Source organism: Polyodon spathula, chromosome 2 (assembly GCF_017654505.1).
Source record: "Polyodon spathula isolate WHYD16114869_AA chromosome 2, ASM1765450v1, whole genome shotgun sequence".
Taxonomy (NCBI): Eukaryota; Metazoa; Chordata; class Actinopteri; order Acipenseriformes; family Polyodontidae; genus Polyodon; species Polyodon spathula.
Window position 1 is genome coordinate 44,222,876 of NC_054535.1, and position 131,831 is coordinate 44,354,706.

Here is a 131,831-nt window from a genome sequence, read left to right on the forward strand (position 1 = left end):
AAAATGTAAAAATGCTATGATCACCTGGGAACTTCCTTAGGAACTAAATAAAGACAATATAGCATGAAGTCACGATTTGACATGTGTGACACTTTCCTTTAGATTTAATAATAGGTAACTGGAACACATTTATTGTTTCATTTGGCTTATGAGGCTGTATTTAAAAAAAATAATAGAGGGGTGGCTAGAGATTAGTGTTGTAAAGATAAAAAAAAAAAAGATATATAGTTGACAGTTTCCACTAACTACCCACACACACAAAGCAACAGAAATATATGATTTGGGTCCCCTTTAGTGAGAAACATTAGAAAGTAATATTCAGATTGTCTCCACGTCCCTATTATAAACCTTTCCATTTCAATGTTGAAGATCATTTACAGTCAATCACGTTTCCTCAAAATATAGTTTGTCATCATAAATGGTTATCACAATACTCCCTCAGCCTCTTTGTCTTGGTGGGCTTAGCAGATCTTTTCTGTACTATGGCACTCAGCTTTCAGATCACCAACATGTTACTGAAAACTACTGTGCCACGCTGCTCCTAGAAGCAGAGTGGTTATCTATTGCAATGAGAATGCCCCAAAGGTCTAAAAAGTACTGTTTTAATACATCTAGCCAGCTCGACCATCTGTTCACGTTGCTTCGAATATTATTCCTTGACGGTGTTGGTGTGCTTTCCTCAGATGGTGTTTCCCCATGGGTGTAAGCCATTGATTATTGCCAATTAACCACCTGCTCTCCCAAGAAAACGGGACAACTGTGTACCAGTTGCAAGCATTTAACCTTAGATAACTGTAAATTAAACCCTTTACATTTCCCCAAGAAAGCATCCAGTATCTATAGGTAAGATAAGAACATAAGAAAGTTTACAAATGAGAGGAGGCCATTCGGCCCATCTTGCTCGTTTGGTTGTTAGTAGCTTATTGATCCCAGAATCTCATCAAGCAACTTCTTGAAGGATCCCAGGGTGTCAGCTTCAACAACATTACTGGGGAGTTGATTCCAGACCCTCACAATTCTCTGTGTAAAAAAGTGCCTCCTATTTTCTGTTCTGAATGCCCCTTTGTCTAATCTCCATTTGTGACCCCTGGTCCTTGTTTCTTTTTTCAGGCTAAAAAAGTCCCTTGGGTCGTGTCACAGAGACGGCCGAAGTGGGCGGCGTCAGAACCAGGAAAGGTAATGCAATACACAAAACACAGGACGGATGAAATGAAGTGATGAAGACGCCTGTTGGCGCCGGTTTAATACAAAATAAAAGGTTTACACAAACACGAAAGACACAGGACACGGCACTCTACGCCAAAATAAATAGACAAACGAAAACAGACTAAACTTAACACAACGGTGCACGGACAGACACTGACAAACACGGTGAGCAGATACTTTGTTGTTATTATTACTACTTTACTTATTTCCTCCGTCTCCAATCCCGTTCTCCGCTCACCGAACACCCAACCGCCAGTATGTGACAACGTGCATCTATATATACTATTGTGCTGGGATTCAATTACCAATTAATTATTCACTTGAATCCCAGCACGTGAATTAATAAAGTGCAATTCCCCGTGCTCACATATTACTACATTTTACTTGCACGTGAAGTGCTGTGCAATCCTCGTGCCTAAATACACATATACATTTTTAAACACTCGTGTTACACAGACCCGTTTATATCCCGTGTACCAATGTCTATACACCAACATTTAAACACACCACACGCAACACATAACAGATAATACACAGGGGCGGGCACTTTGTTACAGGTCGACACTGTCAATACCTTTTAGAATTTTGAATGCTTGAATTAGGGCGCCACGTAGTCTTCTTTGTTCAAGACTGAACAGATTCAATTCTTTTAGCCTGTCTGCATATGACATGCCTTTTAAGCCCGGAATAATTCTGGTCGCTCTTCTTTGGACTCTTTCTAGAGCAGCAATATCTTTTTTATAGTGAGGTGACCAGAACTGCACACAATATTCAAGATGAGGTCTTACTAGTGCATTGTACAGTTTTAACATTACTTCCCTTGATTTAAATTCAACACTTTTCACAATGTATCCGAGCATCCTGTTAGCCTTTTTTATAGCTTCCCCACATTGTCTAGACAAAGACATTTCTGAGTCAACAAAAACTCCAAGGTCTTTTTCATACATTCCTTCTCCAATTTCAGTATCTCCCATATGATATTTATAATGTACATTTTTATTTCCTGCGTGCAGTACCTTACACTTTTCTCTATTAAATGTCATTTGCCATGTGTCTGCCCAGTTCTGAATCTTGTCTAGATCATTTTGAATGACCTTTGCTGCTGCAACAGTGTTTGCCACTCCTCCTACTTTTGTGTCATCTGCAAATTTAACAAGTTTGCTTACTATACCAGAATCTAAATCATTAATGTAGATTAGGAATAGCAGAGGACCTAATACTGATCCCTGTGGTACACCGCTGGTTACCACACTCCATTCTGAGGTTTTTCCTCTAATCAGTATTTTCTACCACTCCCTAATCCATGTACATGTGTTTCCTTGAATCCTAACTGCGTTCAGTTTGAGAATTAATCTTTTGTGTGGGACTTTGTCAAAAGCTTTCTGGAAATCTAAATAAACCATGTCATATGCTTTGCAATTATCCATTATCGATGTTGCATCCTCAAAAAAATCAAGCAAGTTAGTTAGACACGATCTCCCTTTCCTAAAACCATGTTGACTGTCTCCCAGGACCCTGTTACCATATAGGTAATTTTCCATTTTGGATCTTATTATAGTTTCCATAAGTTTGCATATAATAGAAGTCAGGCTTACTGGTCTGTAGTTACCTGGTTCAGTTTTGTTTCCCTTTTTGTGGATCGGTATTACGTTTGCAATTTTTCAGTCTGTCGGTACAACCCCTGTGTCAAGAGACTGCTGCATGATCTTGGTTAGCGGTTTGTAAATTACTTCTTTCATTTCTTTGAGTACTACTGGGAGGATCTCATCCGGCCCAGGGGATTTGTTTATTTTAAGAGCTCCTAGTCCCTTTAACACTTCTGCCTCAGTTATGCTAAAGTTATTTAAAACTGGATAGGAACTGGATGACATGTGGGGCATGTTGTCAGTATCTTCCTTTGTAAAAACTTGTGAAAAGTAATCATTTAATATATTTGCTATTTTTTTTCTTCATCTACGATTTTGCCATTTGTATCTCTTAAACATTTAATCTCCTCTTTGAATGTTCTCTTGCTGTTGTAATATTGGAAAAACATTTTGGAATTGGTTTTAGCTCCCTTAGCAATGTTCATTTCTATTTCTCTCTTGGCCTTTCTAACTTCCTTTTGGACTTGCGTTTGCAGTTCTGTGTACTCTTTCTGCGTACTTTCTTTTTGGTCCTTTTTTAATGCTCTGTAAAGTGCCTTTTTTCGCTGAATATTTTTTTTAATTGATCTATTAAACCATTTTGGCAATTTAGTTTTACATTTAGATTTGTCTACTTTAGGGATGTAATTGTTTTGTGCCTCTAGTACTACATTTTTGAAGAACAACCATTCTTCTTCTGTGGGTGTTTTCTCTATTTTACTCCAATCTACTTCTGTTAGTCTCTGTTTCATACCTTCATAGTTTGCTTTTCTAAAATTGTAAACCTTAGCTTTAGTTCAAATGAGACCATGTTGTGGTCTGAGTTTGCCAGTAGTTCTCTGACCTCTGTTTTAGTTATTCTATCTTCGTTATTTGAAAAGACTAAATCAAGGCATGCCTCCCCTCTAGTGGGTGCCTTCACAAATTGTGTTAGGAAGCAGTCATTTGTCATTTCCACCATTTCTATTTCATCCTTCGCGCTACCCACCGGGTTTTCCCATTTTATTTGGGGGAAGTTGAAATCCCCCATTAGTATGGCTTCTCCTTTGCTACACACATTTCTAATGTCATTGTATAACAGATTATTGTGCTCACCGTCTGAATCTGGCGGTCTATAGCATGCTCCTATTATTATGCCTTTTGAATTTTTGTCCGTTATTCTGACCCATATTGATTCGGCTTTATTTTTTTTTTAAAGAAAGTTTTCAGTTTCCGTACCTCAGCAATGTCTTCGTGGTAAAAGGATGTTGTTGGCTGCAAAGGATTCAGTAAATAGGGGAAGCACCTGGTTGGACATTGGGGCAGGGAGATGCTGAAAGGGTGAGAATAATTTCACTCTCCAGGTGAAATGACCAGGAAAGAGCTACACTACCTGAAAGTAAGCCTTGCATTTATTTATTTTTATTCAGAAACTTGTTACCAGTCACTGCAAACAGAAGCAAGTGAGCTACTTTTCTGTCAGAAAATAAATATTGTTGACGTCCAAATAGATCTGCCAGAAACCCACAAAAGTCTAAGAATATTTATTAGTGGTACAAAATTGTCCACTGTGCCTTTGAACCGTACTGCCTTGAAACCGGCTTAAAAGTGTCCCAAACCGGTAGCGTCCACACTACGCAGCGTTTTTTTTTTTTTTCGGTACTCCAGACCACCTCAGGGGGTAGCCTCGAGTCTGGTTCTAAATTAGATCGCATCAGGTAGTGCAGTTTATCTGGTGACGCTGTAATACCAATCTACTTTTTTTGTATATCATCCAATACCCCAAAAATGCTTTGTGATATGTTTGGCTAACTCAAAATACTTGCCTGAAAGACTTGCTGTCAGTACACTCCCACCAGGTATTCATTTTTATGCTTAAAAAATAATCAGTCCGGACATCTCTCTTAAGCTAGTGGAGAAAATAACAAAAGTATAATGTTAAATTAGATGTCTGAGAACAGGAAATGCGAACTAAAAGAATAAACAATTCACGTAATTTGCCAGCTCTGTTTTAAATAAAAGGGACCAGAATTACGCTCAATATATGAAGGTAAAGAAAAGATTTTTAGTTTAATTGTGAAACAGAATCAGCTCAATTTGTTTAAAGGGACGTCAACTGATTAAAAATAAACCCCGAAAACTTCAAGCTGGTTGCATATTGCCGATTGATTTTTTGTTTACAGGCATTTCAGCGTACAAGGAGAGACAAATCGAGTTCAGATTTGCCGATTCCATTTTTATTTACATATAGTGTAAGGAGAGATGCATATATTTACGTTTGCTTTTTCAGATATTTAACATGAAGAGAAAATAGATCTGACCCGTTTAGTAGTTTTAGCCAGAATTTTAGAAAAATGACATGAAAATCAGCTTTAAAAAGCTTAAGCCACCTCAAAATACTAACGTTCTTAAATCTATTCATCTTTCCTTGCACACTATCTGTAAATGATAAAGCAATCGACAGCAGCAAACATTTAAATGAACAAGGAATCTGCAAATATGAAATAGATTAACCTTTGTACACTAAAATGTGTGTAATTAAACGCAATCGAAATGAAATCGCGGTTATCTGATGAGTGAAACTTTTATTACGAATGCTTTCCAGTATTTATTTCTAGCCTGTACATCACAATGATAAAATAGTACGTAATAAATGATTGTTTGGGCCTGGGTCCACGCCAAAATAATAAACAGCTTCACAGGCCATCCATCCATCTATTTATCAATCAATCAATCAATCAATCAATCACAGTCGACTCACTACACTCAGCAGTCAGACACATTCTCCCGCTCACGGCAATCTCCAGCCCTTACTTATAACCTCCGGGGGGACCCACCCATTACACGCCCACACACACGCACCCTATGACGTGCCCCAGTACCCTCGCAATACACAGAACATTAAAACGGGATGAAACAAACAAGACAAACACAATGTCGTGGATGCCACCATCGCCAGGGTCGTTACATAGCCCCCCCGTCCCCCCCCCCCCCCCGTCCCCGAGGGGAGGGAAGGACAAAGTCCTTGGAAACGACCCGAGAGGCAATGCTCTCTCTGTGGGCTGGAGCCCTGGGTGGAGAACGGCCTCCTGTCAGCCTCGGGACAGGGAAACTGGACTGTCGGGGGAGGAACCCTCAGACACAGGGCTCCCGGGAAGGGAATGAAAGGGACAGCCAGGGTGGGATGGATCCGGATGGGGCAGGAGAGGACTATCAGTGGCTGCTGGATCGGACAGTGCTGGGTGTCGTCCCAGGTAGGGGGCCAGCCGATCCCGGTGCATCACTACATTGCATCCTATGGGGGGCAGCTGCACCCGGTAGGCCACATCACCGATCCTCTCCAGGACCTGGCAAAGCCTGAGCCAGTAGCTGTCCAATTTAGGACAATGGCCTCGCTGTCTCTTGGGGCTATAGACCCACATGAGCTCCCCGGCGGTGAAGTGACGCCCTTTTCCGAGGTCATAGTTTCGCTTCTGCCGTAACACCGACGGCCTGCAACTGGTCCCTGTGGAAGCGGTGGGCTGTTTACAGTCGGTCCTGCAGCCTCCTGGTATACTCAGGGTTCGGGGGTATGCTGGAGGCATCTGAGGGCCGTCCGAATGCTATCTCCACAGACCAGTGCTTGATGTCCCATGATGGGCCTCTAGCACCTCCTGGCGCATCACACCAGGGTCTACCACCTGCCACCTCAACTCCCGCTGAAGGACTCCATCTCGCAGGGCCAGCCTGGCCCACTGAGCCCACAACCCCGAGTGGCGGTGGAAAGAGAGGCCACCTCTTCCCAGGGAGGTCTTCGCTGCTGCTCTAGCCACTGTAGCACGGGGCGGAAGTCTGGATCTCGGTCTTGGTGGGCCCTCCATTCCACCCTCTCGGCCGATACTCCCACCCGGCATTGCTCTTCTACTCGGCTGGTCAGCTCTGCATCCCCCCCCCCCCCCCCCCCCCGGGCACAGGGTTGATAAGACAGAGCATCCGCATTGGCATGCTTTTCACCAGCCTGGTGTTGGATCAGGTACTGGAATGTCTGGAACTGCTCAATCCAGTGGGCGACCTGTCCCTCTGGCTCCCGGTATTAGTCGTATTATATATATATTGTGCCCTGTGATGGACTGGCGTCCCGTCCAGGGTGTAGTCCTGCTTTGCACCCTCTGCCGGGTTAGGCTCCGGCTCCGCGACCCTGTAAAAGATTAAGCGGTTAATGATATAATGATAATGGATGGATGGATGGATGGATGTATTATATACATTATGTATTATATGTATTTTTGTAATGTAATTATATACCAGTAATTCATTATGCACTATTCAAACATTATAATGTACACGCTGCAAATGAACACTGATAAGCATTCTTAATAAAAGCCTTAATATATAAATAGATAAATTAACTAGACATTGCGAGAGTTGGTGAATAATTTAATAGTTTAAAATCCATGTTTAAAAATACAATTTTACTGAAGCTAAATAAATTAAACCCCAAAAACCGCTGCGCGTATTTGCCTGTTTACATTGTTTAAAGCGCTCTCAGCCGTTGGCGGGTCTAGTTCTATATATGTATGGATTGCTGATCTGGTTTGTTGGCGCTGTTCTAAAAACGCAATTAATTGGCTGTTCAGCTAGTAAGGGTCTTTTTGATTGGTGGAGCAGATAAACCCTTAACTTTGGGTGGTAAATGTATTTAGAATTGTTTTAGAAATACATTTTACCTTATGGAAGTAGCTCCCATTTATTGAACCTGTTGTATAGCACAAAGACTTTAGATAGACGCTTTCCACAACAATATCTCAATTTTTATCAATGTGTTATTAGTTAGAACTCAAAGCTCAAACTGTCCCCGGGCTTGTAGCTAAAAACATGCAGGGAACAACGGAAGAAATGATTCCGTCATACCTTGATGAGGGAAAGGAAGGGACGATGGACGGAGAGAAGCAGCAAAATAACCCAAAGGCTGTTTTCAGAGCGATATTTCTAAAATGAGAAAAAAAAAAAAAAAAAAAAAAAAAAAAAGGTTTACCATGATTATGAAACTCGATTCCCATCCAGCTGTTGCAAATGTAAGTATTTTGGTGGGGATTAATAATCGCCACAAATGCTTGTATTTGCTTCAACAGCCGGATGAAAATCGAGTTTGAAATTCTCAGTTAGGAACTGTTGGTTTGAAAATGTCCAACAACATTCTCAGATCTGAACAGAGAAGTCTGATTTTCCTGGTCCGCTATATTACACCTATGCCCTCTAGACGACACTGAATTTTACTTTTACCAAAAAATGTTTTACATGTACTGGAAAACCTACCATTAAGTAAAGGTTCAGTTCTGTAAATGTTAAGCTGTATTGCCATCCAGTGGTTATCTAGGGTTAGCCCACTTGTGCTACCTATTTTATAAACGTGTAAACTCTTCTGGTTCTTCTGCTAGCAGGAGTATTGAACTTTCATTTTAAATAGGTTAAAAATATAGCAACTTTTTCTCTGCCTTGGTTAATTGATTTTGAGCTGTTGTTTCTCAGTGGGATATATATTATGGTACTCATTTCTTCGGTTGTTTTTGGAAATCTTCGTCCAGACACATATCTGACTATTGTAGTGTTATGTATAGAGGTCACTGGTGGAACAACTATTTCCATTGGGAAAGTTGAAGGAGGGAGTTTAATTTAGTAGCACACACTTGTTTTTAGAAGCAGATGCATACTATTTTTCAACGCCTGTTTATTGCTATCTATGAAAGCGTGCGAGTAACCTTTTAGTTAATATGAGTTAGTCTTCATGGTGAGTTAGTGAAACACGCACAATAGCATATTGTAATTACAAAGCGCCCCTCGTAAAACCACCTATCCAAACATTGGATATTATACTAACTATGAGCAAAATCATGTTACACTGGCGTGATTTTTAATTAACATATAGACTACTTAGTCCCTTCATTAAGTTACTATATGGCTCGTAACTAACTGTACTTCTAGTAGGACCAGGAAATATTTCAATATCAACATCATACAACAACAAAATATATAATTCCGGTTAAACTGTAATAACATTTTTGTATTTATATCTTCATCGCGAATTGTGACGCAAGTAAGTTTTATATTTCGGAAAATACCATAACTATAATATAGCGAGCGTTGCCTGTTGGGAAATGTAGTTAGCTTGGATCATAAACTTTTCCTACAACAACCCCCAGCGTGCATCGCTCCGATTGCTCCACGAGCTAAACTGGGCAGTCAAACCTGAAACAAAAGCAAAGCAAAACAAAACATACTAAGCCACCAAACTACTTTTTATTTACTGGAGTCAGTTGGTACTTTACACCGTGCGCAAATATACAATACAAAGATTGAAACTATTTATAATTGTGCAGTTTAATAAGTTTGTACGTGCATGACGTCTTTTTCGCGGTTTGCATTGCTGCAAATGTTTGAACAGCAAAGACAGCCGAAACTTGTGATATTTTGCTGAAAAAGAAACGCTGTCTTATTTAGGTTTCACTTATTGGAATGTCTCGCTCTCACTTTACCAGTAGCCGGTAATCTCTTGTTTCAATTTAAATAAAAAAAAAAAAAAAAAAATGGATACAGGTTTACAACAAGGTCGAGTCAGCAATGACTGTTTGAAAAACGAAAAACTAATGGATGAATACCTGCGATCTCAGGGGCTGTATCGAAAGGAAATAGCAAAAGATGGGTCCTGTCTGTTCAGAGCAGTGGCTGAACAGGTAAGAAAATTAACACCCTCATTATATTTAAGAACATTTATTTACGTGCAAAATCTTTTGGAAAACCAAAGCAAATATGAGGTACCTTTTTTTTTTGCTCAAGAAAAATCTTAGTAAAGTAACCGAAGTTTTCATAGTTAATTTGTTTTAGCACATTTTTGTTTTCTATATAGGTACTTCATTGTCAGAGTCGACATCTAGAAGTAAGACACAGCTGTGCAAGTTACTTAAGAAGGAACAGGTCAAAATACGAAGCGGTAAGATTTTATATTGACACATTTTAATTGAGAGGCTTAATTTATCAATTTCTTCTGTTGCAAATGAAAAACTCAGAGTAATTATCAACACTGTTATATTTTCATTAACATTTTTTTTATTATTTTTTTGTTTATTTATAATTGCAGTTCATTGAAGGAACGTTCGAGGAATATCTGAAGCGACTGGAAAATCCACAGGTATAATAAACTGGGACTCATGGTGTATTGTATATTGCGTACTATTTAGAGCATAAACCACGTTCTGCTAATATCACACTCATGCAGTATAAAAGTCTAATTGCATTTTTTTTTTTTTAAATCTAAGAAACGTAATAGAGCTATGAAAAAGTATTTGCCCCCGGTCAGACCTTCTGCATTTTTGCACATTTTTCACATTGAATTTGGTCTGATCTTTTTGTGGGTTGTCGTAGTATATAGAGGTAGTCTGAGAGAAAAAATGACACTGAAGTCTGGTGGTGCTTTCATTTGTTTGGTGTGCAAGGTAATCAAACCTGCAATCTTCAGGTGTGAAAGTTATTGCCCCCCCCCCCAAAATCCAATTTAAGGGGTAATTAGGGCCAGCTGTTTGAATACTTTGGTTAACAATCAGGCCAGATTTGGGCCAGCCCTGCCCAATATAAATTTGACTAACTTTGGCCCTTACCATAAGAGTGAAGTTGTCAGAACGCAGGTTGTAGAGGCACATCATACCACAATTAAAAGAAATTCCTAAAGATCTCCGGGGGAAAAAAAGTTGTTGATGCCTATCGGTCTGGAAAGGATTACAAAGCCATTTCTAAGGCTCTGGGTCTCCACCAAACCACAGTCAGAGCCATATTGTCCAAATGGAGAAAGTTTGGGACAGTAGTGAATCTTCCCAAGAGTGGCCGTCCTGCCAAAATCTCTCCAAGAGCAAGGTAGAAAATCGTCCAGGGAGTCACAAACAACCCTAGAACAACATCCAGGGATCTGCAGGCCTCTCTCACCTCCGTCAAGGTCAGTGTTCATGACTCCACCATCAGAAAGACACTGGGCAAAAATGGGATTCATGACAGAGTAGCAAGGCGGAAACCACTGCTCACCAAGAACATGAATGCTTGTTTCAGGTTTGCCAAAAAGCACCTGGATGATTTTCAAGAGTTCTGGAACAATGTTCTATGAAGATGAGTCAATGGTGGAGCTTTTTTGGCCAACATGGGCACCATTATGTTTGACAAAAACCAAACACTGTATTCCACAGTAAGAACCTCATACCAACGGTCTTTCATGGTGGTGTTAGTGTCATGATTTGGGGATGCTTTGCTTCATCAGGACCTGGACTACTTGTCGTCATTGACGTAATTCTGCTCTGTATCAGAGAATTCTACAGGAGAATGTCAGGCCACCTGTCCATGAGCTGAAGCTGAAGCGCACCTGGGTCATACAGCAAGACAGTGATCCGAAACAAACAAGCAAGTTTACATCAGAATGGTTGAAGAACAGGAAATTTAGAGTTTTGGAATGGCCTAGTCAAATTCCAGACCTAAACTCCATTGAGATGTGGCAGGACCTGAAACAAGCAGTTTATGCTCAAACCCACAAATGCCACTGAGTTGAAGCAGTTCTGCATGAAGGAGTGGGCCAAAATTCCTCCACAGCGCTGTAAGAGACTGATCAATAACTACAGGAAGCGTTTGGTTGCAGTTATTGCTGCTAAAGGTGGCATAACCTGTTATTGAGTCTAAGGCGACGATTACTTTTTCACACAGGGGCATTGGGTGTTGCATAACTTCCTTTAATAAATAGATAAATGAAATAAGCATCAATGTTGTGTTATTTGTTCACTCAGAGTCCCTTTTATCTAATATTAGATTTGGTTGAAGATCTGATAACATTCAGTGTCGGAAATATGCAAAAATGCAGCAAATCAGACAGTGGGCAAGTACTTTTTCACGGCGCTGTATATTTTCCTGTAAACTTCAGCAGGTAACTGTTTGTTAGCAAAATAAAATGCTTTTGAATATGTTGCTAAAAAATATAGAATTTGCACAAATGATAAAGGTCAGCAGTATAGTTTAATGATTAAAGATGAGTAGACAGGTGATCCTCTGCCAATAGCTTTTTAACTGCTTTTGCTTCAGTTTTACATTCGATCTCTGTGGGTTTATGGCATTTTGTTTTTGTTGACCTCTAGAACAGTTATTTAAACAGTCTGGTAAAGATTATTTACCCGTAATAATGTCTGTAACAGTCTTTATTTTTCACACAGATCTGGGTTGGAGAAGTGGAAATCAGTGCCTTGTCTCTGATATACAAGTAAGAATCATGCTAATTTGTGGAGGTAGACAGATTTGCAGTTTAACATTGATTTATAATAGCTTGCTGTCTTTAGCTGTCAATTATAAGGTAGAAATAGTCAGTGCTTGGACAGCTAATGAAACTGTGGGTTTGCACAACCGAAGAATTTCTGCACAAACTGTCATAAACTGTCTCAGAAACTCATCTGCGTGCTCGTCGTCCTCACCAGGGTCTTGACCTGACTGCAGTTCGGCGTCGTAACAGACTTCAGTGGGCAAATGCTCACCTTCGATGGCCACTGGCACGCTGGAGAAGTGTGCTCTTCACGGATGAATCCTGGTTTCATCTGTACCGGGCAGATGGCAGACAGCGTGTATGGCGTCATGTGGGCGAGCGGTGTGCTGATGTTAATGTTGTGAACAGAATGCCCCATGGTGGCAGTGGGGTTATGGTATGGGCAGGCATAAGCTATGGGCAACAAACACAATTGCATTTTATCGATGGCAATTTGAATGCACAGAGATATCGTGACAAGATCCTGAGGCCCATTGTCTTGCCATTCATCTGCCGCCATCACCTAATGTTTCAGCATGATAATGCACGGCCCCATGTCGCAAGGATCTGTACACAATTCCTGGAGGCTGAAAATGTCCCAGTTCTTCCATGGCCTGCATACTCACCAGACATGCCACCCATTGAGCATGTTTAGGATGCTCTGGATCGACGTGTACGACAGCGTGTTCCAGTTCCCGCCAATATCCAGCAACTTCGCACAGCCATTGAAGAGAAGTGGGACAACATTCCACAGGCCACAATCAACAGCCTGATCAACTCTATGCGAAGGAGATGTGTCGCGCTGCATGAGGCAAATGGTGGTCACACCAGATACTGACTGATCTTCTGATCCACACCCCTAACTTTTTATTTTTAAGGTATCTGTGACCAACAGATGCATATCTGTATTACCAGTCATGTGAAATCCATAGATTAGGGCCTAATGAATTTATTTCAGTTGACTGATTTCCTTATATGAACTGTAACTCAGTAAAATCTTTGAAATTGTTGCATGTTGCGTTTATATTTTTGTTCAGTGTAATATGATCTATTAAAGCTGACTGTGTCATTGTTGTTGCTTGATTTCTGGAAGCTTGAAAAAGCATTTTCACTTTTAACCAGTGCTTCAGTTTTGGTATGTCTGGGGGAATGAGTTTGCTATACCTGAATCACAAAAATGTTTTTTCATAGTACTGTGAGCTGGTACCATATTGCTATTTTATTACACCAGTCTTCATCATGGAAAGTTTCCTGTGGGGGAGAAAAAACAAGCAAATCCCAAAATAGTCCATGTTATTTCTTATTTAATAAAAATAAGATACAGTGTAGATCGAATTAGAAGTATAAGTGACATGGGCATTTGTTAAAATGTCAGATATTGTATACGTAGGTAGGAAGACATGTGGCTAAATAATGCATGTTACTTAGATAACTTGTTTGTTTCTTTTATAGGCATGATTTTTTAATCTACCAGGAACCAGGAAAACCAGCAGTCAACATAACTGAAAACAACTTCCCCAACAAGGTAAAGTAGATTGGTGATGTCATAGGGGATAAAATGTTGTTGTGGGTGTTTGCTTTTTATTGCCAGCAGTAGCTGCAGCCACAATAATTCTGAATGTTTTTATTTCAAACTGAAACACTGAACTTGTGTTTTTGTGGTACGGCAATTTTGTTTGGCACAATTGTTTACATACCATGTGTTTTCTCATCCGGTTCCTCAAAATACTTCCAAACGGTGCTTCCTTTGTTTAGAGATGCCTTTTTAAATATAGAACAAACTCAGAAAAAACACTTCTCACTAGCGTTATTACCCCGCCGTGGAACTGCTACCATACCACGTCTACTACAGGCATAAACACACACAGTGCACCAATGAAGCGCCAGATCTGCGGAGAATAAAACCCTCCCCAGTGTCAATCTTTCTGTTGCACCAATTAGAAAAGCTACTTGGAGGCATTATATTATAATATCCGCCCTTACTGTGGCACTAGAGCAGTCTGATACGAGACAGACTACTCATGATAAATTACTAAATGAATGCATAAAAATGTATGCGTTTGGTGACATTTGTCATCTGATCGATTATAGGTCTAGCATACTATTAAATGTTTTACCACTTCTTTAGAGTTTAAACTTCCCATCCTTACTATATTATAATGCTACAATTGTAAAAACACTGTTATTTTGTTATTTAAGTTCTATTGAAATAATATATTTCCGCTTTTCATAATAAGTGTGTATTTTAAAAATGAATGCAAAAATTGTTTTGAAAACTTTCTTATTTGAGTGCTAAGTGAAAAAATCTGCAGAATGTTTTTAACATGGAAATTGCCAAAGTAAAAGGGTAGCTGGGTTGTTAAATTGAGTCTTTTAATAAGATACACTACCAGTCAAAAGTTTAAGAACACCTCAATTTTTCCAGTTTTTATTGAAATTTACGCAGTTTAATGTCTCGATGTACTCTGAAATTAAAGTATAGAACAAATAAACAATTAGAAAATAAAAAATAAATCATGGAATCGTTTTGTTTAACAAAATTTAATTAAAATTTTTGACTCAAAGTAGCCACCTTTTGCAGATATAACAGCCGAACACACTCGTGGCATTCTTTCTACAATGGAAATCAAATATTGTTCTGAAAGTTCTTCCCAGCACTGTTGCAGAAGTTCCCACAAATGTGTTGCACTTGTAGATTGCTTTGCTTTCACCCTTCTGTCCAGTTCATCCCAAACCAGCTCAATAGGGTTTAAGTCTGGAGACTGTGCTGGCCATTCCATGGTTTGAAGCCTGCCGTCTTGTTCTTTTCCTCTAAGGTAGTTAGCCTGGAGGTATGTTTTGGATCATTATCTTGCTGTAGGATGAACCCTTGACCAACTAGGCGTATACCAGAGGGTATTGCATGGCGCTGCAAAATGCTGTGGTAGCCGTTTTGGTTCAGGGTGCCACTCACTCTGTACAAGTCGCCGACTCTGGATCCAGCAAAAGAGCCCCAGACCATCACGCTTCCTCCTCCATGTTTGACAGTTGGTGTCACACACTGAGGAACCATCCTTTCGCCAAACCAAAACGGCGTACAAAAACCCTGCGTGGTGAACCGAAGATTTCAAATTTTGATTCATCAGTCCATAAGACCTTCTTCCAGTCTTCAGTAGTCCACTGGCGGTGCTTCATGGCCCAGGCAAACCTCTTTTTCTTATTTTGCCATCTTAGCAGTGGCTTTCTTACGGCCACTCGACCTGTCAAACCTGCAGCTCGAAGTCTTCTCTTCACAGTTGAAACTGAGACTTGCTTACTTCGACCAGTGTTAAGCTGTGCTTGAAGCTGTTGTCCAGTGAGCCGCCTATCACGCAAGCGGTTGACTTGTCTTCTGATTCTGTTGTGGCTTTGGGTCTGCCAGACCTCTTCCTGTGAGAGTTTCCTCCAGTTTCCAAGTGCCTTTTGATGGTGTAGGAAACTGTACTCACTGACACCTTGGCTTTCTTTGCAATTTCTCCTAAAGGAAAGACCTACACTTTTAAGGATTATAATGGTCTGTCTGTCTTCCTTTGTTAATTGCCTTTTTCTCACTATTATGATAGCAAGATACTACTTCCTGCAGTACAATACTGTCCACATATGCTTAAGAGGGTGTAGTAACACAGTCTGTTCCAACACTGCTTTTGTACAGACAGAGGGTTTTTAATTAATCAACAAAAGTTGGGACACCTGTAGGAATTGTTAGCATCAACTTTCAAGGCTTAATTTACTTCCATTGCTGCAGAACAGCTGTAAGTTGTTAACCCATTACTTGTTCCCTGAAAAAGGCCTTTTTGTATAACTCTGAAATGTACATTATTTTTAGGTTACCAAACCTAAACCGCTTACCTTTGTACCATTTCAGGTTATTCACTGGACTTGAACTGCTTAAATTTCAATAAAAACTGGAAAAATGGGGGTGTTCTAAAACTGGTAGTGTACATTATAGCATGATATATTGCTAGTGTTACAAAGTACGTGTTTTCTGTTCACATTAGTGTATATAATTATACTAAAATCATTATGAATATCCTTTTCAATTGGTGAAGGGCAAACTCACAAAGTGTTTTAAGGAAATGTATTACATAAGGTTCTCTCATAGCAGTCTATGCAAAGACAAAGCAACTCAAATCCAGCAGGGTTGGAGATAATCTGAGGTCTCACAGATGAGGAAAAAGCCTGTCTTTCAAGTCAGCTCCCACGATAAACCTTCTAGCGTTCTCTAGTTGACATGGTATATAAGGTTTTTTTTATTTTAACCCTTTCACGCTTCGAGGTCACTACAGTGGACAGCTATTTTTAAGTGATTATCTCCTATAGAAACTCTGTTTTGACATCACTAATGCATGGTATCCTCTTCATTGGATGTCTGCCGAAATTAAAACGCCTGCTATCTAGTGGCATTTGATAGGTACTACAAAAAACATAAAGGTGACAGTACAATGGCAGAGAAAAGTTCAGCAACACTGAGCACCTCAGGGATTTCTGTAAAATCCTTTTACTCAAAAAGAGCAGAGCAGGGGAAAAATATATATTCAAAGAAAGTAGTGTTGAGGGAATAATATAGTATATGTTTTGTTTAAATACTCACTTTATTTTTTTCAGTTTGTTAAACCATATGTCCACTTAAGTGGATGTCATGCAATATTAAGATTAATATTGCTCATTAGGCCAATTGTTGTTCTATAGGCCTATGCTAAATATGGTTTGTCATATAAGAGGTGTATGTTGCAGTGTTGTCCACAAATACTCATTTGGATCATTTTAACTTTTCTCAACTGTTTTTTAATTGAAAATTAATTTTCTGAATAATTATTATTAGCAGCAGCTGTGTGGTGGTAGTAGTAGCAGTTTTATTAGTAGTATTGTTATTTCCTTATCCAGACATCAAGAGCACCTAGCTACAGGGTAGTAGAGGAGATTCCATCACAATCAAGTGACAGTAACAGTGATGTTGGTGACTGGCAGCCAGACATGCAGGGAGAGTCAGCAGGGAGCCCAAGTAGCAACAGTGAAAGTGGCAGTGTCAAGGGCACCCCCTGAAATCAGATTTAGTATGGGGAATCACTGGCCAAAGCTAACTGATGCAAAAAATGCTAATAGTGCCATGATGCGGCTTGTACACGGAAAACTAAGTACATCTGCATGCAGTGTCTTGAGCCATTGTGTCCTGGGTGCTTTGCCAACTTCCACACCCAGCACTAAGATCAGACAAATTCAGTTCACTAAAGAGGGAAGAATGGTAACTTGAACTAAAAAAGTTTTAACAATGAAGACATTTTTGTTTCTGGATGAATGCGTCTATATTTGAGCATTGTATATCTATATGTGTGTGTGTGTGTGTGTGTGTGTGTGTGTGTGTATATGTGTATATATATATATATATATATATATATATATATATATATATATATATAATTTTTGAGGACATTTTTGTTTCTGGCAAAAAAAAAAGAAAATATGAGAAAACATTCTAATACATACCAGTTGGAATGGTACCAGCCATTTAGTTTTGCATTTTGTATTACTTTTTTTTTTTCCCAACCAAAAGAAAAAGACTTTCATTCATAATATGCTGTTCCAAGATAATAGGGCAATTTGTTGTTACAGACGCATGATGTACACTCAAGTGGACATATAGTATTATACTTCTTAAATTTTGTACAAAAAAGAACAAAACTTATGTTTTTATAGGCCCTGAAGATTAATAAAAACCATTTAAAAAAACAAATATTGTTGAACGTTATCATAATTCATGCATGAAAGGGTTAAGAACAGATGAAATTGATCTAGGAGAGGTTTTCCAGTATTAGCACTGCCATTTTGTATCCTGTCAGCTTTTGCTTATGTTATATTTACTAATATGATTATATGCAGGAGGGTGCACAACTGTTTGTGTTTATAAAACTCTTATTAAAACATTAACCCAGAGAAATCTGCAATCCTGTGGCTGCTTCTCCATTTTCTTTACTGTGATGTGGAGTCAGGCAGCACAGACAGTTGGGATGCAAGTTTAACTCTAGGAATTCAATAAATATTAATAAGGATTCACAAAAAACTATTTTTTTTTTTTTAAATAGGTTAGTCTATGTTTCCTAAATGGAAATCACTATGACAGCGTCTACCCCAAGCAGTTTACTGAAGCTGCAGCTTTATGTCAGTGTAAGTACAAATACTATATTGCATTATATTCTTTTTTATTATAGTGTATCTAGCATATCCCTTTCCGAGGAAATGTTTAACTTTGTGGAATTTATCTGTGTGGGTTTTTTTTTTGCTGTTGACAATTCTTGAGGCTACTACTAACCTCATTCCTAGATCGTCATTAGACTCTGGAACGCTTCCAGGTAGAATTCTGCACATGTTTTTCTTGAAACGCATATGTTTTTGGCTTGTCAATGACTGGTGTGATTGTGTCCAGGATGGGACTTAAATAGAAAGCATGCTATGGAATGGTTAGAATGGCATTGCTTTATTTGGATCACATTCTCTGGATAACACAGTTCAGCCATTTTGATTAGTAATTTGCCCCCTTTTTTTTCTCTCTAGTCATAATAATAATAATAGTAATTTTTATTTTTATATAGTGCCTTTCATAGTGAACCACCATCGCAAAGTGCTTTACAAGATACGAGACTAGGGTGTGTGAACTATGCATCAGCTGCAGAGTCACTTACAACAATGTCTCTCCCGAAAGATGGAGCACAAGGAGGTTAAGTGACTTGCTCAGGGTCACACAGTGAGTTAGTGGCTGAGCTGGGATTTGAACCCAGCGACAACCTGGTTATAAGCCCGTTTCTGTACCCACTGGACCACACAGCCTCCTAGGAATATTCATCTGAATATTTTTCAGTGAATCCTGCATCCAGAGACACGTTCCTGCTGTTCATTGTTGTAAACGAAAGAGGCTGCTAACAGCGGAACAGGTCTACAAATTCCCTGCAGCTTGCGTTACATGTCTTTCTCATTTATTCCCAGCTATTGTATATGAACTGCTGTATGAGAAGGTGTTGGGAGTGGATAGCAGTAAACAAACTTGCAGTCTTCAGAGCTGCAGTGAGTCAGATCAAGATGCGCATGAGGAAAGTGTCAGCAGCGATGAGTCTGATTTGGATGCTGAGGATGCCTATTGGTAAGGATTGAAACTACTCACGGTTAGGGCACAATCATTAAACAGTTCATGGTTTACATTATGGAGCCACTGGATGGTACTGTGTAGCATGTGTGAAGTTAAACAATAATAAAAGTTAAAATCTAATTAATAATCTCCTATTCAGTGGCAGTTTTCCCTCTCGTTCTGTACAGTAGGCTGTTCATAGTCACGTTGATGCTGTGGGGGAACTGTCGATGATTTGCGTTCATATATAATTGCTGTTTTATTTTATGTCATTAAAGCCAACATGAAGATGAAAACCCTCCATTACATTAAGCAGTAATGCAGGAACACTCTCTGCAGTCAGCTAGATTTTGGTGGTTCGTCATTTTTGTGCCATCATATGCTTAGTTTTATTGCTCAGTGGCAAATGTTTTTTTTTTCCACAACAGCAGAGCCAAGTGACCTTTTATTATCACCTCTGAATTTGAAAAGGGATATACTTTGATAATCTGGGTGTATCAGTTAAATCCAAAGTGGTGAAAACTGTACCTTTTTGGAGGAGAAATATAAGCAGATCTCATAATACATGGCCAGGGTTAAAAGGTATATTTAAATCCTGTAGTGGAGGGTAAGGGGTTTTTTACCTGCTAAATGAGGGAGTTAAGTTGCTATGACAACAGGGTAGAAGACAGGTGCTTCTGATGAGGAGGGGGGGTAATGGGATGGCCGATTCCCCTGGTAGTTAATAAAAAGCACCTGTTGCACTGTATTCAATGTGGTTGTTTTTTTGCACCAGGTTTTCTCTGCAGTTTTGTTTCTATTTGTACTTTTTGGAATACAAGTTATTTTTTTAAAATTTCTTTTCACTTATCCATATGCATTTTATTAACTGTCAAAGAAGGTAAGCAAGAGAAAAGTACTGGTGTTGCGGTTGTGACACGTCTGTAATGTAGTGCTTTTTATTCTTTCTGCTACAGATTTCTGCCTGTCCACTGTTGCTTAGAATGAGGTGTATATCTCAAGGCTACACTCCTAGTTTAAAGGTTAAATGTACTGCAAATGTGAAGTAGTAGAATCCAATAATTCCTGTAATGTAGTAAACCTGTTTAGAATTTTAGGGCTGACACTTTTGAGCCAATTCATGTAAGAGTGCATTATTTTAAGTAAGTAGATGTATTTGTCCTTTTGCTTATTGCCAAAAGCAGCATTTACATAGTAATCTGGAAGTAGGTTCTACTGTATATTTATAAATGTGTATGTCACACTTCAAAAAACAGCTAGGCTATATCTTGACTGCTTTTCCAACTGTGATACAATTTGGCATTGACATTCCTAGGTTCTTAAAGGCATTGAAATTAGTGTGTGGCTCACTTATGCTTAACTTTGGCCATTGAATGGTCATCACTAAAATCATCACTAAAACTTGTTAATTGTGCAACGGGTCTGTTGCCAAGCTACTTATTCAGTTTCAGAAAAGCTGCAACAGCTGACAGTGTGGCTTGGCAGAGTTATTAAAGGGAAGCTAAATATAAATAATACAGAACGATATCTTTGCTGGACTTGGTGAGCGAACCGGAAAGACACAGTAATATTGTCGATCCCTGTTGAAGCCGCCCACTAGGTCCTTATCATGATAGTTGTGAATCTGTACTTCTAAAGTTTTTTCATTAGTTGTTTAATCAAATAATGATGTAGAAGGAATGCATGGGTCTAACTTTAATAGCTAGAGATATTTTCCAATGCATTTGCTTTGCTGTTGTACCGTTACATGGATACAGTATATGTGCCCATTACCACATACAAGTAGCAAATTGTACAAGTTTCATGATGATTTTAAAGAAGATCCTCAATCTGTTCAAACTGAAACCTCAATTTACTCTACTTTCTTCCCACAAACAGGACCGAAGGAGCTGCAGAATCTGCTGACATGAATACAGTCCGGTCCCGGTATGATAACCAAGTCCCTAAGGTACATTTTTAAGTTAAATAACTATATTGTAGAGTCTTGATTACAAAACTTTGTTTATTTATTTATTTTTTTTTGATGGTTAGGTTCCAGAATTTTAATGAATTTTAATGTTTGCTGCCTAGAAATTCTCAAACAGAAAGACTTACAAACTCAAGCAAGTCTCACTGGCGCTTTCAATTTGATGCAGATTTAACAGAAATTATTGAGTTTGCAACTTCATATTTTCATTGTTACGGAAACACCTTTGGCAAAATCTAACTGTACCCTTGTCTTTGACTTCATGTTATTGAAGACCCACTGTTTTGAAAGATGGGTTTATTCTACGATATTCCAGGTCAAGTTTAATAATGGTTATCGTATAGAAAAGTAAAGGCTTTTGTTGCAGTCATTTTATAAGCATGGGGTGAAAGTCTGTAAATGGAATTCCATCAAAATGGCCTCTCCCACGTCCATTCCTATGATTTGTGTAGAAATGCTAAAAATAATCGGGCTGGTGGAGGTATATATTTTTTATCGCGACAAACTGTAAAATGTTTTCTCATGCACTTGATTTTTGTGACGTTTCAGAGTTTGTGTTTCTCCTGTTGAACTGCAACTTCAATACCATAGGCACCTAACCTACAGTGCACAGGAGAGGCAAACTATATATTTTACCCCTCTACTTTTTTTTGCTCAGTGTATACGCACTGTTTTGTTATGGTTTTGCCTTTTAAATGGTTTAAAATGTAATAAAACAGTCATTCAGAATACGCCAGAAGCCTGATATTGAAAAAAAAAAAAAAAAAAAAAACAGCCACAAAAAATGATTCATCAAATATAGGCTATGCAGTTGTAGTTTAATTTGTTTTTATTCTCTGTTCATTAAATTATATGCATTGAAAAAAGTGCTAGCGAGAACGAGACTGGATTTTGTTTGTTTTTTACATAAGGAAGTTAGTGGGTTCATGTTGCTGTGGGGCCAATTTGAAGAAAATGTTTCTACTGTTACACACTAGTACTTAATCTGAAGCAGCGTCATTTCAAAATAACAGAAGCTTGTTTTTAGTTTAGTGAAGTAGTCTCTAGAATGCAATTTCATTAAAAACTTGACTTTGTTTAATGAAATATATTTTTAGCTTAAGTTTTATATTTAAGCTTGTTGTGTTTGACTCATTCACTCGAACCACATAACACTTAAAATTTTTTCATGTCAAGTAAGCTTATTTGTGTATAAATTAAAACATTTTTCCTTATACTCTTCCCCGTCGTCCTGCACACTGTCAGAAATAATGTACCCTGTCCGAAGAAAGTGCAAAACTTGCCCCAAGATTTAAAGTAAAAAATACAAGTATTTTAAAACTACAAGACTTGGTTACAATAGCAGCAGTTACATTGTTTTAAGTTATTTTATTATGGGAAACATTTGTCCGCTAACTCATTGGACCATATCATCAAGGCAAAGACACAATAAGAGACCATTTTAACGGTATAAAACAAGAAACAACTCTTGACTGGTTCTTCCTGCAGTTTATACTGTTAAATATATACTGTTTGAAATTGTACTTTTTTTTTGCTGAAGAAAACAGAGATGCCATTGGGCCTGGTTGTGCCATTCGGTGCTACTTTTATGCATTTGTAGTTAATGCGTGCTCAGTAAGTACATGTTGAACATTTTATGCTGAAACATTTACCCAATGTTGTCGGCTTGTAATTGCTAAAACTGTAACTTCACACCGGCCAGGTTTGCTTGGTTTCTTAGAGCTTCTTAATTGTATTTTTAATTTTTTTTAAATTATTAAATGTGCCTCTGTGCTTGGCAGTTAGTCCTTCAGTTTGTCCCCCACTTTTTAAGTTAGGCACCTGTGGTTGAGACACAACATTCTTGGACTATTGTTTCTGATATTGATTAAAGCACTGAATTGTTGTACTGCTTTTAGAATGAAACACTCACCTATAGGTACCAAAACTGACTCAGTGTTACTGAATAAGAACATTTACTAGTACAGAGCTTACCTGTACTCAAAGGGAGTATATTTTAGATTTGTGTTATTATATAGTTAAATAAAGAGTTAATGCAAAAGCTTTATTTTTACAGTTGATTACTGGGTATCAACATTGAAAATTATGTCAGACTCCTTAAATTAGGTCTTTGGAAACTGTCAAACTGGTCCTTGAAAAGTAATTGAAATTTGTATCAGAAAAACTGTATAAACCTTGTATTTACAACATCTGATTGAGTTAAGCAGAGATTGTATATTTCTGCAGGTGAGGTTTTATAAAATGAATATTTTGGGAAATGGACATACATGTAAGTGGTCTGAGTAACATTTCAAAAACTATGTTTGTTAACTAGCCTCATGTATGATTTATTAGATTGATTCATCTGATAAAATGACAAGTTCTAAGTTAAATAATTTTTTAATTTCTTTTTCTACAAAGACAAGTTAAAATTTTTGCTTCTGAAAGTGGTCCAGAGTGTCTCGGAATGCACCTGAGAGCATGTACAACCCCAGAGCTCTGGGGGGGGGAGGGTGGGGTGGGGGTGTGTCTAGGCAGCCCCCAAAACCCCCTGCCAAAATATTGATTTTGCCCCAGGAGTTTGTCAAAATGATCATTGGCCTCTTTCACCCATGTATAAGCTACAGTCGCTGCACTGCCTCATATCTGAGACTGTTTTAGGCGCTAACTTCTTTTCGGTGTTTGTATACTAATAGAGAGTAAATTAGACAGAGAATACACTTTTTAAGTTACTGTATTTACATTTGTTCCTCTGTTTCTATGGATTCCCATTCAAGGATTCCAGTCCTGCGTCTGCCCCCCTATCCAGGAGGGTGCTCCAGTCTCTCAACCCATCAGTATACAGGAATGTGGAGTTTGATGTCTGGTTGAAGTCTAAAAGGGGTAAGGCAGTAGTGTCACTGTTTTTGGTCTTAAAGTGTGTGACTTGTCTGGTGTGGGGCTACTGTAAACATGCGTACACTTCATGTTTTACAGCCCAACAAAAAATTGATTACTTCATAGCTGCTGGAATGCAATACACCACTGGAGACAAATGCAAGGTAGGTATTTTAAACTCTTGCACTTCTTAGAGAACCCATTGCTTTTTCCTACTATTTAAGAAGTTTAATAAGCACACTGTTGTCTTTGTACCTTCATGGAATATATAAATGATGACAGTACACTGCCAGATAGTGTTCTGGAAGCTGTTTGCAATAGGATCCAATTGACAGCCGTCAGATCAGATAAATGATACTGTTGGAGAGAATGCTTTTTAAAGTGCTAAACTGCATGCTAATGAAGAAATTGTGTGTTCTAGGTGCGTTTGGATCCCAGTGGAAGGTTCTATAAAGCTTACATTCAAGAAGTCAGCCATGATGATGGTCCTGTGGTGGTTTTTGTCGAAGAGCTTGCAGCAAAGTAAGTTGGACTAATTGGCAATCTGTCAGTTTGTATATAATACATACAGCTATGGCCAAAAGTTGTGCATCACCCTGTAGAATGAACTAATTTTGCTTCATAAGGCAAAGGCATTCAGATGATTAGAACACAAGAAACGGGAAACCTGTGATGCACAAGAAGTCAAGATGTATTATTATTTAAATATGAATTCTCATTCATGTGTATGATGGAGCACTGTCCCTTAAAAACCTAAACAGCCATAGTTAAAACAAATAAATTAAAAGACACAGCGCAAATAAGTAAGAAAAAAAGTCATATTATTAGTAGTAGTATTAATAATAACTAGAACTGCCAGGCACTTTTATGGCTTTCAAGCCCGCATACCAGTACCAAACACTTAAGCAATTACTGGAAGAAGCGGGTTTAGTTAAAAAAAAAAAAAATATGCATCAAACAGCTATTTTGGTTTCAGGTCAACACCATTTTTTTTTTTTTTTAAAGTCAGTCGAATTGCTACAGTGTCAGGGATGATACTTATGAAGTTTGGAGTTAGTCAAGTAAATTGTTTGTCAACTGACGCAAGTTTAAATTTCAAATGTAAACGTATAACTGCCGACCACATTTGGAGTTTGTTGGCCAAACGGTGTTCAAATAGCAGCAGTTTGCTGTTAAGGGCGTGTTTCATTAAAGTTTGTGGCAGCCATTTCGACATTTTAAAATTTATCGCAGAAACTTCTGCTTCGCAAACGTGATGCGGGTTTGGATGCTGATGATATGACGATTGTCAGATCAATCACTTCACCCGTTCCCAAGAAGTAGTCAGTTGTATTGATACAGTATCAGGGAAGATGCTTGTTAAGTTTGGAGTTAGTCAAGTAAATAGTTTGTCAATTGGTGTAGGTTTAAATTTCAAATGTAAATGTATAAGTGGAGGCCACCTTGTTTTATAAAACATCACCATTTTCACATATTTGTATTCCATTGTTACTGGGACGATAACTACCAAGTTTGGAGTTTGTTGGACAAACAGTTTTCAAACAGCAGCAGTTTGTTGTTAGGGACGCGTTTCGATATGATTTGTGGCAGCCATTTTGACATGAAAATTTATCACAGCAACTTCTGCTTTGCAAACTTGATGCGGGTTTGGATGCAGATGTTATATGCAAAGTTTCAGATCAATCACTTCACTTCAGATTTTGAAAGGTTTTATCGAAAAATGCGTCACTTCGCCAACTGTAAGGACGCAGCAGTAAAAGTTTTCAGCTTCTGGCAGCCAATGTATCCAGCTTGTTACCTGCCAAGTCAGAACCTGATCTGTCAAACAGCTTCGAAGCAGCAGCAGTTTAAAGTTTTGTGAAGAAGAAAAATAATAATAAAACAAAAACAAAAAAAACCTTTAACAATAGGCTTCCCAGCCTTTGGCTTGGAAGCCTAATTACCTTACTGCTGACTGTTTACTTTTCTCTACCTTTTCTTTTGCAAATCTGCTCCAAAAACTGCATTGCAGCCTGTATTTCCATGGTTTTATATTTTTTACTGCCTGCCCACTCTTGCTTTTTTGCTCCTTTTTTCCGATACAACTGGTCCCACAAGCTCTTCCACAGGTACTTTACATGTGTTTCGCTATAGCACTTTAACCAGAACAGAACCATTAATGTGTTGCATATTTTTAATATGTAGACTATGGTTGAAGTTCTTAATCATAAAACTGTTCAGTTTGTTTGAAACACGGGGCTCTGTACTCATGAGACCTTTTCTACAAATAAGTAAGCATTTTGATGACTGGACATTTATGTATTTACTCTCTGTCCTAAAAAAAAAAAAAAAAATGTATACATGTATTCATTTAATTCAGATGGAGGTACACAGAATACACGTTTCAATTGTTGCATTCTGTTACCCAGAGCTTGTTGCGCAGACTGCTCGGCTGCTGTCTTTCTGACGTCACACGCAGCTTTTAGAGAAATGCCTTCTCCAAACCTTGCAGCATAGCAGACATTTTCAACATGCTATATTTACATTTGTCTTGATTATCAACAGTCAGTGTAATGTAATTGACGTTAACTTTATTGAGAAAATGTACAACACTTATCACAGATTTAGTAATTTGTTTAAATAATCGATTTATTTATTTATTTAATATAGCGTGGACAAGGCTGTTCATGGCTTCATTGTATAATGATAAAATGTTGTTCGCCTCCGCTAACAAGGTGGCAGCAGTAGTTTTAGTGGTTATTTGCATTACAATTAGCAGGCCACTCGTGATCTTTGCATCATCTCTTTGGTTCACAGCCGCAGCCAGCCTCCTGCAGTAACATAGTATAGTATTCTGAAAAATGAAGTTTATGCAGGACTCTGAAGTGATGTGCTCAGTGTGAAAAGACCTTAATGTTATGTTAGCATATGTAATTACGTACAGCTTTATTGTTTCACGTTCTTAACGAAAAACTGACAAATTGTAAAATGTGACATTTTTAAATCTAACATGAAATACTCTACTACTATTATGGCTTCCGGTAGACTTGTGATATCATTTTGTAGTTTCTTTGATTACGTAATGTGTATAAAAGGTCTTGGCCCTAAAATTCTAGGTCATGCAAAACTTTTGGTCATAGCTGTACATTGTTGGTTTGTTCAGTGTTCATGCCAACAATTATCCATATATGGTGCTGTGTGTGTCATAGGTATTGTTTTATATTTATGCAATAATAAATACTTCGCCATTTTCAAGGTACTCGATTCCTCTGAAAAACCTCCGTCCACCCTCAGAGGAGAGCCCTGCTAGTGGCTGGAGCACAGTGGTAGAGAAGAAAGCTAAGAGAGCTGGTCCTGTGAATGAGCAGAATCTGCACTCCGGTAAGAAACACAGGCACTTGGAGGGGAAAGTCTACCTATAGTTTACGTGAAAAAAGAGCATGCTTTTGGCTGATTCTTTTTTTACCAATGTAACCTTGGTTAGAGGGCATTAATGTCTGTTGTTTGATTGCAGTGGGAAGGTAAGTTGTAGAAACTAAGATAAACACTGTCTCTCCTCCCTCAGCCAATACGACCAGCAGTCATTGCTACACTAGAAACAAAGATTGTCTCTAGAGCAATGAAAACTTCAAGTTAAACCAGTATTTGCTTGGTAAAATATTTCAAACTTCAAGCCAATGCAATTTTAAAGCAAAGGCTGTCACTTTAAAGGCAAAGGCAACTTTATCTATATCATTTCCTCACAATTGTAAAATAAGAATGTTACATATTATTGTAAACATAGCCATTCCTAATGTGATGTAAAAACTAAACATATTTGAATAACACAATGTCACTGTGTTATGTAAATTGGATTTGCAAATATTGTTCAATTTTGTGTTTTTCTACCTCTTTCTGCAAGTTTTATCCGTACTGCTTACAGTAGCCATTATTGCATTTAAATGTGTGTCACTTCAACAGATGCTGCTGACTGTAGAGGAGTGAAGCAACTAACAAAAGCAGCCAAACCCCAGCCAGCAGGGCCTCCAAAACATCAGCAAGCCGTGCCGACCAGAGCCTCACACCAGCCGGCTTCTGCTACAGGGCAGGCCACACACTCCCCTACTGAGCAGAAACAAGGCAGCAGGACTTACCCACAGACTGGAAGGTCAGGGGCTCATTACTACAGTACATCAGGAACGTGCAAAAATACTAATAAAAATATTTGTGCACGAAGAGCAACATTAACAGTTGGTTGTTTATATCATCTATTATTCCATCTATAGTTGCATTGATGTGCTTCTTGCTTGTTGTCTAGATACAAGCCAGATTCAGGCTTTGGCTTCAAGCGAGCAAAGCAGTATTCATTTCAGGGTAGATTTAGGTACACTGGACAAAAAAAAACCCTGGTGTAATGGATGGAATTGCACTGCCTTAAAAGTGCTCACACGTTGGGGACACTGGTGTACAAACTGGTCTTTTTTTTTTTTTTTAACTTTCACTGGTCATACACAAATAATTATGTACAATGCAATTCGTAGTGTTTTTCCAATCCCTGCCACATTCCAAATTGAGAATACCCATGTATCTGAGTGTGTGTTGCTGCTGTTGCAGGAAATGTGACCTAGACCCTGGATATTCCAGCACTCAGGGAGAGAACAGATACTTTGGTCTGTCACCGGAAGAGCGCAAAGCTAAAGAAGCTAAAGAACAGTCTCGAGCGCTGTTCGAGATTCAACAGAGGGACGAGCAAGCCTTCCCAGCACTTGGCGTAAGCCCTCTATATTTTGTCTTTTGGTTTTCATAAAGAGGCAAGGATGATGCTACATAATCCTTAGCATGCGCAAACATACACAATTATTTATGAAGACGGCATTTGGGTCAGAGGACAGAAGGCTATTCCTTTGTTTATTTACACTCTGCCCTTTTTGAATGCAGCACATTTGGATGGCAAATTGCTTATGGCTTCTCACTTCAAATAGTGCCTTACAGCACATGACCTAGGTTTACCTACAATCCACCCCGATATGTTATGTTTGTCTAGTTTTAAATGTGTGCGCGCGAAGTATATTTTCAATTAAGCATGATTCTAACTTAGTGTGTGCTTTTGATTTTTCAATGAAAAGAACCAGAATGCTTGTCAAAACTCCACTCAAAGCAGTGATGCTAATAATCCAAAGAAAACACAGAATACTGAGAAGCGGCCCTCAAGGCGGCGAGTGGAGTCGCGGGAACCCGGAGAGAAAGGTCAGCAGTAGTTTTGAGTTCCCTTTTTATTTTATTTTTTTTTTAAAACTCCTTTAGCATCAAGTCTAGGATGAGACACTTACTTTCATTCACTTTATTAACATACAGGAAAATATTGCATCATAATCAGATAGGCATTATTCAAAATAAGATCTGTGGAATTTTGTATTTGTCTTGCAGATAAGTGAAATATTGGTTCATTTAAACATCCCCTGCATGTGTAGTCTAACACTGAAGTTGTATTTTGTATTTTGCTCTGCACAGATAGGGACCCAATGTCCTGCAAATAATGCAAGATGATATTCATGCAAAACACCTTTCAAGTTACTGGTGTGTTCAGATCTGCAACTACTTGGACAGTTTAGTTCATAAATGTCCAGACAGTAGCTTATACCAAAAATCTGTTTGCGTTTCCCTCTTTAGAACAGTATTTAGCATGGGTCAACCCTTTTTCTGGTCAGTATCTTGAATATATTTTACTTGAATAGGAGAACCCTTACCTATATTTTTTCATTAAATGCAAGGATTGTGTGCAATATTTGCAGAGCCAAAGAATCAACGTGTCAAACAAGGACTGAAAGTTGAGCAAAACAAATCTCTGGTAAGACATTTAAGCTATTCCAGTCTATTTTATTTAGCTTTTTTGCCCCTGGGGTGGGTTTTTTTTATGTGGAAATCGACAATTTTTTTTTTTTTTTTAACACCATTTTCTCCCCAAGTTGAAATGCCCAATTTATTTTTTTTCAAACCGGCCTGCCGCTGCCACCCCCGTCGACTCGGGACGTACAAAGAGGAGCATACGCGTCCTTCAAAACGTTTTACTTTTGTTTTTTACGTTTTACATTTTACTTGTGAAATTGGTACTCATGATAGGTGAGCGACAGTGACTGAAGTCTGTCATGGTACCCATAGACTATTTTATAACTTCAAATGAGCGGCAGTCCTGACAAGACAAACCCCTTGTGCATTTCAAGCAAAGGATGACAGATTGAAGTGACTGTGGTTTATAGTAATGTCTACAGGGAGTAAAGCTGAAACCACTGAACTAATTCCCCTTGTTAATCAAACCAGAATCAAACCAATGAAGTTAGAGACCTGACACGCTGTGCCAATGTTGGAGAAAAATACCAAAAAGCTGTTTCCCCTTCTGAACCAACCAAAGCACAAAACCTAACTTCTACTGCACAGGTGAGACTTCTGTTAATGCCATGCTTAAAATTGAAAAGATTTATGATGCACTGTTGGGGAATGTGATGTTTAGGTGTGATTTGGTAAAGTTCTTTCTGCTTGAACGCAGCAACACAAAGTTGACCAGAATATTGCAACAATTTCCAATACTTTATCTTCCAGTTATTTGATTCGGTTAACTCAGATTTTGCGAAATGTGAATTCTAATGGTCACTTGGCTTCTTGATTGTATAACACTTGTTTAAATACACATTGTGGTGCACTTATTAGTTCATTGGCCATTTGTATCTATGTACAATGGTTAAATGAGCAATTGTTGTGTCATTGGTCTTTTTATAGCTGATACTGGATTATACACTTAATCGGGAAAGTAATGGTATTTGAGTTTATTTTAATACTCCTTTTGTGCTCTTGCAGGCTTCCAGCAACCACAGCTTTACCCCTAGGCCAACAAGTCCAAACCCTGCTCCCGCTCCTGCCAGATCGCAGCCTCCTGTCTCTTTCTCTCCCCCTTGCCTGCCAGCGGACCCGCCACTGTACGGGGCTGCAGCCTGCTGTCAAACAGGTGAGCGACTTGTATCCTTTGCGTCTCGGTTAGTTGTTGATGAAGGAGCCAATGTGTAATGTTAGGTGTTTATTTCACAGGCATTTCTCCAGTACCTAATGCTCCTCCCACGATGCCCAGCCCCATGGTGTCACAAGCTCATGTGATAGCGGCCCCGGATGCCCCACTTCCTGTTCCTCTGCCAGCTATTGGCCACTCTGCAGTGCCATTATCTCAGGTCTCAGCCTTGTACCAGGACTCCCTGTACCCCGGGTTCCCTTGTAATGAAAAGGGAGAGCATGTCCCTTCACCGCCGTATTCCTACTGTAAAAATGGGGACGATCTTCCAAGTGGTAAGACTTTCAAAATAAATAATATTAACATTTTATTAATTTTTTTTTTATAGTTAGTTAAAATGAACTTTAATATATTACTGCTTTTTATGATGGTATATGACCATTTAACAAATGTGACTGAACTAATTTCAGTGTGCACTTGGCATAATCCTGAAGTGTGGTTTGCAGTGTATGTTAGCTGAAAATGAAATGCTGGATTTTGACGTCACAATATTAAGTTTCCAGCAAAGAAGAATTACGGACATTCAATCACTAGAATATACTTTTTTTTTTTTTAACTGACCATTAAGAAATGCCATATGTTTGCATTAAATCTGGGTCTAATGGTATAACTATTACGCAAGCTTAAATGTTGTATACAATTCAAAGTGTATCAGTCGGTCTTAGAACTGACACAGGATCAAATGACCAGATAACCATTTGATTTTGTTTTGTTTTTGCAGATAAAGGCATTCTAAGGTTCTTTTTTAACCTTGGCTTAAAGGTAAAATTCATGTTTTCATTTATTAGGGTTATAAACCTCTTTCTTTTTTTTTTTTGATACCGAAAGCTTCAGTCTGTTCATTTATTTTCTACTTTCTGTATCTGCCTGGCTTGTCAAGTAGTGCTCTTGGATAACACAGTGTAACAATTATTTTTTTTATTTTTTTGGTTCCTGGGTAGTAAGTGTTATTTCCTAATTGCTTATGCCTCAAAAGTATAGACAATGTCTATTAATCCCCACAAACTTTGCTTTTGTGACCAGGACAGTGATATTTTGAAATGTACCTATTTTCCAGAACATTCCAGATAGATTCAGTGCTGAGTAAACTTGGAGTAACTTCTAGAACTTTCCAGTAATATAAATAGTAGTATAAATACCCAGTTCAGTTTAGTTCCAGCTGCCTAAATGGATACATATCTGCATTTTTCTGAGATGGCATCAAGAGGCTGCAATGGTGGCATTCCTGATGGGTCTCCAAGGCGGTTTTACCAAGTTTCCCTGCTATCTTTGCCTTTGGGACAGCAGGGACACCAAGGCGCACTACCACAGGCGGGACTGGCCACAGCGGACTGAGTTCTCTGTGGGGAGGAACAACGTCAAGTGGGAGCCACTGGTGGACCCCCGGAAAGTGCTGATGCCACCACTGCACATCAAATTGGGCCTTATGAAACAACTTGTCAGAGCTCTAGATAAGGAGTCGGCAGCCTTCAAGTACCTTCAAGACTTCTTCCCTAAGCTGTCTGAGGCAAAGGTCAAAGCTGGTGTCTTCGTCGGACCACAGATAAAGAAGATCCTGGAGTGCAATGAATTCCCCAAGAAGCTCACTAGTAAGGAGAAAGCAGCTTGGAACAGCTTTGTCGCAGTGGTTCGGGGCTTCCTAGGCAATCACAAGGCCGAAAACTGTGGAGCTGGTTGAGAATCTGGTGAAGAACTACGGCACAGTGGGCTGTAGGATGTCCCTCAAAGTCCATATCCTTGATGCTCATCTTGATAAATTCAAGGAGAACATGGGAGCGTACTCGGAGGAGCAAGGCGAGTGCTTCCACCAGGATATACTGGACTTTTTTTTTTTTTTTTTTTTTGTATTACTTTAGTATAAATACATGTTAATTTGGATTTATATGTTGTTTTTTTCTGACTTTATGTGAACGAAAAGACCGTTTTCTCATTGGAAATAGGTACATTTCTAAATATCACTGTCCTGGTCACAAAAGCAAAGTTTGTGGGGAATAATAGCCATTTTCTATACTTTTGAGGCATAAGCAATTAGGAAATAACACTTACTACCCAGGAACAAAAATTGTGTTACATAGTGTAATGTATGTATTTACTTATTCGACAGGCTTACAGTTGTCCCATGTGGCCACCCCATTCCTACCTCTTTCCCCTGCATCAGGCTCATTACAATGCCTGTGCAGTGCTGCCCAAAATGCCCAGCCCTGCTTCATACATAGATGGTTGGTTCCCAGAGGGCACTGCCACAAATCAAAGTGTCCGCTCCACCTTGGACAACTGCACCATGCCGATTGAAGACCACAGGGACCCGCCCTTGCCAGCTGATGGAAGAGCTCATGGTCAGTGTGAACAAGCTGATAGCAAAACACAACCACCACCAGCACCTCCACCAGCAACTGTAGTAACTCCATCTCTGGATGGAGAGCCCTGCTTTGATGTAAATTACTGTCTTGAAAGCCTACCATGCAGTAGCTATAACCAGATACCTATTGTGCCACGTTCCCTCGTACACATGGGGGGACTCCAGTGGCCAGCATATGGGCCCAATGTGTTCTTGGGCCGCTATCCTGTCGCCCCTTCAATTTATCCACCTTTCCACTTGGGATACCAAATCCAGGGGTTTCCTACAGGAAATCCCATTGCCGGGGAATATTTCAATGTCAGTCCCGCAGATGAGGAGGAAAGAGGTAGCCCAGTAGTTGAAAATTCAGCCAGTAAGGACAGTGGTCATAATGTTTTCACGGTACAAAGTGAGGGAAGGCTCGGTGAGCCAAAAAAGGAAGTGCTCTTCCAAAAGCCACTTCCCCCAGCAACAAGAACCACTGAGAAACAGGCACATCAGGTTTTGTCCTCTAAGGAACAGCCACTCGCTAAGAGCGAACACAGTGTTGATTCTATGGCAGAGCCCCCATCAGCACAGCCTGTATCGGAGACTGAAAGGAGGGCAGCCACTACAACTGTATATAGACCTGTGCACTTAGTACAAGAAGGTAGCAGTTCACCATTATTTACTGTAGGTGAAAAAAGTCTAGATGGGGAATTGGTTACCAATGAGGGAGGGAGCAGCAGCAGAAAGGGGGCTGTTCCTAAAGATATAGCGACAGAGCAAGAAACTGATAATCCACTCCATGGCAGTCATCTTGTCGAGGATTTGCAGCATGAAGGTGACCACAGTGATGCAACATGGAGCAAGGGCCGGTCTTACTATAGCCAATCCTTTAAGGAAAGGAGATTTGATGATAAATGGGCAGGTGACAGGAGAGAGTATAGGGATAGAGGTTCTAGGGATGGGAGAGGTTACAGGGATCCAAAATTTGCTAAGGAGAAGTTTGATCATCAGCATTCTGGTCACTCAGTTAATGGGGATAAGAGAGGCCACTATAAAAGAGCTCGAGGCTACAGAGGAGGAAGAGGGAATTACCAGCATAGTCATGATGAGTGGAGTTACAGAGGTAATTATCAGAGGAAAATGGAAGAACCATAGGATAGACCATGATGCTTCTGCTTGAATCTTTATAGAACTTTGGCTTTTTGGTCAGTGTAATGCTTAACAATTCAATTTTTTGAATGTTTCCTGAAGTTGAAAAAAATCTAAATATAGTCTTCATTTACAATACAAAAATTGGCGCTTTTGCTTTAATTTTTGTTTTTTCAGGGAAAAAAAAAAAGAAATTTGAGTGGTGGTTTGAAATTACACGTCTTTCGTTTTTTGTTAGTCCTGCTAAAATAATGGAAAGTCAAACAATGGCATAACTTTAAAATGCTTGCCATTTGTATAATGAAAGGGCAGGGGAGAAAACAAAAAACAAAATTATAATGATTTTCAACAATTCCATTTTTTGAATTTTCTAATTGTAAATGAAAAAAAGAGAATTCATTGATTTAAGTGTTACACTGACCCTTTTCACTAACTTGCACTACAGACTACCCTGTAATTTTTACAGGTTAGCCTGTAAAAAAAAAAAAAAAAAAAAAAAAAAAAAAAGGTAATCTTTTTAAAGGTAATATTTACTCAAACAGAAGTTAAATTAACACTATTTTAGGCAGAAAATATAGATTTAAGGGACAGTTAAACAAAACCGAAAAATTATAAGTTAGTATTATGTAAAAAAAAAAAATGCAAAAAGCTACTGGTTTGTGTTTTTTTTTTTTTGTTTGTTTGTTTTAAAGCTGAAATTGTTATGCTCAGCCACTGAGTTTGCTTAAGTAGGTGTTTCTGTCTCCTTTGCCACATTGGCTTTTCTGGGATCAGGTTGTATCTGCCCAGTCTGCTGAAACAATTGGACTGTTAAATACAAGATTTCTTTCAAATTTGCTATTTCTGAAATGGGTGAAATTATTTCCTGAAGTTCCAGGTATTGGGCACTGTTTTAAAATATCTTATTTTCACTTTGAAAGTACTGAATTCATTGTGAAATCTAATCTTGTCGTTTTATATTTTAATTGGTTGGGTATCTTGCGACTTGTATTCAAATCTGGTTTAACATTATAGTGACGTGTGTATTGATCATAATTACAATTAATACATGTGTGAATGTCTTGGTAAACCACAGCAGGTTTACATTTTATGCTTGATCGATCATCAGATCTAGCATTGATGTTAGTAGACCTTTTGATCTTTTCCTAACCTTTCAATAACCAGGTTCATATCCTCAAGATATACTGCATTCACAATAGTTTTTATTTAAAAAATCTTAAGTGCCTTCCTTTTACTTAAAAAATTTGCTGAATGATTACTGAATCATTTAGCAGTTTAGCTGCCATCGGTCTGCAACATTGGATTGTTTTTTTTTTTTTTTTTTGTATTGCAAACTGGTTTGCAAAATCATTACCTGTTGGATTTTTAGGTTTTTGTCATGAATGCATTTATAATATAGTTGGCTTTTAAGGTGTACAAGGCATTTCTTTAAGATGGTGGTTTTTCTGATTCCACTTGATATTGCACCTTGGGCTGTTTTAGATCAGAAGTCTGTGGCTAACCCATATTCCCAGGAACTGCTCAACAGATGTATGTCAAAACTAAAATGCCATGGGGTGTTATTGTGTGTAAACTGTGTGAAATATAATGCCGCCTTTTGACCCAACTACTTTTGCTAACACAACTAGCTGCTTTTCTATATTGCCTGTAGTCCTTACTTCTGTGGAGACCCACCCCCCCCTTACCTGCCCAAATCTCAACACCCTGCATGCAGTCGTCTCCTCTGCAGATCTTTGATTCATTTAACCGTCCTGTTCCCAGTTGTCAACATGCCATACTGTGGCATTGTTTTCCCAAACCCTAGCAGGATCTACTTAGCAAGGTGTGTGCCACGCACTGCATATAAAAAACAAACATTATATACATATATAAAAGAGCACAGGCACCACCTTACAAAGATTTAAAAAATGATTCAGTGCGATCAAGAACAACCAGTAACTAAAACCACACCCAGTCAGTTATGAGACAGCACTGGTACTCCACAGAAGCAGCTTTTGTGACTGACCTGAAGCTGGTGTTTTATGAAGTGGCTTAGTGGCACTGAGGATAGGTATAGTTGAACTTTGTTTAGCTGGATTTAAAGAATTGTCCTGATGCACCTAATGTTTTGTTTTTGCACTGTTTATGATGATTTCTTTGTATTCATGGAAATACCTCAATTATTTTGTTTGTAGGAAAAAAATAATTGTAAACTCAAAAAGTGGAGAATACCTGTGTTTTTTTATGTGAATGTATCAAAAATTGTGACTTTGGAGAAACCAAAGATTTAAGTATTGTATGTATAAGGAAACATTTCGTGTGTGTGTGTGTATGCAGGGTTGACTTTTAAAATGTCCATTTTGGAAAGTCTTTAAGAGAACTAACAATTTTGTTTTGTTTTTGAGGTGAGTACACTGCAGTTGATTGTTACAATCATTTTTGTCTGAAACTATTGTTGGCTTTTTGGAAACTAAGAATGTGGCACCTTTGTCTGATGTTTTATATATTGTTAGCTGGGATATCTAATAAAAATTAAATAAATAAATAAATAAATCATCTTGTAGCACTTTTGGTTGGCTTTGTATTTAACTGTGTCTGATCGCCTCCTTAACATGAGCTTAACCTTCTGAACTTATTTCATCCAAGTATTTGGGTTTAAGGTGATAAGTATTCAAAGTAGATTATTCATTAAGACCACTGAAATTAAACATTCCCAGCTCCTCAAATGACCACCTGGTGTTTTTATTAATTTAACGAGACTACGGATTACAGACTGTAGTTTTGCTGATTTAATAACACTGTCACCTTTAAACTCCTCCATTTAGCTTATTATCAGTAAACATTTAGAAAATCTGTAAACACTAAGCAGCTGAGAAGTCTGTATCTATCTTCAGTTTACTTTTATCTTGTGCTGCCCTTGCATACAGACTCGCTGGCATTCTGGTTAATTTAAAACCAAGCCTTTTTTTGTGTGCAAAGATTGGCTGTAGACGAGTATTTCTTTACAACTTGCATGCCAGCACCGATACTCAAGAGCCTGTTCAGAATCTACAAAGGTTCACAGATTTACAAAAAAACATTAATGTGGCAGCCTTACTGATTTATGTAGTATATAGGAAACTTAAAGCAGTTTGTAAAAGCTGGTTAATCCCAGTTTAAACTGAAGGAGATTGGAAGCAGAATTAATGGAAACCGGGAGGGGTAATAATTACCAATCAACTTTTTAAACAATTGTTAATTTGAATTTACATTTTACTGTTCAGTTAATGTTTAAAAGTTATTGTGCTGGTAAATATCTTCTAGATATGTTCCTTTGTATTATGCTGAATGTTAATGGTTAAAATTAGAAACTTGATTGGTACTGGAGCATTAATGGTTTAGCCAAGGTTTAGTGTAAAGCTCCCCAGTCTTAATGGTCTATACCTGGGACTGTATTTTTCACTGTAAAAAAAGGCTTACCTGAAACACAGTAAATGCTAAATTGTACCGTACTTTTATGTCCAAGATGAAAATCTAAGTTAAAACTAACTGGACAGAGTGATCTTAAGCAGAAGTATTTTTGATATGTGATGCAGCCAGTGTGCTCAATCATTAACTGGAAGCAAATTGAACCACCTGCCACCCTCCTAAATGTAGTGTAACAGGCAGTGCGTCAATAAGGCAAATGCTTGTTGTATTTATTTTTAAGGGATAGAAAATATGTATTGCAGTATTCTTTCAGAAATTGGAATTTTCATGGGGAACTACATATTACACAGCAAGGGGTAAATTTCATAGAAGTGTGATAACCGTGAAAAAAAAAAAATACACCCTTATCTATACCTGATAAAACCCATGCTGGAAGATGTATTAAGCAGACAAGACCTGGCTTGCTATTTAAAGTCCTTCCCTTTGACTCGGATTAAAAAAAAAAAAAAAAAAAAAGAGGTTAACTAATGCATCCTGGTTTTACTCTTCATCCTGGGGCATAAACATGAGCAGCAACAGACATACTGAGTTCTGGACTGCTTCATTCTGAGACACCTGTTGCGTCAGCTGTTGATTTGGTGATTCACAGGATCTTCTTACTGCTTCAAAATAAAATCCCTGTTGATGTGAGCAGCAGAGGCAGACAAGTTAAGGACAGACAGACGAGGACAACGGGCTGTTTTGTGGCTGACGTTATTTTAAATCGTAGTTTGAACTGTTATTTTTATGTTTTTATTGGTGGTATTGTTTTAAAAATGTGTTCTTTCAAGCTGAATTCTAATAGAATTCTGGACTGCTTCAGCTGCTGATTTGTTATTCACAGGATCTTCTACTTAATACTGCTTCAAAGTAAAATCCTCCCTGTTGGTGAGAGCGGCAGCGAAAGTGGCAGACAAGTTAAGGACAGACGGACCAGGATACTGGATGTTCTGTGGTGTTGTCTTGTGCTAAAACAGCTCTGAACTCTCCTTAGGCCTGGTTCAACATTATTACCAGCAGGAGCAGGTATAGCTAGAGGCTGAATTCACATGAGGCCTAACTAACAATATGGAATTAACTTTAACTTTCCTGGGTTTTATTACTTGGATTTTGGGTTTTACTTAGTTGAATTAACAATGTATTTATTTATATTGGTCTGTTTTTGGTATTGCTGTGTTCACTACTTTGGCTGTTGTTGTTTTGGCTACCTTTTAGGTCCTACACCTCTGAGAATAGCCAACCCAATACCCAACCCAGTTCCTACAGGTTTTCCACTAAATCAAGTATTTTAATGGATTTTACTCATTCTCTTTATACTGGCTAACCAGTATCAATCAGTCTGACACTTTTTACTTCACATCCATTGTACGCTCTCACCCAATACTATTCATACATGCTTTAAGGTTACTTAGTGGGGACATCCATCCTAACCCAGGACCTTCTCAGTATCTTAATATGTCTGGATTCCTTTCTAATGCTAGGAGAACAGTTAACAAAGTTGATCACTTCCATTTATGGTTTAAATACCAACCCAGTCATCCAATTGGTATTGCTATTACTGAAACTTGGTTGGATGAGAATATTAAGGACTGAGTGGTCCATCTTCTAATTATATAAACTACAGGGTCGATAGGAATAGAAGGGGTGGAGGCATCTTACTGTTTGTACACAATAGTGCCTCTCCAAGGTTAAGATCAGACATTCCCAGCAATGGCTGTGATTGTTTTGGGTTGAAATGAAATTGGGTTTGAAGACGATGCTTCCGGGTGTCTATCACAGGCCCCCCTTCAGTAAACTCATTACCATTGTTGTATTCTAGTTAAGGCTTCACATTTTATGTCCAGTGATTGTGAGCTGTTACTGGTTGGTGATTTTAATGGTAACTTATTAGACAGATCATTTCACTCAACAGATCTTTTTAAATAGCCTAGACTGTTTAGGTCTGTGCCAGCTTGTTAGTCAGCCTACTCGTATTAACACATCTGGGGCTGCTTTAATTGACTATGCTTGTAGCTCAAATGTCATTGTTTTTTTTTTTTCCATTTATTTCAGCTGAAGCTCCATTGGACTCTTCTAATTATAGTATAATTAAGCTGAGTTTTTACATATCTTCTCCAGCACTCTCGAGCAATCCTTCTGAGTCTATAAATTGGCTGATTGGGCTAATGAGCTGTTAAGTAACTTGCCATTCCCCACCTGGGTTTCCTCATGTTGAGGATTCCTGGGCTAAATGTAGCTACTATTATTTAGACATTGTGAAACATTCCATCCAAACTAATGATAAATTGTACTGCATTTTCTAAACCATGGTTGTCTGCTGAACTTCTTATAAAAAGCATTAGGGTTAAAAGTAGATTATTTAGATGGGCCAAACAACTCGATACACCCATTGCTTAAGAAGCTTTCGTACTTACAGAAATAAACTGACTAGCTTACAAAAGAAAGCCAAAAGTGAATGATTTACATCTTTACAAGTTTGGTAAGACCTATTTTAGAGTACAACTGTTTTGTCTGGCCCCATTTAAAAAATACAATGCTAAGAAGCTTGAGTCTGTGCAACAGCGTGCTTGTAGGGTTGTATTGAAGGACTGGAATTGGCATTCTACTTACGATAACCTTAGTCGCTATCCTCTTCAACCATTAAGTGGCAGAAGGTCCTATTTTATTCTCGTTCAGTTCGCTGTGTTATACCTCTGTCAGCAAGTGCTTGGAATACTCCTCTCTGGTTTTAAAACTGCTGTTCAGTGTAATCTGTGTTTGAGGTGAACTTGTTTTTAAATATCTGTATCTGTATCTTTTAACATTTGTGTATTGTATGTATACATGTGTAGGTTGCATGTGTTTTTATTGCTATTGCTTGGATGTGTAATTGTTGTATTGTTTATTATTGAATGTGGTCTACTTTGGTCTCTCTTTGTATTAGTGCTGCACTATTGAGATGTACCTGGGCTGGCACTGTGGGCACAAAGTGAAGAAAAAAAAAAAAACGCAACATGCAACAATTTCAAAGGTTTTACTGAGTTACAGTTCATATAAGGAAATCAGTCAATTGAAGTAAATTCATTAGGCCCTACTCTATGGATTTCACATCACTGGGAATACAGATATGCATCTGTTGGTCACAGATACCTTTTAAAAAAAAAAAAAAAAAAAAAAAGGTAATTGCATGGATCAAAAAACCACCAGAAATGGTGTGACCACCATTTCTGTCATGCAGCGCGACACATCTCCTTCGCATAGAATTGATCAGGCTGTTGCTTGTGGCCTGTGGAATGTTGTCCCACTCCTCTTCAATGGCTGTGCGAAGTTGCTGGATAGTGGCGGGAACTGGAACATGCTGTCGTACACGTCGATCCAGAGCATCCCAAACATACTCAATGGGTGGCATATCTGGTGAGTATGCAGACCATAGAAGAACTGGGACATTGTCAGCTTCTAGGAATTGTGTACTGAGCCTTGTGACATGTGGCCGTGTATTATCATGCTGAAACGTGAGGTGATGGTGGCGGATGAATGGCATGACAATGGGCCTCAGGATCTTGTCACAGTATCTCTGAGCATTCAAATTGCCATTGATAAGATGCAATTGTGTTCGTTGTCCATAGCTTATGCCTGCCCATACCATAACCCCACCGCCACCATGGGGCACGCTGAAGGAAAATGAAGACCAAAGAGCATTCTACGGAAGTTAGAGATAAAGTAATACAAATGCATAGATTAGGAAAAGGGTACAAAATAATCTAAGTGTTTGGATATCCCAGTGAGCACAGTTGGATCAATAATCAGGAAGTGGAAGCTGCATCACACCACCCAGGCACTGCCAAGAAAAGGCCGTCCCGCAAAACTCAGCGCTCAAACAAGACTTGTGAGAGAAGCCAGACAGGCCAACAATCACTTTGAAGGAGCTACAGAGTTCAGTGGCTGGGAGTGGAGTAATGGTGCACCAGTTAACCATATCAAGAGCTCTGCATAACACTGGCCTGTATGGGAGGGTGGCAAGAAAGAAGCCATTACTCAAAAGGTACCATCTGAAAGCACCTCTGGAGTTTGGCAGAAAGCATGAGAGTGACCCAGCTGCGATGTGGGAAAAGGTTTTGTGGTCAGATGAGACCAAGATAGAGCTTTTTGGCCAAAACTCAAAGCGCTATGTGTGGCGCAAACCTAACACGGTCCATGCCTCAAGACACACCATCCCTACAGTGAAGTATGGTGGTGGCAGCATCATGCTGTGGGGATGCTTCTCATCAGCAGGGACTGGGCATCTTGTTACAATTGAAGAAAGAATGGATGGAGCAAAGTACAGGAAAATACTACAAGATAATCTGCTTCAGTCCGCTAAACAACTGAAGCTTGGGAGGAAATTCACCTTTCAACAGGATAATGTTCCCAAGCACAAGGCCAAAACAACACTGGAGTGGCTCAAGAACAAAAAGTGAATGTCCTACAGTGGCCCAGTCAAAGTCCTGACCTCAATCCCATTGAGAATCTGTGGCACTGTTTGAAAACTGCGGTCCACAAGCATCGTCCAACCAAGCTGAACAACCTGGAGCAAATCTGCCAAGAAGAATGGGCCAAAATCACTCCGACACTGTGTGCAAAGCTGGTACACACTTACCCCAAAAGACTTAAAGCTGTTATTGCAGTGAAAGGTGGCTCTATCAAATATTAATGTGTGGGGGTTGAATGCTTATGCAAGCAAGATATTTCAGTTTTTTATTTTTCTTAAAAATATTTCCCCAACATAAAACCAATGTCACCTTACAATAATTGATTTGGAGTTTCAGTGTTTTAAAAAAAAAAAAAAAAAAAAAAACGAACAGAACGAAATTTCAATGTACCATATGTAATTCAGTAATATGAGAGAATTGGTCAGGGGTCTGAATACTTTTGCAAGGCACGGTATGTGTGTGTGTGTGTGTGTGTGTGTGTGTGTGTATATATATATATATATATATATATATATATATATATATATATATATATATATATATATATATATACACACACACACACAGTACTGTGCAAAAGTTTTAGGCAGGTGTGAAAAAATGCTGTAAAGTAAGAATGCTTTCAAAAATAAACATGTTAATAGATTATATCTATCAATTAACTAAATGCAAGGTGAGTGAACAGAAGTGTGGTGTGACCAACCTTTGCTTTCAAAACAACACCAATTCTTCTAGGTACACTTGCACCAAGTCAGGGATTTTGTAGGCATAGAGTCAGGTGTATGATTAAACAATTATACCAAACAGGTTCTAATGATCATCAATTCAATATGTAGGTTGAAACACAACCATTAACTGAAACTGAAACAGAAACAGCTGTGTAGGAGGAATAAAACTGGGTGAGGAACAGCCAAACTCAGCTAACAAGGTGAGGTTGCTGAAGAGTTTACTGTCAAAAGTCATACACCATGGCAAGATTGAGCACAGCAACAAGACACAAGGTAGTTATACTGCATCAGCAAGGTCTCTCCCAGGCAGAAATTTCAAGGCAGACAGGGATTTCCAGATGTGCTGTCCAAGCTCTTTTGAAGAATCACAAAGAAACGGGCAACGTTGAGGACTGTAGACGCAGTGGTCGGCCAAGGAAACTTACTGCAGCAGATGAAAGACACATCATGCTTACTTCCCTTTGCAATCGGAAGATGTCCAGCAATGCCATCAGCTCAGAATTGGCAGAAAACAGTGGGACCCTGGTACACCCATCTACTGTCCGGAGAAGTCTTGTCAGAAATTTGAAATATTTAGCTGTAGCAGAAGGCAGTTTGTTCGCCGAAGGGCTGGAGAGTGGTACACGAATGAGTGTCTGCAGGCAACAGTGAAGCATGGTGGAGATTCTTTGCAAGTTTGGGGCTGCATTTCTGCAAATGGAGTTGGAATTTGGTCAGAATTAATGGTCTCCCCAATGCTGAGAAGTACAGGCAGATACTTATCCATCATACAATACCACCAGGGAGGCATCTGATTGGCCCCAAATTTACTCTGCAGCATGACGACGACCCCAAACATACAGCAAAAGTCATTAAGAATTATCTTCAGCGTAAATGAGAACAAGTCCTGGAAGCGATGGTATGATCAACATCATTGAGTCTGTGTAGGATTACATGAAGACAGAGAAGCAACTGAGGCTGCCTAAATCCAGAACTGTGGTTAGTTCTCCAAGATGTTTGGGCCAACCTACCTGCAGAGTTCCTTCAAAAATTGTGTGCAAGTGTACCTAGAAAAATTGCTGCTGTTTTGAAGGCAAAGGGTGGTCACACCAGATATTGACTGATGTAGATTTCTTCTGTTCACTCACTTTGCATTTTGTTAATTGATAAATATAAACTATTACCATGTCTATTTTTGAAAGCATTCTTACTTTACAGCATTTTTTCACACCTGCCTAAAACTTTTGCACAGTACTGTGTGTGTGTGTGTATATATATATATATATATATATATATTATATATATATATATATAGATATATATATATATTAGTTCCTCCTCAAGCAAAAGCAAATGAATGAGTAATTTGTGCAAACAAAACCCCAAAACATTACAATAACGTGTTTTTAAATTGCTATACCTTATGCAAGGTTTGGGGAATTTAATATTTAATATTTAAAACATAACTGAACAGTTAAATAAATCTAAATGTTTCAAGTTCCTCGTGTTATCTGCTCCTTACTCAACCCTCAAGTGTCAGAATTCACCCGGCATGTCTGCTGGAGGGCACTTGTTATTGTTCAGCTCTCCTGGCAGTTTATCAGTCATGTTTACTGCACCAATTCCAATAGCATCTGGTGTCTCCAGGATAAAAAGGCACGACTGGTTAAGGAAACACGTTTTCCTTGATCCCAGCAGTAAACTGTGAAAGAGTTCTTCATATACTTAAGTAGGACTCATTTTTAAATCCGCTATATACATGAAGGTTAATTCTTCAGAGTAAAGAAATAAAGGCCCACAAAATCATTTTAGGTAAAAAGAAAAAACAAACACATCAGTCACTTTTCCTTTTAAATTTATTTTCTTTTTTTAATTCCCTTTAAAATAAACGTCAGGTTACGGTTCTTGCCGATCGTCATTCCACATCATACTACGCACACACACTCCGCTGTGTTGTCAAGAACATTTCTAACCTATCCTGTTTTCCCAGTACGGGAAAGAGATAATATACATAAAGTCTGAATAAAAAGTGTATGTCAGTTTATAATGGCATTGGACCAGAAGCCTAGAAAATGTGAGAATTGAACAACTTCTTTTCCTCAATTCCCTACAGTACATTTCAGTCAAAATGTGGTGGTGGCCCCAATCTACTGGAAAAAACACATATCTGCTGGATAGAAAGATGGAATTTGTGGTGCTTACTGTCAGATATGGACATGCTATGCAGACTAACATGAATGCATTTATTTCTCTCGCTTTGCAAGGAATAGGTTTAGTCATCCAAGAAAAAGTAATTTCCACTTTTCTTCTGCTCGACATCCTGTTTAAGAAAAGGGGAAATTAAGAGTTAAATATTGCAGAATTTATAACTTCTAATTTAAAAATAATGTATTTGTCAGGAAAGTCAACACAACTGAATCTTTTTGAAAGGCATATTTGTGTGCTTTTTTCATTGTTAGTGGTCTGTTATTTTTACTGTGAACAACTCTGTAAGGCCAGGAAATGAACAGCATTATTTTGTACTGCACCAATGTGGGCAGTTACCATTCCAGAAACCTGTTTTTCAGTCATAAAATACACAACAAATATCCCACCCAGTTATTTGCCACTGATTCTAAATGTATAAGGCTGTATTAAAATCTTATTCTTAAACAGGGGATGTGATCTAGTTTGGGATGCTAAGTTATTATGTCAAGGTGGGTGAGTGGGATAAAAATTCAATCCCCAAGCACCACAACTAGCACGAGTGGTCCCACACTTAGTAGGATGCTGAATAAGCGGAACATTTACTTAGCTACTTTGTTGCTCTAATTCAGTGGGGCTCTATAGTACGTTACCCCCAAAATGCATTTTACCTTGATAGAATTCATCTTGTTGATTCTTGGTCTGAAGTTGTTTGGATCTCTCCTGAAGGTGATCTCCAGCTGTCCTAAGAACTTGTTCATTCCAGCGAGTAGTGTCTGTGGCCTGTAATTTACAAAGCACAGAGTAAAACATTAGAAAATTAGTCAACATTAGAAAATAATCAATTAGAAATAGGGGTTCTGTTTTTTAGTTTTTATTAAATTGTATTTTTCGGTGCTTGTTATCTGATTGAGTTTTATGTAAAATCTCTCCTCTCTCTCCCTCTCGGATTTTGTTTTTGATACACTGTATGAAATTAGAGTTTGTGGTTACTTCCAAAATGCTTGTTTTTTTTCCTGTCAAAACATGTACAGTAGTGAATCACCCAGTCCCTTACATATTGGCAGCTGTGCTCCTGGATGGAATACCGTCAAACACAATCACACGATCTGCCAGATAGGTCGCCATTATAAAATCGTGCTCTACCACAAAGGCAGTTTTCTTCGCATGGAGGATGAAACTAAGAGAACAGGAAGAAAAAGTATAAATTGAGATGTCACTCAAAATGCCCTGTCAGTGATCTAGCACAAACCAAAGATATAAAAAACAAAGCAAAAAATGCTGTTCACAGCACTTACCGCTTGATGACTCTGGCAGCTATGAGACGCTGCTCTGAGTCCAAGTATGCTGAGGGCTCATCAATCAGGTAGACGTCTGCCGGCTTTCCTAAACAAAGGGCCAGAGCTACACGCTGCAATTCACCTCCAGATAGATTCTGGACCTGCAAAAACAGAAAAGAGATTTAAAATATTTAAATATTTGTTCAATTTCATTAAATACCTGTTTTAAAAAAAAAAAAACTTAGACTATTTTGCTGCTATGTCTAGATAGAGCACAAACTTTGTAAAACTTTCTAACAAAGTGCCAGAATCACACTGGTTCCAGAACATAGTTGTTAGGCTGAGGGTGCAAAAAAAGGATGGTAAAAAGTTCACGATATTGGTTAGCGAGAATGGTTTTAACAGGTAAGGAATATAAGTAAATCAGAATTATCTGACTTTGAGCTATCAAAGTTTGAGTTAAGTTTACAGTCTGTCGTGCATCACAAATCTAGGTCACACTGGCACAGGTAATCAATGATGACTCCAGTGTAGAATTAAACACACATTATAAACTTACATCTTGATCAATAACGTTTTCTATCTGCAAGGGTTTCATGACATCAGTTACAAACTGCGGATGAGTGTACGCATCTCTGATCTTCTCATGAAGCAGCTGGCGGACACTTCCCTACAAAGAAAGACCACAAGCAATTCATGAACAATTCTGTTGATTAAAGCTGAAGTATTAAGTGTTTGGTTACACTGAAAATGCACTTCTTACTTTAAACTTGGGGCTGATCTTCTGTGGTTTGTAGCTCACATTCAGAACTGGTACTTCCCCTGTACGATAAAAGAGAGATAAGCAAGGTATGCAAGACAAAAATCAGGGATGAGACTCCATAGCAGCTTTAAGCTGCAGCTTAAACCTCTGCTGTGTGGCTCAATAAAACAAACAGTGGCTCTGACGTCTATGCAGTTGTAGTTATTTCTATCCCCACAATTACTAACAGTTCATAACCAATGCCCAAGCATAGTTCCAGCAAAAACAGACCAGCAGTTCACAAGATAATGGCCCTCAAAATCACAAATCACCAGCAATGAGAATAAGTCAGTTACCTATATTAACAATATGTGAAGTAACTTCTTTTAACAAACAATACAAAATTGTATTAAATTCAGGCTAGTTGTTCCTAAGAGAAAAACTTAATTAACTTAAGTATTTAACACTATGAGTGTATTGGCCATACAGTGGTTTGCAGAAGTATTCACCCCCTACCAATAATGTCACATTTTGTTGAATTACAAATAATCTATGCAGTTTTTCAGACAAACTTTTTTATTCAAAGCTGTAGTGGTTAAACTGAACACTGTTATATGAGGAGGAAGTTAAATGTCAGCAAAAAATTTACAAAATGAAATTTACAGGTTGCATAAGTATTCAGCCCCTTAAGTCAGTACTTGGTAGAAGCACCTTTTGCAGCAATTACTGCTATGAGTCTTTTTGGATAGGTCTCTACTAGCTTTGCACAGTTGGATGGTGAAATATTTGCCCATTCTTCACAGGAATATTGCTCCAGTTCTGATAAATTTGTTGGGGATCGTTGATGGACTGCAATCTTCAAGTCTCGCCATACATTTTTCAATTGGATTCAAGTCAGGACTTTGACTCGACCACTCAAGAACATTAATTCTCTTCTTGGTTCAACCATTCCAGAGTGGCTTTGGCTTTGTGCTTCGGGTTATTGTCCTGCTGAAATGTGAATTTCCTCCCCAAAGTCAGAGTCTTGGCTGACCGACTCAAACAGGTTTTCCTCAAGGATTCGCCTGTACTTTGCACCATCCATTCTCCCCTCTATCCTGACAAGCTTCCCAGTTTCTGCTGAAGAGAAGCATCCCCATAATATGATGCTGCCACCACTGTGCTTGACAGTTGTGATGGTGTTGACTGGGTGTTGGGCTTGCGCCAGACGTAACGCTTGGAATTTAGACCAAAAAGTTCAATTTTTGTCTTGTCTGACCACAAAACCTTTTTCCACATGTCTGCAGTATCATCTACATGATTTTTTCGCAAACTCCATACGTGCTTTAAGATGAGGCTTTTTGAGTAATGGCTTCTTTCTTGCCACCCGTCCATACAGGCCAGCTTTATGTAGGGACTGGTTTATCGTTGATGTGTGAACACTGACTCCCATCTCAGACACAGAACTTTGCAGATCTCTCAAGGTCATTGTTGGCTTCAGAGTCACATCCTGAACAAGTTTCCTGCTTGCCCGGCTGCTCAGTTTGGGAGGGCGACCTGATCTGGGTAGTGTCTGGGTGGTATGATGCATCTTCCACTTCTTAATGATGGACTTCACTGTGCTGAGAGGGATAATCAGCGCCTTTGAAATGTTCTTGTACCCTTCTCCTGCTCTGTGCCTCTCTACCACTTTATCTCTGACTTGTTTCGAAAGCTCCTAGGTCTTCATGGTAGCTTTGTTGGATCACTATGTGAGTTGCAGCTTGAAAGTCTTTATATACCTGAGTTAAACCACTTTGAGTACACACGGGCTGAAACCATATCACTGATTCTGTGACCTTTCAAACAAATCAATTGCACCTGAACTGATTTAGGGCTGCAGTAGCAAAGGGGTTGAATACTTTTGCAACTGAGATTAATCTGTTTTTCTCTGTAAATCTTACTTATTTTGATAAACATTAATTTTGGACTAATTTAAAATTTAAAGTCTAATTTGAAAGCCCCGTGGAGTATGCTCAGGTGCCAAGAAAATGTGAAAAAAAAAAAATACATCTGCAAACCACTGTATATAACCACAAGCATTTCTGAAACATTGAGAAAGACTGCTACAGAATAGTATCAGCTGGTTTCACAGGCCCTGACAAACATTAACTTTGGACTACCTAAAGTTATTGGAGGTAATGTAGTCCAAGATTAGTTCTAATCAGGGTCTGTGAAACCAGCTTTATAAAAGTTCTTTTGAGTACTGCTAAATCACTGTTAAATTGCACAATAATGCACATCCCAGAACCATACTCAAACACCAAAAAAAAAAATAATTCTACCTACCTCCTTCATCAGGTTTAAGTCTTCCAGCCAGCATTCTGATGAATGTTGTTTTACCGGTTCCTGAAAAACAGTTGAGTCCAAGATTTAATACGAGAATTAATACAATAGTCTTTTTTTTTTTAAATTATGTTTTTTAATGTAGTACCTAGTCAATGCCAACAAGTTCATATGCTAGGGCTAGATTGACAAAACTTAGCATTTTGTTTGGTTAGTTTTTTTCGCTTCAGGATTGTATTTGTCCGATGAGGCAGTAAATACCAGAGCTTACCGTTCTCCCCCAACATGACCATGATTTCCGAGTCCGTGAACTCCCCTTCGATGATCTCCAGTTCAAAGTCCCCCATCTGCTTCTTCATCCGGGGGTACTGGTACCTGCACATCTTCGTGATCTCCTCCTCATTAGCTGTCTCTGCCACCTTGAAAACCAGAGAGGTTTCTCTAAACCGCAGGTTCTCTGTCGGGACATATCCATCCAGGAAGATATTGATACCTGGAGCATGGAGACAAAGCCACTGGTTAGATGTATGGTTTACCTGTATCATTACTGCTAATCATTTTTACCACTTCTACTAATACCACCACCACAACTGTGTAGTAAAGTCCATAATAAAGCCACATGTAAATAAGAAATGATCTTGAACAAGTGACGCCCCTTTGATTAAAACAAATTTAATTTTAAAATAATAATTTGTTTTATAGCTCAGCAACCATCTATGTAGCATTGAACTGTTAGAAGGGCACTTGAAGAATATACAACAATGGTGTTAAAGTGTTATGTCACAGAGCACTGAAATTGCTGAAAAAACTGTTAAGCAGAGTTACCACATGATGAGCTGCATATTCTCACAACTTCCACTGCTACCCTTAAGCCTAGCGGGGCAATATGTCTCCCTACTTTAAATGAAGTTGCATTAACTTGCAGCAGCTGTCTGTATAAAAGGCAGCTTGGTGCACAGCACAGACATGTTGACCTGGGAACAGCAAATAAGACTTGTACGCCTTTATTATGCCAACAAGGGCACTGTTGCTTTGAGATCACATTGACAGGATTTAAGAATCCTGCAAGATCCTTGTCTTCCAAGGTCACAGTGAAGCTTACGTTACCATGGCTCAACTCTGTCTACCACGTTTCAATAGACTTCTCTACCCCACTGCACTTTTGTCCCTGAATGACTGTATAACTAGGGGTCTACCTAAATCGCGATTTTGAGGAAATGGCGAAATTAACCCCTTTTAGGGGGCAATGCATATGGACAAGTACGGAGAAGGAAAAGAAAACAAAAAACTTGTATAAGTGAACTACTGTACAATGCAAGCGACGTAAACTATATATCTCCCCCTTCTGTAGATAGCCCTTTTTATTCCTTCGCTGTCCTGTGTGCATTGCACTTAAGTAAAAAACAAACAAAAAAAACGTCAAATAACATTTACAAAAAAAATTCTCGACAGCGGTTAACATTCTTGTTTACTATTCAAATGACAACAAAGTTTTAATTAGCCTATCAGGGTGTCTTTACTGCTTTTCTGTGACCTGTAATGTGCAGTTGGGGGTGGGACAAAGTTGGTGCTGCATTTAGGTTGCTAAAATCTAGTTTTCAGCATTGGAGGTAAAATATTAGAAATGGACGACATTTTTCTTTGTATATTTCAGCTGATGATCATTTCAAGACATTTCCCAAAGAAACTGTACATGCAGATTGAGGTAATTGTTTTGCATATCTTAATGTGTCTTTGGAGAAAATACGATCGATAGCTATTTAGTTTCAGAATCACACATTAAACAAAAGGCTACACAGAGGCTGCTGAACAGAACGTAAAATAAACAGCTTTCAGAAAACAAACTGGAAAGTCAGCCCAGACAAAAAGTATTCCTGTCTACAAATTAAATCAGCACTGCAACTATCTAGCACTCGTTTCAACCTGCTACTTACTTTTTCGCAGTTGGAATTTTACACCTGAATAGGCATGTTTTCTGTGTTTTGACTCGGTACTAACAAAATAAATTACTGGAAGGGACAAATAACATGACAACGAACGTGCTGCATACATTGCCTTTATTAAAAAGTATGCCAGATGCCCTTGGGTAACCAAGTTTTGAGGCTGTTTCTAATTCATTTCCACAGCTGTGTAACTCGGCAAAGCTTTGCCTTAACATCCAACCAGTTCAGTGGTTGGAAGTTAAGTAAAACGTGCAGTCTCAATGTATGGGCAAATCAACTGCAGGGGGATGCTGCATGCTTGCCTTTAACAAATGACTGCACTCTGTTTTACTAAGGAAGCATGTATCACTATTTTTATGCTTTATAGTGTTATGAAATACTGTCTACTTAGGTTTATTTAATGTTTAAACAGGTCCGCGAAATCCTAGTTTTATTCCGCAACCTACCCATGAAAAATAGGTAAATTTACTGCGAGTCAAGTAGACCTCTATTTACAACCACCCATTAAATCACAGCTAATACTGCAACAACTGGAAAGATGTCTTACCTTCCCGAACGCTGAAAGGCATGGTGACCACTCCATAGGCGCTTGGCACTCCATACAGACAGCAGATGAAGTCAGACAGGTAGTCCAACACACTCAAGTCATGCTCTACTACTATAATATATCTTGGGAGAAAAAAAAAAAAAAAAATAGGAAAAGAACTTAGTACTGCAAATATTGTTTTTCACGACACACCACTTTGATTTAATTTTAATGGCCCCTCCAGATAACTTAAAAAGCTCTGGTGACAGTGCACCTGTTAATTAAAGACTAAAATCTAACAAACCTACCTGTCTGGGCTAATCAAGGACCGTATGGTGATGGCAGCTTTCAAACGCTGCTTCACATCCAGGTAACTGGACGGCTCATCGAACATGAAACTGCAAGAAAAAACAATACATTGTTCATAAATACATATGTATTTCAAAAGGCCTACATAGGAAATCCTAGTAATAAATTAACCCTTAGCTGTCCATTTATTCAGCGCTTGTCAGGCGCGTCAGGTCCAATTTATTTCCACACGCGCTGTTTAAAATGTATTTTTTTCCCCCCCAGAGTTAGACAGGTTTAAAAGGCACTGCATAGCAAAAGAACACTCAGTACTGCATCTCCAGCCAAGCCCCACCCCTTGTTCGCTGTGTTTTTCACATACCTCTTCATAGACGTGCATACTGATAAATCCTCTCCTGATCACTCGTTTTATCACCAAACTCCTCAATAGTGCAATCCAAGTCATTATTTTATTACTATAACATCTCAAAAAGCTCTGCAAATGTCTGATATTCTTTGAGTGCTGGATACGGAAGCAGCTGTCTTCTTTGTTTGTGTCCGCCCCCCCTTTTTTTTCGGCTTCTCTCGGCTGCTATCGGTCTCACTCTGTCACTGAAAAGTTTTTTCATCTTTTTCCGGAGAAAAAACGACTAGAGACCTGTGCTTGACGTCTTTTTGATGATGTCGGTCAGGGTCCGACATAGGAACGCAAAGGGTTAAATGGATGTTACATTTTTCTAAAGAAGGTACAAATCGGTATAGGTTGTTAACCTGTTAGTGAGAAAAACTAGTCTTTTTGTTAACCTGTTAGTGAGAAAACTAGTGAGGTGGGGTGTGACAAGGGTCCAAAAAAAAAAAAAAAAAAAATCTGTGATATATATATATATACATTCCAGGTAATTTACATTGTAGGTTATAACCCTATATATATATATATATATATATATATATATATATATATATATATATATATATATATATATATAAAAATTATTTTTTTAACCCTTTCGATCAGGTAAACATTCCACCTGTTTGAGGTCTGACTGACATTACGTACCTTCATAAACAGCTGAGAATCTGGAGATTAAGTTTTCACTCTATGATGAAATATACCCTACAATTACCTAATTTTAATGTAAAAATGTACTTAAGAATTAATTTCTCTTTAGAAAATGTGTAATTTATTGATATCCTACCTAAAAACTGTAACAATATCAGTGGTAGCCACAACTGTCAGGAACTAGGATCAGAAAGAATTTTATAAATACCGTGTCTGGTTTTCATTTTACACCAAATTGTTTGATGGGTGTGTAATGTGAAGACGTTCGTCATCAGACAGATCTGTCAACTCATCAACACTTTCTGTAAAAAAAAATGTTGTTTCTTTCGGTTCAGTCAGCATTCTTGGTTATGTAAAGCACATGCTGTCCAGTAATGCTGTGCTTTAAAATCATAGTACGGTCGCCATTGCTTAGAATGGGCATGTTTGTGTTAACGGGATTCACCGATGGACAGTATAAATTCCCACACAATAACCTGACATTCCAAATGTTACCCAATCCCCAGTACAGCAATCAAAACAAACAAGCATGTATGCGGTAAAAATCTTTCTTAAGACTCTAATTACACCAATAGAAAAGATGTATTAAAATCTATGAATGTAATACAAAGTGCAAAAAAGTAATGCAAGTGCAGAAATGTGCAGTACAGGCAGGCCATATTACTGCAGATTGTTTCCAGCAAAGAACTCTGAGATATGCACCTGGACGGTCTGTTTTTGTAGTACGGACGGCAAACTTTCGGCTTTTAAAAAAAATATCCTAATTCGGCTCACTATCCAGATGCAGCTCCATAGCACGCCGTGGTGTTACAAGCGCAGCACGCACGCTTACGTCATCGGTGTCTGTTTCAGGCAGAGCGTCCTGGTCGCCAAGGTGACACAGCTGAGAATTCTTCTTGACATCTCCACTGGTATTGTCAGAATTTCAGTTTCGGTTGTATTTCTGTCAGCACTCTCCTCCTCAACTGCAGAAACCTCAGCTTTTTTTTTGAAGCAAAATTGCATTGCTTGGTGACTGACAGAGTTCCAAGCATGCTTTAGCAAGCGCACAGCATTTACACAGAATTTCTTTGCTGATGCTCATCGTTTTTCTCTTTCCAGCCACGCTTGCTGTTGCAGTCATTGCTGTTTTTTTCAAACTGTAAACCCGACACTGCGTACTGGGATTAAATAACCAAGGTACAGTACAGGGGTAATCGCTCAGTAACGAGCTGCAAACAGCTAATTCATCGATGTCAAGCTTTTACTACAGTAAAGTTCTGCCTTTTGTATTGAAATCTATGTGAACAGCAAGGTAACGAGGTGAAAGCATCTGATTGGTGGATTAGTAACAGCAAGTACTACAGTATAAGCAGTGCGTTTGTATTTACATCTATGTGAATGACACATAACGAGATCCAAACAGCTGAGTTTGCACAAAACACATGGTGTGCTTAACATGATATAAACGACGCCTTTGTTATTGAAATCAATGGGAATGGCAAACGCTATTTGTCTGACAAACATCTGCCCGAAACAACCCTGTACGGTGTAAGTGGTGGATACTGTATATACAGTAATCAAAACCTAAAACCTAAGATACTGAAAGGCAGCACCTCTTAATAAAAGGTATTTCTATTGACCTGGGGCTTTAGTGAAATGCATTTTGATTGGAGAGTGATCTGTGATCCTATGAATATTTCACTAGTTTAAAAAAAATAACAAAAAAACAAAACACAACCTCACTCATCTAGCTTTCTATCTATTTAATTTTACTTTCATTTTGAAAGTATATAAAATCATCCCTGAACGTCTTAAAATGGGCATCCAACGTCACCATTACATCATCGTTCAAATAAGAATGATTTCTAGCTGTGTCTTAGCAGAAGGGTTAAGCAAAAGGTATACAGAAGCCAAGCCAGATATCCCTAGAGGTCCGTCTAGGAACTTGAAATAAAGATGCACAAAGCTTCTGTACTAGAATTATTTTTGGAGTGGCTATTGGAATGTGTCTACTGAGTGCTTCTCTGGCCTTCCAATATTACAGAACTAAAATAACTCACATGTCTGCTCTCTGAATGCACACCACAGCGCAGGCAAACCGCTGCAGCTCTCCTCCTGACAGGTCCTCCACATTCCTGTCCCTTAAATGAGTCAGGTCTTCAAAAAAAAATAAAAGAATATTGCATCAGTCTGTATTGCGTATTGGTGGTAACAGAGTGTTTTTGCAATTAATTTATCCCCAGTGGGAAAGCTCATAAATATATGGATCACTTCATGCCACTAATGCCCTCTACACAGGCACTCACCGTAAAAACACAGCAAATGCCTTCCTCTAGTGGTTGGCTGAACCTCTGACAAATGAAACCCAATGGCAATAACTAGGCTTGCTTTTTTTTTTTTTTTTTTGCCAAATCGACAATTAACCTTTTGCAGTCCATTTATTAAGCGCTTGTCAGGCACGTCAGGTCCAATTTATTATCACACGCACTGTTTATTTTACATGAGCCATTTAAAATATACTTTTTTCAGAGTAAAACAGGTTTAAAAGGCATTGAATTGCAGAAGGACACAGAGTACTGTATCTACAGCCAAGCCCCACTCCTTGTTCGCTGTATTTTTCACATACCTCTTTACAGATGTGCATACTGATAAATCCTCTCCTGATCACTGGTTTTATCATCAAACTCCTAAATAATGTGATCCAAGTCATTATTATATTACTATAACGTCTCCAAAAAGCACTGCAAATGTCCGTGATATTCTTTGAGCGCTTAATGCAGAAGCAGCTATCTTCTTTGTTATTCCGTGTTATCTCTGTAGTGGATGGGTTTATGAGATACACCCTTTTTTTTTCGGTCTCGCTCGGTCACCTGTGCTTTATGTCTTTTTGATGATGTCTGATATTGGACTGGAAAGGGAAAATTGTAATGTCAGACCTGGTCCGATGTAGGACTGCAAAGGTTTAATATCAATGTTTATTTTAGAAATAATTTGCCTTTTTTCAAATTTTTATTTTTCACTTCAAGCAGAGAATGCATAAAATCGACCTTTATGCTTAAAAAAAAAAAAAAAAAAAAAAACAGACTTTATGCCATTGAGAAACATCTCATTTAACAAAGCCCCTTTATCATATTCAACATGCAACAAAACCAACATTCTAATTGAAATAACATTTGGTCACGGTGGAGCTATACCTTAGATCCTACAAAAAATTGTCTCAAATAAACTGTAGAAAACACAGCATATAAAAGCGTATTACACAGACTTTTATAGCATAAATTTACGAGTAAAACCAATATGCACAAAACAAAACATTAGTTGCACAGAACTAACTTGCACTTATTCTTCAACACAGCCGCGGAGATGTCTGTACTCATTGTGTTTTCCTCTTCCGCCCCATTTTCAACTCAAACTAGTAACTGTCACCATATACCTATAGCAAAAGCTTACCTACACCTTAACCCGCTAATTACAAAAGTAGGAGCTTTAATGACTGACAGTCATTTAAACGATTGAGAAACTATCCTAACAGATCACTGAGACGATTGACAGCGACCCCTAGCCATTCAGAGTGGAACACAGACGGGACCGGCAGCAAGCATAAAAACTAAACAAACTAGAGATGATTTCTAAATTGCTATTTTTGGTACGAAAATAAAAAAAAATGTTTAACCGACATTTATCCTATATAAATGTATTTCTGTTGAACTCTAATTTTTGGGGAATTCGATGTTTAACAAGCTTTACAGATTCATATCAAAAAGTAGCAAGCCTAGTAATAATTAGCAAATTTAATATTAGTGGTATCAATGGTGAAACACCCTTTTTTAGTGATTGGCCCTCAATAATATGCAGACAGCAAATGTGGGAAAAAGTATTGTTTGTTTTCTGCAAATGTCATGTCAACAGGTTTCTTTGCATCTTAATAAACACATATCAATTTGTTAATGGGTATTACCTGGAAAATCATGTACACCAGTCACATGTTAAGTACCCCCAAATGTTTTATTTTTTTTATCATTCGTTTAACAGTACTTACCAAGTTGTTCACACACAATAGTCTCTGTCTTGGTGTCATCTTTTCTGCTCAAGATGGATCCCACAGTCCCCTGATGAATTAATAAATTGACAAATAAGATCTCATATTCTCTCAAAGGTTATCCAACTGAACAAATATGTCCGCCAACACAATGACACATTACTACCTGCCTTTGTTGTCCAACTGTATTTGTTCTGTTGCTGTAGTTAGTGATATTTGCCTTGGTTCACTTCATACAAAGGCAATCCATTTTCATCTGAAGCTGGCTTTCACACATCCACCTTTTTTGTTTTTTCTATGTAGGGGTGATTGTTGTTCCACAGTCAAGTCATTAGATCAACAAGATCAATGGGAAAGTAAAGCCCATAGCAAGAAGCTTTGCTGCATCAAAACTCATGGAATGTAGGCACTAACCTTCACTGTCTTAGGGATCTGGTCCACATACTGAGGTTTGACGATGGCTTTCAAGTCATCTTCCAGGATCTTGGTAAAGTAGTTCTGCAACTCAGAACCTCGGAAGTAGGTTAGGATTTCCTGCCAATCCGGAGGAGCCTGCAAACAAATAAGTCAACAAATGAAATGTAAAAAAAATAAAGGCTGGTTGTGTCTGTCTCGACAGTGTTTTCAAATGCTAGTAGGACCTTGCTGTGGCACAGAAACATAATGCAAGGGAATCAAAGCGAGTGGCAACAATATTCATTCAGGTTCAACAATTTCAGTACTCAGTAATCAAAGGGCATTTTAGGAAGGATATATATACAGTACCAGTCAAAAGTTTGAGTCCACCTGCTTGAAACCAGGTTTTTCATGATAATCTATGCCTTTATCTGTATAAATTGTCTATAAACACTTTTCATTATATGATAGGTGTACTTATATAAGCTGATAATCGTAAGTGACTTGCATTCAAACGTTTTATTTTTAAAAGAAAATGTAAATCGTCAATTTCAATGAAATGGTCACCCAAAGCAAGGGGATTTCAGTCTGAAACCCAAGTCAGTTAAAAGTCTGAAATGTGTATAACACGGTGTTAGAACACTGGCCTAAGTATAGAAGTGTTTTTGTTAGATGTTCTCTGAGTTAACTAGCAATGTTACCTAATTAACCTTTTGTCACCAATTACTGTTAACAGGTGAGGGTCCATGATTACTATAAATACAGGTAGCATAGGCATAAGTTTGTCATTCCTGAATGTAAGGGAGCAGAATATGGCAAAATACTCTTGGTTAAGCAAAGAAAAAAGTCTGTAATTCCTTTAAGAAATGAAGGTCAATCTAAGACAAAATCGCAAGAACTTTGCAAGTGTCTGTAACTGCTGTGGCCAAGACCATCAAATGATTTGAAGAAACTGGTACTCATGAGGACCGAACAAGGTCAGGCAGGCCAAGGGTGACCTCAGAATCAGAGAACAAGTTCACGAAACCAGCGATTAACTGCTCCTGAAATACAAGCTCAGCTCAATAATACTAGAAGTACAGATGGCTCAACATCAACTGTTCAGAGGAGATTGCGTGAAGCTGGCCTAACTGGAAGAATTGCTGCAAAGAAACCATTGTTAAGAGTGAAGAATAAGAGGAAGAGACTTGCCTGGGCCATTAAAAACACAGAAACTGGACGTCTGAGGAGTGGAAGTCGGTCTTATGGACCGATGGGTCAAAATTTGAAATATCTGGGTCCAACCGCCGAGTATTTGTAAGATGCAGAGAGGGTGAGCGCATGAGTTCTGCATGTGTGGTTCCCACTGTCAATCATGGAGGAGGCAGTGTCATGGTCTGGGGTTGCTTTGCTGGTGACAGAGTTGGTGATCAGAGTTGGAAGCTCAACAAGCATGGCTATCATAGCATACTTCAGAGGCATGCCATTCCATCAGGATTATGGCTAGTTGGGCAGTCCTTCATTCTTGACCCAAAACACACCTCAAAGTTGTGCAAGAACTATCTGGTGAAGACGGAAAGTGAAGGACAACTCAATCTAAATGACCTGGTCTGCCCAGTCTCCAGACCTCAATCCCATAGAAGTTGTATGGGATGAACTGGACAGAAGAGTCAAAGCAAAGCTACCCCCGAGTGCCCTACATCTCTGGGAATTCCTGCAGAAGACATGTCGGGTGATTTCCTGCTGAAACTTGTTAACCGAATGCCTCATGTTTGTGAGGCTGTTATTAAGGCAAAGGGTGGCTATTTTGAGGAATCTAAAATTTAGAGACAATTTTCAATTTCCTTGAACATTGCTTGTATATTGCTTTCATATAAATGATATTATATTTACTGACTATATATATATATATATATATATATATATATATATATATATATATATATATATATATATACACATACACACACACACACACATACACATATATATACAAACACACAAACATACATACATTCATACACTGCCTACAGAAAGTCTATACTCCCTTTCAAAATGTTCAACTGTTGTTGCCTTATAGCCTGGAATTAAAATGCATCAAAATATATATTTTTTTCATTTATCTACACATCCTACACCACAACTTCCAAGTGAAAAAAATATTCTAGAAATTTGTAGAAAATTAATTAAAAATAAAAACTGAAATAGCTTGGTAGGATAAGTGTCCACCCCCTTGTAATAGCAACCTAAATTAGCTGAGGTGTAATCAATCACCTTCAAAATCACACACCAAGTTAACTGGCCTCCACCTGTGTTAAATTGTAGCGATTCACATGATTTCAGGATAAATTCATCAGTTCCTGTAGGTTCCCTCTGCTGGGTAGTGCATTTCAAAGCAAAGACTCAACCATGAGCACCAAGGCACTTTCAAAAGAACTCCGGGACAAAATTGTTGAAAGGCACAGATCAGGGGATGGGTATAAAAAAATATCAAAGGCCTTGAATATCCCTTGGAGCAAGGTCAAGACGATTATTAAGAATTGGAAGGTGTATGGCACCACCAAGACCCTGCCTAGATCAGGCCGTCCCTCCAAACTGGATGACCGAGCGAGAAGGAGACTGATCAGAGAGACTACCAAGAGGCCAATGGCAACTTTGCAAGAGCTACAGGCTTGAATGGCCAAGACTGGTCAAAGTGTGCATGTGACAACAATATCCTAAGCACTGCACAAATCTGGCCTGTATGGTAGGGTGGTAAGGAGAAAGCCCACCTTGAATCCCATTTGAAGTATGCATAAAAACACTCAGGAGATTCTGTAGCTACGTGTCAAAAAGTTTTGTTCTGACGAAACTAAATTGGAACTTTTTGGCCTAAATGCAAAGTGTTATGTTTGGCGCAAAAGCAACACAGCGCATCACCCAAAGAACACCATCCCTACTGTGAAGCATGGTGTTATGGGGATGTTTCTCATCAGCACAGACTGGGGCACTTGTCAGGATAGAAGGGAAAATGAATGAAGCAAAGTACAGAGAAGTGCCTGAGGAAAACCTGCTGCCCTCTGCAAGAAAGCTGAAACTGGGACAGAAGTTCACCTTTCAGCATGAAAACGACCCAAAGCACATAGCCAAAGCTACACTGGTGTGGCTAAGGAACAAAAAGGTAAATGTCCTTGAGTGGCCCAGTCAGAGCCCCGACCTAAATCCAATCAAAAATTTGTGGCATGACGAAGATTGCTGTCCATCAACGCTCCCCAAGGAACTTGACAGAGCTTGAACAGTTTTGTAAAGAAGAATGGTCAAATATTGCCAAATCTAGGTGTGCAAAGTTGGTAGAGACCTATCCCAACAGACTCACAGCTGTAATTGCTGCCAAGGTTTTCCACGAATGATAATTGACGGGGGGGGGGTGGGGTGGGGGGGGATGGGGGGGGTGACAGCGGTCGCCACCATCACTTCTGAAGACACTTATCCAATTATGATCTTTCAGTTTTGCATTTTTAATATATAATTTTGTTCTCAATAAAAACTTTTCCCCTTAACAGTGTGGAGTATGGTGTGCAGATAAGCGGAAAAAAATCCTTATTTAGAGGCATGAAACTCTGAGGCATTGACACGCAAAATGTGAAAAAAAGTTCAAGGGGGTGTAGACTTTCTATAGGCACTGTATACAGTGGCGAGCTGAGCGTAAAAATAACTGGCTATTATAAATACGGAGAAAATGATTTAAAAAAAAAAAAAAAACTACAACAATTGGCAAACACTAAAGAAAAAAAGAGAAAAACGTGACACACTGCCAAAATGAAAACATTACAACATTACAAAGTTAGTATGGGGTATGACCTCCCTGAGCATTAACACAATCCTGGTAGCGGTGACGCATAGACCTGATCGGTCTCTGGATAGACTGCTGTGGGATGTTCCGCCACTCTTCCTGTGCAGCTGCAGCCAGCTGGCGAAGATTGTCTGGTCGCAGTTGCCCCACCGGTTGGCTTGAACAATGCAACAGTCAGCATAACAGTCCTGGGCCGGTGTGGTAACTCTCTGCCTTCCAGGACGTGGCCTGTCCCTCACAGAGCTGGTTTCCTGGTTTCTCTGAACTAGTCTGCTGATTGCTGAAGCAGAACATCTCATTCTCCGGGCAACTTCTCTCACAGACAGGCCGCCTTCAATCGTGCCGATAGCAATAGGACGATTTTCATCACTCAAGAGGGGAGTAGTCATATATTTCGCTGTTCTTGTGTTAATTAAAATAATGTCTTTTCGATTGGCCATTTATACAGATTCTTAACCCTTTGCGGTCCATTTATCAAGGACGTCAGGTCCAACTTATTTTCACACACACTGTTTATTTTACACATGTGGTTTAAAAGTAATTTTATTCAAAGAAAGACATGTTTAAAAGGCACTGCATCTCCAGCCAAGCCCCACCCTTTGTTTGCTGTATTTATCACATACCTCTTCATACTCGTGCATACTGATAAATCATCTCCTGATCACTCGTTTTATCACCAAACTCCTCAATAACGAGACCCAAGTCATTATTTTATTACTATAACAAAAATGCTTGGCAAATAGCTTGGCAAACGTCTGCGATGTTCTTTGAGAGCTGGATGCAAAAGCAGCTATCTTGTTTCTTTATGTCAGTGTTATCTCTGTAACCCAGGGGCTAGCTGTATTGCTCAGATACGCCCCCCCCCCCCCCCCCCCCTTTTTCTTTTTTGTTTTTTTCCCATCGGTTTCACTCAGCCATTGAAAGGTTTTCTTGTCTTTTTATATAGCAAGACCCTTGGAAAGGAGTTTTTTTCAACTCTGGACTGCAGTTCAATGTAAAACATCTACGGTTGACTTTCTGTGAATGGATAGTGATGTCAACATTTGCACTGACCATTAAAAGTTCAACCAGGTTGAGCCTTGTTTTTAATTATTTCCACGTTATTGAATAAACAAAGTAACTTGACCTAGATTAATCTGATTATAATTGGCAGTAATGTTAAACTATTGTAATGTTGGAATGTATTTTCTATTGTTTTATCCAGGTTACAATATTTGCACTATTTAGATTATTTTATGAATGTTATTGCTTGTTAGGTTGCTATATGAGTCTAAATTCAGCAAAAATTATTATTTGGTACTTTGTTTTGTGCTGCCCAGCATTATGCTACCGTAGTTTGAATTGGAAGAGATACGCACTGTAACGTTGCTGCTCAACTGCATCCTGGTACTGAATTTTAATTAAATAAACAAAAGGAAACAACTGTGACTAAGAAAATAAAGTACTGAACAAAAAAATCTCGTCTTGGATAGTGTTTGTACACTTTGTGAACCCGACTGGCTGCTCCAAAGAGTAAACTTAAACTTTACTGGCATACACTATTTTGCGGTCTGCTTGTAGTACACATACATACTTGCCTTGGGAGAGTAAAAACAGGGACTAGAGTTTGGGTAACCAAACACATGAAAATATATTAGAATAGGAAAATATTCGAAATTCCCATCCCTAAAAAAAATAAAAAAAAAATAAAATGTGTGTGTGTATATATATATATGCAATCAAAACTCACGTCAAACTTTCCCAGGTTTGGCTTCTGCTTTCCTGCTAAGATTTTCAGAGCGGTTGACTTCCCGATACCGTTGGTGCCAACCAATCCCAAAACCTCACCCGGCCGAGGAATAGGCAACCTGAGACACAATACAAGACAGGAAAACAGAATGTATGCATCTTTTGCGGATTGGATACAGTGCTTCCTCTTCATTACACTATACAGTCGGTACCACCTAATCAGAATACTGATAAATCGGGATTTCTCCTTAAATGGGATACAACTCTGGGGAGATTGTTCTTCCCAATGCTATTTATGTAATTTAAATTAGGGAGTCAGGGTTCTCCCCAGGCCTTTTCAGCTTGGTGGGCCGCCCAGCAGAATGGCTGTCGCCACCCGGCTGAAAAAACCCGATCCGCCCATCTTGGAGATGCTACTGTGCCTTTAACAATAAGGATTGATTGCGCTTCTAGCAGAATAGATCAGTTGCGCGTTGCTCTGTGAAAAAAAAATAATCTTGGAACCACATGATATCTGTGTTACAACTTGACACACATTTAACCAATCACAGAGTTGACAGGTTTTTCTGTGTTAAGCACTTCAAGAGGCAAAAATGTTAAAAATGACTGCTTAAAAAATAACCAACTATTTTCAAAGCAAAAATAGTGACAATGAATGCAGGGGGTCAAAAAACAGGCCGGTGATTGTCACAATCCACTACCTATTACAGTATTTGTGCCGGCTACTTTATTAAAAATATTAAGATTGTTTTCAGGTATTATCATTGTCCATTTTTTGTCATATTATTGTACTGTAAGGTGATACATAGTACATAAAAGCTATACATATGCACCAAAAAATTATAAAAGACATTCCTTTTGTTGTGCTGTCGTAACAATATGTACCCAGGTGCTTGTGAGAGATATTGGGGGTTCATTTATAGATTCTGTATACCTATGAAGAAAGGCGTTATGGGATAGCAGCTGTTGTCAGCTGACATACAAATGCTTAAGTGCAGAGGTGCTGGATTATTACACTGCAGTTTCATGCAATAGTTATGATGGTGACCAAACGTGTGCGAGCACTGTTGTGTTAAAAAAAAAAAAAATGGTTAAAATGAACACCTGCATTAAAAAAAAAGTAGAACATTAAAAAATGTTAAAAGTGCTCCTGGCTAAAATATTCTGCTGCCCGGCTGTACAGAATTTCTGGGGAGAACCCTGGGAGTCACTTCATTTAATTGGGACACAGTATTTTCAAATGAATAACAGAGATCGATATTCAGAGCAAGACAGGTTAGCGTAGCAGAGCAGCGAGTACGTGATTTCATGTAAAAATAATATGGGTCAGTTACTTATTCTGGATATTTTTACTTCTCCCGAAGCGTCCTGATAAAGCGGCACTGACTGCATTATGGAGCCAAAGTGATCAGACCGTACTATATATATTCTGCCTTATAACAAAAATGAAAGTGCTAGTGGAATGGCATTATTAGGGAAAATCATAACCACCTTATAACTGGTTCTGTGGTATAAAGGGCAGTGTTATACAGTGGGAGCAGTGTCAGTTTCAGCTTTTTTGTTCCTTCAGAGAGGCTTCTTTTACTGTGAATCAAAAGCTTTAACTTAGCGGACCATTTATTCTTGTCAGGAGCACCAGGTCCAATTTATTTTCACACATGCTGTTTACATATTTTTTGATCACACGATTTATCACCAAACTCCTCAATAATGCGATCCAGGTCATTAAAATTTATTACTATAACATCCCAAAAAGTTTGGCAAATGTCCGTGATGTTCTTTGAGCGCTGGATGTGGAAGCAGCTGTCTTGTTTGTTTATGTCTGCGTTATCTCTGTGGTGTAGGGGCTATCTGTATTGCTCAGACACACTTTTTCTTGAATTCTCTCGGCTCCTATCGATCTCACTCGGCCATTGAAATCTTCTTGTCTTTTTCCAGAGAAAAAACAACAAGAGACCTGTGCTTGACATCTTTTTGATCATGTCGGACAGGGTCCGTCATCAGACTGGAAAGGGTTAAGGTTAAATGTGGGAGTAGTGTGTGCATACCTGTGAAGTTTGAAGGCGTTGGCACAGTATCTGTGGGTTGTCTCTTTCTCAAGGTTGCTTGGCAGGTTAACAATGGACAGAGCTCCAAAAGGGCATTTCTGAAAAGCCGAATAAGAAGTATTTACAGAAAGCATCTTCAAACCGTTAATGTTTTGGCAAATTTTACAACACACACCTTTTTAGTGAGACATCCTGTCATTTTTTTTTTTTTTTAATCCTTTTGTTTCTTTTGCAAATGCTGCAATTTAAAAATGTTTCTGATATTGTGATGCTGATTCTATGCAGCAGATGACAACTGTCTGAGAAGTAACTGGCACATTGTATTTGTTATTACATTACGGACTGGTTTCAGATTAGGATTCATTTTGGACTACCTTCCCTGAATTAACTTTAGTTAGTCCAAAACTAGTGCTAATCAGGGTCTCTGAAACCAGACAAAAAATATATTTCATTAAGACATGCCAACTGTAAAAAAAAAAAAAAAAAAAAAGACTTTGAGCAAACTTAATATTCTGGCTACCTTAATGCAGATACCACAACCGATGCAAAGGGATTCTGAAATCCACACAATTTTGCTCTGGGGCGTGACTTCTATACACAGTTTACCTGCAAAAACAAAAAAAGCAACATTCATATTCCCTGCAAAAACCCAAGCAAAAGTTCATAAAAAAGACCACATATCAGGTATCTGTAACATGAAAAAGTATGTCAATGTGACCTACATTCAACTTTTTACTGAACCTAGTACTGTACTCATTTTTCATCACATGAATAATCAATTAATTTCTGCTTTCATTAGTTGGATAATTAACAAAACAGGTCAAAATCCCATATGAAGTTAATAAACCAGCATGAACTTGTCGAGTCACTCTCTGGGCTTCAGCTTAAACTTGGCGTGGTCAAAAGATTTGGCTCCAATTGCACCCTTCTCACATAACTTTTGATAGTGTTCATTTTTTGCTTATTTTGAAAACAGTGCCAAGGATATAAACAGTGTGAAAATCACCTCATCATCCCAAGTGAAGAGCACTGTATGATTTTTGTATTTACTTATTTCACATGAGTGTACTTAAATCACGGTAAATTTACGTATTTTTCGCTGGTAGGTTATGGAATAAAATTATGATTTTGCTGACCTGTTTAAAAATGAAATAAACCTAAGTAGACAGTATTTCAGAACAATAAAGCCAAAAAATAGTATTTGCTTCCTTACTAAAACAGAGTGCTGTCATTTGTTAAAGGCAAGCATGCAACATCCCCTAGCAGTTGCTGCCGACATTCTCTGTCTGGTGTGGCCTTGCCCATACATTGAGACTGCATGCTCTGCATCTACTGAATTGGTTGGAAGTGTAAGGCAAAGCTTTGCCAAGTTATACAGATAGATTAGAAAACGTCCCAAAACTCGGGTTACCCAAGGGCATCTGACATGCTTTAATAAAGGCAATATATGCAGCACGTTCGTTGCATGTTATTTGTCCCATCCAATAATTTATTTTATCAGTACCGAATCAAAACAAAGAAAACGGACCTATTCGGGTCTAAAACTCTAACTGTATTTAAAAAGTAAGCAGCAGGTTGTTTGAAACAAGGTGGCTGTACTGGATCCTACCTGCAGAACTGATTTAACTTGGCCACAACCGACAGGAATACTTTTTGTCTGCGCTGACTTTCTAATTTATTTTACGTTCTGTTCAGCAGCCTCTGTAGTAGCCTTCGTTTAATGTGCGATTCTGAAGCTAAATAGCGATTGATCGTCCTTTCTCCAAAGATACATTACAAGATGTGCAAAACAATAACCGCCATCTGCGTGTACCGTTTCTCTGGGAAATACCTTGACACGGTCAATCACCGAAATATAAAATTCTTTGTCCAAGGATTTTTTTTTTTTTTGCCTAAGTGCAATGCACACAGGACGGCGAAAGAATAAAAAAAAAAAAGACTATCTACAGAAGGAAGATACATAGTTTGCGTTGTGCAGGAGTTCATTTGAACAAGGTTTCTTTTTTTTCTCTCTGCACTTGTCCAGTATGCATCGGCCCCTAAAAGAGGTGAATTTCGCGGTGACCCCTCAATTTCCCGATTTCCTCGAAATAGCGATTTAGGTAGACCCCTACATATAAGTAGTTCTCTCACATAGGAAGGTGTCGTCCATCAAAAATATATTAAAGTCTGAAAGATCAAAGATCTGAAGATCACATTTGGACTTGCAAGTGATGCAGTTTATACTGTGACCGTGTAACTGATGATCCCAAGGGCAAAGAAAAATGGCATGAGTCAGTATCATAATAAATCACCTGTATTACAGAGCTACATTTCTTACCCATTCGGACCACTGGACAGCTCTTCTTGCATTCTTGCCTGCATTTCTTGGGCTTGCACTTGTCATGGTTCACAATGGCAATTCTAGTTGGCTTCTCTGACATGTTGCCTCTCTGTGCTTATATCTCAGCAGATCTTGTTTCTGAGAAGATGGAAGGCCACACCTGCACTAAGAGAAGAGTTTGTGTCACTCAGATTATCCTGCAAAAGCACTGGTATGTATACACACAGCTGAAATTCTGCTAGTGCTTCCCATTTGAATGTGTTTATAAAAAAAAATAAAAAAAAACGTAAAATTAAACAGTACTATATTTATTTATTTTTTTTTTATATATATATATATAAATACTTTGCAAAATTGATAAGTGTTTTTGCTTTGATGGAATTGCAATGACACATGAATGAACACTGTAGTTAACCTTGTCGTATATTATTCCGAGATCTGTCTGTTATCCTTTTACTAAATCAGGGGCGCCGTGTTTCATACTACTTGTTAATTTGAATTAATGCAGACCTGACAACTCCCTTATTTGGTGGGACACTCGTGTTTCGGACACTTCTTACGGGACAGATTTTCTCCCACATTTTGCTAAAAACTACTATTAAACCCCTTTATGCCAGCAAACCTTTAATTTCTGCAAAAGACATGTAGGGTCTGTAGTTACCGAAATCCCTGCATGTACCTAGCAAGGTTTAGGACCTAGTGAAGCCCTGTGGCAGGCATGCATTCAGTGTGTGAGGCAAGCTCACAGTTGACCAGCTACAATGGCTGTGCGTGCGATAAGCACTCCTTGTCTAGTAAAAGAATATATGCATAATCTATATTGATGCAAATTTCAAGCTTCTTGGAACACAGCATATTCTCACATAATCCAAAACAACATTGGAAAAAGACATACTCTTGTCTGTGTGTCATGCTGTAAGGAATGGGTTGTTACTTCAAAGCTGATAAGATAAGGAACAGGCGATAAACTGTTAACTCTTTAATCTCGCCTTCCAAATGCTATCTGATTGTTTAATCTCCTACATTGTCATAAAACTTACCAAGCAAGCTATAGTGACGATGCAGTTATTCCATTATTGTGTTAAGTTAAAATGCTTTAAGAATCATTTTTAAATTATATAACTTGTGGACACAAGTGTAATAGTTATTTTAAGTAAGTTTCCCAATAAATCTGAAGTGTTTGTGTTTTAAATTAATTTTATGAACTAAATTATTTTTAAATATAATCCTTTGATTTTATATGCTTATAATCGTAATTTTGTAGAGAATGAAACTGAAATTCATATGCTTCTCCAATGAATGTAACTAAAGTTATATTGAATAGGAGGTTTAAATGATAAATGTAAAATCCTCTGATAACAAAATAGGCGGATACATTCCATTTCTAACACACCCTTTTTGTGTGACACGCAACTGTCTATCAAATACTGTGAACCAATGGAAGGACCAACAAAGACTTGTTTACAGCACAAGAGAATGCCTATACATTGTGTTATTTAAACTCAAAACAAGGATTTTCACTGTCTCAGCTGGTCTCTCTACTCTCTGGGCTCTCTCTGGATTCTCGCTGGATTTGCTCTTTCTTCAAAACATTTCATCGCTCTCAACTCAAACTCTGAAGTTTTTCAATGAAGTAGGCAATGATGTAATCTTCAAAACTGTCCCGGAAAAGATGGGCTGACTCCGGAACAACGAAAGCTTTTGCCTACAGTACAGACTTCACAGAGATACTGCACTGCGCTGCTGCACAGCTAACTTCTACAGAGAGAATGACCGTGTTAAAAAGACTTTGTTCAAACATTGCACCAACAGAATAAGTATCAAACTTATATTGTGAGTTTACAAGTAAAGGAACTGAAGCTATGACACTGATATTGTCACAATACATACACTGGCTCTCAAAAGTATTCACCCCCCTTGGACTTTTCCACATTTTATTGTGTTACAACATGGAATCAAAATTGATTTAATTAGGAGTTTTTTCCACTGATCAACACAAAAAAAGTCCATAATGTCAAAGTGAAAAATAAATTCTAAAAATTGTTGTAAATTAATTACAAATATAAAACAGAAAGTAATTGATTGCATATGTATTCACCCCCTTTGCTATGACACACCTAAATAAGCTCTGGTGCAACCAATTGTTTTTAGAAGTCACAAAATTAGTTGAATGGAGTCCACCTGTGTGCAATTAAGGTGTTTCACATAATTTCAGGTTAAATACACCTGTCTCTGGGAGGTCCCACAGTTGGTTAGTACATTTCCTAACAAAAACTACATCATGAAGACGAAGGAACATTCAAAGCAAATCTGGAATAAGGTTCTTCAAAAGCACCAATCGGGTAGGATATAAGAACATTTCTAAGGCACTGAATATCCCCTGGAGCACAATAAAGTCCATTATTAAGAAATGGAGAGAATACGGCACAATTGTGAATCTGTCTAGAAGTATCCGGGCGAGAAGGGCACAAGTCAGAGAGGCCACCAAGAGGCCTATGGCAACTCTAAAGGAGTTACAGTCTTCCACGGCTGAGCTGGGAGACACTGTGCATACGGTAACAATAGCCTGGGTGCTTCGCAAAACTGGCCTTTATGGGAGAGTGGCAAAAAGAAAGCCATTGTCGAAAAACTCACATCAAATCTCAGCTATAGTTTGCCAGAAGGCATGTGGGAGACTCTGTGACCAACTGGAAGAAGATTCTATGGTCTGATGAGACCAAAATAGAGCTTTTTCAATTCAACGCTAAACGCTATGTTTGGTGCAAGCCTAAAACGGCACATCATCCTGAGAACACCATCCCTACTGTGAAGCATGGTGGTGGCAGCATCATGCTATGGGGATGCTTCTCTGCGTCAGGGCCTGGAAAGCTTGTGAAGATAGAGGGCAAAATGGATGCAGCAAAGTACAGAGAAATCCTGGAGGAAAACCTCCTGAAGTCTGCAAGAGACCTGGGACTTGGGAGAAGATTCATCTTCCAGCAGGACAATGACCCCAAACATAGAGCCAAAGCCAGACTGGCATGGCTTAAAAACAAAAAGGTCAGTGTCCTGGAGTGGCCCAGTCAAAGCCTGGACCTCAATCCAATTGAGAATATGTGGAAAGAGTTGAAAATTGCTGTTCACCAAAGGTCCCCATCCAACTTGACGAAGCTTGAGCAATTCTGTAAAGAAGAATGGGCAAATATTGCAGTCCAGATGTGCAAAGCTGGTAGAGACTTATCCAAATAGACTCATGACTGTAATAGTTGCCAAAGGTGCCTCTACCAAATATTGACTCAGGGTGTGAATACTTATGCAATCAATTATTTTCTGTTTTATATCTGTAATTAATTTAAAACAATTTGTAGATTTTATTTTTCAATTTGACATTATGGACTTTCTGTTGATCAGTGGCAAAAACTCCTAATTAAATCCATTTGATTCCATAACACAATAAAATGTGGAAAAGTCCAAGAGGGGTGAATACTTTTGACAGCCACTGTAATGTGCGTCTATTCACCTAGATGCTGGTACATTGTACATGCGTACTTAGCCATGCGGAAGCTGGCACATATATATGTAATAATGTGTGACTCAACCAAACAATGTATGATGAACTATTAAGACTGCTTCACTAATGCAGAACTCTATGACCAAAGAGCACATCACGTATTTATTATGAACATTTAACAATGCATTACATTTCCTTGAATGTTTTATTTTGTTTCTTCTTTATACATATGTTTTTAACTATGAAGCCTAACCTTTATTCGTCTTCCTTTATAATAATGCAATGTAAAAATAATTTGGATTGGTAGGTTTCTTTTTGTCTTATAACAAATACACATTTATGATTGATTTGAAATACTTAAACATACATAATATTAATTGTTAATCTCTTTTCATCATGAATCTAGGGATAATTAAGGCAGAATCGCTAGTTCTTATTGAGGTTGTTGGAAAACATGGATCGAGAATTGATTAGGAGTTTGTTACGCATGTGGACTGGCAGAGCTATACTGGTGTTCTTTTCTGAAAAGAGACTAATATTGCAGATAGCAGACTGTTTGGTTCAAATTGCATATACTGCTAACAATTGATAGAGACCTTGCGTCTACAAGTTTCTTGCCCAGCATTGACTGCAAGCTAAAAAGATAACAATGCTGTGGACCAGAAGGGGCCAGGCTGTAAGACTTTGGAATGCAAAGCATAAAGGGGCTAAAAGGCTCCCAGGGACTGGCGTTGGACCCAGAGGTTCTCAGAGAGATCGAGAGAGATAATGCCACTGGGATCAAAGGGGCAGATTTATGGACCTTTTTTCTCCAGGAGTGAGAGTTCAGAGGTTGTCACACTAGACTACACACACACACACACACACACACACACTAAATTAACAGAATAATGTGTTGTACCTTGACCATTGGTTAAGTGTCAGAGAAAGGGGAGGTGGACCATCTATACAGAAGGGTAGTTAATGTCATGCAAACATTGTAATGATGAGTATTCTGTTTGTCCTGTTCCTGGGACCAGACTCCCTGCATATTTCAATAAACCTGGCAATTGACTGAAGAAAAGGACTCTGTGCATTTTCTTGAATCTGCTTACTCACCATCTATTTTGTTAAGTTACTTCAGAGGTATTGTGTTTATTATGGTTAATAATTATATTATGAGCTATAATTGACAAACTCTACATATACAATGTAAATATGCACAACAATCACACACCAAGTTAAAATTATTGAATACACTTTACACTTTGTCTGATATTCCAACCTAACAGTTCCTGTTTTTTATTGCAGTAAAACCTTTATATAAACTAAACATTTATATTCTTTAAATTTAATGGATATTGTAATATCTAAAAGATGTTTTGTTTAGTTTTGAAGAAACTGAACTAATTCTTAAATTGATTAAATTAAATGCTCGCTCCTGCTTTTAGAATCTATTTGTATTACAGTAGAGCCTTAAACAAGCAAAAACACGTTTCTTATTAGATCAAAATACTTAAAAACATTACTTCTCTTCAGAGTTTTGTCACTATTATTAGATCAGAATACTTTTTTTTATTATTATTTAAAACTTCTATGCTTAGTAACACAAACAAATAAAATCAAATAGGTTTTTTTATTTTCAAATATTATTTTGTCTAAAAAGGTTTACCCTTTTGTTTTTGCTAATTTGCAATACCTAGCCTCCATGTTTAGTTCCCCCAGATGCCTGCTTCTTTCAAGGTTACAGGCTTCCACGTGTATGTGCACTAATGACAAAGGCACCTAGACAAGCTTTTTTTCTAACATTAACACTTGTTCAGTTTTCTTAGTTCAAATCATTGTAACTTGTTCATAGTTTGCTGCAATATTATTTATGCTGGTTTTAGTCTTTAAAACACAATACAATTACTACAATATTCTGACAGTGTCAGTTAGTACTGAACTTTGTTTTTTGTGTAACAGTTTAACTTTAAATGATTTTATAACATGTACTTCTAATTCAGTTACTTCAGTATAACAGTTATTCCTAGAAATGGCAATATTATTTACTGAATTAAGTCTGACCCCTTTCTCTGTTCATACAAAATCCTAGCCTTTTGCTAATTTTTTTGGTGTTGACTAGTATGAGACACGACTGTAAGCATTTTCTAATACTCTTGCTTCTGTTATCCTAAAGCAATGAAAGTAAAGTTACGAAAGAAACTGGCTACTGTTTCACATAAAACTAGAATATGCTAACAAGGCCTTATGACAAGAGCCTGCCAAGTTTGACTCCTTCCAGCAGGTGCTTTCATAGCACACAACATCTATCCATTATTTACTACTGAGTATACAGATTTTTTTGAAAGGAACATATGCAGTATTATTAGAATTACTGACAAAGAATATATCAGATTATTTCAATCAATACAGGTTAGTTTAGATCATACAATTCATATCTAATAACCTCAGCTCGGACTGGTTCTGCGAACACCACAACAGGCCTGTGCATCCAGCTTTTTACATCAGAGGTGTGGGCAACCAGGGCTTTTACTTGATACCTGCAAAAACTTAAATCTTGTTAGCTGGGCTCCCACCTCTACAATCCCATTCCCATCATTAGTGGAAAGACTTCAAATAAATTAAACTGTTTCTATCAACGAGTCAGACATCTCGGCTGCATCACCTTTCACTCAAAAAAGGTGCTCGCACCTTATACAAGGGAAGACAGGTTTTAGGGTCACTCGTGACAGACTGATATCGGTGTCAAGACTCCAATACCCCTTTTCCATAACTCCCTCTGCACATATATTGCTCTAATGCACATAGTTTAGCAAAAAATGTAACTTTCTGTGAATTAACCATGCATAAAAAGCACCATGTAATCAACGCTATATTTTTTCAAAAAAATAAAATCAAAAAGGTAACATTCCCACTCATGGATGATATTAATTAGCAGTTTTTAAACTATAAACAGCCTGGCTAAACGGCGGTCAGGAGTTCAGTTCGAAGCGACAGACAAGCAAACCAAGTGCGAGAAGGAGAGCGGGTCGGGAGAGGGGAAGAGGGAATGGGCTCGCCTCAGGTTCGGTTGCGGGAATGGGGCTGAAGTGCCTCATCTCCCGGAGAAAGCTGCAGCTCCTCTCGCAGCAAAAAAGTGTACATTAGGAAAGATAACCACATAATAGGAGTTATATTTAATTAGTTATAAAATTAATGCTGAATATGACATCTGTGTTATAAAGTGCCAGAGCAACTTTTCTTCAGTTCAGATACTGTATCAAAAGGGAGACAGAAACAGAAGTTAGACCGAGTTGTTTACAGTTTGAACACCACCGGTACTGTATTTACTGTAGAAATAATGCATGAATCACTAGTATAAGGGAATTGGGGGACACTGAATTGACTCAACTCGTTCATTATGAGAGACGTCTCTCAGCTCAGCTCACCTTTCTCTACAGTAAAAGCAACTCAAGCTTTCCGAGCCGTAGCAGGCTGGCTTGGCTCAGGTGTGCAGGTGGAAAAGGGTCACAAGACTGATACATCAAGGCTGTGGGATCAGTAATATCTTACTACATTAACGCCTGTGTGTTCTGAACCTATATACTAGCTTAGAAAAAAGGCTTTATTTGGTACTGGGTCTGCACACCACAGGTTCAGATTGCTTAGCTTCAAAAATTGTCTGTTTGTCCTGTGCAAATCTCAGTTGTTGCGATGCCCCTCACAATGTATGTCTATTCACAGCCATTATGGCAGCAGTGCCCTTTCAGCTACAGCAACTAGAGACGCCTGTATTAGGAAGTGTTTGGATCCACGATTTGCGTGGTCAAGTCGCATCAGCAGGGAAAAAACAACAACAAAACACGTCCCTTTCAAGCACATGGATTTCTACCGTGCATAAAATGCCATCTCAGAAAAAATGTAGAAAGCTTTGCACAATCTGCCTGTAGCTTAGAAATGTTTGAGGGCATGTATGCAGCTGACAATGAGAAAATAATGATGTGCAGATTTTGCAACAGTCTGCTAATGGGAGTGGAAAGATACCATCGTTAAGCATTAGCTGTTTATCCTTTTGGGGAAAATGTGGCGTGTTTGCATTAGTATGCTAATTCTTTGTTATATTTCAAGCAGTGCAAATTTTGCACTAGTTCTGTTTTGCTTTGGTTTGAATGGATTTGAATAAATGAATCTGCTTTGCTTAGTGTTTAAATACTGAGAAACTCCAAGCTTGTTGCTTCAGTGGTATGGGATTGAAGGACAACTCCTATCAAGGGTTCTCCCCAGGAATTCTATACAGCCGGGCGGCAGAACATAGCTGGGAGCACTTTTAACAGAAAAATAAACTTGCTTTACCTTAAATATATAATACGACAAATAATCTGAATGTGTTGCCTTTGTTGACTATATCTGGTTGCGCTTTTTTGTTTTATGTTTTCTTTCTCATTACTGTTTTTATTATGGTAAATTACCGTGCTTATTCAGGCACTCTGTGGGGAAAGTAAATGTAGGTTTATTGGAGTTCACCAAAAACGGTGACCTTTTCACATCCTTTTTAGCTTAATTATTGAGCTTCATTTAAATTGTTTTCTTTGTTAAATTTTCAGGGCATTCTGTTAATGCACGTCTACTTTTTTCCCTCGTTATTCTGCTTTTTTTTTTTTTTTTTTTTTTTTAACACAACAGTACCCACACACATTTGGTCACCATCATAACTGTTTCATGAAACCAGAGTGTAATAATCCAGCACCTTTGCAATTAAGCATTTGTATGTCAAAGTGCTTAACACAGAAAACCTGCCCCTTCAACTCTCTGACTGGTTAAATGTTCCAGCAACACGCAACTTATCTAGTCTGCTAGAAGCGCAATCAATCCTTATTGATAAAGGCAAAGTAGCATCTGCAAGACGGGCGGATCGGGTTTTTTCAGCCAGGCGGTGACAGCGGTTGTCAGCACAGGCGGTGACTGCTATCGTTTTATTAATGTGTAGACTGCTGTGCCATTATTATGATAGCCCCACAATAGCAGAGCAGAATAAATATGATATTTTTTATTTTATCTTATTTTTATAGAGGGCATGGGCAGTATTTACTGTAAATAGGCATTTAATTAAAAAGTGTGGGGGACTGAATGTTACTGTTACTGCAACTAATGAGAAATTATGGCAACCAAATTATTTTTCTGTGCTAGGTCTGTTTATGTTAAAATGTTTTAAAAAAAGCACACAAGGTGGTCCTGAGTAGCGCATCTAGTAAAGGCATTCTGCGTGGAGTGCAGGATGCGCCCTATAGCTTGGAGGTCGCCAGTTCGAGTCCCGGCTATTCCACTGCCGACCGTGGACGGGCGTTCCCAGGTGGCTGCGCACAATTGGCCGAGGGCAGCCCAGGTGGAGAGGGCTCAGGTTGGCCAGGGTGTCCTCGGCTCACCATGCACCAGCGACCCCTGTGGACTGCCCCAGCGCCTTGCAGGCCTGCCTGTAAGTTCAGAGCTGCATGGTCCTCCAGAGTGAAAAAAAGCGGACGGCTGACAACACAAGTTTCTGAGGACGCGTGTGTCCGTCTTCGTCCCCTCCCGAGTCAGCATGACGGTGGCAGCGGCGGGCCGGGTTGAAATAAAAATAATTGGGGAGAAAAAAAAAAAAAAAAAAAAAACACTGCAGATTCCAAATTTAAAATAAAAAAGTTTCAAGAATTAAGCCTACTGTTTGGCATTCTGTCCCAAACTGTTGTGACAAATGATATATTAAATAAACAGGGGGAAAAATAAATGTGTTTATCAGAATATTCTGCCTTTTACTGCAACAGTGGTACCATTCAGCCCAGTGAAAATTGTAAGGGGGTACTGAAAACCAGGCAGAAGGGGGTACAGTTTCAAAAAACTGTTTTAAACCCCCTGTGCTAGGTGAAACAATGATTTTACACGTCAACTTTACTGACCAAAGTGTATAAAACTTGTAAATAAGCAGCTACATTTTTCGTTTTTCAAACTGCACTTCCAAGAAAAAAAAAAAAAAAAAAAAGATTCCAGCAAATGTGCAGCTTCTACACACTAACGTATATGATCTATTTTGCACTGGCTGAATGACACGTTACATAAAGCTTAATTTCAAGTTGAAATACTATTGTTCTTATTTATGAATACTCATTAACACTATTTTTCACTGAAATGTCATTGTTGCGGAAATACATTATTTCCTTTGTAGATTTTAGTAAATTTTATTGCAGATTTCCGCGGGGACTAATTAAAATTGAACAAAAACGGTCTTGTGGATTAGAGATAAAAGACAATGTCTGGCTTCAGCACATGCAGCATCGGGCTCAAATCCAGACTGCTCGTTGACAAAAAAAAACAAAAAAAAAAACAAAAAAAAAACAACATTTTCTGAATAAAGTTAAACTCTGTTTTTTCTTTGTGGCCAATAATTTGCGCGTGCGTGTGTGTGTGTGTGTGTGTATATTCTCCTATGCAAAATCTGTTGATTACAGTGTAAACCGGGTGGCATGACAGCTACGATTTCTTGTCGGTCTAACAAAAAAATATCTGCGCTTTGCACAGCTGTCACTCACTTGATTTTCTTCTATTATTGTGAGCATTTATTTGTGGATTCCTAATATCAGAGTACAATGTACTGTGAACAGTTCGATAACACAGCATTGGAACACAAGCTAAACCACATGAGCGGTACTGGTGCTAATGAACTGTGTCATAAAAACACTAGAGTCGGATGGACTGCTGTAGCAACCTAGACGAATTGAGTCAGTCGCCTATATTTCGATTGTCAAGGTAACTAAATGCACAGCTGTTAAATCGAAAAACAAACCGTGTGGCTAACAATGATCACAATACTGTAAACGTGCTGCTATGAAATTAATCATCTAGAGATTTACCAGAGAAGCGATGACGATCAATTATATTTATGACGATGATGTAAGAATGGGTAAGTCCTGCAGACATAATATTAAATCATTACTGCTTTTAATACGTGTCTGAAGTGATCAATGAAAAGCCTGACGCTTATTATTCCTTGCAGCATGTCTACTTCATAGCGCAGGCCTTGAGGCCCGATCTGTTTCCTTTAGCTGCCGATAGAAACCCTGACTGAGCCTCACATGGGTGAAACATAACCTCACCAACACTCAATGTATTACACGTACCTGCACCACAACTAATCACCAAATATTATACAGTACTGACTCACCCACTACAGCCTCCCGGTGGTTCCGCTTTTTTTTTTAAGTCTAATTTTATCACGTTTGTAGTTGCTTTTGTACAACGTGTTCTCTTTGGAATAGAGAAAGCCGGGAACCAAGATGGCGCTGCGGTGTGCAGGCGCAGAAGCGAATTCGTGGGCCGACAGGCCGGTAGGTTTTACGTCACATAAAGCGACTGAAGTTTGCAGCGCGAGTGGGAGATTCGAAGTGATCCAGCGGCGGTCGGTTTGGGATCGGTACTCTGGAGAAAATTATGGTCCTTTAAAACTGGATTTCGAAACACGGCGACGATAACTTGTGAGGTAAGTATCAGCTGGTCCATTTTTTTTTCTTGTTGTTATGAATACAATACCACGAATTAATCACTACGGCCCAAAATATACATTGTTAGTCACATAAAATCCATGACTGTTTTAGCTATACTGTACAGTACCATTTATATATTGACAGTGCTGACAACAGCGTTCAGGTGTCCCATCCCTGGTATTACCAGTATAAAGCAGAACCATATAATAAGAGCTTACTGAAAGTCAAGACAACAAAGTTAATCACACGTTTACAAACAAAATATGTTCATTTTATTAAAGGAAGTTGAACAGGTTGTAAGAACAACATACATACAGATGTCAATTTCACACCAAAGGTTAAACCGAGTAAACAAATGTATATTTGTATGGAATGACGACAGTTTACGTTCCTGTGTTTTAAATGGATTTCAGTCAGTCTTATTAAAATAAAGTTCCTGGAACAGTCATTAAATCCCTTTATTCAAAGTAACTACGAGATACGGAGATTTCATTTCACCAAGTGCATTTAAGTTAAAGGTAGGTTTAAACGTTCTAACTGACCAAGTCATCTTGGTCTTATACAATGAACACATTTACAGTGGCATCAGTTACCTAACTTACCAATTGACAAGTACCGCCTGATACTTGCCACAGCATATCCCATTGTCAAATGTGGTTGATCAAAGTTCAGTGCTGATTTATTGGTTTATTTATCAGTTACTTATTAAATAAAAATATATAATGTATATGCTTTTTAATATTCTCGACTTCATACCGTGCAGAATACGTTTTTGGGTACTGTGTTGCTTTCCTAATTACCTTTTAGGAAGCTAAAATGACGGGTAAAATTCTGGATTTTGGTTTGGCCATAAGAAGCAATTCAGTGTCAGTGGTAATGCAGGTAACCAATTTAATGGCCCAGGACTGTTCTAGTCTACCCATGCTTTACTAAACATACTAGTAAATCTATCCACTTGATTTATTAGAAATGAACCACAGATTTGGGGGAATTAATCCTTTACCTCCATCCTTTTTAATATCCTGAACTATTTAAGTTAATTGAGCAATAGATTAAATCAAAGTGATTGATAATATAACTTATGATTTATGAAATGTCATATTTATCATGCTTGGAGTGAGTTTTGTGCCTGGGCACAGCTGCACAATGGATTGAATTTGGTACCACTAGCTATTCGGTGTTAAGGTGTAAATGTCACATTTTTTTTTCCAACTGATGGCTTGTGTCACATTAGAGATCCATTCCAGTTTTGCAAAAAGGAAAAGGTTAATTGTGCAAAAGTCATTCAGAGATTCCAAAATATTTATTAAGCAGGTGTCTGAACTTCAGCACCACATTGGAGACCAGGTAGTAGAAGTTCTGTTTTGTTAGCCCGTAGAGGGCAGTATCCACCATCTTTATTGCAGAATTTGAGTTGCCATCACAAACAAATTTAACTTTGAGGAGATGGTGCGGTGATGTACTGTATCACCCTAATGTATATGACTGGTAAATAAAAAGCCCTTTATTGATGGGCTGTTATGGTGAATGCTGCAACCCAGCAGAATTTTAAACACGTGCTCAGTACCAGGTTTCATTGAACTGTCCCATTGCCAGAATTTTTCTGCAGACAAAGCGATCTTCATTGAGACCTCAAGTGTCAATCTTCCATTGTATCAGGGGAGAACTATTCACACAGAGTGATAATGTTCTGCTATGCTAGAACTGACTCGTCAAGAATACAGTTTCTGCTTGGTTTTAGCTTTGCAGTGTTACTAACAGCTGGCATTTACAGTGAGTAATAAAACTCACAAACACTATACATAGACAGAAAAGGATTTGTGCCGTAGTGACAACTTGATGGGGGGGCCACCCTAAGCAGGTCAGAATGCTGAAAATTTAAATGGTTATAGCTAATGAGAGAATTCCTTAACTCTTACTTTTTTGTTTGCATCCATTCACTTGGTCTCACATGTGCAGGGTTGAGAGAAACCTTTTTATTTTAATACATTGTTTGGTCTTCTCAGTGTTCTCAGTTTGCTACTTTGCTTGTCTTACTTTCAGATCATAACTATTTCCCTTCCTAGGCCATTTAACCTCAGCAGGGTAAAAGCATGTTCGTGGCTTCAAAGTATAGAAGAAGCTGGTTGGTTAATGACAGGAAACTAGGCTGCAGGTGAATGGACCAAGGAAATGCAAAATTACCAGAAATTAAGACTTGCAAACAGAGATTTCGTTATTAATTACAATTCAAATCTGTCTCTGTTATAACATGTTTCTTTCAAAACTGCACATTTTGAGGCCTATATACACGAATGGAAGTGCACAATATGACATTTTGTAAACTGCCACCATTACAAAAACACTACCAGTGATCTGTGATGAATAATAGTCTTTCAGTTTCAAGCAACCATACTGTTTCATATGCCTAAAGAGTTTAAAAGTACTTGCAGTGAACAAAATCATTTCATAATATCTTGGGTCTCAACTGTGGAGCAGTTCAGATCTGTGTTGTCCTCCGGCACTTTAGGTAGAGGTCTACCTAAATCGCGATTTTACAGAAATCGTGAAATTGAGGGGTCACCGCAAATTCACCTCTTAGGGCCAATGCATAGAAACAAGTACGGAGAGGAGAAAAAAAAGAAAAGTGGTCTAAATCTTCCTTTTGTAGATAGCCCTTTTTTATTCCTTCACAATCCTGTGTGCATTTCAGTTAAAAAAAACAAACAAACAAACAAACAAAATGTCCACAAATAACATTTACAAAAAAAATTCTCCAAAGCAGTTAATGTTGTTGCTTACTATTCAAATGACAACAAAGTTTTAATCAGCTTATCGGTGCGTCTTTACTGCTTTTCAGTACCTGTACTGTGCAATGGGGGATGGGACAAAAGTTGGTGCTGCATTGTTTTGATTTAGGTTTATAAAAATCTAGTTTTCAGCATTGAAGGTAAAATAATAGAAGTGGACGTATATTTCGGCTGATGATCGTTTCAAGATATTTCACAAAAACTGTACATACAGACTGAGGTAATTGTTTTGCATATCTTAATGTGTCTTTGGAGAAAGTAAGATCAATCGCTATTTAGTTTCAGAATCACACATTAAGCAAGACTGCTACAGAGGCTGCTGAACAGAACGTAAAATAAACAGCTTTCAGAAACCAAACTGGAAAGTCAGCCCAGACAAAAAGTATTCCTGTCTGCAAGTTAAATCGATACTAAAGTGATCTAGCACAGCCACCTCGCCTCAACCTGCTGCTTACTTTTACGCAGTTGGAATTTTAGACCCGAATAGCCATGTTTTCTGTGTTTTGACTCAGTACTAATAAAATAAATTATTGGATGGGACAAATAACATGACAATGAACGTGCTGCATACATTGCCTTTATTCAAATATGCCAGATGCCCTTGGGTAAATTAGTTTTGGTGTTGTTTCTTATCGATTTCCACATCTGTATAACTTGGCAAAGCTTTGCCTTAACTTCCAACCAATTCAGTGGATGCAGAATGTGCAGTTTCAGTGTGTGGGCAAGTCAACTGCAGGGGGATGTTGCATGTTTGCCTTTAACAAATGACAGCACTCTGTTTTAGTAAGGAAGCAAGCACCACTATTTTTAGGCTTTATAGTGTTATGAAATACTGTCTTCTCAGGTTTATTTAATGTTTAAACAGGTCAGCGAAATCCTAATTTTATTCCGCAACCTACCCATGAAAAATATGTAAATTTACCGCAATTTAAGTAGACCCCTAACTATAGGTCTGGTGGCTTCGCTGTGGATCCGCAGTGCGTAAAATGACGGCTTGACAGGAACACATTTCGGAGGACACATGTTTCAGCCTCCATTTCCCAAGCCGTCGGAGGGTTGCAGCGGTGAACTGGGATTAATAATAACACAATTGCAGATTCCAAATTGGGGAGAAAACTCATTGGCAATGACTAAATTAAAAAAAAGAAAAAAATACACTACTTTAGGTTAAAGGAAAATCTCAGTTTCTATGCTTTGCTCTCGGGTTATCTGTTTGCAATTGCACTTCCTGGGGCATTTCACCTCCGCATTGTCTTCTGGGTCTGGTTGAATAGGCTGGCTTGTATGGTGACGTCAGGCCAGGAAAAACCTACACTTCGTGGACCATTACATACATACATACATACATATAAACAGCCCATATGCAACATAAAGCACAAAATCCATGCAGAGGCGGGACACCCCACCCCATCCTACTGGCAGTCAGTCAGTATGGGGAAGAAGCTGGCTGAGTAATGACAAGAAAGAAAGGCTTGCAAACAGGGATGTAGTGCTGAAGGGGGAGGGGGCGCTCCTTTTAATATATGGAGATTTACATGTGTATAACTCATACAAATAAGCAAAGCATACAATAACTGTAAGAAACACTCAAGAGATAAATAATGAAAAAGTTTGAATATAGCGTGCCTGGTCTGGAACAGGTGTGACTAATGTAGAGAGGTGAATGAAACCTGTATCAATTAGATGTAATAATTGGAACAGTTCTTATTTTTAGACCCATATATAAGAAACAATGAGATAAAATAAACTAAACATTTATTTAAAAGATAAAACTCAATCGCAACAAATAAATAAAGGGTACCTGTGGCCTTATACACCTTTTATTTATTTATTTATTTTTTTTGCAAACGGATGCACTCCTGTTTCAGTGCATCCGTTTGCAAACAGAGATTTATTTAACCAAGTTTAGTGACATATCATGTTTTAAAATAAGACAACATGTGTGTTTCAAAACAGGACATTTTGAGACTTTATATAAAGGAAGTACACTAACAATTATTTTGTTAGCTACAAGTGCTATAACATGTTGCTGTGTATGATGCAGTTACAGTACTGTATATTTGCCTGCTGACAAGACACATTAAAGTTTTATTGTTGTTGTTGTATGCTTTTGTGTTTCTTAGAAAATGGCAACAGCAAGCAAGACCCCACCAGGTGCTGACCCCAAGCAGTTGGAGAGAACAGGAACAGTCCGGGAAATAGGTTCCCAGGCCGTTTGGTCCTTGTCATCATGTAAACCAGGTCAGAATGTATTATTTTGAAGAAGCAGGCCTGGAAAAAAGACTCCTATTACATAGCAGTTTCACCCGTTCCAGGTTTTACTACACGCTTGATGAGCTACAGTGTATGGGTAACATGCTCAAGTGTGTCTTATTAAACTCATTGTAAAAACAGGAATGGGTCAAACTGCTATGCAGTGGTAGGCTTATTTCCATCTTTGAGAAGGTGCGTACTGTTGATTTAAACACCTTTTCTCTGATTTCTTGGTTGGAGCTCCTTAAAGGGAGGGAGAACTTCATAGCAGGTAGCATTGCATTTGATATACCATTTATAAATTTAATTTATGTCCTAAAAGCAAATGCCATGATTTCCCCTCAGGGTTTGGAGTTGATCAGTTGCGTGATGACAATCTGGAAACCTACTGGCAGTCAGACGGCTCTCAGCCTCACCTGGTCAATATCCAATTCAGGTAGGTGCTGTACGTTATGCCCTGATTCATTCAACGTTTATAGTGCTGTCCTAGCAATATATTATAATGAATCTGTATTCTCTGTTTAATTTAGTAATCTTTATTTTGCAGGAGAAAAACTACGGTAAAGATGCTATGTATATATGCAGACTTCAAATCGGACGAGAGTTACACACCAAGCAAGATCTCTGTCAGAGTGGGGAATAACTTTCACAATCTTCAAGAGATAAGGGTACAAATCAAAAAAGTATTGAGAAAACAAGTACAGTATAAAAATATTTGTCGTAGACCTTCCATTGGCTTTTGAGATTTCCAGGGTTAAGGAGGAAAATCTTCTGTGGATAGATAGTAAGTGGGTTGCAGCCATGAGTAAACATTTGTATTTGGTTGAAAAATATGGGTTAAAATAATTAATCAATTCTCGTTAAAACAAATTTGTATTAGACAAATTTCCTCATAGTATGGATTTTCTACAAGGTCCCAGACAATTTCAGCAGTCGCTTATTGTAAATGACTTATAATACAAATTGACTTAACATGGATTGACTTAAACACTAATTATTTTGGAGCCCTCCCAGGAAAGATTTGTGAATAAAACAAAACTCTCTAATTTGAACAGCTGAGTGTAAAGGATATTGGGAAATGTATTAACTTGCGTCCAGGTTAGCATCTCTTTACTGTATTTTAGTGCAGTTTGGGGACTACAGATCCTATGATAAATTTCAAATTGCCATAGTGTTCATGCAAAAACGTGTATTATCCTTGCAGACAAAAGTGGAAGTGATGAAATGGTTGGATAATGCACCACCATGAAAAAGAAAGATGTTGCTGCAGATTCAACATTCCCACACACTTTGTCAACCGCTCTGAAAAAACATGATCTAATAATACAGGCCTATGAATAGCAAAACTGTGGATGCAAGTTGTCAGCGTTTCCGATTTGCTCAATACTCTGATGTTGAGAACGCTTTGCTTTTATGGTTTAAAAATCCCTGTGATCAGAATGGGACGTGCAGATTTCAAGTTGCAATGTTACTTTTTTAAAGTTGGGTTACAACCGTATTTTCAATAAAATGCAGTTAGTACTTTTTAAAATTTATAATACTTTTCATTGTTCTGTAATTGAAATTTGATTTCAGTGTTACTGTAAGTTCAGTAAAAACTGAGAGTATGCATTTGGCTTAAACTCTTGATAAGAATTACTGATTTATAATTACATTTTTTTTGCTGGTCCCTTGAAATTCGGGTAGACAAGAATTGACTGTAATATTAATTGACAAAAAGGTGACTTACGACATTACAAATACAGTACTCGGAACATGCACCTGAAGGAGCTGAGAATGACCATCAATACTGCTGTACCATGTATCATTTCTGAGGCTTGTTGTAAAATGGTGGATCATGGAGCGACGTGATCAGATGCCGAAATCAATGCACGTTGATATATGGAGCAATGAAATTGGTCAAGGAGAACATCAGAGTTCAAAATGAAATGCACACATTTTGATTAAATGTACCTTTTGTTTTTAAGAAATAAAACCATAGGTTCAAGCAAGAAGCGCTATGTCTTCCATGAGCATGGCCTTCATATTTGCAATGCTGTAAACAGATAGTGCATGGTGGGAGACTATCGTATTAAGTCCCAGTCCATTGCCTTGCTAGGAACTGTAGCTAAACTATTTTAATAGCATTTGTATGCAGTAAGCCCGACTAAACATGAAATGGTTCTTTAGTGTGGACGCTTTGAGCTGAATTAAAATGTTTTTGAGTACTGTTCTCGAGATCGGTTATGTAGTGTGGACAGGGCCCAAAATGCCTTCTCTTTTCTCACAGGTTAGTTTGTAATTGAAGTACTCCTAGTATACACCAGATGTCACCATTGCTTCAGGTAATCATTTTCCATAGTACAGTGGGATGGAGTTTGCAAGGGTAAAGCACTTTACAGAACAGCAAATTGCACACATCAAGAGATAACCGAATATCCTTGCTGTTACATTTTCCTGCATGAAATGCAATCAGCAAAATATGACAGGTTCTTTTAAGACCTTTCATACTTAAAAGTGTAAAAATGTATTCAGTTTTAAACATATTTATTAGAACTCAGGGACCCAATTAAAAACCTTAATTAGGCATGCATATGTATCTAAAATATCACTGCTTGCTGCAAAGTCACACAAGGGAGAAGTCTTAATTTAAATTCATGTATAAAATAGTTTTTAGTTTGTTTCAAAATGAAAATCAAACCGCAGTTATTTACCTTTTAGTGTTAGCTCTTTGGCTTGGCTCTGCTTGTTGCTGTTCAGAAGTCTAGATATAAATATATGCATGTGCGTAAAATCTCACCCCAAAACATACAGTACACAGCCTGCCATTGCAGTTGTTTTATTGATAACTAGATGAGATGGAATTTGCGTTGTCCTTCTTTTGACACTAAGAAGCGATTCTTTGACCACCAGCTGTAGGCAGATCAAGAGGAAACTTAATTATTATAAATTTCTTGCCTCTTCAACCTAGCCTTTTGTAGCTGAATTGACATGAAGGGTCATGGGATAATAAGGCAAAAAAGTAAATATATTTATTCTTTGACTTTTTTTTCTTTTGGTGTTTAAAAATCCGTCAAACCTAGAAGTTCTCCTTGGAGAACTTTACTGTGTGTGTGCTACTGTGGTTCACAAAGCTTGTGTCTACCTGACTTTCTTCAATGTTGACCTAGAAATAAAATGGTAGTGAGCTCATGTTTTCTGAAATAGATAAATAAAAAAGTTTTGTTCCTTTCATATATCTTTATACATGATGTAGGCCAACCATTGTTTTATGATGCCTCCTGAGTGTTCTGTGGGTAAAGCCTGCAATCCTGAAGTTTGTTTTTTTTTGTTTTTTTTCTATCCTAAGAAATACATTTATAAAACAAAAGAAAATTGGTAAGAAAAGTTTAGTTAAGTTATTGTTTTGAATATTTTCTTGCTAGTTTTACATTACTAAGGCTACATACACACACACTGCAGTTGGCTCGACAACCGTATTTACAAACGGCACTCGCTGTGGTTGCTTGTTGTACACACACACACACACACACACACACACACACACCCACACACACACCTTTCATTACTCAAGTGAGTGCACGCCCTGTTTAAACAAACCACTGAACTCGGGCCATCATTACATGCCGATCATGAGGTTTTGTGTGAGAACATAGAGGCTATTTTGTTTATGCTTTTGGAAGAAAGTATTGTACGTAATCGATCGAGAGCTCGTCAATCACAGCTGTGCACTTTACTGCAAAACCAGCGGAGAAGTTGTTTTGCTTTTTCTGCACTGATAAATACAGTGGTGACTATCTGCAGTACCATGACGGTACATCGAAACATTTGGGCGATCTTCCGACGAGAAGGCTGGTGGGAACGATTTGAGTGGTTTCCGAATGACTGGATTAAACATGTATGCATGTCTAAGGAGTCGTATATGCGTCTTTCATTTACTGAGACATTTCCTGGAGTGCCAAAACGCACAGATGAGACGTTCGGTATTGGTGGAAAAACGAGTTGCAGTCCACTGTGGTGTTTGTAGATACGAATTGTCCCATATTGTTTTAATAATTTGTAAAACCAAAAACACTTTTCTTACAACAAAAACTGTACTTTGATTACATAAAAAAGTGTATATATGTATGCACTATTTACTATTGCTATGAATTTACTATTCATCAATATTATAAAACGAACTTGGCATATCAGGCACCTATATATATATTTTTTAGCCATGTTTATCACACAGAAATGTCTGATAAACAATGGCATCATTAGTTGCGCAGAAATTCACAGAGCACCAACTGCGGTTGTGTTAGTGGGGTTATAATAGTGTGGTTGTAATACACACACACACAGTGCACATTAATAGTGTGTGTACAAACCTTAAGAGCAAAAAGTGAACTCGCAACCACGTTTAGCGCGTGTGTGTACCTAGCCAAAAAGTATTAGATTCCTCTTTTATCTTTTGGTTTTGCTCTGCTCTTACTGAATATTATGGCTTTACACATCTTGTTTTATTATTGTTTTTTAAAGAAGGTCTGTATGACATGTGTCGGCAAACTAAAGCAGTTCAATTAAGTTTTATGATGTTCACAAAGCTTTATTATAGTCCTTGCTGTTATGTTGAAATGACGTGACAGCAGTGAGGTTTTTCAAGCGTGGCTACGTCAACCATGTTACTGCTTAATTATAAAAATATTCCTCTGAAGTGGTAGGACAGATTTGTTAAAGATTATTGACATGGCTGTTCATTAACTTAATTAGGTATTTTCCCTACTTCCCTCCCTTGTATGTGTTTGATCCTAGTAATTGACTCCTCATTTGCACAAAGTGCTCCAGCAATTTGGGGGGGTGGGGCCTAAAGAAATAAACACGCACAAGTGTGTCAATAGAGATCAATTGAGTAAATAAAAACAGGAGTGACAGCTGTTAGACTCGTTGCACGCCGTTTCTTTCTGCTGTTTACTCCTTTTACTAGGACGAGAACCTATTGAGATCTTGTACGTTACAAAGCTTTTCATATTTTCCTTTTTTTTTTTTTTTTTTTTTTGCACTTTATTTGTACTGCAGCCTTTGGCTTTTTAAAGCTCTTTATTTCTTTTGGTAAATAATCCAATTCCAGTTATTTTAGAATGTGTGTATATCATTGCAGTAATCTGGTCCATGCTGTCAATGGTAAAAGTACCAAAAAAAGCTATTTATTTGTTCCATTTATGAGTGACTTGAAAAGAGTCTTTATGGCTAAGATTGTGCTCAGCCAAGGCACAGAGATCAAAAGAGAACAGAGGGGTAGGTTTGCAAAGCTGTTTACTTCAGATCGTCATAAGCGTGTATTTTTGTTTAAAAAAAATTTGTGCAATCTAAGTCATGCTTTGTACGTTTCGCTGTCATCAGTATTACCATCCGAGGTCATCAAAGTAGGAGGACACACATCCGGTGATTGGCTAAACCAGGCAAAAGGGGAGGGGAGGCCGTTCACCATTGGGTATTTTTGGGATGGTTTTACTCAGCGTTCCATGCAAGCTAGTTGAAGAATATGACTGACTAATAGACGTGCTAATCATACCTACAGTGAAGACAAGAGCGTCTCTGCCTCCTCGGAACCTACAGCGGTGGCTGAGTGGAGAATTTGGATTGGAAGTTAAACTATGCATTTATAGTAATATTCCATGTTTCATATAAATACATAGAAAGCTTATTTATTAAAAAAAAAAAAAAAATGGAGTAGGCAGTGCCTCCTCTGACGAGCCGCCACTGCACAAGTGAGAACGGTAGCTTTGCAAATCTAGCACAAAATGTTTATGCTGACATTTATTAGATGTTTTTAAAAACTTGCATGTATTTCCTAAAATATATTACTAGAGGTTAAATATTTCTTTTCACGGAAGATAGTGCATGCCTTGATTTGTTAATAAAGGTACGTATATTTACCCGTCAATGTCACAAACCCTTGAGTGCAGCACATTTGCTTAGGATCAAACAGAAATAAAGCCTTTCAGACCACATCCTTACTTTCTAAAGTGGTGTTTGCATCTGGTGAGTTATATTTTTCTGAATGGCATTCCTTTATAGATTAGCATTGAATCTGTCCTGCTCCCTATGGGTAATCCTTGTCATGGGTCAGCCTAAAGTAAAGAAAGATTTAACAGCTTCCTGAAATGCTTCAGATATATTAGACTTCAAGCGCACAAACTTGACAATTTGTGTACTGTGAATGTCCACAAATATTTTTTATAAGGAGAGAGCGAGCATCTTGTAAAGTAAAATAAAACGCACAAACCATCCTGATTAATGTTAAAAACATTGTTTGTGGAGTGCTCCTAAAAGAACAAGTTAATTGAATCAAAATGTTGACATTCTTTCTGTACATTGTAATATCTGGCATCTGCTTTTCAAAATATGTGAGCATTCTTTAATTGTGCTCATTTAAAGTTCACCTACCAAACAGATGTGCCCTTCAAAAAGTGAATCTAGCATATTTTTTTAATGAATATTTATTAAACTTCTATGGCTATCGATGTTAAGCAATGCTCAGTTTGAACACTGCTGAATTACAGAATATTGAATCATATCTCTGCTCTAACAAAGATGCACTTAAGCAGCAGCCAGACTGCATTCTACTCATGGGCTGAAAAACTTATGATTGGGCAGTGCAAAAAAAATTATATATGTAAAAACAACCTGTTTTTGCCAAAAATAATTTCCTTTTTAAATGACTTCTTTTCCAGTATGAAACAAATGCACGTTCTCGAGATCTCCTCCTCTGTGACTAAGCCTGGATTCAGCAGCCAGCTATAGGCCAGTAAATCATGTATTTGAGGTGTAGTTACCCTATGAAAGGTTACATTTAGAAACAGTTTCACCCGTTAAGCCATTTAAACAGACGGTAGTGAATTTTAAATGCTTGCAATTCATAGTGCATGGATGCTTTTAAAGTTTGTGTAGTGTCATCATTTAAAGAATAACATGAAGCGTGTGATGAGCAATCCAAATGCGCTCCCACTTTCCATTGATTACATCTGAATTATGTCTTGCATTATTAATTCATCCATCTTTCATGGTACTGTTGAAAATCCATTAAATGGATATTTCCAACTTCGCTGCTAGTGCTCTCCTTTCCGTGCGGGTTCTTTAGAACCGAGTGTCAGTCCCAGGTCCCGATTGAGATTCAGTCTGCTGTACTAAAACTTTTATTTTGTAAGTATTTGTCTTTAGTGTCTTTGATTCCATGGTCACCAAAGGGTGGCGCCCCCAAAAACCTACAGAGTGTCCCTGCAGACCAGAGGCTCCAGCCATGTAGTTCCAGTCATCCACTATCATTTCGTAAACAAGGAAGTAAACAACAAATCGAATAAGTAATTCCACGGGTAGTTTCAAACACACACACTTTATTTTTTATTTATATATACTATATTATTCCCATTCACACAAACGGAAATATATTTCTGTAGGCTGATTTCAAATCAACATTGTAATGTTAAACACAATTTTTTGCCCCCCCTTAATTTTCCAAGGAGTGTCATTTTCAGTGCTACTCCAGTTAACGCTGAATACTATTTTAAGTTACAGTAAGTTGGTACAAATAAATATAATAGCGACTGTCCTTTTATGGGCTTGACGTGAAATCACTAAAGGGATAGAACAATATCTGGAACATCTGGTCTTTGTACATTTAGATGACTGAGTAAATTATCTTTTGATTTTATATTTTATTTTTAAAAATCTTTTTTTATTTTATTAGGGGAGATTTATATGTAGGTGGTATACACACAGAGATCCAAGTGCCCAAGACATGCAATCCCTGCATCTTTATGTTTTCATCTCCTGAAGTCTTAATCTAATAAATTATTTCCACAATGAAATTTTCTTGATTTTTAAATCATTAGTACAAACAAAAATGATTAAATGAGACCACTCGGCCAATGAGGATTGAAGTAGTAGACTCCAGGTATATGTGGGTGCAGAAAATATTATACAACTTTATTGATCCTTTTGAAGAAAAGGATCCTGAGGACCCTTCCATCAATTCACCAGACCAGGGGCTCCCCAGAAACATATCTTTCAATGTATTTCTTCGAGTCACCCTCATTGAAAATAAAAAGGGGAGACATTTTTAAGATGGACTGTGTCCCGGTGTCATGAAAAATAGTGTCCATTTAAAATAATGTTCTAAATTCACCCTGATTGGTTGGACTGTAAAGTGACATCACGCCTCTAACCCTAATCCAAATCGTCTGACAGTATTTCGCTGGGACTCTATTTCGCATGAAAACGGACAGAAGCCAGGGTGTTCCACTTCACTGTAGAAACCCCTCAAAACTTCCCACGTATCCTGGGGCGAAGTCTTTATACAGGGTCCCACAATACCCGCACTCTGCAATGTGGAACGGTAAGGTACTCCTGAATGTACTCTCTTGTGTACATCTTCCAGTTTACACCTGTCTGAATTGGAAGCAATAATATCTGAAGCATATTAATATGTCTCTAGCACAATGGAGATTACAACTTTACTTTTTTACACTTAAAGGACCTTAGCAATAGTTGCACAATAGCTGTTGCCATTAAATAATATTACACAACCTTATTAGGTCCAAAAATGTGGGCTTCACTTCAACTGTAAAAATAGTAAATCGCTACACTCATATTAAGACTGTACTCAAACTGTACAGACACTGTGCATAGTATATCAGCATTTTAACCATACAACAAATATATCTTAAAGATACTTATGTGCATAAAGCTTAATTAAACTAAACGTTATTACTGTTTGTGGATTTAAGGTGGATTTTTTAAAAGTGATGTTTTGTATTTTATTCCAAGCCATACCGAGTACAATTCACACGTAGCAATGTGATAAACAGTACATTTATGTATATTTATAAGTCTGTTAATGAATAACATACCCAAAAAAGCTGTTTTGGTAACTAAATACATATAGAATTTTAAGCAAAATAACAGCTATGGTCAAATATACATTATATCTTTCTTTGTTATTTAAACATTTATGTATACAAATGTATTTTGATTCCTCCAGCTGATTGGGTGTTCCTGTTTTAGGGCTGGAACTACAGACTAGGATCACATGCCGATTGGTTCAGTTTACTTCTGTAAAATGTTTGTTGACGGTTTTCCTGGCTGTGCAAATTATGGTTGTATCTAGTTCTCATAAGACCAAAGGCCCACAAAATGACTGCTACAGCAATTAAAATTGCTGGTTTCTATTTGGAAACAAAGTATGGCGTTCAGATGTACTACTGATTCTAAGATTAGTTCTGGACATGTTATTGATATAATGAATTAGTATATTGTGCCATTTAAATGGGTTGCTTCCATACCGTATTCTGTAACAGATCTGTCACTTAGTACTGCAGTATGTTGCAAAATAGTACATTCAACAACATTACAATTTCCAATCTTGACATGATGAACTTTCGTAATTGTATTTTAAATTAAACAAAAAGATAATGGTTTTTAGTTTAAAAAAAAAAAAAAAAAAAAAAGATAGGTATTTTACAACCATACAAGTTGCTGTTTAGGATAATAACGACCAAAGCCGCACTGCTGTGCCAGTGAAGGTATTTAGCAGAATGCACAATGGTTGTAATTACGCTAAAAAAAACAATCCAATCCAAGCCAAGCCAATTATAAGTAAGTTATGTCTTTTTAGACAGTGTTTGTTTTATGTTTACTGTATTAGTGTTCTGATATTATTATTGTCATTATTTTTCGAATGTGTAATACATGGCGCTGTGCTGTAATACCATAAATATTGCTACAAAGATTTATACATTTTGTTTTGGGTTTCAAAGCATTCGCTACATATACTTTGTCAGTGGACAGTTAAAAATAATGTGTATGGCTATGCATGGAAAGCCGTGGAGACCTGAGAGGAATAAAGGATGGTTTCTTTCACCTAAAGTAAAAAGGACAATATGTGTAATACAGGATTTAGTTGTTTTACAGTTCAGTGCATGTGCTTGAAAGCTGTTCTTTCAGCAACTTGGGTGGCAGGTTATACTACTATATCGTGTATTGTAGTTGGCTCTTTACACTTGCCAGAGTCATCGGTCAGCCGCTTGGAAGATGTTATATTGTTTTATCATGTGAACTGAGATTGGTGTTGAATTCCCAAACACCAGAAGAAAAGTTGTAATCGCAGACTTCTAAATTAGATTTACATATTTATTGTCTGCTGTTCTTTTCTTTTTTTTATATAGAAATGTCTTCTGTTCTGTAACCACAAGTGAAAGCCTTCAGTGTGTGAAGTAAGCAGAGCAAAATAAAACAACACGCACAAATATTGTTCTTTGCAAAACTTTCCATATTATCATTATTTTCCTTTTTTTACTTTATTTGTACTGCAGCCTTTGGCTTTAAAGCTTTTTATTTTTTTTGGTAAATAGTCTAATTTCTGGTTAGAATTATGTACAGAACTGTGTGTGAGGTCCTTTTATAAATGGGATCTGGAACCTTTTATCTTTTTTTTTTTTTAAATTTCTGATTGTGATTTTCAGTGAGAGCTTCAAGCCTATTTTGAAAGAAACCAGGATGCTTCTGTTTCTACAGATGGCTATCAAATTGAGACTTTATTGTAAAAAAAACCTGTTGATCTGTTTTCTTATAATTTGTATCTCCTTTCCCATTATTGGACTCGTCAAAAAAAAATTACTGGTATGTATTTGACCCCTGTTTGGGTGGGGGGCAAGGTGATTTTGTCCATAGCTGCTGGTTGTCAGTGTGTAGTTTAACAGTTATAGGATGGATAACGTTTTGGAAATCCACTGTCCTCTTTTGTTACAATATCCAAATTCCAAAATATGTTCAGTCATTTTTTTTTTTCTTATTACAACATTAGTTTAGCTTTTAGTTGAAATTATACAACAGTTATTAATTGGCAGGGACAAGGCTACTGTAACTTCAGCTTTGGAAATATGTAGACCAACTTCAACTGACCTGATACACAGGATTATTGCATTATTGGCAATTATGGACCACTTTTGAAGGTAGCGAGTATGTAACCCCTGGTAATCTCTGAGGCAGACTCTTTATGCAATTTTAATACTTTCTCATTTCGTTGCAGCAACTGGAGCTGGTAGAGCCCAGCGGGTGGATACACGTCCCCCTCCTTGACATCGTAAACAATCCCATTCGAACCTTCATGATCCAGATTGCAGTACTGGCCAACCACCAGAATGGCAGAGACACTCACATGAGGCAGATTAAAGTCTACACACCAGTGGAGGAGAGCTCGATTGGGAAATTCCCAAGGTGTACCACAGTGGACTTCATGATGTATCGCACAATCAGATGACCGTCATTGCACAGTATTTAGTTGTGGTGAAAATCTAAGATATGGTCCTCAGAACACATTGTTTTGCTTGTTTGTTCTGTGAATCGAGTTGTCAGCTTATAAATTATTGAGTTGCTTTTTTTTTATAAGGGTGTAATGTATACATTTTTAAACTGTAATAAGGGAACAGGCCTTGTATACTGAAAGTGTCATGACAGAGCTCTGTCGTTTCTTATGTATTTCAATGCAAACTCTCAATACAATTTTTTTAAAAGTTCCTGTTATTTTCAATGTTAAATTTTTTTTTTAACCAATACTAAAACACATGACTAGCATATAAACAAAGCAAAAATGTGAGTAATATATATATATATATATATATATATATATATATATATATATATATATATATATATATATATATTTTTTAAATGGGTTAGTGTGCTGTTATTGTTCCACTATGCAGGTCCCTTTTGAGGGATCAGACGTTGTTTTTCATTTACTGCATATTTCATTTTAGACATATTTTGATGAAGACATGCATCCACAACTAATTCTCAAAAAAGGTGCATGGTGATGCAGCATCCTAACCTATACTGTACATTTGTAATTTATCACATTAGTGGCAACACTGCTTGAATAAAGCAGATCAGCTACAGACTACAATGACATACTTTTCTATGAATAGCTTTACTTTGGTAAAAAAACACGCACAAGCTTGGAGCAGATGAGGAGAGTTCAATTTCAATGTAGCCTTTCACACCAGTACTATCTAGGCATTACATCATCACCCCATGGGGGTATTCACACATGGAACTTGCCAACTGCAAAATGTGAAATAAATTCTTCACCCCAGTATGCCCATCTGTGTCTTACAAAAAAACACCAAGAATGTGAATAAGATGTGATACAATCCAAACTAATCTGTCTTCTGTCTCTGAAAGAAGACTATACATACACAATGAGTACCCTAGTACATACTGCAGCTTCTTTGAAATGGAGGACTGATAACATCTTCCAGTCATTAGCGTGAAAATCACAAGGGAAAAAGATGTTCATATATGCCAGCCTGTGGCTGACTAACAAAAGTTTTGCTGTAGTGGACACAACACTGTTGCTCCTTTGTTTTCCGAATGAATCCTCTCGTACTATAGTCTTGGACATTTGTTTGTCTAAAATGGTTGTTATGTGGATTATGTTCTTGTAACTGAATAAAAAATCATGAAACAAGAAAGAAAAACACAACAGGGTTTACTTATTTTCCCTCTGTGTTGTGGAAATATGGGGCGCTAGCCAACTAAAAACATGCAAGGGAGGGGGTTTGCTATTCTTACAGTCTTTGCATTTGATATTTTATGTGTGTTTAATAATATTTTCTAGATCCTGTGAAGCCTCAGCCTTCCACTAACCATATCTCGCCTCTTCTGATCAAACAGAGCAATCAGTAGTCTTCTGGGAAGTCTAGCCTTCCAATGATGCAGTGGTCCAGACTTCTGGTTTGTATTTGCAGTCTGGGATACAGATGCACTGTTTGTATTTGCAGTCTGGGATAGAGACGCTGTCACTTGTCTCACTAAAATACTAACAGGTAATTTATCTAGGCCTCAAACAGCAGTTACTGTCCCAAGTACTACACTTGTGCATCAGCATCGTACGAAACACATCTGGTTATGTGTTGCAATTTTATGAACCATGACCCTCTTCATTATTTTGACTTTGACCAGAAACAGGTAGCCATGCAGCTTCTGTAAATTAATCATTAATTGCCTGTACAAACTGGAGTGATTTGTTGTATAGATTCAGCAATATATGTACAGTGAAACATGGATTTCATGGTAGGATTGGCAGTGCTCCGGAGTGGCTCCAGTGGTTTAGCTCTAGCTCCAGGCTGGCTCCAGCAGCCACTGCTCCAGCTCCAGGCTGGCTCCAGCAGCCCCTGCTCTGGCTGCAGGCTGGCTCTAGCAGCCCCTGCTCCGGCTCCAGGCTGGCTCCAGCAGCCACTGATACAGCTCCAGTGCTGCTCTGCACTGCTGCTCCACCTCCAGCTGCATTTACTTGGCTCTGGCTCCAGAGCCACAAAAACCTATGCTTTACTATCATAGTATCATATTATTTAAGATTGTCTGTGTTTCTCAGTAAAAGACAGGAATGAGAGTCTGGTTTTAACGTTTTATTTTATTTATGTTTTACAAATCTTTTGGCTAATATTCAACAAAATCAACAGTATCATCGACATTGACCCTTTTTGTCCCTTTAACTAAAAATAACTTTTAGGCTTAACATTTTTTGTTCTAACTTGGCATCTCAAATTGTTTAAGAGCTGAAAATAATACACAAGCCTTGATTAGCAAATTATTAGTTAAATTAATGGTTCAATAAAGTAACTAAGAGTTCAGCTGGAAAAAAAAACAAAAAACAAAGCACAGGGGTACTCCAGGAGCAGTTGAAATCCATGCCCTATGTCATACATTTACTCTTTTTAACAGGTTTTGTTGAGTTTTACCCCTTTTTTTTATTTTGCGTTATGCCAAGGAAATTCCTGCAAAATGTAATTTTTTTTGAGTCCCGGCTCAAAGATAAATTTCGATTCAGAAATATTAGTTGTTCAATATTTGTGGAACTTTGCCTTCTTGGGTCAGTAAATAAATTCCCTGCTTTGGAGAACAGTCCTGATGTTGCAGGCACACAAAAGAAAAAATGTGACAGTTGAGCTTATAAAAGGCAAGGAATCTTTGTGATTCCTCCAGTAATTCAAAGGGCTCGAGTCCAAAGGCTCTCTCTTCTCAGTCGCATACACCTTCAACTCATTGTCTAATGCAGATCCTGCCAAGTCATCCTCGTCTTCTGTGCTGCTGTCAAAAAGGTGGACGTGCTCTCTTGGCTGGAACCTGATCCCTTTCGGGAGGTTCATATGCAACAAACAAATGTTTTATAAGCGCTTCATTTTGCTGACTGTGAAGAGATGGCTTTTAAACTGCGAATCCAGGAATGTTGACAAATGGAGGTCATTTTTGAAGTTTGATACCCTTGTTGAGATCTGACTCAAAAGGTAGTCATTCATCTTCAATCCAGGTTCAGACTTCACTTCAATCTTGCCAAGTTCTTTGAATTCTAACCACTGTGTGGCATCTTACTCACTTTTCCCGGAAGCATCTTATCCTCAGCAGCAATGTTTACTGCTGGTCTCTTCAATTTCAAGGCTGCAATTTGTAACTGCTCCGCTTGCTGGATCACCTTTTCAATCATTGGCAAGGTTGAGTTCCATCTTGTAATGCAGTCTCTTGGAATCTTCACTGGTTCAGATCGAGTCTCAGCCAGGTACACCTTTGAATAGGCATTTCAAGCACTAGGTGACCTTTTAAAAAGTGTGGCTATCGATCGACATTGTTCAATAGCAGATATTTCCTCTAGTAACACTTGCTTTCTTTGCCTGAGAAAAATAATCTCCTGCAGAGAGAGGTGCAATGTATAAGCTAAACAAGCATGTTGTTTCAACTTAAGAAGTTGGCAGGCACGTACAACATTGGCACCACTGTCAGTGTCAACACATACAACTTGCTTTAAATCATAGGAGTCAAAAACTTTTGCACTGAGAAGGCAATGTTCCCCCAGTATGGACTTCATCAGCAGGAATCCAGTCAATGCATTTTGCAATCAAATTCCACTTCTGGTCAACAAAGTGGCACGTCACTGCTAGAAATTGCTTCTGATTTTTGGTACAGGTCCTCAGATCAAATGTAATGGCAGCATGTGATGCAGAGAATAGTTTCTAAAGTAGCTACAATGCCTGAGCATGTATTGCTCAATAGTCTTCCTGACGGGGTTGGTAGTTTGGACAAAGCAGATTCAGAATCTTTCTGGAAAGATTAAAGGTAATTATGTTCTAATAATACTGATTCATTATAGAAACTTTAGTTCTATAAATCAGTACTTCCTACTTTTTGAATAAAATGCTTTTATATATGTAAAATGTAACTATTTACACAAACACAGCAATATTTGAGCATTTTCATTTTAATGCGGCATATTATATATTAAGTAGGAAGTATGTTCTATGTCCAGTTGTTTTACTGGTTTTAATAATGCATAACATTTTATTACAAAATCGCAATTCATAAGAACAGGTGTTTTATACTTTTAAGACTTCTTACATAATGTGCAAGCAATACTACAATGCTGTATGTTTTTTAAGAAAGAGAATTAAATTGCAGATACAGATACAAATTCTGAATTTTATTTTGTCATCATTTTTGTTATTAAATGATTAACCTTCTAGGCCCTGTTCATCTTATTATATGTAAACTGATATCTGATACCTTATACAACAGTAACGCAGATATATAAGACGGGGGTGATGTGATTGTTTTTTTACATCTGGTAAGGATCCTGGCAGCGGCATTCTGAAGTAGCTGCAGTCGGTTCATGGTGCGTGCAGGGAGACCACCATATAGAGAGTTGCAGCAGTCGAGTCGAGAGGAGACAAATGCATGACAAAGTATCTCTGCATCCGAGAGGGAAAGGTAGGGATGGACTTTGGAGATGTTTCTCAGATGGTATAAGGAAGATTTGACCACGGAGGAGATGTGGGCATCAAAGGAGAGGTTGCTGTCAAGAAGAACACCAAGGCTTTGTACTGTGGGGGAAGGCAGCAGCAGACAGTTCCCGAGGTTCAGGGCAGCTATATTGAGATTCTTAAGTTGAGTTTTAGATCCTACTAGAAGGAGTTTAGATTTGCTAGTGTTCAGTTGAAGAAAGTTGGCAGGCATCCAGGCCTTGATGTCTTGAATGCAGGCAGAGAGCCGGACCATGGCAGAGGGCCTTCCATGGTCGAGTTTTAAGTAGAGCTGGGAGGTGTGTTGACGGATGAGGTGACCCAAAGGATGCATGTAGATATTGAAGAGAAGGGGCCCAAGAACAAATCCTTGGAGGACATCACAAGTGACAGGGTTTGCAACACCACTGCATCCAGCATAAAAAAAACAGACTGCATACATCCGGATAGGTATAAGGACATCGAGGAGAAACAGGTTCCAGAGATTCCAAACAAACTGTACAAACCATACAAGATATTCCATACAAACTGTAGGTTGAGTTATCTCAACCTCCAGTTTGTATATCACTTAGCAAGACATATTTCTAAAAAACAAAGTGCTCTTGAAAGAAATCAAGTGAGACAAGTAATAATTCTGTTCTTACTGGAATGCTGGGAATTTGACAGTCTGAAATGGTCGATTCAAGAGCAATCCACTCCAATATAGTGTTGTCAACATATTGTTGTTTTTCTGATGTGATTTTGGAGCTTCCAGATGGCATTCCAAAAAGCATTTATTTTTGTGTGTGTGTGTATTTGTGTACAAAACTCCCCTATCCAGGTAGAATCTATTATAGCATAATTGCATTTTATCCTTTAAATATATTTCCTTCCAGATTAAATCTATAACATGTTTAAAATATTTAATTGAACTAAGGTGTCATTTAGGCTGCTTGTCAAAGAAAGTAGTACAATTAAAACTGTAGTATACTGTAGTTAACTGTAGTACATGAATTCAAAAGAATTCTGATAGTGGGAACCGGTTAATTTCGGCAGTCGTAAACTACTTCACCAAGTGGCCAGAAGCCAACGTGCTGCCAAACCAGGATGCACAGATGATGGCGGATGTGCTCTTTGACGTGTTCGTCTCCCAGTTCGGGGTTCCCCAGGAGCTTCACTCAGACCAAGGGCGGAATTTTGAGAGCAAGGTCTTTGGTGATGTCTGCAAACGACTGGGGATTAGCAAGACCCGCACCACCCCCCTTCACCCCCAAAGCGATGGTTTAGCTGAGCGTTTTAACCGCATGCTCAGCACCCAACTGGCCATCGCCACCAGTGAGCACCAATGGGACTAGGACCTCCACTTGCCACTAATCCTGCTGGCTTGCAGGAGTCCACTCGCTGCATCCCGGCCCTGCTAATGATGGGACGGAAGCTGTGGATGCCAGCAGATATCTAGTATGGGCATCCAGGAATGGAGTACACCCAGTGCTTGCAAGACCACCTAAATAGTGCTCACGCCTTTGCCAGGGACCAGCTTCAGGCCGCCGGGATCTGACAGCGTCGAAACTATGACCTGTGGAAGACAGGACGCCACTTTCAGCTGGGGGAGTTGTTATGGGTTTACAGACCCCGGTGAAAGAAGGGACAATCACCCAAACTGGATGCTCCCTGGGTGGAACCGTGTATCATACTGCTGCGAGTTCGCGAGGTGGTTTACCGGGTGCAACTTTGCAACCGGAATCAAAAGGTAGTGTTCCAACCCGACCATTTTACCCCATATCATGAACTGGAGCCCTCATTGAGACCTCCTTCAACCCGCCACCGGCTCCCCCTGGGACACGAACAGCACTAGCCTTCTCCCCCAGTTCCGGACCTGAGACTCCCCCCAGATTAGTGCTAATCTTGGGTTACCTTACCTAAATTAACATTGGGTAGACTAGTACTAATCAGGAGGCTGCATGGTCCGGTGGTTAAAGGGCTTGTGACCAGGAGGTCCCCGGTTCAAATCCCAGCTCACTCATTTACTCATTGTGGGCAAGTCACTTAACCTTGTGCTCCGTCTTTTGGGTGAGATGTTGTCGTAAGTGACTCTGCAGCTGATGCATAGTTTACACACCCAAATCTCTGTAAATTACCTTGGATAAAGGTGTCTGCTAAATAAACAAATAGTAATAAATAATAATAATCAGGGTCTGTGAAACCAGCCATATGTGTATGTGTATGGGGACATCCTAAAAAGCTTAATGTGCTTAAATGGAAAACAAATGTCATCTGTTCTGTCATCAGAATTTATTACAAAACACCTGTGCCAAAATAAATAAATCCAGAACATTGGATATCACAATTAACACGACTCTCCCCAAGTTTAAATTACAAAAGTATGATTTATTTTAGAATAGTTTTGGGAAGTGTTAAGCTTGATATCTACAAAGTTTGTAAGCATTTGTTTTGTATTTCAGCACTTCCATACTTTGGGAACCCCTGGTCTAAACAGTAATAGGATAACATGCAGACCAAATGCAAAATGACTTTCAGAATTGTTAACATTCCCCACCTGGTATAGAGAATGCAGAAAGCAGTTGTTTTTGCAGTAATTCTATAAGCTGGTAATATAAACTCATGAGTAAGGCTATGATTTTGGCTTGGGGAATTTTAGCAAAATTCACGGACAGGTTACGAGCAATAAATAATAAATCACAGAAATGTACACACACTGTTTTTGCTGCATCAAAGACGATTTAAAATTACCTATTAAACGTTATAATATAGTTTACTGACAAGAATTATCGTTGAGTGTAAAATGGCAATTTACTTACCATTAGAGCTTTCCTCGATTCTGTAAGAGAATGTTGTACATCACCTGGTTGTCTTCTTTGATTAAGCGTCTGTCATCTCGCAAGATACGACGAAAACGATCTCTCGCAGTCCGCACTGTTAGCTGACACCGATAAACTCCTCAGACCTATTACTGCCAAATTTGGAAAAAACTCCACAATGTTAAGGCATTTCATTTCAAAAGCTGCACTGCTGTAGCTACTAAACTCTACTTTTGCTAATGTGTTGTCCTCAAACACAGGAATAGTTTCAAATACACCTAGGGATTCAAGGTCAAGATGTCTGGCATGATTGGGATCAATTACTCGGCAGGCTTTGAAGAAATTGGCAGCGGGTTGACAGAATCGTGCAGATCCAGTCATGTAGGTTTCGATTTTATTGCTGTTTTCGTGGCGTGCTTCCTTAGCTAGCACATTGTCAGTCATGTCAATGAAAGACTTTGCCTAACTGGCAAGATCGGCCAAATCATTATGTGATCTGATTTCTGCTTTTTCATAAGCAGTGAGAGTTGCCATTACTCTTCTATTGCTGCAACATCTGCTTTTATTTCTGTTGATTTACTTCAACAGATGAGCTACTGTTGTTTGCTCACACTCCTCAAAAAAATCCACATAATCATAAGGTTGCTGGCATGAAAATGTGTGATTACCGGTGAAGGTGGAATGGCAGGCAGGCACCTTCAGTGATTGACGAACCATGCTTTGTGGGCAGGGCAGACAGTGAATGCACGTTTTACAGCAATAACAAGTTCATTTACTTTTACAAATGTTTTTTCTCCAGGTATCTCCCACTAAGTTGAGGAGATGTGCAGTGCATGTTACGTGCACTGCATTCAGAATCAGTGCTTTGAGACGTCGTTACCAGGTTTTGTTCATATATGCAGCATTGTTATAATAAAAGCAGTAACTTTATCAAAAGCAATTCTGTATTTCTGAACAGTTTCCACCACTACTTGACTCACAGTTTTCAAGTTTACCATCTCCAATCAAACACAGTCTATTAAAAAGACTTTAATTCCAAACTCCCTTCCCCTTGATGGCTTGAAATGGCTGTAACTGCCGAGATATTTAGTAAGTAGCGCCTTTCAGCATCTGTAGTTTCGTCTGCTACGAGACTAATTCCAAAACAGCCTTTTTTTCAGATCATTTACTTGTCTTTCAAAAAGCTTTGACAAGTACGTTTTTCTGAATTGATCTGAGCAAGGTATAACACCAATGTTTTTTAGCGAGCTTTCCAGATAGCTTTTCATAGCAGGGTTGTCAAGGACATGAAGTGGAATATTACTGGTGCAGAAAGCCTCCGTAAGTCGATATACTTCTGTCCAACGTTGCAACTGTTCTGCACTTCTGTCAGTCTTTGCATTAAACAGCTGTTTTTATTTTAACTGTCTCGCCTATTGTCGATTCAAGGCCTTGTGCCTTCCATTTATGTAAAGCAGTTTCAGTATGTTTGTCGCAACTTGCGTTTCGCTTGTAATCCACAGGAACATTACATGCTGTACAAAACATCAATCCACCACTTTCCACTTTCCACTTTCACTAAATGTTCTCTTTGGGTATTTACCAGTTCTCTGCTTAGCAGTGATGTTTGCCACTTTGCTCACTGATGTACTTCACGTCTCCATTTTTACAGTTCACGCTCTCTTCGATCTAAGCCTTCACACGCTTAACTGCTCAATTATAACAAATTTCATTGGCTGAGCTACACCGCTAGACGTGCCTACTATGTGCTTAGTGTATGGCTGTCTGCAACGCCATGCTATGCCGCTGTATTTTTAGCACATCACATTTATTTATTTATTTATTTTTGTAAAATTTTACACTTATGGATGAGCTTAACGATGAGTTCCCTAAAGACATTTGCATTTATCTGAAAAACAGATGGGCAAAATAAAGCACATTAGTGTGTATACAGTACAGCCAAAACATATGTTCAGTTTTATTGAAGACACTGAATCAGGTTCTGCAACTCCCAACAGTCTATTAAATAACTCTGATGATGCCAAAAACAGACATCCATGTAAAGCAGTATTCAGCTGTTCTAATAATTAGAACATAAAACAGTTTATAATTAGTTTTAAGAAACATTGATGGGTGATTGATGGGAAGTATAAGAGGGAGGAGATTTTAAGGGGATTTTGTCCGGCCACAAAATGACCTACCCAAAAATGAACTACAATCCACAACATGTCCACTCACAGGGACTGCACTACCCAGAAGCCTTAGCTGGAGGGCGTGGTGTGGTCGACGCACCTGTTAGGAGTACAAGGGTGTGGTTCACCTATTTAAAAAGAGGGCTGAGAGGAGTGGGGTAGGAGAGACGTGTAAAAAGATTATTGAGAAAACTGAGAAAACTGAACACAGATATTTGACCTTATTCATGTGGCGAGTAAATGGCTAAAGCCTGAAACCAGCTCATTGCGGGATGTTGTCAAAACGATTGTCTTGGATCACTACCAACACTGCTTACCCAGAGAGGTGAGGCGTTTGGTCGGCCAGAATGAGACAATTTCAGCTGACAATCTTGTTACCCTAGTAGAGAGGTTTTACATAGACAAAGCAGTGGATTGGGTTCCAAAGAACAAACCTACGCTCCCCAGGTCTTGGCAAACCACCAGACCAGGTAAGACTGTTTTATAAAAGACCAGGGATTAACGAGGGACAAATAAGAAAGAAGAAGACTGATAGTGAGAAGAAATTGCCAAGTAGAGCAGATTTCCATTACATGAGAGTAGAGTTAAACTTCATGCTGATTTGAACTTGGCTCTCACCAAGATAAGCATCAACTAAGACATAGCTTTACAGTAAACTAATGTGATCCATCTGCATCTCCCTCCATTTGCGTTGTTTACCATATGATGATGTAGATATCCTTCTGTCTGGTGTTGATTGCTGAAGTGTAATGCTGGCTCCAGGGATCAGCTCATTTTGCCTCCCCACCGCATCAGCACACACAATTGCTGCGATTCTGGCTCTTGGGATCAACCCAGTGCGGTCCCTCCAGCGCAACAGCATGACAACCGTTTGGACTGAGCTAAGTAGAGTACATCTCTGGGGTCTTCAAGTGGGCACCTTCCATCCTCTGTGTTTTGTCGAATAGCTTATCTATTATCATTGTGAGAAACTAGGACATATTGCGGCATATTGCTCAAATAAAGAGGAACCGATGCAATGTAATATGGGGGATAATGAAAAGGATGATCATGTTTTTATGCATGCCCAGAATCACCTGAGAATGTACATTTATGTGAGATAAAAGTTGATGGGAGGGAGGTGACCGCTTCGCTAGATTCAGGTAGTATAATAACACTGGTCACTGAGAATTTGGTAGTGATCAACAAATTGGATAAATATCACAACATTAGTATTAAGTGCATACATGGGGACACTGGCAACTACCACACCACCCTGGTACATATTCAAATGCAATCAGGGCATTAACCCTTTGTGGTCCTATGTTGGAACAAGTCTGACATTACAATTTTCCCTTTCCAGTCTGATGTCGGACCCTGTCCGATGTCATCAAAAAGACTTAAAGCACAGGTCTCTGGTCGTTTTTTCTCTGGAAAAAGCAGAGAAAACCTTTCAATGGCTGAGTGAGACTGATAGGAGCTGAATGAAACCACAAAAAAGGGGCGTATCTCATAGCCCCATGCACTACAGAGATAACACGGACATAACAATGGAGATCGCTGCTTCTGCATCCAGCGCTCAAAGAATATCACAGACATTTGCAGAGCTTTTTGAGATGTTATAGTAATAAAATAATGACTTGTAGTGCATTATTAAGGAGTTTGGTGATAAAACGAGTGATAAGGAGAGGATTTATCAGTATGCACATCTATAAAGAAGTATGTGAAAAATACAGTGAACAAGGGGTGGGGCTTGGCTGGAGATACAGTACTGAGTGTCCTTTTGTGATTCAATGCCTTTTAAACCTGTTTTATGTTGGGAAAAAATATTTTAAACAGTACGTGTAAAATAAAAAGTGTGTGTGAAAATAAACTGGACCTGACGTGCCTGAGAAGCGATGAATAAATGGACTGCAAAGGGTTGAACTACCAGGTTGGTGTGGTATTCATTATACTGTATACAGTAATACCAGAACGGTATTTCCAGAATTTTGTGAAATAAAGAGACAAATTAGGGCCATTTGAGTCGCCCACTAAAGTTAATGAAAGCAAGGCAACAGTTGTTCCACCACCAGAACTAAAAGGGAACGTGGTTTCAGAGGAAACACAGGTAAAAATGTTAGTATGAGAGGAAGACTCAGAGAATGAAGAGATTGGGGAAAATGTAAATGTACATTCAGAGAAGAATAACAGTAGAGGATAAGGCAGGCAAAGCAGAGTTAGAGTTACCCGATTTAGAGGTTTCCCCCACTAATTTTTGAAGTGCACAAGCACTGAATATGACATTACAACGGGCAAAAGAAATTAGGGTGCCTGTAAATTATAAAAGAATGCCAGGTGGCTATCCCTATATAATGATCAAGAATGATTTACTGTACCGTGTGGATAAGATCAAGGTGGTTGAACAGTTATTGGTACCCAGTAACTACAGGAGAATAGTCCTTAATCTAACCTATGGTCATATACTAGGGGGACATTTGGGCATCAAAAAAAATGCTTCTTTTATTATAGTTTTTCATGTTTTGTAGTCGTGCTGTATATGCGCTCATTTTGAAAAGAAATCCTTTTATGTTTATTTTTTCATTTAAGTACTGTGTTTCTGCAGTCCAAATGTTTGATATGATGTTCATGAATAAAACTTTTGGGTTGTATCTGATAGTTTATCTTTAATTTTCATATCGAAGCAGTATAAAAACTAAATCACACAGACCCATCCAAAGTTGAAGTTTTAACGAATCAGAGCAGTATTAGTCCTACTTCGGTTTATTAAATGTAATGGAACGAGTGGTTACAGACCACGTTGGTCATACCCTGCTAATAGGCAATCTGGGTGATTGTGGCAAAGTGGTTGATTGTATACAGGTGCAGGAGTGATCCAGTGTGCAATGAACAGACCGAGATTTGTAATCCAGTTGGAAAAAGGATTTTATTAATTATAATCCAGGTCTGGTGACCAAACAATAATTCCAGGCATTGCACAACGAATAATGTACTGGAAACAAACAAATGGGTTGCAGGCCCAAATAATAAACAGACGTATCTTCCCACAGTGTACAAACACCAGTCCTGGGTGCGTGCTGCAGTGCTCATGGTGGGTGATACAAGTTTATTCGTGACAAAAGTGAAGTGCTGTTCCGATTTTTGTGCTGGCCCTCTGGCGACAACTTCGGAATGTGTTAGCCGTCTACTAATGACAAACAAACCATTAGACAAACAAAACAAAACACTCACAGTACTGTTTAAATTACTGGGTCTCTCATGGGTCCTTACAGGTTTAAATGCTCAAACCCAAAACAAAAGGAACAGATTACGATTCTCCGTCCCCTTTTATGCTGTCACACACGACCCCTTGGTAAAGGAGTGCAACCGCCTCTCCAATCTGCGGCTGCCACGTCGTTTCCCTTCCAGGTCAATGCATTATTGCAATGGAGTCTTAGTGCCATTACAGGTCGGAAGGGTGATTTACAAGAATCATTGTATTTCTGTCACAGCAATCTTTACAAATTTAACGTTAACACTTCGATACAATTATGGTTATAACATGTTTTGCCCTTAGGCCGGACATGCACCAAAACACCCACCGCTAAATCCGAAAGCATCCAATACAACACCCTCTAAAGCTAAAATATAATTCCTATCCCTATAGCAATGCTTCAATATAAGTGAGATATAAACTCAAGCATATGCTTACCTCCAATATATGGAAGTTTTGCGTAGAATACAAATATAGACAATAGCTGTCTTCAAAAGGCAGAGGCTTCTGAATACGACCAAACAGCAAACAGCTTTCAGAGGTCTTCAGAGAATGGACCAAACAGCTTGTGCTAACAAACTGAATGGTATTTGACAGTAGTCTTGCCACAAGTGTTATAAAACTTTTTCTCTGCTTCATGTGCCAGAAGACTTAATTAAATCTAAATATTTGGTCTGTTTTGGCACCTTTATCTTTCAGTGAATAATATTTAAAAAGTTCAGACATCTCCTTTAAAATGAATTAGATATGATCTCATGTCCTTTCTAATCTCTAAAAAATGTGAGAGATGTTTTTAATATATAACACCAACTCTGTTTAATTATTCAAGCCTTGGTCTAAAATATATTTCTTTCTTAAAAGTAGAAACATACTTTTCAGTGTGTTCTCAATAGGTTAGTTTATTTTTCTTTCTAAATGTGTTTTAACAAACTTGACAACTTATAGATAAGGACTCGAGGGGCCCACTTTAACTGGAGTTACTTTTAATTAATAAGAAACTCAGCTGTAAGCACTTTCCCAAATTCATTGCATGAAGTCATACCTTTGCTAGATTCAAGAGACTACTCATAAGATAAGATGATAAGAATACTGATAAGATGCCTACATCCTAATTCTCACTACCAAGCTCTCATTAATTTTATAGATAACATAATGAGGTAATGGACATTTACTGTGTTTTCCTTGTGCCATAAAGTAACTTTTGATAGTAAATACACAGGATTATACAGAGCTTGAATTGAAGACAGCGGCTAACCAGTAAATAATAATAATAATAATAATAATAATAATAATAATAATAATAATAATAATAATAATAATAATAATAATATCTTTATATAGAACCTATCATAGTATTTTACAGAGGTTTGCTGTGAACTGTGCATTATATACAGAATCGCTTACAACAGGACACTGATTTAACATCTGACCCACAGGATGGAGCACAAAGAGGTTAAGTGACTTGCTTGAACAGATGACCCTCGGGTTACAAGCCCTGGACTTTAACCACTGGACCACACTGCCAAGATTCATTTACCTTGTCTGCTAATGTCTAATGCTGCCTCGCTCAGGCAGACAAAAGCGAGGAGCCCTCCTCAGTAAATCTTCGGATAAGGGCTAAGAGCTCCATGCATGTACCGAGGTTATAAAATTAATTCATAGCCCTCATTGAGTTGTTTCACTTTTAAACTTAACAGTTTTTGGGTAACAATAATTCTGTATCTGCACCCGCTCCTAGTTTAAAATAATCCCCAGGTGCGGGTGATAATTAAAGAAATTAAACAAAATTTGCATTTGCCCATGTTTTTTGGCAGGGAGGATATTAACCCCCTCCCTGCTGTGTTACAATATATATATAATTGTTATTTTAAAATGGTGCCCATGAATTGTTGTGGAATCATTGTATGTTTGAAGCACTTTTCTTCCCTGATCTATATCTGGGCTGAAATGCCTGCTACATGCTACAACCCACAACCCTTTCTTAACAGATAAGAACAGCAAATCAACATGCTACATGATAACCCTTGCCAGGATGGAGTTCCATTGATACTGTATCTTGACTGACATCAGATTCTTGGCTTTTGGTATTCGCCAGGCCTTCAAGTTGTTCAGTTTTATCTGTAATTGCTTTATAATTCATGCTTTAAAACATTTTGGCCTCAAGTTCTCAGTTCCTGCTTATGTTTTGGCAAAGTAGTTTGCTCAGCACAGAGCAGACAGTGGCTATTTATTGAAGGACAGACAACAAATTACAGGTGAAATGGTTTCTGTTTTATTTTGTAATTCCAAACGGTCTGTGTACCAAACTGTGGTGTTTTACTCTGCAGGTACAGATGCAGAGCATTGTTCAAGTGCACAGCACACACGAAAATGTTACAGTGTATAGCAACATGTGCAAGGTCGCGTGTTAGCTGAGTGCATCTCAACACGTGTAGGGCCGCATGTTAACAAGACTATAAAAGGAAAGGTGTGTGTGTGCTTCTGTGTTCTATTCTGTGACTGAATAAACAATATTTGATTTTGTACAGTTCTCCTTGTCTGGGCTCACTTATTTCTAACAAGGATTGCCAACACGGATTCAGCACTTTATCGGCGAGCGATACCATTTTCATACATGGAACCAATTGGTAAGAAAACTGTAGCTGAGTTTCTGGCGCAGTTAAAGATCGGTCAATTGCCATTTTGGGACATTTCTGGAGGACGCTCTACAAGACCAGTTACTTTGTGGACTCCGAATTGCTGAACTAAGAGACAGGTTATTGAATGCTGCTTCTACGAAGGACCTAACGCTGGCTGCTGCTACGGAGATGGCCTCAGTGTACGAAAGCACGAAGAAATGGTGAAGAGGAGCCCTTGTTTTCGTTGTTCAGGAATGAGCCATGCTCCAGATTCCTGCCACTTTAAGGGCGTACAGTGTCGGGTTGCGGAAAAATGGGGCATGCACAGCGGGCTTGCTAAACAACTGCACCGAAGAAGAAAGCAGAGACTGCTGGAGAACATTGAAAGATATGGGCCACTGGCGGGGCTTGCTACCTCGCAAATCAGCCAGTGGACACCCCAGAGTCTCCAGCATTAACTGCGGATTCTGAGAACAGTAACAGGGAGTCTGACTGCTATGTTGAATTGTACACTGTAAATTCTAGCGCTGTTTTTGAAAAACCGTACTATAAAATGTAAATGTTAATGATGTAGTTGTGAGAATGGAAATAGACACAGGGGCTGCTGTAACTTTGATTTCGAAAAAAGTGTACAAACAAAAGTTTCCCAAGGTTAAGTTCCAGCCGACCAAATGTGTGTTAAAGACATATACGAATGAAATGCTTGATGTGTTGGGTAAACTAAATGTATGTGTAACGTACCAAGAAGAAATCTTTGATGTGGCTCTTGTAGTTACTAAGGGAAATGGCCCTGCATTGTTGGGTAGAGATTGGCTTAGCAAGCTGAAACTAGACTGGAGAAAGATACTTCGTAACTCGTCCCAAACATAACCGTAAGCCTTGAAATAAAAAAAGGGAAAAGAATGTAAGGGGGTTTTCTGCTAAGGGGGGAGGGGATGTTGTATCTTACTCTGCAGGTGCAGAGCATCGTTCACGTGTGCAGCATGCACACATAAAAATGTTAGTGTATATCAACACATGTAAGGCCGTGTGTTAGCTGGGTGCATCTCAACACATGTAAGGCCGCGTGTTAGCGACAGCATTGAAACGTGTTAGCTGTCTAATCCAATAACAAACAATGAACAGAGTTTTAGAAAGACAAACAAAACAAACAAAACACTCACTGTACTTTTCATTATACAGGTTAACCATGACTCCTCCAATCCGTGTCTGCCAAATCATTTTTCTTCCGGGTTGATGATTTAGTGTACCGTAGCTCCGCCCCTTTTTTAGATGGCCGACTTGCGCCTAACACTGGGAATGAACTGTCGGGCCTCCAGTCCAGGGTACTCTGTTCCCTTTACACAGCACCTTCACAGGTTGGGAAGGAGATCTAACACCAAGAATCATTTTCATCAGCATTGTTTTATTAAAAAAAGGCAATCCCATTTCAGTTTATAAGGTACACTTTCAAAGTGCAGGACCAGTAAATGTCCTTCTCTACAGTTCTTTATCTAGTCTCTGGACACATAGGACTAAATTAAGCTATTTGCTCCAAATTGTCATTAAACACCATTTGCATTTCTAAAACTAATCACAAACCTCTAAATGAAGTGTCTGATTTGTTCGTTTCTGGGTTGGTAACTATTTTGGGTGTGTTTCTACTGTCTAAAATAAAATTGTGCTAATGACAATTAGCAGTAAATAGCTTTGAGAATGTAACCCATTGTGTGTGTACAGTACGTGTAAACTTATCATAGAGAGCTTTGAAATAAGCTTCAGATCATTGCTGACTATCAGGCCACATTGATTGGGTTTCCCTAACAGCACTCAAATCCTAAATGATATTTAATGTGCACAGTATTTGCACTCAATTATTTATGCAGTTAACATTTTGGAATTTAAATGCAGATTTTGGTTTTGTCATTTTTTAACAGTTTTTTTTTTAATTTTTTTTATCTAGTATTGTGCCTGGCTTATATATCACCATATCACTTGACATGTCCTGTTATCCAGAGCCAGCCACTGACAATAGGGACACACACATCGCACTCCCCCTTCCTTCAGGTCCTAACAGGCAAACTGACAGCGAGACTTTGAACAAGATGTTTCTGGAAACTTAACAACAGACATTCACTGTCAAGTGAAAGAGAAAGAATCCTAGTTTTACAATCCTGCATACTGGTAAATAAAAAAAAACACACATCTTTTATAGATTTACCTGCCTAACCCTATTAAAATATTCCTATAATAAACCATAGTGATCCTATTGGATTGGAATGTCAGCAGCCAACCACAATGCAAGCAATTTCCAAGCCATTTCTTTATGCTATTTAACAAATCACACTGTTTTGATCAACACAAGGGAACCATATTGAGAGAATTTCTTAGTGGAACAGGTTTCTCAATCTGCGTTTAACTAAAAGCCACTTTGAAAGTAAGTGAGGTAGCTTCCCTGTGTATTCATGCAGCTATGGGAGCAGTCTGGGAAGAAGCCCACATTCATTTACATCTAGAATATATACAAAAAAAGATTACTGCATAAAGAGTTATAATAATTTATTACTCTACACATTAAAACAGGCATACGTGTTTGCAATATAATACTTGCTATGTGACAAATGTATTCACTTACTCAAGTAGGCAGACTAGTGCTATCCTAGTGTAAATCTCGGCAATTTACACTAAAAGCAATTCAGTTATTTCAATGGTTGAGCAGTTTTACAGTTTGAAATGAATGCGTAGTCATTAGATCTTAACAAAAAAAAAAAAAAAAAAAAAAAAAAAAACATACAATGCAGAGTAATTTTATCTATACACAACATGGGAGTCTATTCAGTTGATCCTAATGGCTGAGGATCTAAATACTGCCACTATTTTAAACAGCTAAAAAGGGCCCAGCGTTATGAAGATTCAACACCCAACAATGCATGTTAATATCTCTAGTATATCTTATATGTTATTTGTCGAAATAATGCTGATATTTGATCAATAAGTCAATTATTCAATTGGTCTAAACAAAAATTAGGACCAAATTGGGAATCGTACTTTTAAAGATAAAAGTACACTTATGACACTCACATATACTGCTAGAGACATCAAAGTCACTATCTAATCCCTTATAATAAGTTCTCAATTGGAGAAGCATAGCAAAGTATAATAAAGCACAATGGTAAAGTATAGGTAAGCATTTTAAAGAACAGCAATGGTATGATAAAGCATATTAATAAACATGACAAACCAGGGTAAACTATGGTAAATACACAGTATAACCATGGGAAAAGCATAGGAAAACTGCAAAAATACAGTGGGAAACTTTTACAAGGGATGGTTTAATAATATTTGGATTTTCCACTGTTCAGATCAGCTGAAAAATGTTAAAGTAAATGATGTATGGTTTGCTTGCTTACCTGCTTCACAGTATTTTCCTTGAAATCCTTTATAGCAGGAGCACTTGATGGGGCCAATGCAGATTCAGGTTTTGCAAGAAATGTTGCACTGTGAAGCATGGCTCTTGATGTGCAATATAACGTCAATATAATATATAATCAATTCCTGTGTCATACAGTGTGCTCAGTCCAGGGATAGAAATAAGAGTCATATTGCACACATACCAGATTTTACAATGAGCTTAATTAGCCACAGTGTATAGGTAACAAGGTTGGATGTGTTTTATTAAACTCATATAGTAAAACCAGGAAATGGATCAAACTACTATGCAATGGGATGTATCTTTAAATCCCCACAGTCCTTAAATTCAAATTAAAGCTACCTTTTTCCCCTAGTGTTTTTGTATTATGTACGCTTTGTTTTATTGTTTGCAGCAGCAGAACCAACTTTAATTTGAGAGTGCTATGTGTACGATGATCAGAAAGTAGGATTATTATGTGTGAGAAACGATTCATAGGTTTAAAAAAAAAAAAAAAAAAAAAAAGGTTTATTAGGTACACCTTTTATACATTTGGGGGCCACTGACTAGGCTATATGTGGAAATGTAATAATGCAATAGTCTTCAGTGGCAAAACGCAAAATGAACATATGCAACATAGTTACAGTTTCTACAAATGATCTTGGTTATTCTTTAACATAAGTGTCAGTAATTAAAATATAATTATGTATGAACATATTTTTGATTTAGGATGCATTCAATACTTATATTTTAAAATGAGTTCTTATCTATGACTGATTGATGTTAGTGTCAAGGTTAAGTATGAATGATTGTATTCTTCAATTTAGTTTAGCAGTAAACTATATGCTTGTTCATAGTCTATTACATTTCCTTTACTGGCTGCTAAACGGCAAGCGAAACTGCAGCGATGCCACAAAATAAATATCTCATACTTTTGATAAGTATCATTCACACCAGAGCCGACGCGACATACGACGTGGGAGCAGCACCAGGGTGGTACTGGAGCGTCGCAAAATAAATAAGATTGAATCCTATTTTTTGTGATTTGACGCGAGTCAACTAGAGCATTGCGCAATCAGAGAACAGCTTCAATGCACGCGGTCTAGCAGGGTGAAGCAATATCCAAAATGACGGAGGAAAAAAAGAATGCTTGCCCTTGAAAAAATACCCAGAGCTTTATGACAGAGGGCATCTCAATTATAAAGATACATATTTGAAAGATAATATATGGGAGTCCATTTCGAAGGAACTGGATAAGCCTGGTGTGTATGATTTATTACCATGTATGTTGAAATACCATCATCATTTCCACATCATGTTCACGAATATGTACCAGTCTTGATCATATTTTTTATCAATAGCAATTTTAAACGGTTGTATAGATCTGGCAGTTTTCAAACCTGTTGCATCGCCTATGTGTCATTTCTGGTGTGTAAGGTTATGTCGTTGCAAAATTGTCTTGTCACCCAATTAAAAATCGCAGGGCGTCTGGTGTGTGGTAGCCTACCCTCACTATTTGCTATACACTGAATTGTCATTATACAGCAAACACAAGTATGTAGCATGGCCTATTTTAAATACCAACCATTGATCCTTCTTAGGAAAATAAAGTTGACATATTATTTATAAAACACATACAGTGCACAAATACAGAAAACGTTTTAATTGCTTTTATTTGGTAAACGAATAGCATATTGAATATTGCATACAAATAAGGTGCAGCTATGTATGTGACCCTTACCTCAAGGGTCAACATTACAGCTAGTATATTTTAGTTTTTCATTTCCTTACCCTTTCCTGCTGTCATCAGCATCAAGCAGTAGTGGGAAAACAGGAAACGAGGTGAGCCCTGGAGGCAAAATGGTTTTGGAGCCGCAGTACACAGAAGTTCACACAGCAGTGGGTTTATTCAAAAGCATCCCACTTTGCTTTAACAATAAACAGAACGTGGTGGGACAATCGCTAAACAGCTGGCCAGCAAATAAATCCCTGTGGTTTGAAGTGTGCAAGATAGCATTCAGTTTCTCTCCGGTCAGCTGTCAGCCGGAGTTTAGACTCTCAAGGGGGTCAGGCTTTGGTTTAGGGTCAGAGCCAGTTGAAATCAGAGACTGGATATAATCTGCATTCTTCAGTTTTGAAAACATAACGAATGGGCACCCAACAATTCAGGGCTAGCGCAGAAGTGCTAATCCAATGGTGAAAACAGTGCTTTTCTCTGGCTCGCTGTTTTATTATTCTTTTGCAGCTGCAGGTGTTTGGAGGATACGCAGTAATTGGACCTCTTAACGTTGGAAACTGCTTAACATATTCCCACGCCTTGTTTATCAAAATGGTCCACTAAAGAAAATAATGGGCAGAGCTAGTAAAACTGATCAATAAAGTCATTTAACCTACTTTTTTTTAAGGGCCAATTTAGGGTCAGTTGGAGTGCATAACCCTTTGACCAAGGTTTGTCGGTGTATCTTTTCCTGTGGTCTTGGCTGGCTGTGAATTTTCTTTTTATTGTGTTTGTGTCAATCCAATTTTTACCCAGCCATGCAGAAAGCAATTAGTTCCAGGAAGAGAAAACCTCAATATCAGTATGTAATGGCAAAATTCCTTTAACTTCTTTCAACAAAAAAACATAAAACTGGTGATTACTCACACAGTTAGTTGAATATTACACTGTGATGGCAGTGTTTGGTGAAATGTACATTGACTCTTGTAGGCTAAAGGATAGCACATTTTAAAATATACCGGTATATAAAAAATAAAATAAAAATAAATGAGATTGCAGCCTGTTATCATAAAGGGTTTGAAAGATGTCACAAGCATCAGACTTTTGAATTACTCCCACAATAGTAGACAAGCCATGTCAGTGATCGCAGTACTCATGTTAAACAATTTAACAAAAGGGCAAGCATTGAAAATTGTGGTGTCCATTGAAGATCCTGACCTCCTTAAATCTCTGTCATGCTTCTCAGACCATTCACACACAATTCTGGATTGGTGGATTATCGCCTTGAAAGTAGCCACAACATCAGGGTGTGATGCTTCAGTAAACTACATCATTGGTTAGGCTCACCATGCCCCACACCAGGGCGATAACAAAACCAATTGAGCAGATAAGTTGAAATAATGTGTCCTGGCATGTGTGATGGGGTGGAACCCCTTTACCTGTAAATAGTGTTTATTTTTGTGATTTATTTTGTGTTAGTAACTTATTTTCTATCGGTACTTGTTTTCACTTAATTCGCATAATTCCACTAACTACAGCAATAACAGTGTAGTGTGTATTTTTATATTTGTTTATTTTTGGTATAAATGTTTAATGGTGTTTTTGTTAAATGTGTGTATATTAAGTGGACCCAGACTTGTTTAAAATACTTAGGAGCTGATGTAAGGATAGGCGTAGTGCAAACAATTGTGGCTGCAAAATCCAAATTGCTTAGCAGCCAGGCAATTATTTTGCACTGTGGCCTATGTAAGTTGAAGAGCAATGCAAATTACTCAACACACACATATAATGAGCTGCAATCATGATAATGAGAGTCGCAATGAGCACCCCTGTGCATCGGGGTATTTAGCGGCCGCAGAGGTGAGGTGAGTTTGGAGTACAGAGAGCAGTAGGTGCTGTATGAGATTTGTGGAGCACGAAAATCAAATCAAACAAAAAAATGTCAGAGGAAGGTCAGCAAAGTCTTCTTGGTGTGCGGAAAAGAAAAGAAAAGCTTTCTGAGGAGGAGCTGAGAGTCCTTACAGCTGAGGTTACTCAGCATGAAATTGAGTTATTTGGAAAAGCCTCAGCCAGCATCAGTTATACTACCAAATAGATATTATGGCCCTCTATAGTGGAGAAAGTCAATGCTGTCAGTGTTACCAGGAGGACAGTCAACCAGGTGATGAAAAGATGAAATTCAGCAATTTGGTCTAGGATGGCCTGCAGAGTGAGACGATAACGCCTTCCCACCACATCCTCTGGCATCCCAAACAAAGTGACCCTGGGATTGAATATGCAGGGTCTTCTCCATCTTGCTCAGGGTCTTCCTCCGAAGGTTTTCCTGCCTGTCCTCAACAAGAGCCAAGCGTCGCAGCATCAGGAAGTGTACCATAGTAGCCATCCTGAGGCCAATGACAGGTCTCTGCAGGTGTGTGCTTTTATACAGCTCTTAGTAACTCACTTCTACAATGGTTTGCACCATGTAAGAGGAGTGGCATCGTGTTTGGAGGGTCAGTAATTGCTCAAATCCTTACATCTCATTGTAATGTTTGCACCCGCTTAGTATTCCAGTTCCTCACCCAATTCTGTGCTTTTTTTTATTTGAATACATTTCAATATAATTTCAATGGATTAATGATGGCAGTGCTAATTTCATAGCGGAGCAGAACGCCAGGTGAAAAACATTCTTTACATGCGCTGCATTTTTAGTGGCCACTGAAGTCCCACTTTATGGCAACTAAATGCGGTTTGCATGTGCAAAACGCTGATTTTGGCTGCAATATGGGTGTTTTAATCTTAATCTCCATGCAGTGTGGTAACCAGAGCTCACATTCTACTGAGGTCAAACTTAGGTTTCAAGCTATAGCTGGCGATACTGATATGACTGCTTGGTATTTACTATTCAACCTCCAAATCTATGTTACATGGCAAACCAACAGAGAAAATTAAGGAGACTTTTGTACTTTACCAGAATTATTACGTGAGCATATGCATCGATGATGCAAAAAAACAACCTAGGACATTAACTAGTTACGGCCATATCTCCATGTGAAAATGTGGATGGATTGGAGTAAAATGTGGGCCTTCATTGGTGGGCCAATCAGTGGTTCATTTGTGTTAACTGATGCTGTTGTGTATAAAATGCTCCAACTAGCCTGTTTGTTAAGTCTTGTACAGACTGGGGTTCAAGAAGAAGTGTCAGTGGGGTGTTACCAAAATTATCCAAAAGTGTGGCTGTGTGTACTTATTATTTCTTTCAAAAAAATTTGTTTTCCTTCATTTATGTTAAATAAAAGTGCTTAGCGGCATCACTATTTCAATGGCTGCCTTTGTTTCACATTGTGTTGAGAAATTTCCATACATTTATTTATTTATTTATTTTTTACAAAGAAATTAGGTTGTGTCCAGAAGATCTTTTAACCAAAGATTGTTTGTCACATATTATGAACTTTGCACAAATTCTCTTTTACCTGTGGTTTATTCACAAGCTGGGAAATTGTTCATGACACCTAAAATACCCTTTGAACAGGAAACCGCTTGTAACCCGTTCAAATTAGAGTCACATACCGACCCCGTCAGGGACACAAACTATATATTCAAGCTGTCAATATCATAAAAGGTGCATAGAATATTGGCAGAAGTGTGAAAATGTAACAAATGTAAACAAAACCTTGCAGGTGCGCATTAAATATATGTATTTTTATTTCCTTTTTTAAACAAACTTTGACTATTTGTCATCATCACTGCTTACAGATGTGCCAAAAGTGTAACCAGTAGAGCTATCCACCACCACATATTGTCTGGGGAGTTTTGTGTCTGCTGATAAAACGACAGAATTACCAGTGGATCACCTAATGGTATTATGTTCAGTGTGGTATCTCAAAGTCATAATTGTGTTTCTGGTGTACCCACTTAACGTGAAGAATTCATCAGAAATGTAGGTCTAAGCCATCCTTTTTTAAGACATAACAATGTTCTCAATGACAGTGTTTAGTTTATGTGGCCTGTTATTTTCCTTCGAACAGCCCAACCGCAGTGCCAGTTACACAATTGTATCAAAATATTTTGATCTGACTTTTTTCAAACTATTTCCATAAACAGGGCCTGTCAAAATATTTGGTACTTCCTGTTTACATTAAGCTGAGTTATCTTGTGTGAAAGATAGTTCAACAAAACAGTTTTTATAAAGAGAGGACATTGATTCCACTAATTAGTGATTTTTCAACCCGCTGTGTCCTTAAGCACTAGTTGTGGGAGGTGATTTTCTGCAATATGTGCATATATGTTTTAAGAAGGTAAGGGAAGGTGCATCAATGACTTTACATAACATTGGATTAGAGTCAAGATCAAACACTGGTGACCAGGTGCAGAGACAGTGCTGTCTGCAATGTGGCAAGTAAAAATGTGACACGTAATTACAATGAAGAACCACCAGGGGTCAGAATTTTGCCCATTTGCTTGGTTGGTAAGTCTTAAATGGGGTATGACAAAGACTAAAATCCCAGGATAGAGGCCCGCAGACGAAAGAGCTATCTACTGTGCCATTTTTTGAGCAAGGTTATATTAATTCATCACCCACCACAGACAAGGATTCAATGATCATCATCTTTATGTATTAAAGGACATTGATGGACGGTCTGCCTGGTAATAAGCAATTCAAAAGTGTTTTTCTATCCATTGTAAAGTCACACTGTGGTGTTCAAGGTATGATTGAAGGGGGCTTTTTATTACGTATATTCTACAAGTATACTATATGTAAATATTAACAGTGAATTTTTCAATACAACTATATTAATTGTACTGTAATCAATCAGACCACAGACCTTTACAGCTAGAAAAAAAAAGCAGGAGTATTGATAGTTGGCTAAGCCCTGTTTCTAATCACAAGAGTGTTGTGACTAAGATAACCCTAAGGTAAAGGACAGATAAACTGGTAACAGGTGTCTGCTGTGCCACTCTCCATATCTCATGCTCTGCTTTGCAGCCATGTGTGTGGCATTTTAATCCTGGGACCACATACATCCACAGCTCTCTACTTTTACTGATGAAATAATTGCAGGAAAGTTAGTGTTAAGCCAGCACGGTTTTGTCCAGTGTACTTTTGGGCAAGAAACAGGCAGAAACCGTTTAACTGCCGCTCTTGATGTCTTTAGACTTCCATCCAAACCTCAGACCCCATTCATCACTATAATGTAACTTGTTATAGAATTACAGTAATAAATTAGGAGCTACAGAACTTAACTTGATAAGTATCATTGTGTGGGGTGAGGGTGGTGGGTTTACTACAGAAAGTGCAACGTGAGCCCAATTCCAGGGCTGTGTCCATAAAACTGTCTCACAACCACTTTGCAGTTATCTTTGTGTTTCGGTTGGGAGTGAGTGAGAGGGGAACACTGCTCCTCAGATCGCTATGAAAAAGGACCCTTCAAAACTGGTATTGCTGTGACTGTGCCACTCAGTCTCTCCTAGGCTATACAGTATTTTGTTTCTCAGATGGGATCATGTTGGTTATGGGTCTCCTGCAGAATTAAGGCATGTTTAGTTATTCCTTTACTGTACTTGCCCTTATAAATAAGTTTACCACAGAAAATTTGCCAAGTAATTTTGTAGTTTTCCCTATGCATTTACAATATGCTGCCATGGTTTACCAATGTGTTTTTAATATGCTTTATTTTACTTGTGTGGTCTTTATATTGCTTACGCATTCTTTACCATCCTTTCACTATGCTTTATTACACTTTGCTATGCTCTTACTATAAGAAACGTTTATGAGAACCAGGTTGCATTTAAGGGTTGGTACTTGGCCTTCCAAAACAAAGGAAATGGGGTTCCCTGGAGTAGACCTGGGCTCTACTTTGAGAAACATGTTTTCCAGTAACATTTTGCCTTTGGCCAATCACAAGAGATCATTTCAGCATGCGTCTCATTGACCATGTGACAATGCAAGATTACAATACTCTGAAGACTATGTGGTTTGGACAACTGCTAAAATTGACAATTGTATTGATATGCATGCAGGTGTCTGTATAACAGTGCGGTTGTAGCAAACAAAATCATTCCATAAATCACTTTTGAGAGGAACAGATGTTGTTGTAAGGGGTTATTTTAATTAGAAAGTATGATATTTGGCACTTGTTTTCAGGTTGTTTTCCACTTCCTTGGTCATTTTACCTGGATAATGAAATCCAGGTAAAATATCCCTTCAATACCTTATTTCCTGCCATTCACTAACCACCTGCTTACCCAGAAACAGTCTGGGAAATACTACAGTAACAGAATTCCTGATATTAAAGCAAGCAAACTGAGTACTTTCTTAAGCCTTGTGTTAGTACCATTTTATTAATAAGAAAATACGATTACAATAATTACTGATTGTTACTGCCTTGTATGATCTTGTGTTATTTTTTCTTCTGCAAAAATGGCTTGTCTGGATATCTTTCTTTTATGATGTGTTTTCCTTGTGGCTGTTCCAGAACGTAACATTTCACTTTTGATTGTGGTCTATAGCAACAGTTTAATGCAGGCATGGCCAGTAGAGTTGAAAGGTCACTGAATCATGTGATTTCTTTGGAATTGGGAAGCAGTCAAATAGAGCAACTAGGATTCTGCAGGCATGGTGATAAGGTGGATTCTGCCGCAGAGAAAAATTATTAAAATGCAGTATTGCAGCAACAAAGTTCAAAACCACTCAGAATGATTCTTTCATGTGATCCTCAGAGCAGGCCTGCCAGCGCAACCCCTGTGTTCCACACACACACAGTCCCACCAATGTGACTCAACCTTTTTCTCTGAGGGGGACCACCCAGAGACTATGTGGGTGGTTCAGTAGTCTCTGTGCCCCTCGGATCCCTGGCTTCTTTCAGAGGCTGCTTCAGCAAAGGTGCCAACTGGTGCTGCTTATGATGGTGGCTTTGTAAAGGGAACACTTGTAATTTCACATCAGCCTCCTTTGACTGAATCAGATAACCACCCTGATTGAATGTCTTTAATTCACTACTGACCTGGACTGGAAGGGAATGGGCGGTCTTGAGGTGAAAGGCTTTTTTTTTTATCTCATTGCCAACCCACTCAGGCACACCTTCTTGAGTTTTCAAAGAATTTGAACATGATCTTTGCTTCCCATTCAAGAACAGTACATACAGCACGTAGCTGCTCGACTATACAACATGAAAAAGCACAAGCCACAGAGCTAGAGCAGCACAATTCCAGATAACATTGTGTTTCCATTGTTTGTTTTTCCTTGTGTAGTTTGCATCTTTGAAAGACAATAATACCAGAAAGTTGTCAAGAAAAAGCATACATTCTGTACAGTACAACAACCTGCCATGTTAGCACAGTTGAGCACAGAGAGAATAATGTATTGTGGGAGCACTGTCATCTTCTGTCTGGTCATAGAAGAAGAACTAAAGTAAAGAAAAGTACTTCCCAATTGTTCTATGAAGAATGAACCATGCATTCAGGTAATAGACATAATGCAATGCTTCCCGAAGGATGTACTTAAGAAAGGTGAACTACCCACAACAGTGTAGTTATCGTGCTGTCAAACTACTATTACAGACCATAAAGGAACTCTGCACTTATGTGGCCCTGCAATGTCTTAGATTAGCTGAAAAAAATCTGTCCACCTGTAAAAGAAAGCTGTGCACCCTGCATTAAGTACAGTATAAACACAGCATGACGCTTAGAAGAGTAATATGCAAAATACTGACCATTATACCATCTACATGTTTCATCCTGCACCACGCAGCAATTTACACCACTGCCAGGACAAAAGTTAAACTGAACAGTAGACACTGAGTTCACTGAAAGACGTAGCAGCATATTAAGCTTTTATGGACCATTTTGTCAGTGTGTACTGTCCTCTTGCTTTGGGTCAGTGCTTTACTGGACTTTAATGGAATTCACTCAGAACCCTATGAACGGATTCCCCAAAGAGACAGTGGCTGCCATTCACGGAAAATAACAACAACTTAAAATAGCACCTGTTGACAGTGCAAACAAAATGTGAATGTTCTCTTGTTTTTTATTTTTTTTAAATTTTATTTTAATAACACCAGTCACCAATACCCAAATGTATACTTAAATTTAACAGAGACCAGTAATAGAGAACACCTCCACATGACACCCGAATCAGGACACGTCAGACTCATTTGAACAGTCTATGTCGGGGGTGTCAAACATATGGCCAAACCCCAGGAGCTATGTCATCTGGCCCACAGAATATCGCAGAATATCATTTTTTTTTTCTTATTTGCCGGGACTCTCCCGTTTTTTGGACACTTCTACCGGACAATTCCTGGGACAGCTTTTGCTCTGAACTTAACTACTGTTAAACCTGTCAAATGTCAGTAAACTTATAATTTCTGCAAAAGTATTGTACAGTTTGTGGTTAGTGCAATCCCCCTCTGTATCTAGAAAGGTTTAGGACCCAGGGGAGCCCAGAGGCAGGCATGCATTCAGTGCACAAGGCAAGCTCACATACTTGACCATCTACTATGGCTTCAAGTGCGATAATCCCTCCCGGTAAAAAACTAAAATATTGATGCAAATTTCATTCTTCTTGGACAACAGCATATTCTCACATAATCCAAAGCAATGCTGGACTGGAAAAAGACATGTGTTCTGTAAACTGTGCAGGACTGATGTTTGTGGTAAGCACGAGGATCACAAAAACACCTCAGAAAACCAACGCTTCAATTAATAACTTTTGTTGCCAAAGGAAGAATGGAGATCAAGAAAGTTACATATGCAGTCCTTTATATGTTGTGACTATTTCAACCAATCTGTAGTAGACATGTTCCCAGACTCACAAATTGCAAAGTATTCTTCAGCAAAGTCTAAAAGTCACACAAATAGTGAAAGCCATTTCTAATGTAAAATTTCAGCATCAACATTGCTTTAGAAATTCAGATTGATTGATAACATGTGTTTATATACAGCAATAGTGTGTTCATTTCAAATAGAAGATAGTTGACAATGAAATGTTACTGACAGTGGTATTATTGATGCACCACATATGTGCAGTGTAATGAATAACATTGAAATACCACATTGTTGTGTATTTTGGCTTTTTTTTATTTTAATGATGACAGTGAATTTAGAAGGGTTTAAAGTAGGTGCCATAGCTCGTCCTTTAGGTTTGTTGTAGATGAAAGTAACAACGCCAACTGTGTATGTATGCTTTGCTGTCGTGCAAAATCAACTACAGTGGACCACTCAACTAACCCCACAACAGGTGTCATGCTGGTCCTCCAGCATGAATAGCAATTGTTCCAATTTTTAGTTTCATACTCTCCCTTTCCCTCTTTTTCCCTGAACACACCAACCCAGAATTGTTGTTAAATATGATAATTTGGAGGTTTTGGGCTTGTCTTTGTAATTTTGTAACTGTCACCTGGCCAACGCCAAGCGACAAGGTTTTGAATCAGACCCGCCATACGAAACGAGACACCCCTGGTCCATGTGGTCCCCCATGAGTCACATGTGGGGTCCATAGGTGATCATCGATGCAGTGAGTGGTGTTCACAGCTAGACAGGCTGCACCCTGTACAGCTGAATTATATTTTTATTGCAAAATAATTATAGAAACGTGTTCACTCAATCCAGAGACATTTATTATTAAACGTCTCTCACGTATTTTAGAGACACGAATTATATGTTTGATGTCAGTTATTATTAAAAATACCCTGTGCATTTTTTATTAAATAGTAATTCCAAAAATAACATCGTACTTTCATGGAGGTGTGGAGAACAAAAGCTTGAAAATATCAGAAATTTATCTTACGTAGTTTTTAAGATGGTATCATTTTTGTAAAATAAATGCTGTTCAGCTTATTAGCATAAGGGTCACTGATGTCACTGAGACGGTCAGAGACATTTTCATTAAAAAAGAAATGCCTCGTGTTTTACCCCATAGCTCAACAACCCCTGGGGTAATGAACTCGAGGCGTGTCTCATTAGATGTCCAATGGTCTTAGCTAAAGAAAGCACCCCACCAGGCTTCATATGCTCCCCCGTCCAAATGGTGGGCGTTTTCCCAAAGGTGTTTTTGCCAAAGTTGTAGAATGGGAATTTAGATAGCATAAAAGATAAATTTATTTAAAGTGACTGTGGCAGAGCAAAGCTCTGCTCTTTAGAAATTGGCAGGGATGGGGTTAACTTCCCCTACCTGTCTGGGTTTATTATGTTCAGGTGGCTGGGGTTGATTAGTTGATTAGGTTGATTAACGATCAATCAGCGCCCAGCCACCTGATATAAAAGGAGGCCTCTGCTTCTCATTTGGGGAAGGGAGCTGAGGAAGCAGGTTGGTGTTTATTTTGTGGTTTTTGAATTTTCTAAATCCAGTGAAGGCATTGCCCAGCCTGGAAACTTTATTTTTGTGAGTTTTGTTTTTGCTTTATTTGTGTTTGAGTATCTGTTATTTTGCCCTTGTGCACTTTATTTTTTGTTTATTTATAATAAAATAGTTATTTTTTTGAACTGCAGTCTGTCTCTGGGCCTCTATCCACTCGCCAGCCTGCCACAGTGACATACACCCAAAAATACTTTTTTAAAGAATTTCTCTGACATTTGGTTTGCACACTGATGATGTTATTCCAGTCTCTTTGAATAGAGCGTCTACGTGCCACAGTTCCAGAGATATGCCTGAAAACATGTTGCGTTTTTGTGCCATTGACAAATGTTGTGGAACTTACACGTTTGGGAAAATGCCTGCCATCTTACTAACACGGGGATGTTTCTTTTGTTAGCTAAGACCCTTGTACATCTAAAGAGACCACCCACAGCGGGAACCGCCCAGGGGTCGCTGAGTTATAGGAGAGAATTAACCAAAAAGTGATTTGTTTACATAGGCCTCAGGCCTGACTGTAGTTTTACATAGAAAACAATATATTTTATAACTCCTCGACCCGAGGTAGATTTGGAAAATCCGCTCTCAGGGAATATTTATAACTTAACAATGTGTATGGTGTAACATTCTGAGATAATATGTGCAAAACTTCATGATTTTATTTCATTTTTTTTTTTTTTAATTTTCCAAAAAAACCCTGCTTTTATGAATAGCTGTCAAATATATTATGAAAAGCCCAAGAGGCTGTCATTTCTAACAGAGTATCAGTGAGGCATGTAAATCATATATGCAAAACCTCTTGTGTGTTGATCTTTTGGTTCTCAAGCAGGAACTTATATCAGACTACTAAAAATTGACAGAATATCTGCAATTGAAAAATAAATGTTTTTTTTTTTTTCACAAACAGACTTTTATAAAAAAAAAGGCTTAAATTCAGTTCTTTCAATTTTACAAAAAAATGTACTTGAAAAACCCAGGGAGAGAAGGCTCATATATAACCTTGTAATTCAAAAACCTCTGGGGCATTCACATTGACCCTGGTATGGCGGTATAACTAAGATTACCACCCCCCCCCCCCCCCCCCCCCCCCCCCCCCCTTCCACTGAATCGCTAGCATTATTGTGGGCCCCTTCCACTGAATCGCTAGCATTATTGTGGCATTTTTATCTTTTTAATTTCAAGACTAAAGGGTTATTTATATCAACCCTGGTCTGGTTGGATGATAAGAGTCTCATCTAAAAAACGAGTCCACTCTTGAGTGTTAATTGCCCCCCCCCTCCCCACACAATGAGTTGCTTGGGTTTTTGTGGCAGGATTACCCAGATATGTTGTGGTAACTAAGAGGCCTATAATTATTTACATTGCAGCCATGGTCTAAATTTGGGAATCCAGTCCTATGTTGATACCTATGGTAATTCCAATTGCAATGAAGGTCCTAAATGATTTCCTTTGCATTTAACAGAATGTTATTTTTCATCGTATTTAGAGTACAATATCCTTCAACACCATTGTGAATGCAAATATACCAGAATGTTGGTTGTTCTGAGTGGATCACAGTAGTGTTCATTAGCAAGCTGGATTGTTCAGTTGTGCATTACTGTAAGCTCATTAATGATTATTTTGTTAATGTAAATGCAGAAATAAATATATTCTTTGACATTAATGATTGTTTTGTTAAGTGACAATTTATAAGCAGGAATAAATAACTTCTTTGATGACATACCTACATTTACCGATAAGCTTTTGTAAATCACAAGATGAACTGGTAAATGTTTGAAAAGCAGTCTATATATTCATAAATCCAGACATTTACCACCTTATTTGGTAAATATTGAAATTTACCAGTAAAACCAGACCAGATTCTAACTTTTACCCTGACATATATATTCCACTGAAAAAAATAAATAAATAAAAATGCCATAGACAACAACTAGATGTGGTTTTCTTTTTTTTTTTTTTTATTGTACTACATTTTTGTGTACTGTGCCATTTCCACTACCCTTGGCCAACATTAATGACACATTTGACCTGAATATGTTCTTTTTATGCTATTTTTTGCTATTAGAAGAGATATATGACCTCTACAGCAAAACCTCAAAACTCAACCCTTGTGAAAAACAGCTATAGTTAAACTGCAGCGATTGTCATATAAATTAATGCACACAACAGGAGAGTTAAACTGCAAGCAAAACATGGGGATCTAGGTGATGCTAACTTGATAACTACCTTGATTTTGCACCAATCTTCATATTTATAATATACACCAAGCCAAGCCTCCTACAGACGATTCAGAGTGCATACAATATTTTAACTTTGAGATCTTTGAATGTTTCAGGTACTGTGCAATTATTATGCGAGGAACCTCTGTATGTGTGTGCACTGGTTTTGTATAACATGCTGCCAAAACTTCAGTTAGAATAAAACTGGTTCAATCCTTAAGTAACCTGCACATAATCCATTTAGTGAAATATATTATCTATTCAAACTCTTGTATTGTGTTAGGGGGGATTCAGAATTGTTCCATCCTTCAGAATTAAATACCATACCTGATTCTGTGAGCTCTGTTGACCTGCAATGTTCAAGCGCCTAAAGGGGAGGATGTGTAGAGTGTGGTAATGCACTAGCTTTTAACCTCCAGGGGTCTCCAGGGATTTCCTAAACTGTGGACCAGGATCCCATGGTGGGGCTACAGCAAATATAAGCAATAAAGCATGACAGGGTGTGGGATATACTCTAATATCCACACGCCCCGGTTATAAGGTTTTAACCGCCCGGGGCGTATGGATATTAGAGTATATCTCACAACCTGAAGTGCCTTATTGCAATTATAAAATTGCGCTTATAAAATAGATCAACCAACACCAAATAGTCCCTTAAAACATTTTTAAAAAATGCATTAATTAAATAATAATTTCAGATGTTGAATTGAACATTGCTATTGAAAGTGCAGTTTTGATTCATTACCCTTCTAATATTACTGTCCATTTTCATCATGATACAGCACAAATGAGTCTGCCTTTAAATCACGCAGCACAAATAAGACTGAAATTCTGTGAATAAGCCATTTTTGCCATGAACAAAATATATACAGCCATAATTATGTCACTTTTGATTAAATGCTGGTTAACATTCCTTTTGGCTGCTGAGGTTGCTTCACCAGTACGGAATGAATAAAGGGCATAGGATATGAAGTCATCGTAGAACAGAGAAAGGCTGTTTCAATGCTGCAGGAGGGAACACCACATGTTGATGTCTTTCTGGGCTTCCGAAGAAATATTAATGTGGGTGTTAAGATTTTTAATTTTTTTGTGTGAGGAGACAAGAGATGAAAGCCTTGAGGAATAATGCAAATGGGAAAATTTAAATGTCTCAGGAGTGAAAAAAGTTGTCTGGAAGGATTGAATGAATGAGCAAATTAAGTTTAGTTTATCAGGGGGAGGAGTGCTTCGAAGAGGAGGGTGTCCAATGTTATTCAGAGAAATTAGAGTGAGTGAGCTACGCCGACAGTAGAGAAGAGGGACCTGAGTTTAACAAGTACTGCTGGGTGGTCAGTAAAGTGATCATTAAATGATCATCCTGTTGCCTTTTTGTCAAAGTACATTCAAAGTTGAAAAATAGTTAATGAGAATAATTAGCTGTTGTGTTGTAGAAAGACATGCTTTGGTGTTGAAGGTAGTCAAAAATGAATCATGAATATAGTGATACGCAAATGAAAAAAGCAAGACAGAGAATAAGGGCATGACTTGGGGTTTAACAGAGAGATTCGCACATATTATTGGCAGGACAGAATGGGGGAGGAGCACTTGCTCCTAACCCTCGACCCACACTAGGGTTACAATAAAAGGTTTGGCAACCCCTGAGCTAGTTCATCGAATAGATGGATGGAAAGTTATTGTTTCAGAAGTTTCAATGGCAATGTGACAGCTGTGGTGCTGCAAGTTCTTTTTTTAGCACGCTAAAACTTTTCTGGCAAAGTTTGAACAATGGTTGAGCAAGGCTACAAGACCACTGAAGGTTATTCATAGTGTTTGCAACTACACCACCCACTCGATATATTGCGAGTGTCGGGGTCCAATATAAATCTGCTATATATCGAGGGCCGCGATATAGCGAGAGACCCATAGAAAAACAAATAGGCTAACATATAAATACTGTACAACCACTCCCTCGTTTTATCGGGGTTGTCAGATTCCAGTATAAATCCACTCCGCAGCCTGTTTTTTCTCATTTTTCATATAAAAAGCAGCACAGCGTTTTCATTCGTACAGTAGAGGGTAATTGCTTCTCATCAACTTCAGTCTCCAATTAATTTCATGAGTCTTCCTCTCCTTTCTCAGATGCACAAACCCGCTGCATTGAAAGAATCCATTCCCAACAACATAGCAGGCTTGTTGCTAGGGAGCTGACGTCACTGCCTTGCTGCCACATGTGAGCACCTCGTTGGCTAAAATAAAAACCTCTTCAGCAAGTAGATATTTAATTTGCTTTGTGTTATTGTGCAATACGTGTGTATATGATAACAGTACCATAGTAATGCTTTGTTTTTAATTGTTTTGTATATTGTTGCTTGTGATGTGCAGTACAAAATAAAACGGACAGTAATCCTAAGTGTCTATATATATTGCAGCTAAGGCATACGCAGTTAGACAGTAAAAATGGGGAGCCAACGATATATCCGAATCCGGTAATTAGGTAATTATCAGTTGATGTAGAAGCTGTATTTGTAAGAATGATCCAACCTTAGTGTATGTAAAACTGTCTCTTTTCTTGCATCAAACAAAGAGAATGTACTAATTTAATTTATCAATTATATCAACGATATGGTAGGGCATGATGTTTGTCAAATTCAATAAAAATTGAAAAGTTGCAGATAAATTTGCACATTGCTTAAACCCATGGATACCATACTCAAGGCTATATAATAACAATTACAGCTGAAGCACTTTGCTATGTTTATTACAGATAACCAGATGAGGCCCATTTGTGGAGAGAAATATCCTGAATGGTAAAGATACATGCCCTGGATAGTGTATAAACTAAACCTTACCCTGGATCTTAAAGCACAATTGCCTTGTTCCACTTTATGCAATTTTGATTGGCTCTAAACATTGCACAGATAACTTAGTATTGCATTACAATTTATAAGTCAAGGGAAATAAAGTGAGTGGGTGGTCTTCATAACGGCTGCAACTGGGAAAATAGATTGATATTCTGGATGTAATAATACTATCATCCAGGGCTGCCACTGGAAAAGTGAAAACCAGTGGGGCTTTTAAAGGTTTCAAACTGCGGCTACACTGACATGAAAAAATAATTATATGGTACTGATGTAAAATGGACTAAGAAATTACACAGTAACTGATGTTAAAGTATGCCGCGCCCCTCGCAAAATAATGATAGAAAAAATATTTACATATTTAAGAATGTTACATGTAAACTTTGGCCTTCAACCCGGGGAATGTTTTCTGGCGACTGGAGGCAATTTAGATCTACATTTTTTTTTGGTTGAGAACTACAGGGTGGCAGGGTGCGAATGAGAGATTTTTTTTTCCTGCCGTGTCTTCGCTTTGACTGCTGCATCAGCTGTGCTACTACATATTCTTTTGTAACTCATACAAAATTTGGCACTACTGTATTCTGGAATGTGAATTATCGGCAACCAAATTCAGGTGAATTCTTGCCCATTTCTTAATTTTTTTGAGCAATACAGTACTAATATAACATCTTCTAAAAAATAAAACCACTCACAGAATCCATTTTCAATTCTTATATAAAGCTTTACAATAATTATAATTGTAAATGACAAGTCAACCCACCAAAAGAACAATGTGTTACAATAGTTTATGTCCAATTCAGTTTGAAAACCTAAATGTAACACTATCTCCCTAGATAAAAGACCTTTGATTTCGAGTATATTTTATTTTAATACACAAGAAAAGACTAAATCTTATTACATGCTATAAACTTTAAT

The 131,831-nt window shown here is 38.3% G+C and overlaps 3 protein-coding genes across 4 annotated transcripts; 2 read left to right on the forward strand and 1 right to left on the reverse strand.

The window, feature by feature from the left end:
• The first annotated feature begins 8,330 nt into the window (after positions 1-8,330).
• On the forward strand, positions 8,331-37,079 carry LOC121296966 (OTU domain-containing protein 4-like). The gene is made up of 21 exons (XM_041222946.1): positions 8,331-9,520; positions 9,694-9,777; positions 9,925-9,975; positions 12,026-12,072; positions 13,561-13,633; positions 18,207-18,288; positions 19,105-19,258; positions 21,122-21,191; positions 23,966-24,071; positions 24,165-24,229; positions 24,487-24,587; positions 27,301-27,425; positions 28,005-28,191; positions 28,638-28,794; positions 29,150-29,270; positions 29,816-29,871; positions 30,342-30,458; positions 30,876-31,023; positions 31,104-31,355; positions 31,802-31,842; positions 33,185-37,079. The coding sequence occupies exons 1-21, from the start codon at positions 9,374-9,376 to the stop codon at positions 34,559-34,561; spliced, it is 3,561 nt and encodes a 1,186-aa protein (XP_041078880.1). The 5' UTR covers positions 8,331-9,373; the 3' UTR covers positions 34,562-37,079.
• Positions 37,080-44,974: 7,895 nt separating this feature from the next.
• LOC121296973 (ATP-binding cassette sub-family E member 1) lies at positions 44,975-78,544 on the reverse strand. 2 transcript variants are annotated; one of them, XM_041222959.1, is made up of 18 exons: positions 78,437-78,544; positions 67,788-67,955; positions 65,988-66,073; positions 65,468-65,565; positions 63,421-63,538; positions 57,899-58,036; positions 57,485-57,554; positions 55,506-55,602; positions 52,424-52,513; positions 52,137-52,258; positions 49,918-50,139; positions 49,650-49,709; positions 47,364-47,422; positions 47,160-47,270; positions 46,619-46,761; positions 46,378-46,500; positions 45,992-46,103; positions 44,975-45,456 (listed from the first exon to the last, which is right to left on the reverse strand). In XM_041222959.1, the coding sequence occupies exons 2-18, from the start codon at positions 67,888-67,890 to the stop codon at positions 45,409-45,411; spliced, it is 1,800 nt and encodes a 599-aa protein (XP_041078893.1). In that variant the 5' UTR covers positions 67,891-67,955; positions 78,437-78,544; the 3' UTR covers positions 44,975-45,408. The 2 variants fall into 2 exon arrangements, with proteins under 2 accessions (XP_041078893.1, XP_041078899.1); XM_041222965.1 differs by having other exon boundaries at positions 67,788-67,950; positions 78,437-78,541.
• Positions 78,545-78,608: 64 nt separating this feature from the next.
• Positions 78,609-95,378, forward strand: anapc10 (anaphase promoting complex subunit 10). The gene is made up of 5 exons (XM_041222974.1): positions 78,609-78,751; positions 83,668-83,785; positions 84,143-84,233; positions 84,345-84,465; positions 94,845-95,378. Exons 2-5 carry the CDS (start codon positions 83,671-83,673, stop codon positions 95,073-95,075), a joined length of 558 nt encoding a protein of 185 aa, XP_041078908.1. The 5' UTR covers positions 78,609-78,751; positions 83,668-83,670; the 3' UTR covers positions 95,076-95,378.
• The last annotated feature ends 36,453 nt before the right edge of the window (positions 95,379-131,831 follow it).

Excerpts from the sequence above, each read along its gene's own strand:
- anapc10 (XM_041222974.1), top strand. The coding sequence starts at position 83,671 with ATGGCAACAGCAAGCAAGACCCCACCAGGTGCTGACCCCAAGCAGTTG. Across the intron at positions 84,234-84,344 it reads CTGGTCAATATCCAATTCAG|GAGAAAAACTACGGTAAAGA; the intron begins GTAGGTGCTGTA and ends TTTATTTTGCAG. Across the intron at positions 84,466-94,844 it reads ACAATCTTCAAGAGATAAGG|CAACTGGAGCTGGTAGAGCC; the intron begins GTACAAATCAAA and ends ATTTCGTTGCAG.
- LOC121296966 (XM_041222946.1), top strand. The coding sequence starts at position 9,374 with ATGGATACAGGTTTACAACAAGGTCGAGTCAGCAATGACTGTTTGAAA. Across the intron at positions 9,521-9,693 it reads TCAGAGCAGTGGCTGAACAG|GTACTTCATTGTCAGAGTCG; the intron begins GTAAGAAAATTA and ends TTTTCTATATAG. Across the intron at positions 24,072-24,164 it reads CTGGTTGAAGTCTAAAAGGG|CCCAACAAAAAATTGATTAC; the intron begins GTAAGGCAGTAG and ends CATGTTTTACAG.
- LOC121296973 (XM_041222959.1), bottom strand. The coding sequence starts at position 67,890 with ATGTCAGAGAAGCCAACTAGAATTGCCATTGTGAACCATGACAAGTGC. Across the intron at positions 49,710-49,917 it reads GGTCATGTTGGGGGAGAACG|GAACCGGTAAAACAACATTC; the intron begins GTAAGCTCTGGT and ends ACTGTTTTTCAG. Across the intron at positions 47,271-47,363 it reads AGATCAGCCCCAAGTTTAAA|GGAAGTGTCCGCCAGCTGCT; the intron begins GTAAGAAGTGCA and ends CTTTCTTTGTAG.